Source organism: Diadema antillarum, unplaced genomic scaffold, assembly GCF_040938485.1.
Source record: "Diadema antillarum isolate AM-2024a unplaced genomic scaffold, OU_Dant_1.0 seq00000507_RagTag, whole genome shotgun sequence".
NCBI classification, from domain to species: Eukaryota; Metazoa; Echinodermata; class Echinoidea; order Diadematoida; family Diadematidae; genus Diadema; species Diadema antillarum.
This window is the reverse complement of record NW_027271462.1, coordinates 3,378,831-3,523,009: the sequence shown is the minus strand read 5'-3', so window position 1 is coordinate 3,523,009 and position 144,179 is coordinate 3,378,831. Positions and strand designations below refer to the sequence as shown.

The following is a 144,179-nucleotide window of genomic DNA, read 5'->3' as shown; positions in this document are numbered from 1 at the left end:
CCACCTTTATTCCTGCTCTATGTAATGCACAAGATTATAAGATTGTTTTGTGTAAGGACTATTGTTCCCGTGTTGTTTTGTATCATCTTATCATGTTGCATGTATATGGATTTCACTTATTATCACATTTTGCTCAACAAAAAATAGGTTAGAAAGTTGAAGCAAACTGCACCAGTGTATTCGTATTTCGCATGGAAGCACATTTATCTGCATTTTATCTTTGTCGTCATTTCTTTCCACACAGAACAGAGACAATCGTTGAGAAACTCTTGTCCAATTGGATGGCTATCTCCATGTTTAGTTTTCTAAAGGTAAATGTGTATTACATAATCATTGTTATATCCTTTTTGTTATTTTCCCCTCACCCTTCATGTAAGTTTGATTCTATCATTTTGTGATAAATGTTTACAGCGCTGTGATAAATGTTTACTCGTCGTATAAGAGCGTTATCTAAATATCTAGATTGTATTGTACCTGTATAGTTTTGTATTGTATTGGATGAGAGTTATTATAGCATTTTTCGTGAGTGACTCCGTGTTCTCTATGTTTGCTTTCTGTATACATGACTGATGGAATCAACATAGTAATGGTTTGTTAAATAAGAAACACTCTCAGATAAATTTGACATTCAGCTTCCGGCTGTGCTCCTTATGCATTCTTCTTGTTTACCTTTATAAAATGATGTGAGTTATTTTTTTTATTTCCTTTGAATTGTCCAATTAGAGTCATGTTGCCAAGTCGCTCTACTTGCTCTACCAGGCCATCAAGATTCAGTGTGAAAAAGGACCGATTGACGTCATTAACGGACAGTCTTACTTTTCGCTCAACATCGACTATTTGTTGGCCCAAAATATTGATTTCAGTGAACTGGTATACACTTGTTTTTCTTTTATTAATGATCTGCCAGTAATCGTAACGTGCTGTATGAACCACTTAATCAACTACACATTCGTTATGTCAATAGTGGACCGTGTTGGTAAATAAACATTTTATAACTTACGCTGTCCTAAACTTTCTGATCCTGACACACAGGCACATGTATGTCCTCAATACCTAGTTCTTAAGTTGCAAAAACTTTTCCCCATATGATCTTCATGAGATTGAAGTCTGTTGTTCTTTGTTCTTATGTGCCTTGACTGATCACGTGTTCATTTTCCAATCACACTTTTTTTTTCATGTATCATTTCATAATTTCAGCAGAGCAGTTTTACACATGACATATTCAAAATAAGAGTGTAGCACAGAAATCTTTTAAGAATGGTTCAAATTTCAAATGCTTTAGCATTTCGTGACAGTAGAATTAAACACATTCTGTTTTCTTGTTAACTAAAAGAAAAAAACCTATACTGCGAAGAGTCCAGCATGAGACTACCCTGAGATATGATATTCTATACAGTAGACCATGTAAATGAAAAAAATAACAAAATCACATGATTCTCCGATAAAATTTGATACTAAGATAAAGTCCTACAAGTTTTATCGAGACTTTTTACTAAGAAGCTCGATAAATCATGTTTAGTATGGATGTTTGGACGAGACAGTATATTCATAAAGTCAGAATAGTGTCACAGAAAATGTAACGTTCATCACGACCGTCGTGTTCATGGCGTTTGTTTCTCATTACAACTGGAAGTTACAGTGCAGTATCAATAGTATCCACTTCTCATATCGCTGGTCGCAGACATTATCTGTGGTGGGTAGCAATGGACGACATGACTACTACGTGAAGGTCCTGAACGTTGATAGCATCATTCAAGTGAAGCAAAAAATCCTTGATGCAGCTTACAGAAGGCGACATCTGGTCAGGCAGAGACGAGCCCACGAGATGGACTTACGTGAGTACACCCTCGGCTTGAAAGCTATCCGGCTTATCTAGACTTTGACTTCATTACTGATTCTTTGCCATTTCCATTTTAATGATTTAGCATGCTTATTTTCAATCGTCATCAAGTAAATGCTTGTAAACCGTCACAAATTCGGGCTATTGTAAAGTCCTGGCAAATACCTGTTTCATTACCAGATTTCACTTTTATGTTTTGTTTTGTCATGATATCCAAGAAACTGAATTTTTATATCTTGTATACATATGCATGTATTGTATACTTAAAATTCACGAGGTAAATTGAAATTCAAAGTTGTTATTCACTCTTTAAAGAAAAAAAAAGTGAGTTAAGTTAATCAAATTCCATTCAAATCCTTCAAATCAATTGACGCATCCCTATAGCCCATTTACGTGAGATTTATTTATCGTCTCCATGAGAACTCCTCTCCTGCCACTCAATGCATGTTATTTTTACGTAATACTTCAACATCCGGGAAAACCCGGAAAATTACAAAACCATCCGTTGATCATTTTGCGTCCATGTGTTCAAACTTTCTTTTTACCCTATTGAACTAAAATTCGGAGTGGCAAACGATAATGATTCTTGTGTAGCAGTTTGAATGCTTCGAGTCGGCATTAGCGTCTAATATCGGAAAACAGCTTTCCCCACTTAAAAAAAATGACAATGAAAAAAGAAGTGCTCCGATGATTCCAGATAAACGTTTTCTTGATTTGATTAGAGAATGGTTGAGCTTAATAATCTTACTCGATAATATACAGCTCATTTTATCATTGCGTCACAGTGTGGTACCATCCAGGAGGAGAACAGCGGATTCTGAGAGACCAAGATGAATTCAATACCCGAGTCTGTGACGATGAACCGGTTGTGATCAACACCATACAGGCAGTCGGGGTAAAGCTGATCAAATAAAATAACAGTGGCCGAAAGCACAATAATTCGAATGAAGTGAAGGAGCAAACATGAATTACGGCCTTGGATGCATTTCTAGTCATGAATCTTGATAATATGAATTAAGTAGCCCGATTTACGCTAGTTTGCACAGTGATGTGGTCCTGCTGTCATGAGATTTGGACTTTATGTCACGACCTTCATAATATGTATTATTTTATCAGTGATATGATATCTATAGACCAAATAGTGTTCCTGTGTGCCGTGGAGTGTGAACATGTGTGTGTGTGTGTGTGTGTGTGTGTGTGTGTGTTTAAAGGCATACGTTTCGGCAATCATCAAGCAGAGAGCAGCTGACAACAAACTCTGTCGGCACCCTTAGCACAATTCATAGTCACGTGGTGCAGCAGAAACTATGATAATGTATTAGGATGTCTCTCTCACACGCATATTATGGAATAACATGTGACTATAATTACGGTTCTTGTGTCATTTAGGTCCTATATGTATTAATTTGTGCATGTGCATACGATCAGATGAGAATCATCTTGTTCTCCTTGTTTAACACAAACAAGGTGTTTATGGTATTATTGTATGTTTGCAATTAATGCAATTTTCCGTATGCTTTACATTACCAGCTAAAAGACGGAGCCCGCGTCGCTCTGATAGAGAAGGTTAAAGGTTGGAACGATGAGAGCCGTGCCTTCCAGCCTGTTTCAGTGGGTGCACAACTGTTTCAAGTGTGTAAGTGACATTAAGAAATATCGTGCCTTGTTGCATATGAGCACAATGTGATGTACATTAATTACTTCATCGTTCATGACAGGAAAAAAGAAAAAGATTACGATAAATGGCTGATTTCCATTTTTAGATGTGAAACCCACGATTGAATGATATGGGAAGAAAAGGTATATTGAAAACATTCTAACAATTGGACGCTAACATTCCGATATCAGTACAACTTACTTCCTGTTGAACACATGAAAAAAAGTTGAACTACAATTTCGACTTCCCTTTAAAGGATGGTGTCATAATTATCATACAGCAACATTCAAAGAGTTATTAATTTGCCATGTATATGGTTACTTGATCGGAATTAATACAGACACATTGTGCCTTGATATTTTAAGATACCTACCAGCATCCATTTTTATCCTTTTCTCATCACATCAGATCATGACACTGGATTTGATGACGTCATGAGAAGAGACTACACCAGGATACAGACACAGGATCTAAACGGCAGACGAATCAAGCATTTGGTACTGTCCAGTGAATGTCTTGGATATATACTTTTGATATTTTCTATGGTGAAAGGGGACATAATTCCGTTAAAGATAAACGAATGAAACAGAAGAACATTGCAGTTTTAGTTTTGTAGTGATCGGCTAGACCTTGGAAGATAACGTCTTTAATGTTTGTCTTAATCCTCTCTTCATTTCATATCAAAGGGCTACTGTTTGAAAAGAATAACATTCCTTCTAAAGTTATAAATTGAAAACAAACAAATAAACAAACACACATACACACACAATAGTTGAATGTGCATTTAGCCTATGGTATGCAAGCGGAAACAAGTCTCTAACAGTTGATACACTTTGCACGAGTTTTGTGACACATGTAGTTTGATGAAGTACTGCTTGAATATCACTATTACTATAACTGGTGTCCCCTGATGCAGATGTCGGAGGAGCCACCATCGGCTGGAATGAAAGAATCACGAATCCAACTAGACAAAGAGATCTCTGCTCCACGACTTCTTGTCATGAAGGTACTGTCAGAGTTTTTCAAAACTTTTTTTTTTCTAAAACGAAAGAAAGGAAAGAAACAGTCTTTCTACAAAGCAGGCTCAACATGAAAACAAATAAATATGGCATGTAATCTATACTTATTTTTATCGTATCTTTGTTTATGTATCTCATATCAACAGTCTTGGCTACATCAAGAGTCTTAGTTTATCCTTTTGTGGCACTTTCGCCATCATTTCAATGTGCACGACACTGCATTAAGAGCTAAAGCCGAATTCTTTTATGCGAAAAGGTGTCCGAAATTAAATGCACTTTTCTGTGAATACGTATTGTATATAGTGGGGCTGGCGAAGCATTTGGCGTAGAGTTGATGTCTTATTGGAATGGATATGGCATATCCGTGATTTTTGTAGTATTATGGGAACTCTAATTTGGAATTCATTTAATGAACGAGCGTTGCGATGAATCGTCGTGAGAGGCGACTCAACTTTGAAATCTTAGGAAAAATGTAGGCCTATACACAATACCATACAACTGTATACTTGCTTGTACGTATGAATTGTAGAGACATGTGCAAAACAGGTTTACCTTTCCCGGAGATGCCATGTTTGTATTCTGGTGACACATGTTGGAAATCCAGTCCTTGTTCCCTCTGATATGCAGAGGACGGTGGAGCCTTTCTTGAATGACTTTCTGTCGTCAGTCTTCAACAAAGTGGACGAGACACCAGCTACACTGAAACACATCTTCGACTTCTTTGACGAAATGGCTGCAACATACTGCTCAGGTTCCGGCCAGGAGAACCCAGACGACTGTGCTGAGGCTTGGAAAAGTAACAGGTCAGAATTGCCAGGTTATATGACTGTAGTGACGCCCTGTTTCATATTTTGCCAAATTAATAAAGGGAGGGAGGTTCACAGGTTTGTGCTGCAAACAGTAGCGTGACTGTATACAATGAGACGAGAGCAACAAGAAAAGATGGTAGGCATCTTCAGGAACGAATAAGCTGGCATTACATGTATGATATCGCTTGAAAGAAATTTCTGGTGAAAGTTGAAGTCGGCATGCTTGTATTGGAATAGTATTTTATGTTTCGAAGAATGAACTGAAAACAGCGATGCTATTTCATGATATTTTTAGTAAAGTGAAATATGCGAACGAGGGAATGAAGAGGTAAAAATGACAAGAACTTAACAGTGAAGATTTTTAACAGTTTATGTTTCTTTTGTCATAAAGATTCGAGTCATGATGAGTTACAATATTACTCTACATAATTTTTTATAACTTTCTGTTAGGAATATCGTTATTGTACGTAAGAACGGAATCGACCTGTTATTCGTTCTATACGTCAACATTGTTGTCTTATCGATATGTCCTTTTCATCGCATCAACCCCAAACTTTCTCGGCTACTGTTGTATTTGACTATGAATGAAATTTCAACATACGCTGTTCTGACTAATGTTCTTTTACTTCGTTTTGTCCGACATGATATTGTTGACATTAATTTCAAGCATGGATGGTGTCATTATTCTTTTTAGTCTACCCACTTCCCCGTGAAACTTCTTGTAATCAACTCAACTTTCGCTTATTCTACTGTTACAAGCAGCGTATTGCAGTTGTGTTTACACGTTAGTGTTTTTCTTGAAAAATGAAACAAAATGATGTGATCTTTTGATTTATCTCCTATCAAAGTCTTCCTCAACACTACTGGGTGACTACCTTGACCCATCCCTCCTACGTGTTTGACATGCGCCAGTCTCGTTGTGCTGACCAGAGTGTCTCGGTCTTGGCCAACATGCTGGACAACGCCTGCAAGAAAGTCATACCTGAAATGACGGAGGTACTTATCTTTTGTTAAAAATCACACGTCATATCATCGGTTGAGCACTGCGAGTTCCATAATCAATATTAAAGCTAATGAATCACGTATAAGCGAAAAGAAGTTCAGGAAATCCCGTTAAGAGATCATTTGATTTAATAGGTGTATTTTGCACTTTAGGCTCCTAAGTGATACCTGCAAAGGAAAATACATGTTTTCCATAAACCTCTACTGAAAGTGTTCGTTTTAATAAAACAAATTGTTTCATCACTTCTTTGTCTGCTTATCGGTGTCGTCCTAATACCATATTGTTTTGGATTTCTTATCGTTCCATGTTTTTCCAGGATTCATCATTAAATCGTGTCCTGTTCGTGAAAGATCTTCCTGGATACATCAAGACCATCAGCGAGTACTACGGTGGCATTGCGAGGCGTCCAGCCCCAACTGCAGTCGAGCTCCAACGTGAATTTAACACAATCGGACAGGTATTTGTCTTTTATAATAACATTAAACCATCACTAAAGGCCTGCGCTTCACAATTGCAATCCTGGGAAATAGATATGAACAGGAGTACATTACCTTTCGAAAACAAATCCCAAGTGCACATTTCATTATCAGATCTTTATTTTAAATTAAGAGTCGATGTTCAGATTAATCATCTACCAAGGTTGGAAGAAAGTAATCTAGAGTTTGTTATGAATTCATCCTACAAGGCAAAGACTCGAATAAGATACAGAGTCCCATTTCGTTCTTGAACCATCGGTTATGGCTGGTAAACTTACTATACAATTAGCCGTCTAGTGCTAGTGGTATATACATTTGTACCCTGCACTGACAACGACATATTGGTCTAATATCAGACAGATATCATGACCGAAGACTTGATATTCAGTAATGACGTTGGACATCAATACACATGATCATCGAATCCACGGATGGCATTGTCAAATTCGATTTAATCTGCAGGAGTTCACTGGTCTCTTCAGCCGATTTGGGAGTCTAAAACTGCTGTATGATTTCACCTGCCGCGATGCAGCTGATCTGGTGAGTTACCATCATTTGCCTTTAAGCGATCATTGCTTTTCAATAATACCTTCTTTGTATTCCAAACTACTTGAGGTAACCACTTGGACTTTGTACTTAAGCTATGTTGTCAGGATGCAACACTTCATCTACTTATCCATAATTATTTGTGACACATTTTACACCCTTTTTAATTTCTCCTTCAGCTGGACGCCGTTGCCGAAATGATGTAACGCTGTCGCGGATCAACCTTTCGTCTCATATCCCCGTCTTATATTACTTAGCTTGTTATTATATCGTGATTCAGATCTTTTATTTTATTTTGCCATGTACACTTGAAATATCCTAGGTTATCTAGACGATCAAACTATACTGTATGTATTTTTCCTCAACAAGATTACGAAGTTCCAATTTCGTACGTAGAGATGGCCATTTTGAAATGTTGAATGTATATAGGCGAAATAAAAATAAACTTTACATACTTTACATATTACTCAGACAGAATTTGTTTGAGTCTACTGTTTTTCTCGCCGTTGTACGGGTTTGTAAAAAAGTAAGATAAAATGCAGCTTCTGAGTAGGCCCCTCCTGTGGATAAGCAGTTTTTCTTTTCTTCGGAATTGCATAGACATCATAATTTGGGGTTGTTGTTTTTTTTTTTTTCGTTTCTCACTTATGTTACTTCCACGTATTCTACCTTCCACACGAGTTACTTCGTGTTACTTAATGCTATTTTGCAGAAAATCATGTCCACTTTATTGGAGCCAAGCACTATTGTCTCAAAGAAAAAGAGCACAGAATCCGGCTTATGATTTTTAAGTTGAAGAAACTACTCCGCTGTGCATAAATGCTATACAAAAGGCAAGGAATTTATATCTTTAAATGTTTGCCATTCTTCTTGTCTTAGTGAGTCTCTTCTGTCATGTCTGTTTGCATCTTAATGAGGATTGTCATATTCAGTAAGGTGTGTGTGACTAGAGTGCTCTGTGACACATAAGTGTGTTATACATGTTATGTCGATATCTAAACTTTAGAAACTGTGAAATATGCAATACTTGACAGTTGTAGGAGCAGGATGGGGTTACATGAGAGTAAAATATACACCAAAAAATTGTCTTAGCGTAGATTTTGGTTGAGTTGTAACTGTGACTATGCATCAAATGTAATAAATTGTTTTTGTCTCAAACTAGATGGATTTCGGTGATTTGTGATATACCAGTAATAATGGCAAAAGTTTGCACTGCTAAATGTCCTTCATCCGTTTGAGCATTCTTCCTTGTTTTCTTTGGCTTTAAACATGATTAGTACTGAGATTGTTCGCATTAAAATACTTCGTGGTGATGTTTTGGAATGATCTTTTGCAATCGAGTGCATTTAAGTGTGTTCATGTAAGTAGCTTTTGCTCAAATATGTTTGATAAATCTCGTAAAAAGACAAACAACTGCGTGAAAATGACAACCGAGGCTGTGTCAGCTAGTGACGGAAATAAATGAAGATCACGAACACACTTGAATTGGTGTGAGGTTACTTGTATATATATATATATTTAAAGATATTAACCCTTTTGACGGGATATCTGCCGCCACTTCCTCAACCACTATTTGGAATATAGCCTTATAGTCAAATAAAATCAACTGCAGCAGTTTCATTGCACTGAGATTGAGAGAAAACTAAAATTGAAATGAATTTCTTTATTTTTCGACCTATTACATTTAAAATAACCTTTTAAAGAAAGCGAAGAGGTGTAAAATTTTAAAATACTCAGTACATCAATTGTGTTAAATTTGCTGTTGTTTGGTCAAACATACTCGTAAAACATACTCTCCATTTTAATTCAGTTAACTTCACCTCTTCTTCATCATGGTCAACTTCAAAATAGATAAACAGTTATATGTATATATAGATTAATACTTACGCTACATACAGACGTTTATGGTTTTCTGTTTATTTAGATTTACCCACGTCATTACACATGTAGAGTCAGTTTAAAGAAATACATGACTGTAAGATTATGTCGACTTTCTGTAGACGTTTTGAAAAGCAAAGAAAAGTAATAAAGGTATACGTGTTAATGTTTAGATTTGATATCATTTTTACTCATATCTATCACCTATTATTCGGAAATAAAATATTTATATATGATAGAGGTCTACAGAGATGAATAGAATTGTGTTAATATCCATAGGGATCGTAGAATTGGTAAAAATTCCTTTTTTTCTTTTTTTTTTGCATTTTTTTTTTCTCCACTCAGCGAGTAGTGGGAAAAGAAAAAAAGTTGTGTTCTTTTGCATGTATTTGTATAAGCTCTTTCCGCCCTGTATACAGGTTTGACCATCAAAGTTGACGACTTAAGGTAAAGCTTACCAGTAGTTTCCTCTTAAAAAGAAAAAATCATGTTCATATGAACTGCATTTTTTTTTGGTATAAGTTTTACACCATGTATCTTTCAAACTGTATCAAATAGCATGACATTTATTACTTTACCACAGGACTCCCATTGCACGCAAGCTATATTGTTAATGTCTCTCAACATGCTCAAGGAAAACTAATGAAATTTGAAGAATTTAAATTGAGGTCTGTACATCACTAGTTTAAAAAGATATATATCTTTAATGACAATGAGATTATTCGCATTAAAATACTTCGTAGTGATGTTTTGGAATGATCTTTTGCAATCGACTGCATTTAAGTGTGTTCATGTATGTAGCTTTTGCTCAAATATGTTTGATAAATCTCGTAAAAAGACAAACAAACAAACTTTAGAAAGTTTAAAAAGATACATTTCTTTAATGACAATGATTTCAAATTTGTTGTCAATATCATGCATTCAAAATGCGGAAGATTCGCTATCTCAAAGAAAAAATGCTAAGAAAAAAAATCAAGTATACATTGTGTTTCTATCACGCTCTATAATGGCTGTACATAACTGTCAAATGTATTCCACGCAGGATGTGAAGTAGAGTCTTGAATATAAAAGTCAATGAATAATACGTATTTGTTTTATCCCCTGTTTCTCTTCTCTAACATGTACTGTTTGAAAAAAAAAAGAAAGTCTGCCAATTCCGACAGTGGGTAAGATTGTTGGAACGATTGATACTCTTCTAGTGTCTTTGGATGTAGCGAATACCAATTTCGACAATGGGCAGATGGGTAAAGTATTAAGCTACGGTCACAAAGGTTCGTACGAACGATGCGTTCGTACAAATGTCACTGTTCGTACGAATTCTGGAGTTAGTAGAGATTCGTAAAAGGGGCACAGATACTTATACGGCCTTTTTACGAATACGAACGCTGTATAAGTCGCAAGAACAACTTAAGATTTATGGCCCTAGAATTCGTACTTTTTTCGTAAGAATGCCTTGAGGTATTCTTTCGTCAGACTTACAGCCATCTTACGATTTCTTTTTGTCGTAAGATTGTCGTACGTGCAACTCACGGCACTCTCAAGTCATTCGTAAAAAGATTTACGATTTTCTTTTTTTTGGCTACCGCCTTACTCTCGTTATATATATATATATATATATATATATATATATGTGTGTGTGTGTGTGTGTGTGTGTGTGTGTGTGTGTGTGTGTGTGTGTATGTGTGTGTGTGTTAGTGTGATAATAGTAATTGACATCAGTAACCTAATTTAAGGAAGTTTTGGTATTTTTCCTTCGGCTGAAATCATGGAGAAGGTTGATAAGTTTATGTGTACGGCCTTTCATTATGGGCCATTGAGCACGAAGAAAGAATTAACGGCAAATAAGTTTCTCTCGGTAATACAGATTTTCCCATTCATTTTCAATTTCTTTTTCTCATTGAATTTGTGTAGTTCATTTTCTTCCAGAGAAGTCTTGAATATGCCAATCCTTCGAAATAAAAGAGCTCAAGTCCAAATATTGTCATGACATGAATAAAGCTCATGCCGAGCTAAGTACGTCTGAGCATGATTGTACCACCAATAACATCAGACTAATTTGTTTGAAAAGGTCATGAAATTTTGCGAACAGAGACGAAATTGATCCTTACATTCTCCAGTCGATAGGCGGCGGAGACAAATTTCAATGACAATTGACAATTTTGAATGCGATGTCATTGCAAGACGAAAAAATAATTATAATGTCAATCGACTACTTCAAATTGGAGTTAGTGATTGCATGTTGTGTGCTTCTCGGGATGAATGTGAATCAAACGAAAACAACTCGAAATTTATTTTTGAAAATGCAAATATGGACGGGAAATCCTGTATCATAAGTGCGTGCCAGAATCTCTCTTTTTACATTAATGTTGACTCGTGTTTGCATTACACACTTTTGGACCTTTTTATTCTGATGGTGAGATATAGTAGAATATAGGAAAATTGTACATGATTTCACTATGGCAGCACTCAATGTAATGCTTTTTTCAACACTTGATAGGCTTTATTGTTTGATTGAAATGACTGAGATATCCAAAACAAAGCGATCCTATCAACAGGTGGGACCCAGCTGTTATTAGCATGGCTTTGTTTATTTTGCTTTCGGATATCTCATTTCAGAACCAATTTTAATCAAATAATTGATGACTCGTCATAGAATTGTCTGCTTTTTAAACATTTCATTAGTGGTTTCTAAGTGTTTTTTAAAAAGTAAGAGATGAACCACAATCCCAACCAATACCCTATCATCCCTAATAATAAAGATATTATTACAGGGTTATCATAACACCGAGTATTTGTTTAGTATGTTGCACAGTTCCGCTATCCCCAATCTTTAAAGCAAATCTTCCATACAATACAAAGCATGAGGTTGATGTTCTATATCTGTGAAATTTGATTCTATGCACGGAGCGAAATGACACAAACTGTGCAGATTCATGAAAGTGATATATGTCACCTTAACATTCTTACTTAGTTCTCATAGGAACCCCATCAAAATATTGCTGCTTTTAGTTTCAGGTTATATCCTTCCAATTGAACCTGAATGATAACTTCTGGTCAACCAGTATTCGCCCTGGCGGTTACTGAATCATGATGAATATACTAGCCACCAGCCGGCATATGTATATGTATATATATATATATATATATATATATATATATACAGTGATTGTGTCTTGAGCTGCTAAACCCCTGGGCCGTCGCATCTTAGTATATAATTATATATATATGTATATTAAATATATATATATATATATATATATATATATATATATATACTATATATGCTAAGGGAATCATATAGGTGCTACCGGGACACTGTTCTATAATCCCATTTTTAAATTTTCTCAAGCTTTCTGTCAGCCGATAGCCTGTGTCAAGATGTTTATTATTTGTATGATGGACTTACTGGCAAAGATTATATTTTGATTTGATTTGATTTGATTTGATTTGATTCGATTTGATTTATTGGTTTCTGTATCATCACGGTACATACACATTCATGTACAAACATAAATATAAGTTGTTCGCAGAGTATTTTCTTGTTCATTGCCTTTGTGCAATGTACAGCAAAAGTACAACAAAACATACAACAATGAACAATACAGAGGGGCTGCAGCTGAGCGTAGCTTGATTTCCGTGCAGCCCCGTAGCATAACATAATATCATAATATACATCGAATGGAGAATAGGAGGGAGGGATGGCTTGCATAGAGATAGGATAGTTGATAGGAGAAAGGGAAAGGGGCAGTTTGTCTGCTTTCACTAAAGCTTTATACAGAGTAAATTCACCTGTATCACTGATTAGCAAGGCATAACGTATGTTCTCACCGAGGTACAAGGGAACAGTTGATACAGGTCATGGTCGGTTACATAATTATCATTACATAATAAATTAAATGCGTCGATATTTCAGCAAAAGAATTTCGTGTATATTACATTAGCAATGATATCGGAATTACTGATATCCAGAAAACAACATTGTTTTTACAGCTTTCCTAAAAGAATACATGGACTTTAAACTTCGAATTTGAGAAGGAAGAGAATTCCAAACATCCGGTCCGGTGTTTCTGACAGATTTAAGAGCCATCACCGTTTTGGGATTATATATATATATTAAACTTATCAGATTGTCTTGTTGCATAAGAATGTATGTCCTTGTTTAATCGAAATAGTGAGCGAAAAGAAGATGGCAACTGACCATTATGGAAGCGAAACATAAAGAGTGATTTTTGCAAAAAAAAAAAAATTAATGTGATTTACCTTAAGTGTTTTTAATTCTGCGAATAAAGGATCTGAATGGTCTCTATAACCTGAGTTCGTGCATATACGTATAGCTTCTTTTGTAAAAGTAATATACTATCAATGTGGCCTTTTGAAGTTGCCCATACAATGTTGCAATAAGAAATGTGCGATAATATCAACGAATTATATAACATAAATAAAATATTCTGAGGGACATATTACTTTAAGTATACCAACATTACGAGACACTTTATCAGAAATACATTGTACATGAACATTCCATTTCATATTTTCATTTATATATATTATGAGGAATTTGATACTTTCTTTTTGTTCCAATAATATACCATCCACCATGATATTTAAATGTTGCATTTCTTTGTTATGCTTCTTATTTTAGAAATACATAAAATTTGTCTTTTTCAGTTTAAGTGAAAATCTATTACTCTTAAACCACATAGATAATTTCGGTAATTCAGTATTGAGTGTTCTTAGGAGCGAATGAAAATCAGAATTGGAACAGAATACATTGGTGTCATCAGCAAACATGATATATTGCAGTGACTTAGATGATTTTGAAATATCATTTACATTCACTGAAAATAATAGCGGTCCCAATATGTATCCTTGTGGGACTCCACATTGTATAGGTAATACTTCAGAGTTAACAGATTCATAGTACACATATTGCTTTCTATTCGACAAGTGATCTTTAAACCATTCAACATGTTCAAGGGGAATATCACGAACACCATAGGACTGCAATTTACGCATGAGGATAGTATGGTCAAGAGTGTCGAATGCCATGAAAACACCGATGACATGTTTTTGTTCAGCTAAGGCAGTCGACATTATCGTATAATTTTGGGCTAGTGCCATATCTATAGAATGAAATTTCCTGAAACCATACTGGTCTTGGTTAAATATATCATATTGTGTCAACAAATCATACAGTCTGTTATATACAAGCTTTTTTATTAGCTTAGAAATACTAGAAAGAATAGAAATAGGACGGTAGTTTGATACAAGAGAAGAGTCATCTTTTGTATATATTGGAGTAACTTAAGTAATTTTACATGCATTCGGAAAAATATACCAGTTAAGAGTGACAAATTACAAATATATGCACTAAGGGTGTCATTATACCACCAATAATCTGTTCTTAAAAATTTCATCTTGACTGGTTGCGTAACTTGATTTTAATGAGTGAACTATGTCAAGAATCTCACCATAATCTGTTGGTTTGAAAAATAATGAATCATCATTTGACGCACCTAAATACTGCGAGAAGTCAGTTTGTGTGGGATCTATTTTTGAAACTTGACATAAGGTCCCGTCACACTACAGCGAATGCCCAACGAATGCCAAGAGAAAGCCCAACGAATGCCAAGCGAAAGCCCAACGAATGCCAAGCGAAAGCCAAACGAATTTGCATGTCTGACGTTCTTTGTATTCATTAGCTATTCGTAGGGATTCGCAGAGATACGATGGAGATTTTGGACATGTTTAAAGAAAAAAAATCGGCTGCAGCGTATCTCTGGGAATCCCGACGAATAGCTAATGAGTACAAAGAACACCAAGCATGTTACGGACTATTCTAGTATTACCAACGGATGTGAACATGTCTTCAAATTTTCAAATTTATTGGACATTCGTTGAACATTCGTTGGGCATTCGCTGTAGTGTGACGGGGCCTTAAGACCTATATCAACAAAATACTCATTGAAACAACATGCTATGTCCCTATAGCGTTACAGAGTGTTTGACCGTCACGCATAATTTGAAATGTTGACATATTCTTTTGCTTACCAATAACATCATTAATAACTTTCCAAGTGGCTGACATATTTCCAGTAGCATTTTGAAAGGCTTCTGTATAAAATATCCTACGGGAAAGCCTTATAATTTGTGTCAATTTATTTCTATATGATTTATATCGATTAACGTTGTCATTATTAGGATACCGTATAAACTGTATTCATATAACATATTTCTTTTCTTTATGGATCGGAAAATTCCTTTCGTTATGAATGGATTTTAAATTTTTCTATTACTTTTCCTTTCAATTGCGGGGATATGTTTGTTAATATTAGTAGTCTCTCTTAGCTGCAATCATATCAACATGTAAAGGCAATAACGTGAAATTACCTACATATATTATATTATGTTTTATTTTAGATGATTGCTGCCTGTCCTTTTCCCTATCACCCCTCCCCCCCCCCCCTTTGTGTTGCCGTACAGTACTTCACGGAAATGACCTACGATCATCAGTGTCATAATTTTCAAACAGGGCTATACACTAATTCAGGAAGCCACAGCAACTGAAGTCTTTTACAAACGAGTTCAACACCATTCACGGGATAGGGGCGGGAAATTCCCGAGTCAAACCGTCAAACAAAGAAAGTCCAATATTTGAGCGGCAATTCAAAGTTATAGCAGTCCATAAAACCACCATAACAGGAACAAATACACACAACATGAAGTTGTCTTCGTAGTATTTAGGCTGCAAACTGTCAAACAAAGAAAGCCCATTATTAACTTGACCAACAATTCAAAGGTATAGCAGTCCATAAAATCACCACTAACGAAATGAGATACACACAACATGAAGTTTTCTTCGTAGTATTTGACACTGAGCAACATAATGCAATAGCTTCCCCGATGTAACTATTTGTGGAATTCATATTTGAACAATAATAATGAATTTGTGTACACCAGGTAACTAGAAAGACCATACGCACCACATTTCATTCCTTCATAGCATTGAGTGCATCAACACACTTTGTTATTATTATTGCCAAATACTAGGTATTTATTCTTAGTTACTGGCAATTAGGTGTGCTTGCAAGCTTTATCAACGAGGATTACATGAATAATAATTACATGACATATGTTTATCTCAGTGAACTTAAAGATAATCGTGCCTGATATGGTAAATGACCTTTTTCTGCTCATGCGCAAAGTGGAACTACGAAAAGGGTTATTCAGCACGGAAATAAACCTTCTCAAGATCTTAGGGCATTTTTATTTTTTGGTCCTTTTGTTTTTGTTCCAAAAATGTTACCGCTGTTCATCCAGTTGATGCTGGATTCAAAGAAACCCACCCTCGGTTATGAATTGCCATCACAACTGACCCGATGTTTATAAGATCAGAGCTAAATTCAACATTTTCTTTATCTTGTACCCATCTTTGCTCTATTCCGGGACAGTGTGACGCCTGCATTATTGTTAACAATATTAACATTGTCTTTTTTTTATCATAGTTGCGTAGTCACCATTTTAATTCCAATAGTACTGTCCTGATTACAATGTGTAATGTGTAAATATGTCCAGATTCTAACGAGGGTCACTAAACATTTTTACAGGTATTGCAACCTATGTGGAGAGAAATATAGAAGCTTTGCCCAAGTATTAAGCTTTCATGCCCTTGGCTTCACCATAGGACAAGTTTGTCATTCCTACCAATCTTTTACTATTATCTGCCAATGGAACAGTGCACGTCAATTCGTTTACAGTTTCATTACGTGCAAAGGTCATTAAAATGTTGTTGACAAAATGATTTCTTTATTGCGGAAGTAGACTTTAAAAAATGTTGCTCATTGATACTTCACTTATGGCAAACACTCGATTCGCTCTCCTGGCGAATGTCACACAGCTTGAAAAAGACTTTATCCCTGCCTCTTATCATTGTCGATGATCTGTGAGTCACACAGATCTCGTAACGAAAATTGGCTGGTCTGATGGCATTATAAATTTCTGTTGGAGTTTGCACTGACCATTACATGCGAAGGTTAGTATATCAATATCTCAGTTGATCACGTTGATTAGGTTTTTTTTAACACTCTCTTTAATTGAATTAAATTGTTAGTATCGTCAATGTTAACAAATTTGTGTGTGCATGTGTGTGCATGTAATTACATTTGGTGAAAAGTTCAATACCATTATGTACCACTGACTGGAATGACGATAAATGCTTGCTAGGAGACATACCCCCCAAAATAGCTGTTCACCTCCTGCCAGCAGGAAAGTTTACAGCAATACCGGGGGCAAATTATTTGCTGTACAGGACACCAATTTTTCTCTCTCTTCTCTTCTTTTTTTGAAACACAACAACAATACCGACTAAGAAGTTTGTGATGATCTGCTCAGGAAACTGTAAACAATATCATTCCTTTGTTCACATTTTCGCTTTCGAAGAGAATTTCAATAGGTCTATTGAATTAACGAACAAACAAGAAGGTCTGAGAGACTACCTACTTGCACTTGACATAGTATATGTTTTAATGTATATAATATTGGTAGCTTTGTCCGCACATCACCATTTTCCACGTCTTGACACTCATTTCTTCCGACGGCTAACCTTACCTATCATCGGAGTATAGCTTCCTATATGAGTTGCCTCAGAGATTACTTCACCAAGTACCAAGTTCTATATCCTTCGAATTTCTTGTGGAGCTTAGAACAAGCTTTGAAGAAAAAAAATAACAACCTTCTACTTATAACATGTGACATATAATAATCTGAGGAAAACACAACACCTGCGAAAAATACCATATCCAAAGTGCGTTTACGACTTCTGATCGTAAGGTCTCTAGCTGGAGAAAGGACAAGGTGACTGATAAAAAATTATTTGATAATTGTAATGGAGGGAATTTGTAATGTCACTTACCACACAGTCTAAGTGCTTAAAGGGCATGAGAATTAAGTTTCTCACAAAACACAAAGAGAAAAAAGATAAAGGAAAGAAAGAAAAAAGAAAAGAAAACGAAAGTATTGATTAATAATATGCTAACTGAAAACAGGTGTTTTCAATGCTGTCTTTTAAGAGTCAGCTGATGTGTAAAGGCAGCTTATTCTAGAGATTATACAACTCTTTTTGAAGCAACTAAATTATGGTGAGCTGATTAAAGCATGATACTTGAACAAATTATGAGATGGTTAATGTTTAGAACTGTCCCCGAAATAATCACAATAAGCTCTGAAAAGGAAGTAACAGCTCGGATATGCTTTTTTATGTATCTATCTTCATAACAGTCAACATGGCTTGGAGGGGTCCAAAGTGGCAGTCATTGCCAATTTCCCCGTTTCACGCACTCTGCCTCTTCATCCTGATTCACTCTTCACACTCGGCTCCTCTCTCCTCCTACCTGGTGTCATCCTTCTCCAGTCCCAATCCCAGGCTGCCTTTCAGACTCATGGCTGTAGATAACACTACTGGTGATGTCTACATTGGAGCCGAGGAGGAGATTTACCACGTTGGATCAGATTTCATCTTGAGGGAGACCGTTGAGGTTGGGTTATGCAAATTACAGGTGTCCCAGTATTTTGGTGAACAGGACAAGAACAGACTGCTTGTCATCGCACCTGCACCTACAGAGAGACTCATTACATGCGGAAGATGTGATGGTTATTGTGAGACGAGAAAGTTATCCAACATAACTTATGCAGAAACACACTATGATGGGAGTGAGAAAGTAGTAGTGAGGAGAAATGATGTGCCTATGGTTGGAGTGGTAGCTGAAAGTCCCACTCCAAGGTCTCAATATCTCTTTACAGGCATCAGTCATACGCGGGAGTATGATGTCTCTATTTCGAAATTTGATATAATTTCCTTCGCACGTCCGCAACGAGGAGTATACCAGACAGGACATGAGATTGTTAACTACATTCAGGCCATGCGGGAGACTTCATATATCTATTACACAATTCAGCTTAAAGAAGCAACAACATCGTCTGTAGTAGGACGCCTCTGCGTGGACACAACTGATCCCAACTTGGAGTCCTACACACATATTCAACTAGAATGCACAGACCAGTCAGGATCAAACTTCAATGTGATCCAAGCAGCTCACATTGAACCTGCAGGATCCCAGCTAGCCGACTCCCCGAGTATCAGTACTACCGACGACGTCATGTATGCTGTGTTTACCAAGGAGAACTCATCACCTGTACAGTCTGCTCTGTGTCTCTACAAGATGAGTGATATCCAGCAGAGATTTACCGATGCTGTAGTTGACTGCATCACATGTCAAAGTGACTGTGATGGAAGATCCATTGACTACTTGGATGGCAACTCATGTGGTTTGGTAAGTTCAACGTTTATTTCAGTGTGCAGGAATGACACAAACGATCTCTTACGAGTGAGCCCAGGAATTTCTTGAAACAAAAATCAACATGTTATGAGAACGCAGAATTATTCAAACCAAAGCAGAAGTCAGTGGAGATCAGAAAGATAAAGGTATATACATTGATAGTGATCTTACCCGAAAGTCATCCTATCATCATTAAATATTCGTCATTTCCATACATCATGTTGTTTTCTCTGTTACGTCGCATATAGCGAGAAAAACGTTGTTTTACAATTTCTCTCTTGTATAGAGTGTTATTATGATTACGATTTCGTTATACATGGATTTTAAATTCACACTGGCGAAGTGAATACGAGATGTTGTGAACTACTTGAGCATGACAGAGAAATTATATTTTTGTTTTCACGGTAACTGACGTTCAATATATTTCAAAGACAGTTGAGTAAGTTTCTCCTTATAATATTGAGTAAAATTACAGAAACATACAGTGAGTATCTTCAAAGAAACTTTTACCAAGTGATTTGATAAGCACATTTTCTCGGAGCAGAAAACTTTTAGAGAGAGTACCAGCATATGTATAATGAATGGAATTGAGATCTATTCACTTTTACATAGGAGATCCTATATTTTACAAACAATAATGGAGCCGTTGAGGTCCAGTAGATAAGACCGCAAACTCTTAATCATTGAGGAAATTAATTGAAGAATTGAAAAATCACTTGTAACAAAACAAATATCATTCTTTTAGATGTCTTGCAAGAAGTGATAAAAATCTTGAGTAGATTATGTTTTTAATAAGTTAACTTGATTGTCAAGTTACTTTTCTTGATTTGTTCTTTTTTTATTCGTGATCGCTGTGTTAAGGTATTTGTACATATTGAAAGCTGTACACTAATAAAAAAACAAAAAACAAAACAGGTCTTATTACAATGTGCAATAATTCTGGCACTGAGGAGTATCACAGTGTTCCAACGAGAAAAGCTGTGCAGCTATTTTACTTTTTGTACGCTTTCCATGCTAGGCCCCCGCCTACTCACCAAATCCAGAAAGCAGAGAGTGCCAAGCTACTGAATATGACGGTGCTTACTACGCCTATGCGAATGGAGTGAACCCTCTGACTGCTTCACCAGTACTCACCTTCTCTGATGTGGAGCCTACGTCTATCATCACAACTACAGAGAGAGACTTTACTGTGGCTTTCATTGGAAGTAGTGAGGGAAACTTAATGAAGGTATGGTCCACTTTGTAACCTGATCACATAAACAATGAAAATGAATAGCTGTGGCACATTTCTCAAATTCATGAAATATGGGACATTAGTTCATTAACTAAGGGAAGGGAAAGCCAAACTTGTGGATTGTTTTATAGAACTCATAAGCGAAGTTTGAGGGAAGTCGGAAATTCCGTGAATAAGTTTTGAAATTGTGGAGTTTTCGTGCAGCCATTATGGATGGAAAGACTACTATATTTCGTGACACTTCGTACCTTATCCAATGATATACAAATGATTCAATAAACTTTCATTTTTTAATGAGAGGTTCCACGACTTGTTACTAACATGTTAAATTGAATATTCCCCTTGCTTTCTGAAAGTGCTCTTTCATTATGATAAAATAGTGAAAATATGTTGATAATGAAATAATAATGATAACGATGATAATGATAATAATAATAATAACATAATAAAACTTCCTTTATATTTTCTCTGCATCGTTATCCATGGCGTGACGTTACAAATTGTTGTAGTCTTCTCATCCAGCAATGGCTGCTCAAGAATGTTAAAAATTCGCAACTTTTGAATGGATTTTCTTTATCTTTTCAAACTTTGCTGATACAATGTATGTTTTACTTATATTCCGGCATCCTGTCAATGGTCAATTCATATTTTTGTGAAGTTTCATTCTCTTTTAACATCACCTCTTACAGCAAACCCGAGTGAAATATTCTCTTCCCATAAAGAGAAATTCATGTTATGTTAATTAAAGAATTGATTTGTGTTAGTTCGCATTCATTTTGCTTGTCAAAGTCAAATCAAATCAAAATGAATTACATGGATGTGACAATCTTTTAAAAACAAAAACAGATCAACCAAATGACAAAGGAGCAGTGCAAACGTGCAGTTTATAATACATATACAGAAAGAAAATGTAAATTTAAAAATGTAACTATTGCGGACTAATATTGGCTTCACGATGAATGCAGTTGGAAGTAATCGTTGCATTTCGAGAGGTAAAAATTACAGCTGTATGACCTTAAATCGATGTCTTTGGTATCACAACTTCTTTGTAACCTGCTGCGCAGATTCACATTTTAAACAACTCTTTAGCCTACCAGTATGAAAATGTTCACCTTGGACAAGGATCCGTTCTGCGAGATGTGTTTCTGGATGAGGACAAGGAGCAAATTATTCTTGCAACAGGCTCTGACGAAGGTTCACAGGTGATAACACGTGTATTGTGTGTTAAACTGTAACATAGTGAATTGCTGTAACATAGTGAATCGTGATGTACTCAACATCACGATCAATGTTAGTAAAAAGGTAGGAGCCCATTATGTGGTGATGACTTTAGCAGGTGTCAAACAGTAAAAGAAAACTGTTGACATTACTGAAATAGTCCTATATATCACATGCATTTAAGAATGGATCGTCATAAGCTATTCAAAGCTTGACTGGGACGTCCATGCAGTAGATATAATTCATACACCTATGTACATAAATATTGCAGGGGAAATTGTATTTTGCATGTTCAGCAACCTCACAAACACCAGCATTTCTACTTTTCCTCCACCGCGCAGATATTAAAGCTCTCTCTGGTGAACTGCAGTAATTTTATGAGCTGTGAAGAATGCATCGGTCCTCTCGGCGAACACGATGGAGATCCATACTGTGGGTGGTGTACTCTTGAAGACAGGTCAGTATTCATTCGTCAAATGTACATGCCCTTTCGTGAGGTCCATGATACAAATTGTTTAATACTGTTTCAACTTGGGAAACATGGTACAGGCTGGGATGGCACCACCAAGTTATTGCAGCGCAAGTCTGAGTGGTTCAGAATTATTACTGTATTATGTAGCATGTTTAACAAAGATCACATGCAGTATTTCTTGATGTTTTGCCCTCGATGACATGTACATGACATCATGTACTAGGTGTTTCAAAAAACATTTCCCACTTTTGATCATTAATAATTCTGAAACTGTTCATCTGATAAAACTGTCATTGATATGAGTAATAGCTGAATAGTGTACAATTTTGTTGAAGGTAATTTAAATGTGAAATTATAAATCAGTTTCATGAAATCTAAGATTGATTTTGAGGTAAGGTTTCAGATTTTGGTCAAATTTTAACCCTCTGTACAAAAATGAACTTTACACAGAAACCGATGATGTGTATGTGAGTGTGTGCTGACAATGGCCCTGAACAATGGACATGCCTGGGGGGCATTTCATCAACGAGTTCGTCGGAGGTTTTCACCGACAAATTTGAAAAGCTACTGAAATCCTTGCGTCTGATTGGCTGATAGCAAATTTGTCGGTGAAAACCTCCGACGAACTCGTTGATGAAACGCCCCCCTGAACCACCTGTTCACTAGGCGTCAGTCTCGCGCTCCCTGGCACATGAATGCTTAGTCAATAATTCATATTGATTGCCCTGGGCACTGCTAGTCTGAATTCATGCACGGTAAAGGGTAAAATGCATGCACATGGAAAAAGTAAGCACAGAGTATGTTTCCATGTGCTTGCAAACACCACATTTAATTCCAGCTGGCAATCATTTTGCTTCACATATCACTAAATTTGGGATATAATTAAGCATAAATGATCTAAAGTTCCTCATTTTTATACAAATGTCTACTAATTAAATAGTCTGACAAATGTTCGCCTTTTCGATAAAAAGAGATCATTTTTGGTAAAGAGTTCAGCAGCATTTATCATTGGGACGATTTGTTTCACAGTAGATTTGTTTAAGGCTCCATATACACAAGTGTTTACTCTAATTGATTTTCTTTGCTTCTTGTCACCTTGTTTACGATAGAACAGAAGGTATGCATTGTAATTTCGTTTTTTTTTTCAGAAGTAGGGAGAACACTGTCGCGACTCAAAGACAGTATCGGCAGGTGTTTGACTTCACACAGATACTGCCAGAGGCTGAATAAAGACTAGTTGTGACAGTGGAATTTCTCATGAATAAATAATGAAGCATTCAAACCCTGGCCATTGTTCAGGACCATTGTCAGGGTGTTAACCACACACTCCCATACACACCCATTGACCCCTGTGCAAAGTGAAATTTTGTACAGAGGGTTGAAAATTGAGTAAAATCTGGAACCTAACTGTGAAATTAATCATGGATTTCATGAAACTGATTTATGCTTTCATATTTAAACCACCTTCAACCAAATTGTACAGTATTCAGCTATCATTCATATCAATGACAGTGTTATTTGATATATAGTTTATGAATTATTAAGAATCAAAAGTGGGAAATGTTTTTTGAAACACCTAGTATGATCCGTGTGTAACGATGTGATTTACCAATTGTGTCTTTCCTTTTCTGACAACTATTCATCTTTACATGATCTCGACACAGCATATGCTTCTAAATGAAAGGAGAGATTGCATGCATGTTTATTTTCGAAGGTGCACAAGATTTAACGACTGTCCGCTACGTGAGGAATCCTCTAGATGGTTGCCTTACGACACCGTGCCATGTGCTTCCATCTCTGAGATCCAGCCTTCAGATAAAATCATTTATGACCAACCTGAGCAAAGTGTAAGTTTTTCATGTGCAAATTAAACACTTGGTTAGAGTAGAAGCTAGTTCATCTGCATTGCATTTTACTTTATCTCCATTGGTAATAAACTTTTGATCTAAATACAAACTATTTACCTCCGGGATTTTCAGCTATCAAACATCTTGCTCATGTGACGGTTGATTAGCGGGTCAGAAACTTTCGAAAAGGTATGGCGAGAAGGTCGGTAGCCCCTGATAGATTGCTTCCTTGACCCCCTTTCGAAATACTGTATCGAGGTTTCTCTAGGTCCTACGTTGTGGACTGGGGCCCGTTGCATAAAAATTATAACTATTGTTCACATTTTGTGTATTAACAATACTTAGCATCGATTATACGGATTCAAATTTTTACAGTGGTTGTTTCTATCTCTAACTCACATTTTAGGCCTATTTCAAAGCACCAATGCTTGTTTTGTTGTTTTTTTTGTTTCATATGCCTTTAAATTATGCCTTTAAGCCCGCTGTTTTGATGGGACATTTAATACGCCAGTCCATGATTAGTAGAACCGGAGAACAAAGCCGAGAAGGACACCTTATGATCCCCTCTACACAATCCTATACTACAGGAAGACTAAAGGGGTTTGTCAGGAATCGTACATCTCTGGTGTGGCTAGTCTGGTTTCCTGACTTTGCCAACTTGACTCCGCGGAAAAAGCGCTCTGCAGGACAAAACCACCTAAACCTAATCCACTTTTCGACGTTGAGGACGTCAATATCCTGTATAGGAAAATATTACTAGCAGATGGTCTGGAAGCCAGACTATGGTGAGGCATAACGGTCACTTAGAACTGCAGATTCTGTGAACCCAGACGCCCCAGGTCCACCTCCTCTTACGTCTCGAAGCATGCTCACATCGAATCTGCAGGGCACAACATGAACCTTGAACCGGTTGAGGTTCTGGACCGGGATACTTCGAGTATAGGGAGTGAGGGAAGAAATCTATCAGAGCCTACCAACCTTCTCTCAACAGTAACGGGGGCGCTATACACTTTCGAACGTCTACACTGTATTGTAAGACACGCTTATGGGCCGTCACGTGATCACCTCGAATATGGGTCAGTCCGCTAATGGCGACTGTATTTTCATTCATTCATTCATTCATTCATTCATTCATTCATTCATTCATTCATTCATTCAGCATACACTGTTTTTCAATGGGTTAGTGCATAAAACTCGTAACAATTAACAATCTTAAAGTACAAACAAGTAAATCAAACCCCGTACAGTATAGCTATAAAAACAGAAAGTAAATGATACAACATAAGAAATGTCAAAATAGCAAGAGAGAGAGAGAGAGAGAGCAAAGAAAAAAAAACATGTGCTTAAAAACAACCAAGCACAAATTGTAATAATATGATACAAGTAGGTTGAGTTAAAATGAAATTAACTGGGAAAATCAGAGGACACTTAATAGATATGGCAGCTGGAAATTCGGGAGATAGGCCTGAACTTTTAGTATTTGAAACGAGATCAAAAGTTAAACAAAATTTCAAAATAATCACATTTCTCTTTATTTGACATGATTTTATGTCAATGTTGCATTGATCATGCACTTTGCCCGCCATAAAAACTATTTTTAAAACTGTTTACGTTATGTTTATCTTTTCTTTAACTTTTATTTCACAATTAACAGATTAACATCGTCGTGGAACAACTGCCAGAATTGTTTGATGGCAACGGATACATTTGTGCGTTTGACTTATTTGAGGTACCTGGTATTATCGTCAATGATAACACTATCCGTTGTGTAACGCCTCCTGCCAACGAGTTACCTCAGATACCTGATGGAGGTAAAAGTGTCTATAATAGTGACTCCTTCGCTCATTTATACTTATGGTATTATCATATCCGTTTTAGTAATACTTTGTGTGCTTTTATTGTCAAACAATATCTGATATTAACCCTATTAACCAAGCTATTTGGCCCTTCTTACCAAAATATCAGGAAATACATAGGAAATATGCTAAAACATGATGTTTCTGTATAATTTCTTTAACCCCAGGACAATGTACTATAGGTCAATCACTTTCATATTTGACACAACCAATAAGCAAGTACAGAACCTTAATATTTGTATGGTTGAAAATTTTCAGAGTCAGCACATGGGGGCGCTATTCATAACAAAATATAAAAATACATCATGAGATCTGTGACTAAAAGTTTGGGTTAGGAACATGTATAGTTATCACATTTAATGTTTGCATAATATTGGAATATTGAGTTTGCAGATTGATAATATAATCATCTAATAATATTACAGGAATAACTTGAATGAAGGAATCAAAATGACAACAAATAGAAGGACAAACTTTTGGAAAATATTGTTTTCAATTATTTCTATTATATTTATCTTTTAATGCCTATATCACAGAAAAACAAAGGAAAAAAATAAGAAAACATTTCAGGACAATGAGTACTTCACGTTGTGCTTCTTCAGCAAATTTCAGCCAAGAAACATAAATTTCATATACTGTTATATTGTTAATTGAAATTCAAACAGAAAAAAGCTGCGAAATCTGACTGACATTGTTGTCAGTTTATGGTTGCTATGACAACCAGCGAAATCAAATATAGCTAAATCAAATATAATATGAAAACGTTTGTAATAAGATTTAAGGAAAAGTCACCAAATTTGGTTGAAATTGGACAAAAGACGAAGGAGTGGCAAATGTAAATATGGTATTGGGCACAAAATGTGCCCCCCCCCCCTTGGGCTTTATAGGTTCACAGCAACAGACTGTGAACAAATTCTTTCCTGTATTCAGAAAAAAACCCTGATTTTCCATTTTTAACGATTTATTCCAACAATAAAGGCGATCACGTCACGATGTCATTGGCCATCAAATCAACTGAAACTGGAGTTCTGTTTGTAACGAGGGATCTTTTCTTCTTTGATTGCACCCTTATCGTCTCGTGAGTCTTACCTTTTTCAGAGTTGAACTTTTATGACTTTGACTCTCAACTTGTCATTTGCGCTAGATTTGGTCATGTAATGAATCACCAATCATTTATAGAAAGTCTATACATAGATATGCTCCTAAGTGCCAAACATCAGTAATTTTCTTTCTTTAAAATTAGGGTCTTTCCCGTAATAAGAAGGATGCTATGCAAACATGATACAAACTTGTGATACACGCGACACACCTTGAGTGAAAGTTATTGATTTAGATAGAATAAGAGGGAAATGAGACTAGGGAAAACTATGATGCCTTGATTTCAAATTCTCAAATTGTTTCAAAATTTCTTTATGAATTAGAACTGCATGCAGTACAGTGGCGGATCCAAGGGGAGCGCACCGGGCTCCCCCTTCCCCCCCCCCCTATTTTTTGTTTTTGTTTGTGTGGTTAAAACAAGAGAACTAAAAAGAAAAACAATATGGGGGAAGGGTGCGTGCGCCCCCTTTCATTTTGTAAAGGCGCCTAAGTGCTCTTTACGGAATTCCTAGATCCGCCCCTGCAGTATAGTATATGCACACATACACACTCCCACACGCACGCACGCATACACACACACACACACACACACACACACACAAAACGAAAACAAAATCCAACAAGGATTGAATGGGGGACGTATGTCCCTATTTGTCAGAGGCTAATCCTTGTGTGGACTTATTTTGATTCTAACTGGAATTCAGACTTGTTTCCTCGTTTTTATTTTGCTTTGTACAAAGATGTTCTTCTTGCGTCGCTCGTCCCTGGCCGTGTGATTGGTGCGTCTACGAGAACAGATGCACACCTGACAATTCAACCTGTTCTGGTGATACCATAATACTTGGAGTGAATGTGAGCAAAGGCTAACGTACTCCTTACATATGACATTAATATTAACTATGATATTTCACTATTCCTTACAATGTAAACTTACTATAAGATTTCACCATTGTACACTCTGTTGTCTTCCCTACTGGAAAGAACACAGTGTGCCACAGTGTGAGCAAGACAGTGTGAGCACAGTGTGAAATCTCTTCACATTGTTAAATTCGAGCGTTTTAACTGTGTGAACACAATGTGAGTCATCATTTTACAGTGTGAAACAAAGCATTACTATGTGAACACTCTGTGAGAACCACGCCACAGTGTGAAATCATATTCACACTGTTAAATGAAGTCGCAAAGACGTTTTTGCTTTACTATGGTGCAATATTCGAGCGTTTTCACACAGTCAACTATGTGAACACACTGTGGGACACTGTTTTCTTTCCAGAAGGGTTGTTTACCTTATTCTCTGTTACAAAAGAAAGTGAAATGTATGTTTTTGTCGATAACTGAAAATAAATTTGAATTCAGCTGGATCTAATGTCTATTTCTTTACTGTTACCTTGCAAAAAGCTGTGGTTTCAAACTGCTGAATGAGACCTCGCATTATCTCTGGCCACCAGATATCGCTTATTGTTATGGACTTCATTTGCTGGATTTATTTCTCCTTGCCATTTACTGTGAACCTGTAAGCCTATAAAGGTCGATTTTCCTGCTTTTCATGCATTATTTTTCTATGTTGATATCATGATCAAATAGAATCCCCTGGGAATGGGTAATAGAGGACAAGAATTCTGTCCCCAGCTGCTCGGTGTCCGAGAAGACATTCTTGTGCCCGTTGGTGTCAACACGGTTTACACTCTCCTAGCGAAACATCTACCCATTGGCACTGACCAGAGAAAGGTATGAAGTCGAGTGGAGCTTGTAAATTACTAGTTTGGCAGAACAAAGAATTAGACTCGTGTTAATCGTAGCATGGCTCAGAGTCATTTATGTTACTTGTTCTTTCATTCTTGTGCTAGTTTAATGATTTATACATTGCCAGAGTAATAAAAAAAGCCCAAAACAACACATTGACATACGTAAGGGCTTCCAGATACACAAATTATATTTTTGATGTTCCGTGCATGTGTGATTAAAAATTTGAGACTTTCAAGGGAAAACATAGCTTTGATTGGAATTTGGCTTATGGTTTCCAACTTTTTGTGAGATAATGAGCAACCTCTAGTGACACATTAAAAAGCATACAATTTTGAGAAGATTTCAAAGTTTATTTAATGAAAACCTATGTTGAAATGGGTGAGATATCTCAGGATCGCTTTTTTTACTTTGTTATGAATATTTTGGCCATTTCAAAACCGAATTTTTATCAAACTTTGAATTCCTCAAAGAATTGTATGCTCTTTAAAATTTCATAGGAGGTTTCTCAATATCTCGCAGAGAGTTTGAATCCCCACCTCAACACAAACTATTCACCCCTTTAAAGGGTATTATGAAATTATGGACCATAAAATTCAAAGTGTTCACCATACATCACATTAACCTCTTTTGCCCTAAAATCCCAAGAGAATACAAACAATCAAACCAAGCTAACTACACAATCCATGTAAAGATTTTAGCAGCTTCTTTTTATTTTTCCAGGTCGGATTTTATGAGTGCGTATTAGACGTTGAGGGTGCTGAACAGGCAGTGAGGGCAACGCATTACAACGAAAGCCAAGTCAGCTGTGATGGAGCCGTGAGTTTAGACTCTTTTCGTTTTTCTTTCCGTTAGTTTAGAATTTCAAGTCAAGAGCATCTGATGTTAAACATTATTTGTCGTGGACGGCTTCACAATTGTCACTTGAGTTTAAAATTTATTGATATTCAAGCTGCGATGAATTCTGATTTGAACATTGCACTTGAACTGCTATTTGACGTTCATAGAATCATTCCATGTGAAAGTTAATTTTTTTTCAATTGTATCTTTTTGTCTCCTTCATTTAGTACTCATACAACGAGAAACTTCTGCTGAAAAGCGTTCATGTGTCAGTGCGCTGGAACGGCAACAATAACATCGATGACGTCACAGGCTCCCAGGGCATGTTCCTTATCTACATGTTACTATACATTTTGAAGGAAAGGGAATTATTTATAAGGGCAATACAACTTCTTTAATCTAGTAAAATACGGTATTTAACAAAGTAACTTTAGGCCCTACTGCCAGTGTCCTGTATACACACCATAATGACAGTCTTGGTAACGTAAACATAACGTACCGATTATATGAGTCAAACTTTTAACAGGACATAGTGGTAAGTTCTTCCATACCGTAACAACACATCAATAGGCCTACGCACGATTTATGCAAATAAGAAATGGATGTTATTACCTTAATTTGAAGGTGTCATTTCTTACAGTTTTGATTATCAGCACATTATTCAATTTGTTCACATATGCATGCACTTATCGAGCTTACGATGTCGAAATGACATTGATAAGATGTATACGTTTAAATTTAGGTTTGGAGTGAAACCATCAGCACGAACAAAATATATTTAATGAAACTCATTTCTTTTTTTCTTGCCAGTGATTCTGTACAAGTGCTCGGTGAACAGTGAAAGCTGCAGCCGCTGTTTGTCGCCTGAAGTCACCCCCGCCCGACTTGGCTGTGGCTGGTGTGAGAACGACTGTAATGTCGCTGGGAGCGAAGTCTGTCTCGCCAATGGGTTTCTTAACCAGAATATGTACCTCCAGTGCAATGGGCCTGTCATCACTTCTGTAAGTTGTAGATACAAGACTGATGCGACCGAAGTTTTTTTATGTTCTTTCCGTACAACTATATACATGTATACTTGTGGCTTAACCTTGTCGCACTGGTTGATATTTGCCGAGTGTGCAATATGCCTGTTTGATACTGCGCGATGTCATCAGAACATGGCTTCTGCCATGAGTGCGAAAGGGAAAATTTAGGAACAGGCAATAATGCCAAATATCAATCATTTCTTTTGTCTCTCAAAACATTGATATCATAGTCTCATTCCAAAGACATATTCGTATTTCGCATTGTCGTCAATGACATTATTAGCTGTCATCTTTTTTAAAGTTCTTATTTTTGATCGAGCAGAAATATGGAACTTTTAGCGCTGCTTTGTGTAAAATGATGGTCTGTGAACTACCTTTGATGCCTCAGATATTTCCAGCATCAGGACCGCCTGAAGGCAACACAAGGTTGGAGATTCGAGGAAAAGATCTTGGGCTCACTTTCTCCCACATCACCAAAATAAGTATTGGCGACTCTGACTGCGATATAACAAATATGGAAATTCTCTACGAACCCGGACTAAGGTGAAGAACAAAGAAAAAAGAAATAAACTCAGTGTTTTCTTTCAAAGAAGAAGTATTATATTAGAGAAATGTTTTATAAAAAGATATGTTTTTTATCTTTCATACGTGTTCGTGCTGTAAGAGAATCCGTGGTAATCAATTCAACGGGCAAACAGCGAGAATGCAGATAATTCAAACTGACAGAGCGCCTGGTTAAAACTATGTTTGAACGTGATAATCTTGACAAGAAAATAGAAATTGATATCATAGGGACTGATCTTACTGTACTCACGTGTAAGCTGTCTCATTAAGTGAAGTATTGTAGTCTGAAAGATATGATTTTCCCACGTTGACGACAATGGAAATAATCATCATAATGGCAGCCAGATCAAGCCACTTTGAAGTTAATATCTGCACGCCATGATTCTTTCATTTCAATACATATTAATTCAATTTGGAGTACAATGTAAAGCGTGATCTTCTCTTTCTGCTTGACAGTGTCAGCTGCGTGACACCTCCACACGAACGAATTTCCGCGGAACAGATACAAATTGTTGTTACACTAAGTGATGGTGAACGAACGGCTTATTTTGAAGACCCCTTCTACTTCAGGGTAATTCTGAAAGTATAATTAGTTTAAAGAAGCCTCATGCGGATTCACTGATTGAACAAGGAAATTATGTCTTCTAACTTTCCTGAAAATCTTTCAAAGAATCTTCTAAAAACCTATTTACTCGATCACATTAATATTATAAATTATGTTCTGACTATCATTATCCGTTATGTCGTCATTGTTATTGTTTGATATCAAGTTCATTTAAGTATTGTAGTAAGATAGCTGTATTCATTTCTTAGTGTTTAAGCGTAGTTTCCATCATTGTTAAGCGCATTGAGACGAAACAGATATATAAGCTTATTGTTATCATTCATTTTCATTATCCTTTAAATGCAAATGAACCACATTTTAAATTTTAATCCCATGAAGAGGTCCAACTTCTCATTTTTTACAACATGCGTTGAAGAGAGTAAAAAAAAATTTGAAGGTATCAAAAAGTTAACATCTTTAACATAAATTTGAACAAATCTTGAAAATATGGAAATGATCTTGTCAAAACTTTGCAGATACTGCTTGAATCTTCAGCACTTTTTTTTCTTTTAAGCTGCACTCTAAATTTAATAAGTTCTCAGTGTTTATTTTTTCGTCGTTGCATATTGGACCCGCGCTGTACATGGTGGTTAACAATGATATGAAAGGAATTTTCTTTCCAGTTGAGATGTATTCTAGTTTAACAGGTAAGGCAGTTACAGTTGTTGATATTTCCTCAAAGTTTCAAAACATCAAAACAGGTCAATCCCCTTTCCTTTCGTTGTACAGGATCCTAGGGTGACCAGATTTAATCCCACGAAGGGACCCGCAGCAGGAGGGACAAGGATTACAATTTACGGAGAGTTTTTAAATACTGGGAGAAATATCGCAGCACGACTCGGCAACTCAGAATGCATCGATGTGTGAGCTAAAAATACACTCCTCTCTTATGTTAGCGTACAACATGACTGCTGTATATCCGTTATGATTAACAGTTTTGACGTATTTCATTCAGAAGCAGACGAAGTGCTTAGGCCTATTCAGTGTACTGGATTCCTCGTTTAGGTGACCAGGCGGATACTGTTTTTATATCATATTACTGTTTTTCATTTTGACAGCATTTCTGATTTAGTGAATATCTTTCTTGAAACTTTAACTAGGTAGGCGGACGTAGCAAAGGAGTTTTTAGAGCAATATACGTGTCACTTTCGTTCTGTTTCACTTCCTTTTTTTCCTATTTTGTTTATACACAACAGCTTTAGTAGCTAGTGCCTTTACTCTGAATCTGATGAAATTGATCTTCAATGTTTATTATTGATTAACGACAGTTTTGGACAAAACCAATACATTACTCTGCTTTAACGAAGTCTCTTCAACTGGGACAGTTGTGAAGGTGTTTGTTCCCTAATGTTAGACCGACAATATGAATAAAAACTTTCAGACTGAACAGTCAGTAGACCCACTTTCATTTCGCCTTACATAAACAGATATATATATATATATATATATATATATATATATATATGTGTATATATATATATATGTATATATATATATATATATGTATATATATATATATATATATACATTTAGATATATATATATATATATATATATATATATTGATATACATGTATGTAATTACATAACTATATAGACAGAAGTTTTATGTGAGAAAATGTATTTCAAAATTGCTGTAGAACGTACGAAGAAAGCGAGGCAAGATGCACCACCACTGCTGTCTCTGAGGGAGCGCAAAGTTTGATCATGACGTTTGACGGAGCGGATAGATTCTCACATGACGCTTTCACAGTCCTGCCTAATCCCGTAGTTACATCCGTGGACCGGGGAGAAACGATCATGTCGTATGTTATCATTCCACCTTTAGTTGGACAATAATTTTGAGTAATGTTGCTTGTTCCCAAAGAAGAACCCCTGCCACATGCCATGCGCAGCACGGTCTCTCGCGACTTCTGTACAGCGACAGGGCTGTGGTTAGCACAGAAGATTGATTTGCCACATATAGTGGAAATATATTTTGAATACTCGCGTCATTTTTATTTGTGTTGTAAATGTTATGTGTGTGTGTGTGTGTGTGTGTGTGTGTGTGAGTGTGAGTGTGTGGCCATTTTCATATTCTGTCAATAAAAGGTACAAGATAGAGTTTCAATGTTTTTTCCAAAGACTCCAGCACGCTAATGCTACTTCGATTGATATGACAAAAATATTTTTATTGTGCCAAAGAGCGTGATGCCATGACATGTCTTCATTTGTGTGTTGTTGTTTTTTTCAGAGGAGGATTACAAATGCACATTACAGGGGAACGATTTGATATCATCCAAGAGTCACGGATCATTTCACAGTCACTGTCATCTGGAGCTATCCGTACAGAGGTTTGATCTGTTGTTGACAGTGGAATGTCTTCCATCGATCATGTTTTGCAAATAATGACACAGTGCAGCATCTTCCTATATATCGAGCCTTCGAAGAGATATTCATCAGTTTGAAATATGTCCTTTCTATACATATTTACATGTTATTCGATTGAATAGAGTGAATGTAAACAAATTAATATTTGTGATACGCTTCACAAACCGCGCGATGCATTCGTCAAATCATTAGCATAGTTATGAAAAAGACCCAAAAGATCCATGATATCTACTCCGCTACAATGACCAGTATTCAATGAACCATGATACCTATTGAGAATATCTATAATAAAAAAGTAAACATTTACTTGCACAACCTTTAGGTGACCTTGAAATGTGTGTGTACATACGTACAAAGTAGATACATCTTGTTATTCATAGAAATATAAACAGTTTTTGAACAGTAGTTTTGCTTCTTCACCAAAGTTAATGCACGAACATACGAGAGGCTCTTGCCCAATAGTAATGGTTATTTCTGCATCACAGGTGTGTGGGAACGTGTCTCCAACTCTGTTGATATGTCCCACACCTCCTTACCCGGATGGTCAGTCACACGGGAGAATGTCAAGGCAATCTGACGCCAGGGCAGCAAATATAACCTTTGACCTCGATGGTTTCGTCATCAACGGTGGTATCATAACGTATCATCCAGACCCGGTTTATTTTGACATTGCTGAAAGTGACCAAATTGCAATCATCACTGATAATAAGAGGCTTGACTTGGAGGTGAGCTCGTCATAGCATACAGTATATACAAACCTGTATTTACCATTTTCGTTATTACTCACTGTGAAATTTTCCAACATCATAACCATCAGGCAGTCAGTAGCTTCAAATGGCGCTGTGACTAAACTTGTACGGTGAAAAACAATCAAGATTATCTATACTGTTAAGCCCACCATCTTGATACAATCTGAGATTTCTCTACCGTCTTCACGACTGTTCATCGGGTATATGAGCTTCTCCTACAATTGCTCAACTTAATAACACGACATCTTATCGGTAATTTCTTTATTGGTAGAAATATCATCATTATCAGTTGAGATAGGAGTGTTGCTGTTTTAAATTTTGGGTCACAAATGGCAATAAAGAGAAACTGGTCACATTTGCTAAAAACTTTAGAAGAAGAATCGTAAGGAAATTGTCCTGCAGACATCTAGCTGAGTGACACTTTTTTGTGTGGGGGGGGGGGGGAGTGTTCATTAACCGTTATATTTGTTGTTGGATTTTGGCGCATTACATATTTTATTATTTTTTTGTTTTATTCAAGGGACAATATTTAGACACAGTCAGCAACAAAGAGGACGTTCAAGTACTGATAGGTCCCGATGGAGTATGTGATGTTCTAATCCTGGGATTCGACAGCTTGATTTGCTTCGTACCTATCCCACTTCCTGGGGCTGGTGATTATAACGGAAGTCTTGGAGAAGGCCCAACAAAGTCTCTTCCTGCTGTTGTGGTAAGACAGATCGATTGGTTATGAATGTTCAAGTACCGTATTAGTCTGATTGAAAAGTTTGCTTTATTTAATTTTACTGGACGAAATTTTGAGACAATAAATGAAGCAAATTGATTTGGCGTTATCTTTCAGGTCCAGCATGGAAATCTGGAGTTCCGACCAGGTTTTGTCAAGACACACTCGGAATCAAATATCCTGCCAGTTGTCATCTCGATTGTTGTGATCGCCATTCTCGTTCTCCTGGCAGTAGGTGTAGGTATCGGATGGAGACTAACAAAGAAGAGGCAAGAAGCAAACCAAGTTAAAGAGGAATTGGAACTGGAACGACGGAGACTGAGGTCAAGAATAAAAGAAGGTATGGCACTTTAACAACAATAAAAACTACAACAATAAGAAGCTCCACTTCTCTTTATTGTAGCTGTTTGTGTAATTTCGTTGCTTAACATGATATTTAGTAGGATTAATTTGTTTTGTTCTTTTTCATTTTTTCCATCATCAATTGTCTGTATATTATAGGATCTATGACCTCGTTCTGTTCCCAAATAGCGTTTATTGTCACTTTCTTCCACATACTTGATAGGGATGAAGGAGGACATTGCATACCAATCTTTTAGTTTGATATGTTTTTCTTCTGTAATTTGTTTGCTTATGTTTGTTTGTTTATTGGTTTCGTTTCGTTTCGTTTTGTTTTTGTTTTTTGCTATGAACTATACATTGGCAGTGCCTGATACTAAACTCGAGCTAACAGATGTGGGCGAGAGAGTCAAGAAGTACGGCATCCCATTCAGAGATCACAACCAGTACGTGACAGTCATGCTCTTTGGTGGACTTGGAGTTCGTCCAGAGACATCCGATCCAGAGGTAGGAGAAAGTCGAGAGGAAATTTGCCACTTAACTGATTCTTACCTATATTATAAGACCAGCCTGACCCTAAAAGTACCATTTCCTTTTACTGGAAACTTGAATTTACTGCAAATTATATCCATGAAAGGCCTTATACAGCGTTCATAGTAGTGCGCATTAATATTGAAGGTCCATGGTAAATTGCGCTCTCCTGAATTCATGATGTCAAGTCCGATCATCCGCTTCCTACGACGCCACAGGCTTATTTACAAGTCTTTCCATAATGCAATCTTTTCTCACTCTCTTTTTTTTAATGCAGTTAACACATATACCAATATATATATATATATATATATATATATATATCATTGCCATACAAATGATTAAAAAACGCCTACTTGATGAATTTCTGATCTGGTAGACACAAAATGATGAACTTGAGCCATGTCAGATGTATTGATTCCTTAAAAAAAATAGTCGGCTTGCAGGTCAGGGACTGAGAAAAAAAGAACAGGATTTGGGTTCATCTATACGTCATCTCCTTCATTATCGTTGTTTTTATTGCAGTATATGGAAGACTTCATGGCACAAGCAATAGTGTCTTTTTATCGGTCGCTGAAGGATGAGGAATCTACCGTGGCTTTCATCCAAACTCTTGAAATGCAAAGGCAATACGAACAAAGAACAAGGTAATAGGACCTATCGCAAGTATGAATTAAAAAATCCGTAGTTTTGGAGAGAGCAATTTCAAATAAAAATGTATGTGATTTTTTTACGCCTTTATACTCTGATGAAAGATGAAAAGGAGTACTTTGGATGAAAGTCAACTAAACTTAATCCAGGAATAAGAACAATCCCTTGGACGTTGTCTGTCGGTATCGTTTTCATACAATCGTTTTCTTTAGTTTATTAGCCGACTTCGTTTGGACAGAAATATGAATACATTTTTGTGAAATAGAGGATAACGTTAAGTTTGTGCGGAAACAACGGAACGTTGCAGAGAATGTATAATCAAAACCTGAAATAAATTCATATTCATTTGGTTTTGTAGATTCATGATAAAGGTCCACATTTATATTGATTTCCTTGCCAGGCAACTAATTGCATCACTTCTGTCTCTTATCTACGTGAGTGAGGGCAAGAGCATCTATTTCTCAAAGTGAGTGAAATTACGTCACAGCAGAGTAGAAATCAAATACAGTCGCAAACAAATCCAAGAGATTTAAGTCGCTATGAGTACGTCATGGATGTCCAATAAAGTCCTTGAGTAGAGATTAACGAAAACTTGTTTTAAAGATTTTACAGTGTAACAACCTAATTGCATGTCATGCCTTCTAAAATGATACAATGTAAACTAAGGCTGTAGCAGTTCTGGATTTTAGCACTGTTTCAAGTGAATGTTACTGTTTGGTATCATGACGCAGCTCTGCCAATGTTATTGACTATACGGATTTTTTCTTTTGTTGTTTTGAAGCTTATGAGGTAAATCGGTGATGCTGGGTATAATTTCCTATTTTACATGTCCTACTAGTGGCGTTATACAGTATCTATGTCACCCTTTAAAAGTCAAATGTGCTAAAATAATTTTGAATGTAGGCCCGCATTCAGTCATCATGGCAGTCGCAGGTGCTCTTCATAACAATCTTGTTCAAGAGTGATGTCAATATATACAAATATATGCTCGTAAAAAAACCCCAGACGATTTATCGTCAGTCAATATGGCATTCGCCCCTGAGAAGATATGAGTTGAGGTTAAATCAGTTGATATTTGCTCATTTACTTTTCGGACAATGTAACATTTTTATGGAGTATCGTTTTCTTACGAAAAGGTTGATTTCTAGGTTGGTTCGCGATAGGGTTGCTGTCACAGCAAGTTCTTCAGGAAGAATGGATGAGTTGTTTAGCAGGTAAGAGTTATAAAAAAAAATGATACCAAAATATACTTATTATATGTACACTGACTGAATAGCTTAATATTCTTTTTTACGAAGGTTCGTTCTTCCGAAGGCTTGTTATTTCAAAACACAAATTTCTGGTACTTAGAGGATCGTATATCCGAAAATGACATGAGGTTATAGTTATTTCGAAGTTCGTTCATCCGAGAAACAGAATAAGAGTTGTTATTCCGCAGGTTTGTTATTCTGAAAGTTCGTTCATTAAAAAGTGATATAATATCTGTCATTCTAAAAATTGAATAATCTACATAAAACCTAAAAAGTATAAGTTGCTCATAGTGATGATGATGATGGTGTAGAAGATGGAGGGGGGGGGGGGAAGGGTGGCATAAAAGAGGAGGAGCAAAAACTACTCTTTATAATCATTGATTTTGTTACAATTAATATTGCATTTCAGTATTTGTATGTCTGTGTTTGTGGCCATGTAGATGTGCGTGCTTCAGCTAATTTTCATAGTTTGATAGAGCCTACCATTCAGAATAACGAAATGTTACTGAGTCAATACAGGAATATTGTAGAACACATCACCGAAAAATCGAGCAATCTGTTGAAAATTTATGAATTTTTTAAAGTTTCAGTGTTGCCATCTCTGGAAAAGAAGGCTACAATAGAATGTGACGTCATAGTTCGCAATTCCTTTGATATATTACTGGCGTTAAGGCCACTATTATTCCTCTGCTTTCTAGAAGATGTATACAGTCGATTGAGCTTTCAGTAAGCTTGGAAAATAAATTTATTCACACTTTCTTCTCAATCAATTTGATTCAATGCTCAACGTTAAAGAATGATGAACTTCGGTGTTATACTTTCCAAAGGGAATTCTGCTCGCCCTGTGGCACCTTTGTCATGGGAAGTTATAACATAATATGTCATTAAATATCCGTGGCATCTGAATTTTTCTTTGGATGTCTATGTGATTGTGTGTATTGGACAATCGTGTTTTTATAAACTTTACTCTCTTTCGTTGTTACTTTCGGATGTTTATTGTGTGTTCCCTTTTATCGTTTTTCTATACCATGTATGCGCTTTTCAGTTCTGATTCATGCTTATAATGATTCAAGTTCAAATGACGTTTTTGACATTTTTTTTTGGTTTCGTTTGTTCGTATTTATTTTGCTTCTCAAATCAAATCAAATCGAATCAAATCAAATCAAATCAAATCAAATCATATCAAAAATAAATTACATCAATGTGACAAATTTAAACAAAACATAACCAAGTGACAAAGAAGCAACTCAAAAGTGCAGTTCATACTACATGCATAACAAATCTTTGTAAAACATTTGATCCCGATGGAATCCCATTTTCCTTGCTCAATTTTGTACTAAAACATTTTATAGTTACATACAATACAGACAGTAAAGGCAGTACATTTGATTCAATAAGGAAGCAGGACACCGTCAGCATATTAAAGCATAGCTTGACTAGGCTGATGGCCTCATTTTTAAAACTTATTAGTCTAGTCATCCTTTGATGATGATATGCCTTTTAATGTTTGCTGTCGATTGCATTGCCGTATATATATCATGTACTATCTGTATGAAGGGCTTTCTTTGGACAGGTTGATTTCATAACGGAATTATCATACTCTGCGATTATCTTTTGTTGTTTTGAGGTTGATGATGATGATGATGTTTTATAGAGAACTCGATGTAATGGAAAGGTAATGTTCACATAATCAGGATAACTGATGATAATTTGATATCACTTAAAGATTGCAGTAACAATGAATTCTTGATATGATTGTCTTTATCGTTTTTTCCAATATTCTTTTATAGTAGAATGGTGTCATCAATATTTACTGGGACTAACCTTTACTTTTTTGTTGTTGTTGTTGTTGCTTGCAACAGGTCCGAATCCATAGTAGACAGATTGTTGGCTAATTGGTTTGCTTTGTGCATGTGTGGGTACATCAAGGTAAGGATAAAGGTAGTCTTCTCAACTGCTTCAATATCTCTAAGCGATATACATCAAGAATATGAATTCTTCCGTGATTTATTGAAGGTGAGAGGCTTTGCGAGTTTTGCTAATTGGGTCGTTGATCTTATTAAAGGGAATCACTAAAATACACGACAAGCTATTTTTTTTTTCATACGAGTTCAAAGAAAATTGGTATCCATTACCAAAGAATCCACCTAAAATCTTAAGTATATGAAGAGTGTGATCGTAAAACGGATATATATATGTATATATATATATATATTTATATGTGTATAGATATAGATATATGATTAACCTTGATGAATACAGTGAGTTCATTTTGAAACAAAGAGGAAACGCATGTTTTTATCGTTGCCGGTGCTAATACAAAATGTTCAAATTCATGAAAATTCTTCCGTCGAGATGCTTTTATTGCAACTGATTGACAAATTGCCCTGCATCGACGTAAATAAGCACTGAATTGATCAGTGTTTTAGTAGTAGCCATGATAAAAAATCATGGGCGTACATACTCGAGCGGGATTCGAACCCACGACCTCCTGATCACCGGACAGGCGTCATCTCCACTAGACCACCGAGCTTTCGCCCGACAGCAAGTGTTGGTTCTAATCCTTATAGCATGCAGCGGGTACTGCGTAATTATTCAAATTCATGAAAATTCTTCCGTCGAGATGTTTTCATTTCTGCATGCTATAAGGATTAGAACCAACACTTGCTGTCGGGCGAAAGCTCGGTGGTCTAATGGAGATGACGCCTGTCTGGTGATCAGGAGGTCGTGGGTTCGAATCCCGCTCGAGTATGTACGCCCATGATTTTTTATCATAGCTACTACTAAAACACTGATCAAATCAGTGCTTATTTACGTCGATGCAGGGCAATTTGTCAATCAGTTGCAATAATACAAAATGCTTCTTTTTTGTTCTGTACTTCACAGCAAATGCTGTACCCGATGTTCATGTTGTATCAAGCTTTGAAGTCTCAGTGTGAAAAAGGACCGATCGATGCTGTCACTGAAGAAGCATATTTCACTCTGGATTACAATCGCTTGTTCGACCAGGACATCACTTTTCAAGAAGTGGTAATTACCCATGAGACATCTACCACCTCAATATATGCGACATGGGTTTTGAGAGCACAATGTTACTCAATACCACTGTGTTTCATAATGTACACAGCTCCCTTAGACAGTTAGAGGATGTAATTGCCAAAAAGCACTAATTCTGATGTAGCAGTTGGTCAGATTGAATCACGCTTAGGTAAAATTCAAGATTGGTCTCTGCAAAATGGTTTGAAATTGAATCTTGAGAAAACTGAAGTTGTGTATGTAAGATCTCGTAACAAGACGTTAGTCCTCAACAACTTTGTTCGTCAATGTTTGCGATGCTCCTGTGCTGCCAATTTCTAAGGCACGTGACCTTGGTGTCATTATCCAAGATGATCTTCAGCTGATCTTAGTATGAAAACTCACATCAATAACATACATGTATGCAAATCTGCAGCCATAGGTCTACACAGGATTGGAAAATTGAGACCCGTTTTCGATAAAGCAACTACAGAAAAACTGCTTCATGCGTTTATTTCTAGTCATTTGGATAATAATAATGGTTTGCTCATTGGAGTTCGAGACTCTCAGATGAAAGGACTCCAACGGATACAGAATTCAGCCGCAGGGCTTGTGACACGCGAGAGGAAATTTGATCATATAGCTCTCATTCTTCGTAGTCTTCATTGGTTGCCAATAAGAGCTCGTATCAGGTTTAAGATTTTGACCATTGTATTCAAATGTTTTCATGGAAATGCCCCTGAATATCTCAGTGAACTCATCAAGCCATATCAGCCTGGTCGTAATCTGCGCTCAAAATCAAAAAATCTCCTCTTTGAAATAAGTGTCAAATCTAAGATATATGGTTATAGGGCTTTGGAAAAATGGCACCCTCATTGTGGAATAATCTCCCTCTCAGTATTAGATGCATTACAGATTTTAATAAATTCAAATCTGTGTTAAAATCTCACCTTTTTTACTATTGTTGACTACATGTTGCAATAGAGAATTATGTGATCGATTTTGTTTTCATAAATTTTGTACACGCATAGAGACTATCTTCATGATCTTATGGTATTATGCGTTTCTAAGAACTGTCTTTTATTGTTATTATTACCAATTCTGTCTTTGTAATATAGTGTAATATATACTTCATCTTTATAATAATTGCTTTAAGTCGATAAGTGCCACGAAAAGAAAATCTCTTACGAATCTGGAAAACGAAAATGTTTTCATAACCGTTGTGAGAGGTACTGTATGTGAGTTAGCTGTAGTGCCAGCTAGTTCCACGCGAAACAGTCTATTAACTTTGTGCGAGTACTTGTGTGTATGAGTCATGCAATAGATCGGTAATACCTTATTCTTCTACAATCAGAATAATGAACATTTTTAGGACCACAAAATAAATACTACTGGATATCTTATCTTTCTGGGTAATACAGCATTTCCTAGACCCACGTTGATTTTGACATAACACGCTACAGGCCCGGCTTCGCTCATAGTCACACCATATCTTTTCAAAGCAACGTTGATTCTGGATTTACACTGTAACCCAAGAAGAAGTTAGTAAATAGTGTGCATACTGCGACGATTTCATAATTTATTTCAAGAATATAGAGCAATAGTTTTCGTAAATGATGGCTATCGATCGGGGAGAATTGTTGGTCTTTTGATCATTCTGTGACAGTAAGGCCGATTCTATTTTTTCTGGGCCCCGTTTTATCAAAAAATATCATCGATTGTAAATTTCCCTACCACACAGGCTGCCATAGACTTATGATAGAAATCGACTATAGTTATAATCAATTGTAACTCTTCATATAAACAGGGCCCTGGTGTTGACACTATAAACGAAAAACATTGTATGCAGGCAAGAGGTGAAAATAAGTAGCACTTCCATTGTTGGAAGACATTGTTTATTTAATGCACTTTTTTGTTTTGTGTTTGGGATGTTTTAAAGCTTATTTTCGAAAATGTCATACAGTAATTAAGAAATCATATTAAAACTGCTTTCTGGCGTTGCGTTTCTTCCTCCAGGTGCTTTTTGTTGTTGATGAAGACGACAATGCCTTCCTTAAGGTAAAAGTGTTGGATGTCGATACTGTGGGACAGACAAAGCAGAAAATCCTAGATTCTATGTGGAAAGCTGGACATCGTCTTCTTCCGACCGATGGAGAGTCTTTGGATGTAGGTAGGTCTTCAAATATTCAAGAACCACACTGGTTCATGCAATACTTGCCCCATGGCCACATGACATTAGTTTTCTCTAGTATACATTCAATTTGATCACATGCTAGAATGAACTGTGTGGGGGCACAGAAAAGTTTTCGCTTTTTTTTGTATGCATAACTTGAGGCAGTGTGCCAAAGAGAGACATCCAGTGTAAAATCTCCAAACAAACTACCCAACCACATTATCTGGAAATAGGTGAAATCGTCATGGTGTAAGGAAAGTGAAAATTATGACAAGGAAAATTTGAGAATAGTTTTAAAAGCAAACGATCATCCTGTGTGGACTAATGTGAAAAGTAACAGGTTGCGTCTTATGATCTTTTTTTGATATTTTATGCCAATGTATTTATTGTCGCCCGTGGAGCGGACGCGTGGCGTAGGCGTCACTTTTTTCGTTGTAGTCGTAGTCAACAATTTGATGTACTCAATAACTTTCCACAGCGTTGAGCCATGACCACCAAACTAGTATCACAGATATATAACTTGAAAAATGCTGGTCAGGTTTGAGTGTGGGTGATCGAGGTCTGAGAAGGTCAAAGGTCAATGAACTTTCCTCACAAGCTCCGTACTTGCGTGTTTGTTTGTTTGTTTTTGTTCTTGTTTGATGTACTATCTGTAACTTTCCACAGCTTTGAGTCATGGCCGTCAAACTCAGTACACCACTGTTATACATAACCTGAAACATGCTGGTCAGGTTGGAATATAGGTGAAGTCCGACTAGGTCACAAAGTCTAAAAGCTCTATATATGAACATTTACTGATAAGCACTATATTCACAATATTAGGCTGTCCTCTAGAAAGCTTTTAGCTGTGGTGACCACTTTTTTGTTCAGCTTTTGTTCTTCAGATCTTTACAACGTTTCCCTTCTTGGAAGCTATGTCAAGTTTACAAACCATACACATGGTATACAAACTGCGATATGCAGGCAAGACATTTTGCTTGTTTGCTTGTTTTCCGACAATAATGAATATCGTCCTAATCATTAGGAAAATTTGAACTGTCCTCGTGAACAAAAAATCAGTACAAGAACACCATGAAGAACAAACAAAAACAACAACAACAACCCGCGAATATGTAACGAATAAAACTCTGTTCACGGCTGAATACCCCTCTTCCTCCTCCCCCTGTTATTCCACACTCAAAGTTTGGCTGAAAGACGCCGGGACATATCTGATCTTGCGAGATGAAGACGAAGGAACTGATGGTCATGTTTCGGGAAGAATGAATACTGTGAAGACGTACGGGGTAAGCGCCAAAACATTATAACATGAAACCTGTAATTCCTGCAAAGTATGTTATAGTTTTTGTTATAGTCTCTTAATCATTGGCACATTGGCACATTAGGGTAAGAGAGGTTTTTAGTTGACGTGAATGCCAACACAAAAGTGAGGTGGTCAATACGTCATGCAAATAATTAGGGTATCTCTGAATCCTTAGAGGCGACATTTATGAATGGGAAATACAGTATATGCAAAAGAGGTTTAAGATACATCTGAGTGTATCCACGCAATTTAATGCATGCCAATAACTCATCTTTTCATCGGCAAGATAAATATTTGGATAAAGCCCGTGTCACACTATAGATCATAATCGTAATATGTAATACTCCCGAGACTCATCTAAACATTGCATCTCTCTCTCTCTCATTCAAGTTGGATCATGGATGTCGAATCACTGTCAGACCAAAGGAAGCTATGGCGGATTCCAGTGGATACCAAGAACTTGTTCCCTCCCATATTTTGTCGAACAAATGTAAGATTTCCTTCCTCTACCTTGCTTACTTTTATGCTGTCAATTCTCTGACGATTAGATTTCATATACGTAGGCTATTATTTTATAAAGAATTCGTCATCTCGGTATGAGTTAAGTGTGAAGATTCATCTTGAGATATCAGTTGGAGATTTGGAAGTTAAACCATCGTGCTCTGTGAAAAACCTGGGTGTATGGCTCGATTCTCGTTTAAACATGGAGAAGCATATATCAACCACATGCAAGTCTGCTTTTTATATGTTGCATAACTTGCGTCACATTCGTAGATATTTGAGCCAGGAAGACGCTGAAACTCTTGTTCACGCATTCATTAGCAATAGGCTTGATTATTGTAATGGGCTATTGTTTGGTTTACCAGATTCACAGATAACCAAGCTTCAGCGTGTGCAGAATGCATGTGCGAGACTTGTGTCCAGTTCGTCAAAATGTTCACATATTACACCTGTTTTGAAGAAGTTACACTGGTTGCCAGAAAGACAGAGAATTGTATTTAAAATTTTGATACTTGTTTACAAAGTATTGCATGGTCAAGCACCTGGTTATTTATCAGAATTGATATCAATGAAATCACACTCATATTCTCATAATTTACGAAGTACACAGGATAAGTTGCTTCTAAAGCAATCTCACTTAAAAACGAAAGTAACTTTAGGGGATTGTGCCTTCAGCTGTGCTGCTCCAAAACTTTGGAATAAATTACCTGAGAAACTGAGGAAGGCATCATCACTTGTTGTCTTCAAATCTTTATTGAAGACATATCTTTTTTCAGAAGCCTTTGATTAATTTGTAATTTATTTTTCGTGTGTCTAATCAGTGACAGGAGCTCTGTTACATCACAGCGCAGTAGAGTATATTTACATAGTAGCTGCGCTATACAAATTTGTCTAATAATTATTATTAATTATTGATCATTTTATTCGTTCCTTTGAAATGTTTCGATTATTTTGAGTTTCTGTACTACTACTTTTCTTGAATGGTTTAAATTTTCAACGGCAACGTCCAACTTCATCAATACTGCACTTTTCGAGTATGTGTAACTTAGTTTGACTCTTGTTTCCGAGTCTATTGTCAATCCTCTCATACAAGGGTTGTTTTGTATACTCTTATTTCTCAGACGAAAGTTTGACAGCAAATCAAACGTCAACTCCCCCTGGCCCTTCGACCCAAAACCCGACCAACCTCGGGGCAACGCATCTAAAGGTAAGGGGTATACCTGTCTGATATGACTAATCAAACATTAACAGTTAATTTTCCGTGAAGATTCATAAACCTTGTGGCGCAAAATTCATGCCAAGATACTTATGAATTTTTTTGTACCTCGAAATCAGCTTTATGTTGCAACGTCACGTTGAATTTGACGATAGGGAGCTTTAGAATTGCGGCGCGGACGTTTGAGACGACGCTTGAGCTGGACGTTCTCCTCTTCCTTTCCTGCGTCGTGTTGAAAAGCAGCTTTAGATTACGCCGAGACGCAACCAAAGAGATTTTACCCTCTCCATCATTTATTGGAGAAAAGCTTTTTGGACGCAACCTACTAGTATAAATAAAATGGCGCCCCCTTTATGCCTCAGTCACATAATGCTCTGCGTCCGGCGTTACGTCCAAAGAAGTCATTTTTTCTGCGGACTCCCGCGGATCCTTTGCCGTCACTAGAAAATTTATTCAAAACATACCGGGAAAAATGCGGGCGATATGGACAAATACGACCAGATGCGAATACTTGCGTCCACTTGCGGATATTCTTACGAATTGGCACATAATAGTTCTGAACACTTGCGGAGAGTTGCAGATATTTTCGGATAGTTACGGATAGTTACAGATTGTTATAAATAATTATGGAGAGTATTGTTTTCTGTGACGATTCTTGCTAAGTCAGTGTATTATGACAGCAAGGTTATCACATATTAAACTGTCTTACATTGTACACTGGCTTGACTGGGGAAAACTGAAATTGTGAAAAAATTCGTAATCCTTTAATTTGCTCTACAGTGATAAAAGATATATGAAATTTTGAATTTGAAGTTTAAATTTTATTTGTGCAACTCAAAAATGAATAAACTTCATAAATGTAAAGAATACATAACATAATTATACCACAAATATAATACAATATAGATCGATAATTTAAACATTAGTGGAAGAAAATTATTACTCACAGTCATGGAATAGACAAACTGTGGTTAGCTGTCGTTGTGCAGCGATATTCATGACTTATTGGGTATGTATTGGGTTATTTTATAATAAAACAATGCTTATTAAATTTCCAGAGAAAAAAGACATCAAGACTTCAAACACCCCTCCCACACCCAAGTACAATATATATACAAAAAATGTAATACACATTCCATGGAGCGTAAAGTGGGTAAGACTATAGAGAAAAAAAAAATCGTTCTCAGTTTTCATGTTGATTTATTTCACTTCCAACTAACAAAATGATTAGAAATACAATGAAACACTCGAATACACAGATGTCAGGAAATCAGTACCACAATGCGATTAACAGAATAACATCGTAAAAGAGATATGATAGGTAAATTATCAACAGAGATACAAATAACTGTTACGTCACTGTTGTGAATGCATAAACAATATTGCTGGAAATGGAGGGGACTGCTAAAAAGCAGGGCTTGTAGAATGCAGTCCCCTCATACAGAAAAAATATAATTGCAAACAACAGCAACAACAACAACAATTTCCCTAAACGGTAGTAAAAAAAAAGACAGACAGAATAATACACACATACATGCACACATACCAACGCACATTAACAAACACAAAGCGGCTGTCTTATAAGGAAAGATTGATGAGAGGATAGAAAGATAGTAAGGAAGGTAGGAAGTCCGAGGTGGAAAGGGGGGGGGGGGGGGGAGGAGAGGGAAATGGTGGGTCATAACCAGGGCACTGGAGGCACAGAAGCACGGGCTCGCTGATAAACAAAGAGTAGTGAGGTTACCGACGCAACAACGATTTTGAAAATCAAAAGAAAAAAAAAAGAATGAATCATTTTTCTGCATACAAAGTTTATAAATAATTCTTTAACTTTAAAGAAAATTTATTAAAACTTAAAGCTTCTTTTATATTAAATGTCAAGAGAATTCTAGAATTTTGGTCCAAAAAAGGAGAATAAAGATTTTGCAAAAACCGTCCTAGTCAAAGGCAAATTATATTCATGGGATTGACGGGTTGAATATGCATGAACAGTTTCATTCTTTAAGAACATGGAATCAAACACAAGGGGGAGAGAATGGTTAGTGAGTTTGTACATGAATTGTCCTAATTGCAAACGATAAAGGTAAAAAATTTTCAAAATATTATCTTCGTGAAATAAATTATTAGTATGACTTCTCCACGATTCGTGACAAATGATACGAAGAGCTTTTTTTTCCGTAATAATGATATTTCTCGGTAAATTTTGCGGCGAATCACTGAACAGCATGCATTTTTTCCCATTTTTTTTTGTGCAAATTTATTGACAGTTTGTTCGCTCTTATCCAATGGAGTAACTTCGTTAATTCACCGTTGAAAGTATCAATAATCAATCAGAATCAGAATCAGATAAAACACAGTATCATCATCCGCAAACAATAACAAAGAGAGGATGTTTGAAGAATTTGACATATCATTCAGTCCAAGCAAATACCCTGTGAAGGATAACGCCGAAATACCCTATAGAGGATAAAAGGGGAGGACCGAGCGAGCTCGCCGAACTTGGCTCAGTGCCAAGCGAATCGCCTTCACGTGTAAAGTCTATGGGAACCGGCAAAACCGCTTCGACATGCGTGTGTTTAAACACACACGGTGTATTTTGCTCACCGCGGCTTGCGCTCGTTTTCCCTCAGAGTGAAGATTATTAGTCTTTCCTTTCATAGACCCTTTTGCAGGATAATCCGCGGTGAGCAAAATTCACACGCTCTCTTTCATAGCACAACATGTTCGAAAATTTTGTCCACTTAGCCTCATTCAATCCGGCCTGAATTTGTCAGGCTATCGCTACTGAAACAGAGAAAAACGCGCACACACCGCGTGCCTCCGTGCAGTTAGCCCACGTGGAATGGCGATCGTATTGCTCTCTGGCTCGCCTTGCTTGCTTGGTTGCCGCTTTCGTGGGCTATCGTTCGCTGAAGCACCTAGAACGTATTTTCCCACGCCTCGAAAAGGGATCTGCAGTCACTATGTACATAGCCTACATTCGACTTTGAGAAGTGGCACCTACATTACCAGGCCGTGATTCTAACAAAAGTCACATCGGCCTTGACAAAGGGCTGCAATACAATCGTGGAGTCATTCTCTGCTCTTCGAGAACAATGAACGCGCTGAACCAGAAAGTTAAAAAAAAAACAACGTTGGGAGCCTGTCTCACTGTTGTGTTATGGGGTAGAAATAAAAGAGTTGTATTTGTTTCAACTTGGTCAATTCATGTTTAATTATAACTGCATCCATTTACCCAAAATATTGTATTCTTTATTGCACCGTAACAGCCACGTACATAATTATCCCACGAGACAATCTAAAGAATTTCATCTTCCCTTAGTGAGAACTGTACACACTCAAAATACATTTGTTTACGCCGGACCCAGATTTTGGAATAGCTTGGATAATGATTTAAAAGAATCTGTGAAGTTAATTACATTTAAGTATAAACTTAAAAAAAGTATTTGCTTTCTAAACATACCAGTTAATTTTGTCTAATGAAAAAACCCGTCATGTTTCACTTGTCCTTGAGATTTTGTATAGTGTGTCCATAGACCTTTTCCATCCCTCTCCTTTTCCTTCTCTATTCTTCCCTGCTCCTCTTTCCTCGTTCTTCGTTGTCTAGTATCTGTCTGAGTGCATTTCCTCAAGTTCTGTTATTTCTGTGTTTTGTGTTGTTATTGTTGTCGTTATGTTTTTTGTGGCGCCGATTGCATATCTTCCTTTCCGTTCAATTTTCTTGGCATACCTGGCCCCATAGTGTCTGTGCCACAAATGTGATTATTGTTATATAGTTATATAATTATCTCAATCATAGACTGTAGTCACCAATCTTAAAGCATTTGAAATAGAATGACATTGGTAACGTATGTTACATGATGAAATTTACGCCTCATGAAAGAAATTATCACACCACAAAAATAAAGCAAAATTATGTGTTCATATTTTTAAACTACAAAATTGAATATTTGTCTCGTGGATTGGTATAAAAATGAAACCTGTTCTAACAACTTTAATTTTCCCGTTTTGTGATTGTCCAATTGTGCCGAAAAAGTGGTTTTGGGCCTGTACGAAGGAACCTCACTCATCTCACATTTGATATAATGTACATGTAATCACAACTGTAAATTTTGGAAATACATTATGTAGGATGAAATCGATGCTTACATCTTTATAGTATGATCTTCAGGAGACATTAAAAGATGGTATCAACGCAGTTTATCAGAAAAATCAAATGTGCATTGATCACGTCCCTGCGTTGATCTTGGGAAAGTGCTGTGACATTGAAAAGGCAGTCTCGCTCGGCAGAGTGTCTGCTGTGGAAAATCACTGTGAAACACATACACATACCATCCAGGGTTCTTCGGTGGGGGTGGGGGAGTGATGTTGTTTTTGTGTTTTTATCTTAATTCCTTAGTCGGGTTTCCTGGATTCCAGTCAGCTGCCACTGAGACCATTAGCACGGTACAGTTTATCCCTGTGCACTAACTAGGCATAATTATTCAATTCTCTTTCCACCTCCCTGATGGTATGGAATATACGTTGCCATGACTGCATCGATAACATTTTTTGGAGACTAAGATGGCGTTTTGTGTTATATCTACTTGGGACTGTGATAGAATCATAACTGAAAATACAGCTGTAGTTCCAGTTGAGGAGATGTGTGATACCATCGTCTTTACAGTTCGGCAAGTGTACCGGCCACGGGAAGGTAGGAGAACGAAATCCATTCAGTTGCCAAAACTGGGTTTTGAAATTGCGTTTGATCGTCTATAGAAGATGTTCTTACTCTTATATCATAGATACTGCAGATGGCTGTTTTCTCAGTCACAGAGTGATACGGTTTGATACTGGATGTGACTATTAAATACAGATTTAATAATTGATACATCATGAACATGATTTGAAAAGAAAAAATGGTTATACGTTCTTCTCAAGATATAAGTCACAACTGTATCTTGATACTCCGAATTCAACACGTTCTGAATGATGCCAGTTTTTGTTTTGTTTTTGCTTTTGATGTTGTTGACACCCTTGTTGCTTTTGCTGTGGGTGCTTGTGCTTGTGTGCGTACGTGAGTGTGGGGGACGATGTATTTTGTTTATTTTTATCTTTATTTTATTATTTGTTATCATCCTGCAGCGACTATGTGCACTTAGTGTAGTTTTCGATTTGTGCAAATTGTTAAACCCATCTTAGCGCGGGTTACTATACTTGGTGGATGTGAAGACTGTGTGTGGTATCTCCAAGGAGGTACTAGGCGAGCCTAGTACCTCCTTGGTATCTCCCCGGCTGGTACGTGACGCTGGTACGTGACGCTGCGACTTGTCCGGCCTGCATGTGGGTGTACAAGGCCACCCAGCTCACGGCGAGCGTGCAGCGCTCGCACGAGCCAGCAAAATCCGCAGAATTTCCAGTCATAAATCGGAACGACCGGCAATGAGAACAGAGATAACGATCGCAACGCTTCGTTGAGCCGCTGAATAGCCCTGAGAGGGTATTTCAGGTTTATCCCTCACAGGGTACTTGCTTGGACTGTCATTGACATAGAGAATTTTGACATATCATTGACAGAGAATTTTTTGTAGTTATCGCTGTCATATACCTTTCCCGGCCAGAAAAGTGAATGAAATGCTGTCACCCCATCCCTTACCCAAAATATTGCCTTTTCGAAAACACTATACACTCAAAGAGTGCAAGAAAAAAACTTTAGCACAAAGGGTCAACCGATGTCATGAGTATATGGGTGCCACCTAAAATAACCATTTTGTGGGAGAAATGTCATAATTTGACCATGCGGTTCTGCCTCTCCACTGCTCCGACTGTGTTGTAGCATTCCTTCAGGTAAATGAGCTGCAGCTTGGCAACATGAGTTGTGTGGCTTCCCACGAGTCTCTGTGTTCCCATGCCAGTGGAAAACAGAAAACGTCGAAGGACGTAATCGTCCGCAGCATCCGTAACTGTCCGCAAATATCCGTAAGCGGACGAAAGTGTTGAGATACGTTAACTTGCGGTTACTTTCGGATACTTCCGGTGGACGTAAACGAACGCAAAAGGACGGGAGGTAAAATTTCTTGCGGATGGTCTGCGTCCAGGCTACGGATAGTTACGGTCAGTTACGGATAATTACGTTTGGTTGCGGTTACTTGCGTAAGTCTGCATCCGTACAATCCCTCTGCGAAATTTTGAACATTTCAAAATTTCGCAGGCTTGGCGCCGTCATTGTGCGTTTCTTTACGGATGAGTTACGGACAGATATACGTCTACATACGTCCCTGCGGATGCCTGCGTCCACGCTGCGTCCCTCTACGTTCACTCATTCGTATCTATCCGCGGCGGACGTAACAAATCGAAAAGCACTGTGTGACTGGGGCATTAATCGGTACATGAAGTTAGTCTTTACGTCGTGAATTGAGCGGACGTAAAAACAAGCCAGAACGCGTTGTGAAAACTCAGACGACGTGAGCTATAAATAGACCGACTTTGATACACGATTCTGCGCATTCTCAGAACATTTTTCCTCTCTGAATGTCCCCGTCGCAAAAATCTGAAGCTCCCTAATGCATTAAGTTTAAAAGGTGTAATAGGAATTTCTTGTAATATCGCATTTAATCCTTGTATTTCATCTTGACTTCTAGTTACTGTGGGAAATCTGCGCCACATAAGTATGATACAGAAATAGGTCTACACTCTTGCGGCAGTATAAGTTTCGATAGCTGTAGTCGGGATGACACATTGCATGTATATCAACCATTTCGTCACTTGGTGATGTAATGTCTCATTCTAATTTAGGAGGAAAAAAATAACGGATGAATTCTCTACAAGCTTTTGATAAGTTAAAACAGAATTACCCAATAAAGGCTTTATCTTTCTTCACGAGAGTAAAATATCAATAATCATTAGACATCTGCTTTAAAGAAGAGCAGTCGACATGACATAATGTTGGCTACCTAATCGCACTTGGAATTACATCATTACCCCTTAAAGGAAACTCTGCCGCTGAGGACGGATGACACCAACACCCCAGTACACGTCACAAAGGGGCGCGCTGGGCTGGATAGAGATCTCGCTATAGCTCACATGCTGACTGCAAAGGTAGGCCTTTTATACACATGTATTATTTACGTGTTCATATTCGTATTTTACCCATACATTGTTCACGTAATGTACATTTTAACCTATTGAATACTCTAATATGATCATAATTTCTGGTAGCAGTAAGAATTTATAGAATTGTTATCTTTTCTCCATCGTCATTCTTGCCATTACCATTTCTGCTGTTGTATGAAAATGGATGAAGAAGATGAATGAGAAATTCTCGTCTTTCACAGGCTGCAGTCAGTCCATACGTGACGAACGTTTTGGAATCGATGTTCAAGTTCCCACAAAAATATCCGCTCCCGGTCAGATATCTCTTCGACACCTTTGACGAGGTGGCTAGAGAATATGCAGTTGGCAGTAATACCAACGTGGCGGAAAGATGGAAAAGGAATTGGTAATGAAACATTGATATAGCGTAATTTGATAAATGTGTGGATTATCTAACTGTAACCCTATGTTTCCAAAACTCGTGTTCTCAAGGCCCTGAAAATGCATCTGGGCCGATCAACTTTATTTTAACCGTGATAGTGTGTTAAAAGACCATATGGAAACAGTAGCAACAGTGACCATAACCTTGAATACCTTTACGATCAATTACCTATGCGTTCTTCATTATTGTGCAGGTTTTGATGTTTTTTTTTTCACAGTGGGGCCATTAAGATTCCAATCCTTTCCTTTCTTTCACGCGTAATTAAGGGTGAATCACTTCACATGAATGAGCGCTCAACTTCAAAACCTCTCTCCGGTAGACCTGTTGCAATTCCTGGAGGAACATTGAATATTTATGACTTCTTATCAACCTCCAGCTTTGTATCTTCGCTATTAGAATGTCACCTTAATTCAGAAATTCAATTTGATGACTTTTAATCGGTTTTGTCTTACCGACATTTCGGCTGATACCGATGTTATTAAGACATTCACCATTCAAGAACTTCAGTGGGTATTTGGGGGGATCGCCTTCGATAACTTCCGTGCCGACGCACTGTATCGGCGTTCTGAAAAATTAGTGTTACGTACACTTAAATTTCAGGCATTTTACATGAAAATGCTCTTTCTGATTCCTTCCAGCTTGACGCAATTCTGGGTGGGGCTTCTCACCAGCATTCCTTCTCTGTTCAACATGCCGAGGTCAGACCCAGCGGATCAATGCCTGGACGTGCTCGTTGACGCCATCAACCACGCGTTGAAAGACGAGCCACCTCCAGAGGTTCGTCCGCCTTGGTCTCTATGTTTGTAACAGCAACGGTTGCTAATCCCGAAAATGAAATGGTTTATCGAGCATGCCGAAGGCTGAAAATAATCCTCCTGTCATTCTTATTGTGTCATGAACTTAAAATGAATTAAAATGAAATTGTGTTGGAACCATAAATGCTGACGTGAAAAATATTTATCTAGTAATAGCGTACAAAATTCGAAGAGAAGTAACCCCGTATAATTCTTTGCATTGGCGAATGAATATAGAATATAAACGTCATTTAGCTAATAATGAACGGTGATGACAATAGTTTCTGTGCTTTTTGCCACGTTACACATAAATTCCGTATGGACTTTAAAGAAAGTTTCGGCGATGGTCTGAAACCGACTAATACCCCTTTCCCGCTGAAGAAAATCTTCCCCGGGGGCACCTGGGGGCACCCGGGGAACCCCGCAGTGTGAAAGGTCACTCGATTGAAACCTAGGGGAAGCCTAGGTGAAACACCGATGAAATTTTGGGCAATTTTTACCCGAGAAGCGTCCTGGGTAAACACCGATAGTTCAACGGGAAATCACCCGGTGGTTCACCGAGAGCGCCCAGCGTGAAAGGTTGTCTCGGTGAACCACCGGGGAAAATATGCAGATTATGTCAAAGGTCATGTTTTGTTTCTGGTCATGCACACGTTTTCAGCTAGCTAGCGCGCACTCGACCTCCCAAAGCCACACACTAGGAAGGGTACTAGTAATTCGTGTTTGTAAACATACACACGACACTACATAGTAGCCGGGGGTGGTATTCTGAAATCTTTCCTAGGAAGAAATTTCTTCCTAAGTCAGGATTTTTTCCTAAGTGGTATTCTGAAAATCTTCCTAAGTTTCTTCCTAAGTAGACTTAGGAAGAAACTTAGGAAGGGGGCGGGAATATGCAAATTTCTGACTTAGGAAGAAGTTGGTATTCTAGAATGCACTTAGGAAAGAATTTTAGGAAAATATTTAGGAAAGCTCCACCCCTGTCCTAAATACGTTGTTAAGAATAGCAAACTGCAAGCATCGTGATAGGCGCGCTTGTCAGTCATTGCGCGCACATGTACTTTGATGCGCGAAATGAGCGTGAGAAAGGGGACATGCCGCGCCATCGTGTATTTGACCCTACGTCATAGTAATATGCGATTGTCATTGGCAGACATCGGTTAGTTCCTTATGATACGGCATTTCGTATTGGCTTAGGAAAGGACGTGGGCGGGAATAAGGATGGCCTAATTTGCATTAAGAAGTGCCTAGGAAGAAATTTCAGAATACCAATTTTGTCTTTCCTAGGCACTTCCTAAGTTTCTGACTTAGGAAGAAACTTAGGAAGAAACTTAGGAAGATTTTCAGAATACCACCCCGGGTTCACACGTACACCAATTAGCGGGATACAAATCTCGAGATTTGCATCGCGATCGTCATCCCGAGTTTTTTTGCACGTGTGGACAGAAAAAACCCGAAAATTAGCGGGATAAGCATCGCGATGCTAATCCCAAGAAATCTTGCGCTGGTTCCTCAATTAGCGGGATAATTGGCCGCGCGCTGGTACGTGTGAACGGTCGGGATTAGAATCTCGAGTTTTTATATCCCATCATGCTATGCGCACATCACAACAGCGAGGCCTCTGCGAAGAGGTCCTTCACCTCTGTGGAGCACAACAACAACAGCGCGCGAACCACACCACTGACGCGTAAAAGACAATGGACAAAGGTAAGTGCGCGCAGGCAGTGATAGAGAAGGCGCTGTGTGACCCACTTTGCAGGCTTTGCTGTTATCTCTATCGGCAATTAGCGGGATAATTTGGTACGTGTGGACGCTCGCCAAATTAGCGGGATACCGATCGCGATCGTCATCCCGCTAATTTGTACGTGTGAACCCGGCTAGTATGTCGTTTCGTGTGCAATGTGGCGTTCACAGTGCGACGGCATTGTTTTGCATCGTGCTGTGCATTGTATTGTTTAATTAGCACGCCGTGTATACAAAGCTGATATAGGTTTACAGTGTATTTGATCGATTTGATGCTTCCTCCTTCTTCGTCTTCCTCTAGTGTCTAGTAAAAGTCTGATACAGTCCGCCTCTTGCTTGATTTCTTCGTATTTTGTGCTTTTCTCGTCAAGTGCTGGGTTTACAGTGTGCAGGAGAAATCCGTTGACGTTTTGTGCTAGCTGTTAAAATTTGAGGGAATTTTGCAAATGGCTGGAGCGTGGACCAAAGACGAAGAGAGACTGTTACTTCAATTACGTAGCGAGGCAGCAGTGAACGAAGAACTGAGCGGGACGTCGGCTGACGTTGCCGCGTACTCGTCCCTCCTCCGAAAACTTGCTGAACATGGGATCGAAAAAAACAAATCGCAGATGCACAACAAACTCAAGTACATACTGTACATAAGATCACCCACGTTGCGAGCAGAAAACCCGTCTAAAGGAAAGTTTCACCGAGAGCACTGTGAAACGACGGCACTGAAACTTTCACCGAGAGGTTCCCCGGTGAATTCACCGGCGAACCTCTCGGTGGTTCACCGAGACGGGCAGCGGGAAAGGGGTATAAGAAATAAATGAAAATGTTTTAGTTCATGATCTGCGTCACCGTCTTGATCCAAGAATTTTCAGAAACAGTGATTATCATCACGCACTAGGGGACGTTCAAGATTTTACTACACAACTCCTCAACCAATGTCCAGGATGTGTCGTCAGAAAACTCAGGTTAACCTCTCATAGATACTTGTTAACGACTCAAAATTCGATCTTTGTTTTAGCAATACTTGAATCTCGAGACTCAAAATGGTAATATCAATACTGTTCGTGAAAATTGGGATAATAATCATATGGATATGACACAATACGTTTGGGGAAAATGAGCTGTATACAGGGGAGGTCTATGTGTAGCTAGCTCGATCCGAGCTCCGTTATTATTTTCATTGAGAATAATTTCATGTACTAATTATAATCATACTTGATACATTGTACCATTTCAAATTTAGACTTCAAAGGTACAGCCTTACTTCGGAGATTACGCGCTCCAGTCGCGTATGGTGTCCTCCTTCTGCAACGGCGTGGCAGGTCTGCCCCAAGTACGCCAAACAAAGTTGTTCAGTGCCTGCGCCTCTGTCACAAAGGTACTCAAACATTGAAACCTCGATAGGAAATTTGTCTTTCTTTTCACCGCGTACTCATAACATATCCTGCGATAATCCATGGATGTTGATTTCTTCAGTTCCTTCTCCGACCCCAAACGCTTCCAGCTGATAAAGAGTAGATGCCATGTGGCTAATCTGCTCTGGAGTTTATCATGAAGGGCGATGATATTCTGGTATCAAAACGACCGCCCTCCCCATTTTGACAGGTGTCCGGGAGAGTTATCGCGCTGGAATATAGTTTGATGTGTACAAGCTGCGCTTTTGAAATGACGCAAGAAAAAAAAAATCATTATCATTATATTCTTAAGATACATTTATGGAAAGGTGATGTTGATTGTTGTAAGTAGGACGTAATTGTGATAATTAATTGGTAATAAGTGCAGCATTTCCTTTGCGATGGAAGTGCTGCCATAACGAAGTATAAATGAACACCTAGAAGATATATTCATGAAAAATTTAATGTAGAGTCAGTTTGTTCAAGAAAGGAGATACTTGTGAGACGATCATCTTACACTCATTTTCAATGACTTATATAAAAAAAAATACAGTGTATGTGATACTTCAGACATGCATACGATGCTTTTCGTAAGCAAAATCATATCAAACCTTTTACAAGTTTAAACTTAACCCCGCCAACTCTACCGGATCGAGCCATATGAAAAGATACTGAAAAAGAAAGGAAACACAAATTAATGATGAAATCAAATAATATGGACGTAAAAGAAATGTATGATTAAACAGAATCTAAATATGTGATAATGCAATGATTATACTTTACGAATCTATTTACTTACTGAACGTTGAATGTACCGTATTAATAGTAACAAATTGATTATGATGCTGAACTTTGTCATTAACTGAACAAATTTCACTGTTGAAACAGGAGTTCAGAGGGCACTTCAGCCATCATGCCGCACTCCTGCAGCTCTTTAACCTGACCAAACACGACCTGCAAGACATGCTTTAGTGAGCACACAAGACTTCTGGCCGTCGGCTTCATTAGCGTCAAAGCATCACTTCAATACAAGTTCACTATAAGACAAGACATAATTTGTGACCCTGCACCTCGAAACAAACAAAAAGTCGCCAGACAGGAATTTTTAGTTCAGACCATATTCTGAAAGAGCAGACTTTAAGCTTTAAAATGATGTATAACTCAAATCAAATGGACTCTCCTAACCTATCTAAATATTGGAAAGAAAGCACAAACTCAGGAAAAGTGTGAACTGAGAAAAGAGGCTCTGAAGTACAGTGTCTATTCAAGCGCTTAATCTTTACCAAACCGTGCTGGCTGTGCGATGAATGGGACAAAAAACAGGAAGTAAACCACCTGAGTAACAACAATGAAGAGATTATCAAATTAAGCTGAAATTTAAGCATGCCTCTGAAACACATTCTGTCCACAATTAATGTCAACTTTCAAAGCAGTAGCACTATCCCTCTAAAAGTTATTAGAGTTGAAAGTGAAGAGTGTGGACAAGATTTCTCAGAAATGAAAAAGGGATTCTAAAGACACACCTAATCACACTATTCTCCAAAAATGTTCGAGATAACCTGCTAAAAAAACACACTTTCCTGCCCGTTTTATGATACCAAATTTTAGCATAATGTAAAAGAAGACCTGCTCTTTCAGAAAATATGAAAAAGTCAAGTTTGGCTAGGTTGACCCATTTCACTTATTTTCAGTCTTCAAGCAAAATCAGTGTGTGCGACTTTATGTTCGTTTTGAGGTGCACGGTCACATTTTGTTCTCTCTATATCCCATTTGTGTACATCAATGTATGGATTCGTACCAGTGCAGTGTCAGAGTTTCATATAGCAAGGTCCGCGTCGTACTAATAATTAGGGAGCTTTAGATTTTAGACGCGCGGACGTTCAAAGGAAAAAAAATGATCTGAGCTTGCGCAGTAGCGCGCGTAAAGTCAATCTATTTTTAGCTTGCGTCGCCTGAGTTGTTTACTACGCGTACTGGGCTATTTTCACGTCCGCACAGTTTGCAACGTAGACAGCTACTTCATGCACTGATCATATGGGGGCGCGATTTTATTTTTTAATACGTTGCGTCCCAGCGGAATCTAAACATGGAGGTAGAAAAGGAGATTTTTTCTGCCTCCATGATCTAAAGCTACTTTTCAACGCGACGCAGGGGAGAGGAGAACGTCCAGCGCACTCGTCTTCTCAAACGTCCGCGCGTCAACATCTAAAGCTCCCTATTGAAGATTGTGTAAGGAAGACCAATTACCAAGAGGAACAGAATCAGAATGGAGAAGCAGTTTCATCGCTCCAGGGAATATCCATGCCACCATGGCCACTCAGTCTGAACTCATACGTGATGCTGGCCTCTTCATTCCCATGCAGCTTCTCCTTTATGATAAGTTAAATTGTAAATATTTCACGCTGTGCATATCCGCTCTACCATTCGACCAGAATTGATTGATCACTTCTTATTGAATAATACAAAGAAATTATCACAAAAGTACGTTAAACTGCGGCTAGATGGCCATACTCAGCTCGGCCCTCATCAGCTCATCGTGGAGCTGTTCTACCGAGGGGTCCAGAAGAATGATAACACGCAGTGAATTTTAGAACTGGAGGGAAAGAGAGGAAGTTTGGAATGCCTTTACCCTGATCATATACTCTACTTGCGGAGTGATTAACAAGGTTATAACAAGAACAGAATGCAAGTCGCATATGAAATTTGCTTGCATCAATAGGTTATTAAGGGGGATCTCACCCGAAATGTAGGATTATGTATAAGTAAATGTAGAAATCGGTAGAACACTTCAATGAAGTTTTAGGAAAATCAAACAAACTCTCCAGAACTTACGAATTTGTGAATTTCAGTTCCTCAGTGGCTGGATATGTAAACTACAACGGTTTTGTGATGTCACAGTAAAACACCGAGCATTCAATGTAATTATTATATTTATAACTCTTTATATTTTCTTACACTATGATATACTCAGTGTGACGAGGAAAGGTATGCATGTCCGAAATTATTATCAAATGTCTTTTACCTTTTTATTAGGGCTGAGTTAATACACTTTGGATATCTATCGCAGGAAACTGGTGTTTGCTGGGTAATTATTTGGATACCATTTTATTGATGTGCTCCATAAGAGAAATGAGATAACTATTGGTTTAGGTGATTATATAAGATGATTATGACGTTAGGGCCTTGATGTCTGTTTGATTTTAGGATGAAACAGTGTTAAGGTTTACAAAGTGATGGTCTCTTCAACGAGCAGTTTGATACGCGTGGGTATTCAACTTTATTGATACGATGAAATATGTTGTAGAAGAGTAAGGAAGAGGAAAGTATACGCAAATGGAATATCTTCATTTGCTTATACCGATATTCTTTTGTTATCTTTTTTTTCTGCTCCAGATTACCGATCTAAGTGGCCCGCTTAATTGCTTACTTTGTTTGATTCTGTTGTCATGGTTGTTGAAGGTACCGTAATATACAGACACAAATTGTACAAACAGTATAGAAGATGTATGTGTTTATGTTTAGTGTGTACTCAGCTCCTGTTTGGATCGGAAAACATTTTTCTTATATACTATACAGTTAAGTATTGATCAAACTTTGAAAATCTATCGCAGGATATTGGTGAAATATTTGGATATCCATTATTATAAGATGCACTCAAAACTACAACAGAGGTACTACTTGTAATGTGCTATGATTACTACAGGTGTTCAGAAAGCATGTTTCAGACGTAGGGGCCATTAGGTCTATTCGATTTCAGAGCCTAGCCAGTTTCGAGGTTTACGATGTGATGGTCTTTTAAATGAGCAGTTTGATACTTGTGGATATCAAACTAACAATAAGGTATGTTACTACCACAACTTCTATTTCACATATCTTCAAATTCTCCCAGTACATTATTATGTCTTTAAACAGTGAGATACATATACAGAACAATGGAATAAATGCTTTTGAACATATCCTTTGAAATACAGTGTCTTGCCTCTCACTTGATGCGTCTTGAAGTCTGCCCAAAGGAAAAAAAAAAACTCCCTTGTTACGTGTTCCTCTTTCCCATTTCCACCATTGCTTTGTAAACTGTGTTCCTTAAAACATCATACAGTCGTGCTTGTCTTGTGGAAAGAATGCCTGTTTTTGATGGACCTTGTTCAATGATAACCGCGAAAAAAATGTGTGAAAAATGTATCTGACCACAGCTGAATACATGTAGAAGTCGGTGTCGGTGTCTGTTAAACAACGTCGTTTTGAAAGATTAAATAGAATGTACTCACATGAATGTTCAACAATTAACTGATTAAAGCTATGTCTCACTCGTAGCTTAAAAAAGTCAAACTATTAATATCGCACATAAGTGAAAATGAGCTATGGAAAAATGGTTTCACTCGTTATTACTGACCAAAGATATCGATTACAATAACATGCACCAATCCGAATAAAAGATGGGTCTATAACTAGGTAATAATTTCTTGTGTCGCATGATAATGATATTGAGAATGTATGATGTTATGGCACAATTTGCAATACATCTGCCTCCAACATTATATTTCGGTTTTTGTTTGAGAGAGAGAGAGAGAGAGAGAGAGAGAAAGAGAGAGTAAAGAGTATAGCAAATCATACAAACATTGATTGGTTTACGCACAAAAGCTTGTTAGATTTTATTCTAGGTTTTCCCATCCATTTTCGCACTTTTGTCATTCAGTTTCCAAGATTTATTATTCAGTTTCGTCCCAAGAAGCACGTGGAACGCAAATCCTAACTTCAATTTCGTCAATTGTCATTGTAATTCATTTTTCGTCAAATTTTTTCGAAGACGCAGCATTCAAAATCGTCAATTGTCATTCAAATTCAACCCTCCCGCTGACGCCAGGATCGCAGAATGTGAGGATCAAATTCGTTTTTGTTCACACAATTTCATGGATTTTTCATTCAAATTAGTCGGATGTTGTCGTATGCGAGACGGTACGTCTCTTTGTATCGGTGTGTACTCGGATTGCTTGTGTGTGTGTCTGTATGTGTGGTTGTGTGTGTGTGTGTGGGGGGGGGGACACTTGTGTGTTTGTTAACTCCTGAATGTAAAGTGTGAACGGTTACAGAAGAAAAATACATGAATGACTGGGAAATCACATTGGATAGAGATATGAGACGAATATAAATGAAAATCTAACGAAAATGATTGACAAAAGACGAAATCGATCCTGCTGTTTTGAGTGCTGCGAGTGAGACTGACGAATTTGAACTGTAAATGACGAAAATCTATGCCAAATGACTAAATTGAATGGACTTACTTTGAAAATGAACGACGAAGGACGAATTTGAAAGTAAGATTGGCCTATTCCCAACATCCCGCGGAGAAATTGAAGTAAAAATTTGTGAAATTGAATGAAAAAAAGTTTGAAAATGAATGGGAAAACCTATATTCACGAAGCGTTGCCAAACGTGTTATATTTCAGGAATACTTTTGACCACTTACAAACAACTTGAAATCTCAATTCTTTTTCGCTGGAAATATATATCACGACACTTTATTCATATTTCTTTCTAAAAGAAGGGACATTCGCGAAAAGAACATACATTTGCACTAATCGGGAAAATTGTTTGGATTTAATCTTCCATATCGATGACAATATCTCTTTATCCCTGTAACTGTTCGTATTCAACATTTTTTTTTTTTTTTTTGGCGTGGAGGAACAAAAGGGTGCGTGACATTGTATCGGGTGGAACGCTTCATTTTGGCTTCATTTTAGTGGAACAGCCCATGGGCGAAACAATGGGTGAGCTGATAATGGGCGTGAGAAAATCACAACATGTAATCTGAACTCGTTCTGAAAATGACGCATTGGTGAAGAGGAAGCAGGATATACACATGCAATGTACACATAACGACAGTAGTATAGGTGTACGTATAGCGTCATAAAAATATGATTCATATTTCTATTGTTCTAGAACAAAAGAAATATGAAAAGACAAAAGAATTATGAATTATGAAATATGGATTATGATATGATTTATGATAAAAAGATGGATTATGATATGATTTATGATAAAAATATGGATTATGATATGATTTATGATAAAAAGATGGATTACGATATGAATTATGATAAATCGATGAATTATGATAATAGATATGAATTATGGATATTTGCATAACAATAGAAATAGGAAAGAACAAAAGAATGTATGAAATATGAAAAATGAAAGATGAATATTCATGAGATATGAATTATAGATATGAACGATGAATGATGATTATGAAATATGAATATTTATGGATCGATATGAAATATGAAGAATGAATTATGAAAAATATGCTATTGTTTTAAGAATCCGCGTCATTGTTTCATCATATTCTTTTGTTCTCACATCGAGAGATATTTTCGAAGGCAATGGTCGAAATGGTCATAATGACGATTGCAATCGTATTCATGACATTTGTTTGTTTGATGACGTCACTCCGACAAGTTCGGACCTGTCCTCTGACCGACGCTCGCCCGATCGAAAACAAAAGAACTTTAAAAAACGAAGAAATACATAAAAATGGGGGCGTGTCCTCTGACCGACGCTTGCGCAATGCTTGCGCAATCGAAGACAAAAGTCAGGGCGTGTCCACTGACCAACGCTCGGGGACTTAAAGACAAAAGACTGGAAAAACAAAGAAATACATAAGACTGGACCTCAAGTTCACGATAAGTTCGGACTTGTCCTCAGACCGACGCTCGCACACTCAAAGACAAAAGACTAGAAAAACAAAGAAATACATAAGACTGGACCTCAAGTTCACGATAAGTTCGGACTTGTCCTCTGACCCACGCTTGTACGCGAGCGAAGACAAAAGAATTTTTAAATAAAGAAATACATAAACTGGACCTGGAGCCAGTGACGGGTTCGGACTCGTCCTGCATAAAACAATAGATGCCTCATACATATTCAAAGAGATGGTGGCGTCCTTTGCAAAGCAAAAGAATAAAAACTCGAAGAACATGCGAGAGGGACACATTTCAATTTGAAACCTTCCGAGAGCATCACATGTTACAGAATGTCTCAGCCGAATATCGCCAACACCTGGTGTCCCGAAATGCAGAGGACGGTGGAGAAGGTGGACTTGCTGATGTTGACGGAGTATCTAACTCTCATCGAAGTCTTGAAACGGGTGCAAAACGTGCCAGATTCTCCAATAGACGGTACTCCCGAAGATCCACAGCGCAAAGTGTTCCAGGCGGTTCATCATTTGGACCCAATGACTGTGGAGAGAGTGTACCCTTACGTTGGCAGGGTGCTCTGGATGAGACCAGATCTCGTCGAGTGCGGTTTTTTCCTGGAGTACATCAAATTTATTCTGAGGGGAGAGACTCAACAGCAGCTGGAACAAAGAAGAGTCAACATAGGGAGACACGTGGAGGGGATAGAGGCCGCTGTGAGAGTGGTCTACAGGGCCTTGGGGCTCGAGACCGGCCTGCCCGACATTGTCTTGACGGACCCTCAGTGGAACGTGCTTTAGACGAACGACTGCTATTAACGGTGATAAAGGACACATTTCCTTCCGACTTTCACGCCGTAGACACCGAGACAATCTTACGCGCATGTCGGACAATTGCAAGCGAGGAACAATTTTCCCGTGTGCGACGAATCAAGCTTCGAGGCAATGAGAGGTTCGACGATTGTATAGAGGCCCTGCTCAAAAATTGTATAGAGAACCCCAATCATCCCAACAAGTACAAACGTTCGCTGATGGCTCTATGCTATTTTGTCAACATCTACCAATATGCCTGCATACCGGACGAGCGGAAAGAGGAATTTCGCGCGCAATTCGTGGAAGGACTCAAACGCTACAAAGTGCGCTGGTCGGAACACGCTCCGAAAATGACTGTTGGACTAATGTCGCGATACGTTTTACATTTTTGTCTGTATATGTTGTATAATGTATGGAATGTAGATGTTAATAGAATGTGAATTGATTCAAGCAACGAAATTCGCTGCACTGTGTGTATGCGTGTACAATAAATGATGCGTTTCATTTTCAAATGATTTTTTTTACTCGTTACCTTGTCTATCATTGATGCCTTTTATGTCATTGCAACGTGAAAGGAATGCCATTTCTGATGTTTGCTTCTGCAGTGTGTGGTTGCTGAGACGAATAATGTCTAATTCATTTGAGAGAGCGTTAGAGGAAATCTATTACGATCCTCAACATCCAGCTAGTTTCGGTGGTGTCAGTAAGTTGTGGAATGCGGTGAGAGAGGTGGAAACTGAAAAAGCGAGCTTGCAGGGTGTCAGAGACTGGTTAACGAAACAAGATGCGTATACAATGCACGCACCGGCGAGAAAGACATTTAAGAGAAATGTTGTGAAAGTGAGAGGAATCGACGAAATCTGGGAGGCTGATCTTGTAGATGTTCAAAATTTGAAAAGGTTTAATAATGGTTATCGCTACTTACTGACGTGTATAGATGTACTGTCGAAATATGCTTGGGTGGTTCCTTTAAAAAACAAAAAATCAAAAGACATTGTCGGGGCATTCGAAAGCATCTTGAAAGAGGGCCGAGTGCCTGTAATGCTACATACAGACAAAGGTTCGGAATTCACAAACAGACATTTTCAGAAATATCTCGAGAAAGAAGGCATTCACTTCTACACAACAGAAAATGAAACCAAAGCCAGCGTTGCTGAACGATTCAATAGAACGCTGCGAACAAAAATGTGGCGCTTCTTCACATTCAAAAACACTTACAGGTATCTCGGTGTAATAAAAGATTTGGTCAAAGGCTATAACAACACCATTCATTCTAGTATTGGCATGAAACCAAAAGACGTGAATATTGAGAATCAAAAGCGTGCCATAAAAAGTCTCTACGGTAGGGCAATGCGAGGGAAGAAGCGTACAGCTCCACGATTCAAGTATGAAATCGGAGATCAAGTTCGTATTAGTAAAAGCAAACTAAAGTTCGAAAAGGGTTACGAAGCAAATTTTTCGAGGGAGGTCTTTACAATCAGCTCCCGCGTCAATAGGAGGGTACCTGTCTACAGAATAAAGGATTACAACGGGGAACGAGTGAAGGGTACGTTCTATGAAAGGGAATTGATAAGAGTTTCGAAAGACAAGGAGACTACTTACAACGTGGACAAGGTTTTACGCACGCGCATGCGCAATGGGCAGAAAGAATACCTAGTTCGTTGGTCAGGGTATGGCAAAGAATTTGATAGTTGGGTTCGACACTTAACTCCGCGTTAAAAACACGATTCACGTTACTCTCGTTATCATTCTTCGCTTTGAACAAAGGAGAAGAGGCTGATCGAACATGGCTTCTCAATTTTACGTGACGCTGCCCAGTAATAGTTCCATGTCGTACTATCCAAATAACAAAACGTGTCAGTTTACGACGCGGCTTCACGCACCTCTCTCACTCAACGAAGATTACGAGGTGGGGTTGGCAGAAGTTCAATTTCAGTGCACGTGGTATAATGTACGACATGATAACAACACCCTCACTATTTACGATAATGAAGTAGAGGACGACGCTGTTCCATTGATGAAAAAAATTGAGATTCCTGCGGGATATTATAATTCTGGAGAGGAACTCATTGACTCGATCAACGAACAGTTCCGGAGAAAATTACGTAAAAGCATCACATTTTATTACAAGAGGACCCAACGAAAATGTTTCATCCGATTAGAAGGAAATACGGCGCTCCTCATTCCCTGTGGTTTGGCTATGATGCTCGGGTTTGAAGGGGAATGCCATCTCACGGAATCAACACTGAGTCCCATGCCAATGGATGTACACATGAAATTTCATACATTTTATGTCTATTCTGATATCGTTCAGTTTCAACACGTAGGTGACGCTGCTGTACCTTTACTGAGGACGATAGCAGTCATTCCGGACAAGGATCGCGATAATATCGTCAATACCTATATCACTCCGCATTACGTCCCTCTTAAGCTTTACAATTTTGAAACGATAGAGATTATATTAACAACCGAATCGGGTGAAGTGGTACCATTTGAACGCGGGAAAGTGATCGTGAAGTTACACTTTAGAGAGCGCTCTACGAACTAGCTGGACGCTAAATTTACACAGCGATACGTCTAACTATGGTGGTATTTCGCGCACCGGCAAGGATTTTTCACGACCAATATGGCTCGGGATTACCCGTCTTCCGCGGGGCATCCATGCAGAGAGGACACGGGCTGGGTAGTCTGGTGAAGGGGCTCTTCAAAGTCGCAACTCCTCTCTTAAAAAGAGGGGCTGTTGCTTTGGGAAAAGAAGCTATGCATACAGGCATGAACATTGTTCAGGACACCATCAACGGACAATCTTTTAAAAGCGCAACTAGAAAAAATGTGGCTCGGGCGGGAAAACACCTGGCCTCAAAGACTGTTCGAGCAGTAAAGAAAAAAATTGGGAATCAGACTGGAGGAGCGCGATTAGTAGTTGTAGGAAGAGTTAAAAGAAGGAGGCGAGGAAGGAAGCGTATCATTCGGTCTCGAAATTCTCCAGCGAAAAGAGCTCGCTTGCGCGACATCTTCGATTAATTCGGACTATTCGTTTACCAGTCTCATACACTCCTTGCTGTCTTTGCTGAACATGGCGCTTCTACACGACAAGAGCGATGTCTGCTGCAAGTCCGAATTGGATTTGTTCACGGTACCACACACTCAAATGAGCATCGTCAAAGGACCATGGGTAGAATATCACCCCGTTAGCAGCATCACCGATGAAGGGCCCATTGAATTCAACGTGTTCGGCACGTCGGAAGAATACTTGGACCTCTCTCAGACCATGCTTCAAGTGACAGTCAAAGTTACGAACAATGATAACACGGCTTTACCAGCTGATGCCCCAGTTGGTCCCGTAAACCTGTTTCTCCCATCTCTCTTTGCACAAGTTGATATCATGCTCAATGAAAAACTAGTGTCTCAGCCGTCGAATACATACCCTTACAGAGCGTACATCGAATCTCTGCTGCACTATGGAGGAGAGACCAAAGAGTCTCAACTCACTCAACAACTATATTACAAGGACAAAGCGGGGAAAATGGATGCCGTTAACCCGCTGGCAAGCTCTGCAGAAGCTAATCCCGGTCTGGCGAAAAGACATGGATTCATCGTCGAGAGTAAATTACTTTCTCTACTTGGTCCGATTTACGCCGACATTTTTTTTCAAGAAAGACTGTTACTCCCGGGGGTTGATTTGAAAATCAAGTTAAATCGTAGCAAAGACGCATTTTGCCTTCTGTCTTCGACGGAGAATGCCCGATATAAAATTAAAATAGAATCTGCTGCCCTCTACGTTCGCAGAGTAAAGACCAGTCCTACCATCATGTTAAACCACGCCAAGGCCTTGGAGAAGACAACCGCGAAATACCCCGTCAACAAAGTAGACGTGAAGTCCTTTTCCATTCCTGCAGGAAGCATGTCGATTAATAAAGACAATCTATTTCACGGACAGTTACCAAATCGGGTGGTCGTAGGATTCGTTGACACAGACGCCTTTAACGGTACTTTTGGCAAGAACCCCTTCAACTTTAAACATTTACGCCTCAACTTCATCTCCCTCACTATTGACGGAGAAACGGTGCCGATGAGACCATTACGTCCTAGCTTTGCAGCGGGAGCTGGACAAAGTTACATTCACGCTTACAATTCACTATTCATGGGAACCAACCGACTGTTTGTAGACAAGGGAATTAACATCAATCGAGAAGAATACTGCGAAGGTTATACCCTTTTTGCATTCGACCTTACGCCCGACCTATCTGACGGATGTCACTTGAATCTCATCAAGCAAGGAAATCTGCGCTTAGAGCTACAATTCGACGTGGCCATTCCAAACACCGTCAACTGTATCGTCTACTCGGAAGGACAAGGACTGATTCAGATTGATAAAAGCAGAAACATCATCTACGATTACCAATAAAACCTCTTCCGGACAACCGACTGCCGAAATATTCTAATCGACTATGGATACATCGCAGATTCAACGTTTCTTAGAGAACGATCCTATTGTCAAGCCCTATTTCAAAGGAGTATATGCGTCAAATTGTCTACCGCGATCAATTAGTGGGGCGAAGCAATGCTTCATCGCGAATACCGATCCTAGCGATAAACCAGGAACACACTGGGTGGCTTTCTACTTTTGCAACGGAAAAGGCGAATTCTTTGACTCTTACGGATATGAACCCTTAACTTACAGTCTTGACTTTGTAAAGTTTTTGGACAATAATGCCTCGGCATGGTCCTCTAATTCCAAACGGCTACAAGGAACTGTATCCACAGTTTGCGGACAATATTGTATCTATTACGTGACGAAACGAGTAGGGGGTCAAACAACTCGAAGTGTATTAAATGTGTTTGGCAAGGATTATACGAGAAATGATAAGAGAGTGAATGATTGGTTTAATCGACGTTCTGATGTTTCCCATCGTGTTCATGATACATCTTTTACTCTATTACAAATCGCACGTAGCTTCGATAGTTTGTAAGAAGATATTGTAATAGCGTGTATAACGTAGTGTAAACTTCTCTCTTGATGTGGATTGCTAGATATCTAACAGTATTTAACTTAGTAGTAATTTGTATATATCGTATGTGCAAGCCTGTACTATTACCTTTTTTCTCTCACTCTCTCTCTCTCTCTCACTCCCTCACTCTCTCTCTCTTTTATTATATATATATATATATATATATATATATATATATATATCATATAACTCCAAATCATGAATATATGTTCTTTCATGTCTGGGAAAGCTAGTTTGAAAATAAGAGAATTAAGTTTGTACCTTTATGTCGAAACGTTGAGTGATTGTGACAGTTTGTTACCAATGGAATATATTATCATTTACAATTCATAGACCATATATTACTTAGGTTAGCGTACCTAGCGTAACAACCGCTTGAATACTTTGTAAAATTAGGTAACCTATATATATATATATATATATATATATATATAGATTAAACTTGGGCTGGGTTTCGTTCTTCATAGTAATACACACTTTGTTATTTTCGTTACGAGTATATGTCTCATTTTCTCTTTCGCTCTTCGTTTTCTTTCTCGCTTCTCTTTTCCTCAGTCACGCTGTATAACACATATCACACAGGACAAAACAAAAATAAGATGTAACGAGTGCGTTTTGTATCGTAAGAATATTGTACGTGGTACCCGTTTTATTTTCTCCAATAAAACAACAGACTATGAATATGTAAATAAATTACTCCTTGTTGTACTTGTTTTTCTTTGCTTCCTTCTACGTTTTGTGATTGTGAGAAAAAAATCATTACACCGTGCAACGAACAAACTATATACATTTCCACTGGATACGTAAAGAACTATTCCTCATATAAAAAATACAATACATTATTCAATTATGTTTCGATGTTCAAGCATGGCTTAAATCATACATGGTGATGAAAGAATAATTAACAACTTATAAACCATTGAGGTGATGTAGTCATCAATCTGCAGAATCTGCGTGAGACATTTTACAGTGTATTTCCGTTTCGTCAAAGTTATTAATTCTAGGTAAACAGACATTAAAAAAAAAGAAATTTGCATGCGTTACATGCACAGATTTAAAACAGCGAAATGACGAAATGACGAAATGACGAAATGACGAAATGACGAAATGACGAAATGACGAAATGACGAAATGACGAAATGACAAAATGACGAATCGACGAAACGTCGAAGTGGTGGATATATGTACAATATGACGGTCTTTATGGAATTAACTACGAATAATAATAAAAACAACTACTTTCACCACTGAATGTACTAATGCATAAACCAGGCAGGATTTGACTATTTACATCGTTTCATGAAGTAAGACATATTATGTACAACTACGCCAGGAGATAAAATGTATGACACATTCGGTAAACACCACAGATAAAATCAAACGTCACACGAACTTATATTTACAATATTTACATAGCAACTAGTCGAAATGTTCAGACGATGAAATGTTGAAGTGGAGAAACGTTAAGATAGTATAGTCAATCGCTATATCATGCGGACAAATTCAAAAGAACAGCTAGCATCAAAATTTCAAATACATTCAAACAGAATATTATGTATGTATACACTCCTTCACATCTGAACATAGACCGTACAATCTTATATACACATTGCGGGTCACCTGATGAAATAATTGGTTGGGGATATGTAACGATGTTAACGTTAATACAATCAAAAAATCATCGTTCGTAAAATATAATGATACATATTAAGTATGTAAATGCTTGTGTACACACTTTCATATCACCCCATACGCAACATCGATGGCGTACTTCAACACCCACCTAGATCAACACGCAGATCATAATGGTAAGGGCTACTATTTAAAATTGTACATAACTGTTTGAAATAGAAGAGTAGTAAATTAACATACAATAAAATCATTACACGAATTAACGAGAACAGCTCGGGTTAACGAGGATTGTGGTCATACCGTTTAAGCCGTATTTTAAAAAGATTGCCACTTTGGGGTTTGAGAACCATTAGCATCACTAGCTCTTGTACGCCTTGTACGTGTATAACTTTTAGTTGTAGTAGGGGTTGTGTACATTTTGGGGTCTGGAGAATCTAAACGACGATGAATCGGGGTCTCCAAATCTTTCCCCCTCTTAACACGTTGAAGTTGGTCACGTCGGCTGAGATTGGTCAACGCAGTCTCTGGAATGTTCAAACGAGCCAGCGCACGAATAAAATGTTCACTACCAGTAGGAATATAACCACTTCGCTCTCTGAAAATGTCGTACATTAAGTCGCAAATGTTACTGCCAGGCACACTTTCCCCGCTCACAATCAGCTCCCCTTTGTCCGTCCATCCCACATCGTCGCACCTTTTCATCTTTTCCAGCAACTGCGAAGCTCTTTTCACAAAATTCTTAGGCACGTGCTGCAAGATGTCACGCTCCACTGCGTCCTCAGATTTTGGCGCGACCCTCTGTCCATGAGTTACTAGATGCGTGCTGTCATTGTCTCTTGAGCTGTCGCTAACGACTTCAATAGACAATGGCTTCTTAACGTTGTCCGTCGCTTTCAAAAACCGCTGTAAGTATTGCGAATACAACAACGCCTTGTCATACTCTGGTAGATCGGGCCTGTCCAACACCGAACGAATCTGATCGTCCAATTCGTTGATTCGCTGCTCTGTAGGTGATGAAGATTGACTTTTGAGAGAATGAAGCATAGTTTGTGGCACAAGCACCATCTTGCGCGCATTCTCCATTATCAACGCGGTACCTCTATACAGTGTCTACTTTGGCGATGCAAAGAGGTTAGAAGCGAGAGTTCCGAGTACAGGCGTGATCAACCTGGCAATGAGACCAATGAATCCTCCGCGTTGGTTTAAGATTCGTTTTCTCTCTGCCAGAGATGTACGACGATCCGCTAATTTACGGAGTTTTCGCTTGTGCTTAGTCAAAGTTTTCTTGTGGGATTGCGACAGCTTGACATTACCGCAGATCACGTTCAAAACACATTCACAGATGGCGTCAATGAAGTTCTTGTTAGCTGTCTTGATGAGAAGTTTCCGTTGATCAGGAGAGCAGTGTGCGAGGGTCTTGAGCAGGACTGCGTGGGTCTTCACTCGGCGCGACATTTTTAACTAATAAATGACTTAATACACGAACGCGACAATTTATATCTTAGGAACATATACATATTGAACTTCACCGGGAAATATTTTCGTTCTGAGACGAAATTCTTCCGGCGTGTCTGGTTTAAGGTCTACGAATAAATAACCCCATTTATCGGCTGTGGCGTCCATAAATGCCTCTTGAAAAAACTTTGTTTTCGAGGGATACATCTGTTTAGCTAAACAAGCAATTTGTTGTTTGTCTCTACAATTTTTGAATAAAGCGTAGTACTGCGTGTTTAATGAAATAGTCCTAGACTCCTTTCCACGATGAAAGAGATTTTGAGTGATATAAATAACGCTCGCGTTTCTATGATGACAACCTTTAGTAAACAAGGCGGCTACTCTCTTGTCATCACCAGCCACATCCATTAAATCATCGATGACAAATAACACTGGTCGGGAGGGGTCGGTCAAATCATTGAAATCTGCTGGTAAATTTTCATGAAATTCAATATTCGGAAAGGATCGTGTCATTGTCGCGTAACACGGTTGATACTCCCCGTAAAACCATATAATTTTGCGAGGAGGTTGATCGATCATTTCCGAGGCATTTTTCAGTAATCTTTTCACGAATTCGGTTTTCCCTGAAAAACTCGGTCCGACCACCATACATGAAAAACTATGTTTGAGTCGGGCATCCATTGTAATTAACGGCATCAAATAGTACAAATATAGCTATATGAATAACACAATAAGATATTAAGTTCTGTAAATGAAATTAGAGCAAATGTCAAACGAAGTAAGTGAACGGAATACTCTATCATACGTGAGATGTGGGTTCAGTTAAGTTTCTTAAAAGAATAAGACGACGATATGAAGCAAACTGTTAAAACTACGCGGTATATTCAAGAGCAACATAACGGTATAATGCGCTGCAATCAAGCGCCCGCGAAAGAACTGACATCGGGGATAACGTCAGTTTTATTTAAGGAAAAATCAAACCCATCCGTTCCATTTGACAAATGGGCATCTCTAGTGAGCAAAGACTCGAGATAAAACAATAGAAAGAAGAGAAATACAAAAAGCGCCAAACAAAATACATTTGTACCAGCATTGGTACTTTTCAGTACATTTCTGAGCACTGTGGACATATATGATGCGCGCGACTTATCCATGATTTCCTAGCAACGACAATGCCAGCGGTAGGTACAGAGCTGATGAGAAAGTACCACCTTCTGCGACAATGTATAAACAGCGAATGATTGGCAATTAGACACATTGAGGTCTTTATAAGCGAGGAATGTCCGCGTGTCCATAAGGCAGTGTCGTGCCACCTGGTAATCTAACTCGTTTCGTGAAGACTACCCTGTAGTCTTTTTTTCTCTCGGAAGTGTACACGGACTTGCTTTTTACGTCTCTGAGAATTCTATTTTCCACAATAGTCTTCAGACATCCCGGTTCACCTTGTATCAATTCGCGCATAGAGTCATGGTTTATAACGAGGGAGTTTGCCTCGTTCAAGGTAAATCCACGCACCTTACACACGGTGTTGCCTTTGTTGGTGCGATAACTATAGTTCTTAGGACCACCGCAAAGCCAGGTTTGAATGAACTCGCCTTCACCAAGTTCATCCGTCAAGTCACCAACGAAATCGCCGGTTTTGGGGTCGTGATGTTGTACTGTTGGGTCTGTTCTAAAGACTACACTATCAGTGTCGTAATACAAGACCCTATCGTTCAGCCTCTGCAAGACAGAATACAATTTCAGTCGCGCCAATGCCGTCGTGAAACTGGCTATTATGATATTTGTGTTGACGTTGTGGTCCACGAAGCCTTCGGCTTGATTGAAATGAATTTCTACCATGTCGTCGTTTAGAACGAGAATGTCTTGTAATTCGATAGTGCGATCCTTTAAGAAATCTAACAACTCAGCGCTGGTTTTGACAAAGCGCGTTTGTTTCAGATTTGGTCTCTCAGCAAATTTCCCCCACAGCACATTAACAATGCCCTTGGCAATGGCGCGTAAACCGGGGTTTTTCGCGATGTTTTTAGAGTCTAATTGAATTCCCTCATGGGCCAAATAATCTCGAATGTATTTTTCACGTTCTTCTTCAGTACTGGCATGGGCGGGGTAGCCTGAGGCTTCCTGCTTTATTTTCATAAAGCTGTCTATATACTGCGCAAACAGTCCTCCCGTTCTTGTTTTGGGATCGTACACTGTATACCTGTCAAAGTGCCATACTTCGATCATTCGGAGTTGCGTATACCCCATCTCTACAGCTTTTTTCAGTTCCTCCGATACCCACACGCATTCTAACTCACGCTCCCTATCTGCGTGCTTGCAGGGCCCCTGATTCAAGGTGTCTGCACAGGTCCTGCATAGAGGGAAAGTAAGTTTACCCCCTGAGCGATGGGGGAGCACTGGATGAAACAGACGTCTAGGAGGTAATATTTTACATTTGACGAGTCCAAAAATTCGAGACAGTGAAGGGAAGTTAGAATAGATAATTCTGGGATGGCCGACAGGATATTTGCCGAACTTATTGATAAAGGGATAAAGACTGGTGAAATCATAGTAAAGGATTTTGTCTTCGGGCTTCGCCTCGTAGAAGAGCGAACACCCTCCAGTTCTCCCGCCATAGAACGAGTCACGTGGATTTAATTGTTGATTAAAAGCCATTTGAAGGTGTGCAATGTGTGGATGTACATCAGCCATTTGGCGCAATTGTTTCCATTCGCATTCCCAAATATAGTGTACAATATATCCATTCTCTTTGAGCGCATCAAGACGTTTCATGGATTCATTAAACAGTACACCCATTGCTTTGCCTAGCTTTGGGTTTTCGACACTGGGACCGTAACATTCGCGACACCCGTGATAAAAGCACCCGAGAAACTCCCAAACATGTTTTTCATCATCTTTTTCGGCATAGCCATCTACGAAACGTCCGTGTGCTTTTCTTTCCCCACCATTGAAACTATGTCGGATGTGAAATCCTGAAAGCTGTGCCTCAAAATGAAGCCACTCTCCGGCTAAGGAGGACTGTCTTTTCCCCTTTCCATACCCTTCCTGGGGAATGAGCGCGATTGTCTTGGGCTTAAGGTAGTTCGTTCGAAACAAAAGATTGCACGCGCTGGGAAGCGTTTTTTAAAGTTCTTTTGTTTTCGATCGGGCGAGCGTCGGTCAGAGGACAGGTCCGAACTTGTCGGAGTGACGTCATCAAATCAAACAAATGTCATGCATACGATTGCAATCGTCATTATGACCATTTCGACCATAGCATTCGAAAATATCTCTCGATGTGAGAACAAAAGAATATGATGAAACAATGACGCGGATTCTTAAAACAATAGCATATTTTTCATAATTCATTCTTCATATTTCATATCGATCCATAAATATTCATATTTCATAATCATCATCCATCGTCAATATCTATAATTCATATCTCATGAATATTCATCTTTCATTTTTCATATTTCATACATTCTTTTGTTCTTTCCTATTTCTATTGTTATGCAAATATCCATAATTCATATCTATTATCATAATTCATCGATTTATCATAATTCATATCGTAATCCATCTTTTTATCATAAATCATATCATAATCCATATTTTTATCATAAATCATATCATAATCCATCTTTTTATCATAAATCATATCATAATCCATATTTCATAATTCATAATTCTTTTGTCTTTTCATATTTCTTTTGTTCTAGAACAATAGAAATATGAATCATATTTTTATGACGCTATACGTACACCTATACTACTAACGACAAAATCTTTTAATGATATTCTCGATTTCAGTTTCTTTCGACACCAATATCCTATTCACAATGAAGCCAATATAAAAACGCTAGTATCCACCCATTCGTTCTGCGTAATCACATTTTTTATCTTTTTTTGCATGCAGAGGAAGATTTCATGCAGATTCATATAATATATATCCACACATAGTATGAATGTAGGCTACAAAATAACCAACACAAAATCCCAATACCATAAATACTCTCTATCCTTGTGTTCGGATAGCAAATGCTCGGATAAATAGAAATTCTTGATCTACGCCAATTCTTGATGCAACATGTGCTTTGCCTTAAAATATACACATGCATCATCCTTCCCTTAGACAATAAAAGATAACTGATTTTCACTCCGTAACAAGATGTGATTTTTGAATTTCAACACCTTATATTGACGCTAAAAGAAGTTATTGCATTTTCAGATTACCTAACGTTATTTCAATTTCGGACCAACGAACGTTCGGAATTATAACGAACCTTCGAAATAAGACCTTCAGAATACCGTTTTGTAACTACATGTAACACAGGAAATACCAGACTTTTCCAACCTGTCCTCATGGTATAGTTCTAGCCAAGAATATTTTCCCACGAACTAAACAACACTGACCACCCAGGATGTCATTAGTCTTTTGTTCGATTATCAAGTTTACAATGGTAAGCATTAACCTAGAAAATGTTCGTTCCTTTCAATAAGTGGGGAAGGCTGAGAATTACTGTTCGCATGTTATAGAGAGCCAGGAATCACCGTGGTTTGATTGTAGCGTATATCTGATGTCTGTATTTCCTCTTGTATTATATTTGATTTTTGATTTTTGAACTTCCTTTTCTTTTTGAGCCCGGTAATTTTCCATTGCTTAACCCACGGATCACGGTGTAAGAGCTATTGTTGTGCCTTCCTGAATTAATGTGACCCCTCGTTTTGTAAAACTACACAATGATTACGGGCTGTTTCAGCGATGAAGTTTAGAGCATGAACACATTGGAAAGGGGGTGGAATGGCATCAGAACTGATGTACATTTACATGTATATTATACTGTATAATGTGTCTATGTGTGTATGGGTGTGAAAGCGTTTATTTCACTTTCTTTTTGATGTGCTGCTCATCAGGTACGCAAACTAATACAAGAGGCGACAATAACCATGAAAACTTGAAGTCGAATCAAATTAGATTAGAAAAGACGAAAGCTGGAAACTCGGAAGACATTCTTATGCCTGTAATCATGCATACGTCTTAGTTATTCACTGTAAAGATTTACCACGCGACCATGGAAACTCAATAAATGCCGTTGTAGTAATACAGCGTCCTTTTTACCAAGTGGTGCCATCAGCCAGTGTTCAGTGCACTGGCATTACGCTGCGCTGCATGCACTCTGTGATGCTCGCAGAGATTACAAATTTCTTTGGTAATGCGAGATTAATGCATGCCGGTGGTCGCTGCTACGCTGACTGGCTCTCCGCAATTGCGATTGCGATATCGATAGCTAGGTATCTCATCATTGGCAAAAAAGTGACACCAAAATATTGGTCGGGCGAAAAATATTCCGAGACTGACGTGACGCCACATCCACTTTCTTTTCATGGTGAAAATATTGTAAGTCACATGGAAACTTGTCGGCCCGTGAGTGCTAGTTCGAGAATTTCATGATGTACGATATTGTAGCGAAAACGGGGCCTTGGCACTTATGCCGACCGAGCCGACCGTCCGTTTGATCGAAATATACGATCACTCTGTGAAGAGGATAGAACCTTAGTCTTCCACCACTCTTCGCACGTTACCAGTCTACACGTTGCACTTCACATCATCCGACTCAAAGGCATATTCTCACTCTCATATCTATCTCATCCAATACACTGACAAGTGAATTCTCCCTATCACTCCCGACATCGTTTCTTGAGTGCGTCGTTCTTTGACGTCATTCAGAAAGTACGTCGTTTCCCAAAGTCCGCCCTTGTAAGTTGTACTTCGTCGTTCTGCACCTTAGTTCAGAAGTACGTCGTCTTCCGACGTGCGCCCTGGAAGTACATCGTTCGTACTTATCATTTCCAAAGTACTGTACTTCGCTCTCCGACGTCTGTTCTTGAAGCACGTTGGGCGTCCGTCCAGACAATCAGTTGTCAAACGTTGCAGCAAAGTCTGCTCGAGAATGCTCACAAAGGCTGCTGGACGAGTTGTTTTCTGGTGCAGAACCACCGGTTACCATCCCAGTCTCATCGGCATTCGGCACTCATTCCTACCAATACTTATCTGAACACGAATGCATCACAACTTCAGAGGTGATATTCCGGAACACAAGCTCGTTCATTTACAGGTAAAGTGTGTTTGTACATACTCACGTTCAGAACGTCGTACCGAGCACAAGACACAAAGGTCGGTCTCGTTTCTCAACATCTTTGCTCAGAAAGTATGGGCTGAGTATCGTGCATGAATTACATCAATGGCACTAGAATACCGAGGAAGAAAAACGAGGTAGCTGATAGTACCTGTGTGGAATTATTATAGACATGGTTTTCAGTCCCATAACTAAACACATTTACTTATTGATTGAAGTTAATTGTCTAAAATGGGTCATATGGCCAACCTGTGTACACACGTATACACACATAATGCTAAATGTATGTATCAAACCTCTGTAACACAACTTTGAACTAACTGTAGGAATTATCGCTACACTTATCATCCATACTTTTTATCACTTTCTGAATCTTCACAAAAACCACTAATTAACAAATAATCACCAATACAAAAAATGTCCATTCCTCGTGTGACCCCATGTCATACGGGGGCGAGGGGCTGCAGATTGTGTGCTGCAGATCAGAGCGGGTAATTTTTTTTTTCGGTGCCGTTGGGAGATTTATGTAAAATTTGTTGCAAGTTGTAACTTAGACGAAAGTTAATTGGAAATTTATTTGTTTCTTTCTTTTTGTTTTGTCTTGTTGAAGTGCCAAATCATGCACACACCAGTTCTGTTAGATTATTGTTTATTCTTGTTCATAATTACTGTACAATAATAAGTAGGATAAAGTATTATTATGTGGATATCATTGTTGATGTTCAGTATTACTGCTACCCAAGAGGTATATGCTTAACATTTGTGTTTTTGTTATGCTCCAATGAGTCATTGTAAATATTGTACATTTGTTGATATTTTGATGAATAAACTTATTAAAGAGAAAAAAAGAATAAAAAAACTTTGTTGAAGTGCCAAATCATGCACACGCCAGTTCGGTTAGAGTATTGTTTATTCTTGTTTATAATTACTGTACAATAAAAAGGATAAAGTATTATTATGTGGATATCATTGTTGATGTTCGATATCAATACTGTTACCCAAGAGGTATATGCTTAGCATTTGTACTTTTGCTGTGCTCCAATGAGTCATTGTAGATATTGTACATATGTCGACATTATGATGAATAAACATATAGAAAGATAAAAATGAATATCATTTTGTTACAATACATAACACATTATACAAATAACATACGTCATTGTTATAACATGTCAGTTGTCAATAACTCTCCTGACGCACCTGACATTACTTGATTGTTGACTATCATCAAACAAATGTTAACATGAAAAAACCACAAACCCATTCGTAACACTCCAGAAGTAAATTCAGCAGATGAGGACATCTATTGAAATACAAAATTGGAAGTGTGATTAATGCATTTCATATCTTTTTATGCAATCATCCACCCGATTTAGCATAAGGTCACCATTTTGCCAAACAGGAGCATCATGCACAAACAGAATACTCCGTGATACACGATGAATGGTCGATATTTCCGTATGCTTGCGTGAGCGACTACTCGAATTTCGACTATAAAATAACAACAGCAACTGCAGGTAAGAGTGCACCCCCTCCCCCGAAAAGATGGGCTGAGCATTGCTAATTTTGTTAAGATTGTGCCTTGATTTTCCTTGAGTAAATAAAGAAATGTAATTGTCGCCTCTGGAACTTATTCGTATTCCTACGTTGTTGTTTTTTTTTCAAATCTGTCTCAAACTTGTTAAAACCACATATGTCATGACCTTGACGCAGGAGGTACCCTTCGCACCTTCTCATGTCTGTAGAGTGGAATTTAACCCTTGCCCGAGAACAGCGTTAGGACCATGGAGGGTTCGATAAAGGACAAACTTCTGTCATTTCTGTTATAATGCCATTATCAAGCAAAGAAAAGGAGCAGGTCCACCCCGTCTCCAATCTGAGTGCAAAGGTCATCGTAGAAAGATATTAATAGGAATCGTTATTGCGGAAGTAGAACAGAAATATTAGGTTTCATTGATCCTGCTGCACACTCAAAAATATTCAAGGAGTAGTTCTCTCTTTTGGTGCTCCGGACCATAACGTCGCACAACTTGTTATAGAACAAGCCGTTTTTATGACATGACTGAGAAAGCTAACGTAATTGGACTTATATAGTGGCATTGCAACTTTTGTCAGTGTTAACTTAGACTGCGGCGTGTAAGGTTATCATTTTCAACCTGTCTGGTAAGTTTTTTCTAACTTTTATTTGAATTTCTGTATACTGTCGGTATCGAGAATTTGAACATATCTAAATTCATTGCTGCAAACTATGTTTGTACCATGTGTACAACCTTTGTTTGACTAAACTTACGATAGATACTGGGAAGGATCCCACATAACTGATCTTCGTCTTCTATCAGAGCAGTATACGACATTTCTGATATCGAAGTTCATGTGAGCTTTGGAAAATTACTGATTTCATGCATTTACTGTTTACACGGTCATCTCCAAAATGTATTACCAAGTGCATGAATTACATTGGAAACAAAAAGAGAGTCTTAGAAATTATTCAAATGCACGGAACTACTTGAGAAAAAGCAAGTTTAGGTAAAACAAATCCTGCAAATAATCTTGAACTATTATTCCGATTGGAAAGAATATATCCCACAAATGCCAACGTCTGAAAATGGGATCGACAGCTGCCCGGAGGACAGGTGGCCCGGGGCCGCTGAAAATTTCTATCGGCTACCAAACTTTAAAAAGGTTATCTTTTGGTTGTCCAATCAAGAAACTAAGATTCAATATGGATTATTATGTTTCCTTTGATTTCGGGCAGTTGAATCTTTACTCGGGCCACCAAATTCCAAATCTAAAAATTTCAGTGGGAGATTCAGTGGAACACCAGTGAGAAAGAAAACGTCGAGCCCTGCAATCTTCAATCTTCTCAGTTCTCATTATCAAAAGTCAACTGAGCAAAGGACAAACTGATAACGCTTCTTTCACGAAAGGATCAAGTCTATGTGAGTCGTTCAGCACGTTAGTATCATAATTTTTTAGGAATGACAATTTCTTCCTCATAAAAGCTAACTTGTGAAAAAAATGATAATAACCCCACGGCTCTACTTTCTTTTCATTTTACCTTCATAACAGTCAACATGGCTTGGAGGAGTCCAAAGTCGCAGTCATTTCCAATTTCCCTGTGTCACGCACTCTGCCTCTTCATCCTGATTCAATCTTCACACTCTGCACCTGTCTCCTCCTACCTGGTGTCATCCTTTTCCAGTCCCAATCCCAGTCTGCCTTTCAGACTCATGGCTGTAGATAACACTAATGGTGATGTCTACATTGGAGCCGAGGAGGAGATTTACCACCTTGGAACAGATTTTGTGTTGAGAGAAGCAGTTGAGGTCGGGTTATGCAATATACAGGAATCTCAGTATCTTGGTGAACAGGACAAGAACAGACTGCTTGTCATCGCACCTGCACCGACAGAGAGACTCATTACATGTGGAAGATGCGATGGTTACTGTGAGACGAGGAAGCTATCCAATATCACTGATGCAGAAACACACTATGGTGGGAATGATCAAGTAGTAGTGAGGAGAGATGATGTGCCTATGGTTGGAGTGGTAGCTCTAAGTGCCACCCAGAGGTCTCAGTATCTCTTTACAGGCATCAGTTTAACTCATGGGTATGGAATCCCTATTTCCAAATTTGATATTATTTCCTTCGCACCTCGGCAAAGAATAGCATACCAGATAGGGCACGAGACTGTTAACTACATTCAAGTCATGCTGGAGACTTCATATATCTATTACACAATTCAGCTTAAAGAACCAACAACATCGCCTGTAATAGGACGCCTCTGCGTGGATACAACTGATCCCAGCCTTGAGTCCTACACGCAAATTCAAATAGAATGCAAAGATGACACAGGATTAAACTTTACCGTGATCCAAGCAGCTAACATTGAACCTGCAGGAGCCCAGCTAGCCGACTCCTTGAGTATCAGTAGTACCAATGACGTCATGTATGCTGTGTTTACCAAGGAGAACTCATCACCTGTACAGTCTGCGCTGTGTCTCTACAAGATGAGTGATATCCAGGAGAAATTTACACAAGCTGTAGTTGGCTGCATCACATGTCAAAGTGACTGTGATGAAAGATCAATTGACTACTTGCAAGGCAGCTTATGTGGTGCGGTAAGTTCTGACTGCGCATGATTCAAGTTAAATGGAATGCGATACAATAAAAGGTATAAAGGTACAAAAGGTATAGACATTTACAGAAATATCAACATGCCATGCAGGAGCAGAAAAATAATTTTAGATAAAAAGAAGGTCATTTGGGCTGAGATGCTAGATGCACTCGTGTCACATATATATGGCCCCTAATAATACCCAGAATTCATTTTGATGATCACTTCGTTGTTTCTATAATGTATTATATCCCTGTTATTATGGCATGACAGTATCAAAATAATTTTGAAATCTTTATCCATGGTGCCTGTTATGTTTACGGGTTACTTGTAGGCCTACATGAGTCTTTATATCGCACTCACACACTTCTGGTATTTGTCGTAAACTTCGTGAACAGGGATGATGATTAGGAATTGTGTACAAGGCCTGACTGTAATATTCTGTTTGCGGGAGTTTACCGTGGAAACTTCGTGATTAGACCCTACAGCGTAAGTTTCTAGTGGTACTGTATAGTGACATGAGATATTGGGAGTCAGATTGATAGCCAGATTTTGAATCGGGATATCTCTGATCTTGGAAACAAACCCTGCGTGTTGATTAGGTGGATAAATCCACGGACTCTCAATCATTAGGTCGCTTCTCCGATCTTCCTGGCGAAAGTTCAAGTTCAAGTTCAAGTTCAACTTTATTTTCATTTCCATTAAATAAACAGGAGAAATTATATTCAATGCATAATTATATTCAATGCATAAACAAAGCGCTTGTTCTCCTAGGTAATGCACATCATCTTGCTACATGTACATAGTTTGCGTAGTTCAGTCGGTGCAAGTGTAGTTTGTTCATGTACGCACGTGAGTACTCCCTGATGGCTATATAATTATTATCTAAATAAACAATAATGAAAAAATGAGTTTGATACAATTAGAATTGGAATATGAAAGATCGCATCACGGCGAAAAACATTCGTCCATGAGCCTTACAGTACCTTATGGAAATGGTGAGTAGACATTAAGTCCCTATTGGTAAAGTGGATTTAATCATCCATCTTTATAACGAGGCACTTTAGGTGAAATAGAGAAATCTAATTGTGGTCAAGTCAGAACCAACTCAAATTCAACGAGTGTGAGACAGAAATCCTGCACGTCACATTTCAGTTTCGCCAATCACCTCCTTTCCCAACAACTGTATCACCAATGCTCCCTCCCCCGCAACATCTTTTCGAGATCTAGGGGTTGTCGCAGACCACAAACTCAATCTGCAAAGGCATATATAAACAACACGTGCCGCTCAGCCGAGTTCGGCATATGCAGAATTGAGAAATTTCGACGCTTCTTGGATCAAGCCACCACGGAACGTCTTATCCATACCTTTGCCACAACGCACCTCGACTGTTGTAATAATTCTCTGTATTTAATGCAACCTTCCCTACGCCCATATTGCCCCTCCCCCCCCCCCCCCTGCAAAGAATCCAAAATACAGCAGCTCGTCACGACTCTTGCACCAAGATCCGACCACATCACCACCATCCTTACTGGCTCCCTAGGGTTCAAAGAATACAATTCAAAGTACTCACTCTTACCTACAAAGCCAAGCACGGTCTACCCCCTATCTCTGAACTATCAGTTTCCAGGAATCCATCCAGTGTCCTGCGATCCTCCTGCTCAATCCATCTACAACTGAGCCCTGGGCTCATACCATCTGCACGTACCCGCTTTTTGGCAGTCGTGCTTTCGCCGTCGCCGCGCCTCAAGTATGGAACAAGCTCGCCCTTCACATGATCTTAGCCCTCACTTGATACGTTTAAGACCCTGCCGAAGGCACATCGAAATCAATATAAGTTGAAATTAGTACGATAGTATGTTCTATGCGTTACGTTTTCTTCTTCTTCTTCTTTTTTAATATAATTAAACATGCTAATTTCGTCATCTGATTACTGCTTGATTATATTGAGTAACGTAAATTATTGTAGAGTTTGTAGTTATGATTAATAATGTAAGATTATACCTGTTTCGGTGAGATTATGATACATCCTGTACATGTAAGGCGCTTAGAAACGTTGTATCAAGAGCGGTACAAATTATTGTTATTATTACTATTATTATTATTGTTATTATTATTATTATCATTAATGTATTATATCAATATATTGTCTTATAAGCTGAAACAAAACATAACAGTACTTACACAACTTGCAATAACTGCTGCATGCACTGAGGAGTATCACAGCATTAAAGAAAGAAAGAAAGAAAGAAAGAAAGAAAGAAAGAAAGAACAGAACAGAACAGAAGAAACAATTTTATTTTCCTTGTTCCATGTAAACCATACTAGGTCCCAAACGATCAGAATCCGCAAAGTAGAGAGTGCCAAGCTACTGAGGGTTGCAATGCTTACTACACGTATGCCAATGGCGTAAACCCTTTGGCTGCTTCACCAGTACTCACCTTCTCTTATGTAGAGCCCACGTCTATAATTACCAAATTGTACTACATAGAGAGAATACACTGTGGCTTTCCTTGGAACTAGTGAGGGTGACTTGCTGAAGGTATGAACCATTGCACTACTTGCCTTTGTTGTTAAATTCAGTGCGGATATTGTTTTGTTTACCATGCTAGCTCCCAACCTCACCAAATCCAGAAAGCAGACAGTGCCAAGCTACTGAGGGGGATGAGAAATACTACGCCTATGCCAATGGAGTGAACCCTGTGACTGCTTCACCAATACTCACCTTCTCTGATGTGGAGCCTACGTCTATCATTACTACTACAGAGAGAGACTATACTGTGGCTTTCATTGGAAGTAGTGAGGGTGACTTGCTGAAGGTATGAACCATTGTACTACTTATATATTGTTTTTGTTTTGTTTACCATGCTAGTTCCCAACCTCACCAAATCCGGAAAGTAGAGAGTGCCATGCTAGACCTGATGAAGATGGCGATGCTTACTACGTGTATGCGAATGGAGTGAATCATGTGACTGCTACACCAATACTCACTCTCTCTGCTGTGACGCCTACGTCTATCGTCACTACTACAGAGAGAGGCTATACTGTGGCTTTCATTGGAAGTAGTGATGGTACCTTACTTAAGGTATTGCAATTAATTGATTGATTAATTGACTGACTGATTGAAAGACTGTCACTTGGTGTAAAGTACATTTTCTATCGAAATGTGTACCCACACTTCCGTTCATCTTTGTGTGTGTTTTTACAAGGTTTGGTCTCTTTTGAACTATGACAGAAATGTTATCTGCTTTGAAATCATCGACCTGTCTTCTTATCAAGAATATAGTATATATACATTTGCCTTTGACAAAAAAAAAAGTATAATGGTATGCAATATAGTAATGTAAATTGATAAGCTGGTGCGCCATATAGGCCTACATCAAGCTCTGCTTGTAACGATATGCATTGTAAATGAATACACGCGATTGAAGAGTATAATACAAATATGTACTTGGTCACAATTATAAAGAACGCAGATTAGATGCGGAAAAGGTGCATCTTCACATAACTCTCTTTACAGGCTTATACATATTATCATAAAATATCCTGTTTTGGTTGATAATTTTGCATGTTGTCATTGGTGAGTAACGCTCCCATATTTTCATGCGAAGGATAATGATATCAATATATCTTATGACAGAACATTTCTCTCAAAGTTCAAAGTTCAAATTTATCTTTATTTAAATCACATAAACAGATAAACTTATATACAATGTTTTAGCAGAACATAATTATTTGTAATATAGGTTGACTAAAGAAACATTTTGGTTACTGAGTGTTGGCATGTATCTGACATTTTGGAGCCGACGTTCTATATCTACTTTACGATCTGTTTTCTTGTTATTTTAGGTTCACATACTAGATAGTTCATCCGCCTACCATTACGAAAATGTTCCTCTTGGACAAGGCCCTGTTCTACGAGATGTGTTTCTGGATGAAGACAAGGAGCAAATCATTCTGGCAACAGGCTCTGAGGAAGGTTCACAGGTAATGAAAAGAAAAGATGCAACACAGTGAAACACACAGTACCCTTATGATTTCTGTCAATCTCCTGGTACGTTTGTCTGAAGGAGTTCTGATTGAAGTTTGAGAGCATAGTTTTGGTAAAAATATTACATATTTTCAAGGTAAGAAGACCCATGACGTTTTAATACTATCTTGCAATGAGATACATAATAGGGCACACATACTTAGCATCGCTAGATATTGTTTTTAAGCCAGTCGATCACGAATAGAATGAATACTAGTATGTAAATCACATTAAACAAGTGTTGAATGCGATTGGCCCATATACATAGTCCTGTAATGTTATGTCCAATAGTCGTTACAAGTGATGTTTCATTGCTCTCCCCTTACTACACAAACACATAGTCAAACACATACATATAAATGTATATCTTATATACGAAGAGTTTCATCACAAAACGAGTTAACTCCACTCTTGTAAATCAGAGGTATTTAAGAGCAAATCTGCTACAAAAATTGTCAAATATATGAAAAAATTGAATATTTTTAATCATGACTGTAAAAATAATCCCTGTTATGCTAAAGGTGAGGTATATCTTTTGAAAGGTTTTATCTTACTGACGATGACTAGGGACTTTAAATTGGGACTTTAATTTGCTTAAAAATCGCGCTTAACCCGTTTTGCGATGGATTTATCGATCTTGGGTGTGAACATGCAGGTATTGAAGCTGTCTTTGGCAAACTGCAGTAATTACCAGACCTGTGATGAATGCATCGGAGGAAACGATGGTGATGATGGAGACCCTTACTGTGGATGGTGTGCTTTAGAAGCCAGGTAAGATGCCCACTCTCAGCTTGCAGTCCTCGAGGGGAAAAAACATTTCATATCCAAACTATTGGAAAAGAATTCGGAGACAAATTTAAATATGTTTGTGAATGTGGGGAGCTGACTCAACTAATTTTTTTTCCAGTTTAAAGGATTGATAATTAATATTTCTTGCTTATCAAGGTTGCAAAGTATGAGAGGCTGTTTTTTTTAACAGTGCTTATCTAAAAATTTATATTGATCTACTGATATACTCTTAGCTCTTGTCTGAAACTACAAATCACTCATTTGAAATAGACTTACCATGGACACAAGATTTTTTTTCTCAAACTTCTTCAAGATTTCGGGGGGGGGGGGGGGGGGGTTGAGCAGTAATATATATATATATATATATTTTACGAAATAGATTTTAAATATACACAATTTGAATATCACGTGATTGTGCACTCAATAGAGAGGGAGCTAGTGTAGGACATTTTGTACAACATCTATGACGTCCCATAATCAAAATAAATACATGTATCTAGGTCTGTTACTCACTATAGTGCTAATAAAGATTAAGAATTTTCGCTTCTTAAATCATTAATCGAAAATAAACAAATTTGTCCCTTGGACTAGAATCGTACTAATCACCTTAATATTTGGAACTTGAATGGGTATATTTAGGTTCTACTTTTTACAGGCAAATGTGGTCACAGATACAAAAATTACCCAAAAATGGTACTCAAATAGGAAAATAACAATATTAGGCTTTAAAATTCCGGGGAGGGGGAACGACACCCCCCCCCCCCCGAAAAATCAGAGGGGATGCTCCCCCAGTACCTCCGCCCCCCCCCCATCCCCTCATATAAATTTGTATTGATTGTGACCCTGCACCGCAAAACAAACAAAAAGTCGCCAGACATGAAATTTTAGTTAAGACGATATTCTGAAAGAGCAGACTATAAGCTTTAAAATGATGTATAACTGAAATCAAATAGACTCTCCTAACCTATCTAAATATTGGAAAGAAAGCACAAACTCAGGAAAAGTGTGAACTGAGAAAAGAGGCTCTCAAGTACAGTGTCTATTCAAGCACTTAATCTTTACCAAACCGTGCTGGCTGTGCGATGAATGGGACAAAAAACAGGAAGTAAACCACCGGAGTAACAACAATGAAGAGATTATCAGATTAATCTGAAATTAAGCATGCCTCATTAACACATTCTGTCCATAATTAATGCCAACTTTCAAAGCAGTAGTACTATCCTTTCAAAAGTTATTAGAGTTGAAAGTGAAGAGTGTGGACAAGGTTTTTCAGAAATGAAAAAGGGATTCTAAAGACACACCTAGTCACACTATTCTACCAAAACTGTTCGAGATAAACTGCTAAAAAACACACTTTCCTGCCCGTTTTATGATACCAAATTTTAGCATAATGTAAAAGAAGACCCGCTATTTCAGAAAATATGAAAAAGTCAAGTTCGGCTAGGTTTACCCATTTCACTTATTTTCAGTCCTCATGCAAAATCAGTGTGTGCGACTTTATGTTCGTTTTTTAGGTGCACGGTCACAATTATACAAAAGACGACATCACCACATCTGACTCTGTTGCACTCATACATATTCTTCAGTGTTAAGTTCTGCATTTTCAGTGATCATTGCTTTTGCTTGGGCCTAGAAATTAACTCTTTGACTTAATCAGTGAAATGAAAATCAATTCCAAGGCACAATAAGGCAATAATGTGATGTTTGCCAGATGTACAAGATACATGGACTGTGATCGGAGAGATGAGTCTACTCGATGGTTGTCCTATAATGCTGTACAGTGTGTTAGCATCTCTGACATTCAGCCTTCAGACAGCATTAGACATGACCTGAGTGAACAGCCTGTAAGTCCAATTCTGTTCGTCCACTGCATGTACAATGCTATAACCAGATTCCTGACAGAGAGCTATTAGATGTAGGACAGAAAATGACAAGGACAGAGTTTATGACAGTGATGCCCTGAATGAAAAGTCGTTATCACTAAAAAGGTATTGAGACAGTATTCGCTTTAAAGGTTCATTAAATGCCCAATGTTATTTGTACAAACTCTAACGAAGAGATTATGTGCTGCACTGTTTGTTTTATTGAAAATGAAAGGTGGAAGTGTGTCTCATAATGTGTTTCAAACATGGACATATGAAAAATTTATGTATACATACATTTCATAGATTTAATTGATTTCCCTATGATTTGCTCAACTGTTATGTATGCACCACTCAGTTTATTAAACGTACATCCGTATTTATTCATACGAGGCCATGTGACCGTGTTGTACCCTCCCCTCCTCCGTGCATTTTTCTATTCTTTTTTGTGACTCTCATAATAATGTCATCTCGCCCTCATTTGTATAAGAAAAAAAAATTGTGCAACTATCAATTTTGGATGCAAAAAACCTGTAATTCCACGCCAGATTCTACTTAGGCTAATCAGTGACGCCCTCGTTTAGTCACTTTAGGTGGTTTGCGAAACTGAAAGGGTGCGTTGTATAACAATTTGTGTTCATTATATTGTGGTGGGTTTTTTTTTTCAATCAAATCGATTTCAGTGGATTTAGTATTTGTGTGTGTTGTTATTCTTGTTTTAAATACGTGTATGAATTCATAGTACTGTTTTATTTCACACATAAGTCAATCTGTAGCTCTTTCAGTTTTAGATAAACATCGTCTTTCCCATTGAAGTGGAATTTCACGATCATTAGACGTAGGCATTACAATGTGCCTGAACATATTCCCTACGTATCCTCACACAGTTTCCATAACTTTATGACGGTATCATAATGTATATGTTTTGACGTTTGCTGCTGTGAAGTTTTGTGTTTCTTTTATATATAGTTGGCCATCACAGTACAGCAGCTGCCTGCTTTGACAAGTAGTTTTGAATACAGGTGTGTGTTTGATTCCTATGATGTGTCAGCTATTACTTCTGGAAATACAGTTGACTGTACTACGCCACCTTCAAGCTCTGTACCACCAATACCAGAAGGAGGTTTGTAGTAATCACATTACTTTGTAATGGAACTTTTGACAATCCCTTGTCTTTTAGGTATTATGGCAGAATGTGTCTTTCTGTCTTGAAATTTAGCATCATTGAGGCAGTTTCGGAATGCCTGTACCTCCATGTAGGGCCTACATGTTGATAATACCGAATGAAAGGGAATTTGAGAACAAGACGACTGATGATAAACTAATTCGATTAACAAACTTTACCTGAGCGGCGTCCTGTTTTATATTTGTAATGAGGTCATGATAATATATCGGCTGTTTCATATTGCGAGTATTGTAAAACTATGTGATTGTTATAAATAAGTGTATAAAAGTTGCCTAGACTTTATTTCTGCCATAGGTGTCCAGAAAAATAACCACCCTTTCACCCAGGATAACATTATCATGATTATGATAAACATGCAAATGGACGTTAATGAGTCTAGTGAAAATGGGAAGGGTAATATCTCTTATATTGTTTCAGGTACTCCGACTCCATAGTTTAACGATTCCTCTCTCTCTCTCTCTCTTTCTCTCTTTCATGATAATGTTCTTCCTCTGCACAGCTGACAATGTGGGTGTGGCACTCTCAATTAAGTCGACTGAAAGTGGAGTGAACTTTGTTGAGAGAGATTTCTTCTTTTTTGACTGCACCCGCCTCTCGTCGTAAGTCGTGTTTGTTGCAACCAACAGCTCCATAACATCTGTCTCTGTATATCATGGAAGAATTTGTTTTGAGATTAGAATTGAATTGCTAGATTTTTCCCCGGATTTTCACTATATGTTTCAGACCGTAGACCCAATATGTTCACATGTTATTGCTCAGCAAGAAAGACTCTGATATAGATTTTCTTGATCTCTACCTGAGGTGTGCCTCCTGTAATGTACAGGTGACCGAATATGAGCTTGGGGGGGGGGGGACATACTCAAAGTACTAGTAGAATATCAAAGGTCAGTAAACTTGAGTTACAACTGATATTTTTAGTCATAATCTCAGCTATAGAAATGTCCAGAGACTATATGATTTTGTGTAGGATAGATATACATAATCTAATGTAATAATATACATATCTAAATACAAGAACGGTGAGAAAATGGTGTGAAGTCGTTACGAACTTTTATAGGGAGTGTTTTCAGGCCAAATATCCTTAGACAAGATAGCTAAGCCAAAAAGGTATAGTGTGTAATTTAGGAGAGCAATAGATTAGGGGAAAATCAGTCATGCAAAGTAGGATAAATGTTTGCCGTCAAGATCAACTAACTACATAAAATCCCTATTGAAGGCTAAAAGAAGTGGGGAAATTCAGTTTGATCTTATTAGTTTAGTTTGATTCAGACTGCATTAGGAGCTGCATGGGTGTACCTCAGTGGGCCGTGCTGTAGCTTTGTGTAGCTTTACAAAAGTGTTAAAGCTTTGGCTCAATTTGTAAAAACAGGATAGAATACCGAGTCAGAGAAAATGAAATGGAAAGCTTAAGAGAAGAAGGCAAAGGGGGAGGGTGAAAGAGACGTGTCACTAAAATGCACTCTCTTGCAAATTGGCTAGGTAGACGAAAGAATAAAGTAAAGCAATGGAATAATATATACCACACAATATTCAGCTTACCGGCTCAGTTCACGAATTTTAACATATTTTCAAAACTTATTTATAATAATCTCGTTGATAACTTCATAGCTCTGTTTCAGTCCTTCACTTATATTTTCTTTTTTTTCTTGCTTTTCCTATTTTCTTCTTCTATCCCTTCATTCAAGTCATATGCGCTACGTAAGGAGTGTAGATTGTTAATATATATTACATAAAGATTAAACCCATTTTCCAACATATCTAGATCTGTCCAAGCCTTTCTTGTCCTCATGTTGTTGATCAAATCTCAAACACTGTTTTTACATTTCAAAACAAATTATTTGTGGTGATCAGTTACTCTCTCCTTCATCATTCTACTTCATTATTTTTTTGTGTGTGATTGACTCTATCACTCCGGATTTACTTCATTATACTAGCACTATGAATAAACTATCCATATCAAGCTGATTTCCAAGCAAGACACTGCAAAAAAAGAAAATGCGTTAGTCATGACACACAAATACATCTTGTACACTTCTCGCATCGTTTCACTCTATTTGTAGATGTTCATCATGTGTGACTAGCCGGTGGCCTTGTGACTGGTGTGTATATGAAAACAGGTGTACACACGACAGCTCATCATGTGTCGATGACATCATTGTAAATGGTATTAATGTGAGTCTATTTTCTTTTACGTTCCGTGTAACTCACATACATCATAACATGTACACATGCATTTACAAATTGCCTATGGTAACCTCTCGAGTCTAGCGTATGAGTCAGCTTTTCAGGTAAAAAGCGGAAATAAATTTTCGAAGACGTGCAATTTTGTCTATATTCATTTGGTGTTATGTAATGTAATTTGTTGTTTATCTGTTGTTAATATGTGTTTATGAATGCGTGACAAAACCAATTTTGCATGCCACGTTGTTATACATAATTTGGACTAATAAAGAAATGAAATGAAACGAAATGAAAAAAAAATAACACAGCAGTATTGTCTTGGGAACAGGCCCCAGAATAAGTGAGATCGGAATTTCGTTTGAATGTGCTTGTAACTCTCGCTCTAGATGCAACTCTCAATCTGAATTCTTGCATCATTGTTAAATACGCTGTTGAGCTGATTTAGCAGTGGCGGATTCATAACAAACGATCGCCCCCTCTGTATTTGTTGTTAAAACAAAAAATAAAAAATAAAAGGAAAGAAATGGGGGAGGGGCGCGTGGGCCTCCTGTAAATTTGTAAAGGCGCCTCCCCTTTACGGAATTCCTGGATTCACCCCTGTTTAGACGTGCTAAGGTTCGAAGACGTGTAAAAGAAGATGTTCATCTGTTACCCTGAAGTATGAAAGAGAACGAACAATCGACGAATGTGATGATTAATGTGTCATAATATGATAACGTTAGCTCACAGTAAAGTGTGTTGATTGGTTCCATAAACTGCATAACTTATACTGAATCCAATTGTTAGACTGACACTGGTATCATTTCAACAAACAGATGCCAAGTCAGACAGGCAGAAGAGGGCAGGAATATTGCCCTCAGATCCTCGGTGTGCCAGAAGAAACCCTGATACCAGTCAATATTGCAGCCGGTTACAGCATAATGGCATCCAATCTTCCAACTGATCCTACCAAGGTAGGAAAAACAATCTGCATGATTCAAGGTATAACATCTGAATCATGTGTGTTTGTTTGTTTGCTTGTGTGTGTATTCCGTACAATGAAGGTCACATTACATTTACCTTGATAATATTGCATCACATTACATTGTATTACACTATATAACTTCAAATCCAACTTGTGATACCAGGGAATCAAAACAACATTGAACTACAATTAAGGAGAGATAAACCTTGAGATTTTAAGATTCCGCTTTACTGCTCTGTTCGACAGGTCACCATGTATGAATGTGTCATGCATGTAGACGGGAGTGAACAGACTGTAGAGGTCACAGACTTCAATGAGACTTTTGTCAACTGTCCTGATCGACAAGTGAGTACTTTTTAAAGGAGATATCTAGACCATTAAAAAGTAAGTCTGAAAGGGGAGAGTATAGCATAACGGTGAACATTTTATCAAGATCGGACGAAAATTATAGAAGTTATGAAATTGTTAAATATCGTTGATTTTCACAAAACAGTCAATGTGAATATGTCAATGGCGACTTGATATCATTACCTACCATCTTACAGTATACTTTGTACATAAAAGTATGAAATTTTGTAATTTTTTCTAGCCTGTTTAAAATAAACAATAATATGTCCCAGTCTCAGTTTCTAATATTTTGTTTGATCATTATTTTGAATATGTTTCACAGAAAAATTGTTATGGCTGTTGGAAAGGTTGTGGCAGAAGAACTGAATTTTAGTCATATTTTCACAATCAATGGAAAACTGACTGAACATCATCAGTTCACCATTAACAAATTCATATGAATTGTTCGAGAACTGTCTTGCAAAATTAACGAATATCTAAATTCCATAACTTCCTTACTCTTCATCTGATACTAATCCAAACATTAACTGCTGTGCTAAAAAAAAAAAAAAAATCTGTTTTTTTAACAAACTGTTCACTGGTCCAGAATTTCCTTTAACAATGACTCTTTGCCTTAGTATTATATCATACAAATGATTTGATTTAATGATCTTACTTGATTATGGGAGTTATAGAACTAGTGTTAAAACGAACCTTATTTTGTTTTCGACACTAACGAACCTTAGGAATAACGAATAACCGCTTATGCTATTTGTACAAACCCCACCTTACGCCATTACCTCAAATCAATGCTGTCAGTATATGAAACAAAGCTGCATATGTTGTAAATGTTAGCAGCACACTATCGTATACATTCTCTACAATATAATGATCACGAATAAAAAGAGCGAGGTCTCCTGCATTAAATGATCTCTATTATTTATTGAAATATACTGTATATTTTGTTTTCTGTTTCTGTGTATGTACATTGCTCAATGCAATCACCTATGTGTATCTATTTGTGTACTGTTATCGATTTATTTCACTGCACTTGCTATTCTTTGTCTTTGTACTTTTTGAAATTTGTATTCAAATTGTATTTGATTGAATGCAGAAATAAAACTAATCAAATCAAAATATCAAATCAAAAAGAGCGAGGTGAAGAAGTCATGTAGGGTCCTTATAATCCCTTCTTTACTGCTGATGTAGATAAAAATCCATTTACTAATGCATAAAACATTATAGGTATGATTCTTTGCTGTGTGTTGGTAGTATCATAATTCATGTAGTTGTAACTGCTACACACAATGATTAATAAGATATTGATTGAATCTTATATGCACATCATGGATAAAAATTCTGCACTGTAATTGCTATGTCCGCATGGTAGTGGAACGCCCATTGAATTAGTATTTTTGAAAAATGTTTGTTTCATTTGTTTCCCATGATAATATTATGCTCAATTACTACTGTATGATCTGGCACCCACAGTACATGTTCAGCAGTGACGTCCTCCAAACCAATGTGAGTGTATCTGTCCGCTGGAATTCCCAAAACATTATTGACGACTTGACGGGGTCTGAAGGTTTGTATGTGTGCCATAAATGAATGAAGTTCAACCTTTGTAATACAATTCTGTGCATTTAAGGAGGAGGGTGCGATTGTGAGTCTCTCAATCGCCATAAAGGTAGTTGATATACGCACTATATCCATAAAACGTCAATGTCAATATTGGAATCATTTTCCTCATTCCATTCAAACTATTGTCAAGGGCACTGATAACACGCATTAACATTAATGCAGTGATAGCTGGTGTGATACTGATGCAGTGTAAGAAGAATGCAGTGGCTCTGGTGTTGATTGTCATTTACTGAATCAAACTTCTTTGAACTGTTAGCAACTGACCTTTGAAGATTTTCGAGTTTGTAATTTCTACTTTGATGATGTTGGTGTTGTATTTTATCTTTCAAACTGTTGTTTGCTCTGCACGGAACCGCCTTTCAAGTCTTTTAACATGGTAGCCTGGTCGTAGAGAGCGTTTCTCGATTGGATACATTATACGGATTAGATCTTGGTTATTATTGTTTGACACTTACTATCTATACTATTATACATCTAAAGGGTGAGAATTGTACAGAATGAATTTGATGCAAAATTACTGAAAGCAGGAGGACCCTTGGTACTAATATTGTAACGAACAATGATTCAGTCTTCATGTAGAGAATCATATCATGTTGATTTACTTATTGCCTTCATTATTTTTATCACAGTGACACTTTACAAGTGTTCACTGAATAGCGATAGCTGCAGTCGCTGTCTATCACCCGTGTCAACGCCTCCAAGACTAAAATGTCTCTGGTGTGGTGGTGACTGCAACGTTCAAGAGAGTGAAGTCTGCCATGGGAATACTCCCCTCAATCAGGACCAGTATCTGCAATGTAATCCCCCTGAAATCACTGGTGTAAGATAATTTCTCGTTCAGACTCCATTGACCTGTGCGTAAGATATTGTCGGAATATTCATGAGAGTGATATCATAATAGAAATGAGGTGTGATATAAGAATGCTGCTTTGGATGTAGGCGTATCAACAATAGCCCCCAAAGTAAAGATAGAGAATGGCTTTTCATATATATATTTCTGTGTACAGATATTAGCTCACGTTTAAATACATCACAATTTGTATTGTACTACCGAATTACATGATTGCCTATACATTATTCATAATACTTAGTTGTATTTTGAAAGCAAATTTTATGTTTTGAGGACTCAACATTAGTGTTGGTGTTTTTAATAATGCAAGAATTTTAACTGCAAATTATACTCATATTCAACAGACAATGTTCATCATAATATTCATTAAAGGTCATGATCTTTACATGCGTTATTGAAAGGAAATTGATTCAGAAATTCTTGTATATATCATAGGTAGACAGATAGATAGATAGATAGATAGATAGATAGATTCTAGGAATGGAAAAGTATTTAGAATAACATGATACATTACATGAGGTGTTAGGGAAACCTCTTGCAAATGTTGATAGAAAATTCATGTTTCCATTGTCACTGTTAGGGTCTCTATACAAATGTAAGCTATACAGCATGATAATAACTGCTGCTTGTCCTCTCTGAAATTCTTTGATAGTTCTACCCTGCAATTGCACCAGTAGATGGAGGAACGAGATTAGAAGTTTTTGGAACTGACCTTGGAGTAAATTTTGAGGATATCTCCAGTATCAGAGTGGCAGGGATTGAATGCGATCTAAACGACATGGAAGAGTTCTATGAGCCTGGACAAAGGTTTGTGTGGTGGTTCATCAAGCCAACCATAGTATAGTTAGGGCAGTAATTTTACAAAATCAATGTAGAACCAGCTTGTTTCCAGTCACCTGAAAATGCAACAACAACAACAACAACAACAACAAACAAACCAACTAAACCTTTCAAGTACCCTCACTGGTTAGTGACACTATGGCCTTGTCCATTATTTTGCATCATGGATAGTACAAGAGTTACACCAACCGTGTAATTTTCTGAGTATTAGTAGGATTGTATTATGATAGAATTTGATTATGTGTTTGTGACAGCAAATTGAAGAAAGCCTTGATAGTTCAATTCAAAATTATTTTATATTCAAATCATAATGAATGCAGCGAGAGAAAGAGAGAGAGAGAAAGAAAGAAAGAAAGAGATAGAGAGAGAAACACGTTTTGTAAAAGTTTCTAAAGTATTGGCAGTTTTCATAAGGTTTCTTCGAAAAGTGTCAAATAGTTGAGAAAAAATTGTCACAGTGTTGAGGCAAGAGTATTAAAACCAGACATGATGATGATGGGCTTTGAGTACATGGGTAGATTCGCTACAAATGGTGACATTAAAAACAACAGCGATGAGGTGTCTTGTTCTATACTCATAACAAAGCTGCATCTGCTCCCTTCATGAGAATAATTTAAGGCACAATTTTCTACCTGTCGTATTATTCTTGTGTAAAACAGGACAATCTTTTTTTTTTTCGTTTCAATAGTTAAAAATGGCCGCTTGGGGGCTTATGTTGAGAAAAAAAAGGACACTTTTCACAAATTTCTGTCCTATGTTTGTATCCACAACTGTAAAAGGGCAAAAACAAACAAACAAACATCTGGAGAGAAAGTGCGCTCTCATTTCGGAGTTTGCAGATCTTACAGTTTAGATCGTTATTTCAATGTCGTTAAGCATATGAGATAGGACATGTTTAAACTTGACGCAACACCTATTTCAAGTACAACTATCCCTGACACTATGGTCACGTCAAGAAAAGGAGAAAGACACGATAAAACTCACCCTTGGCATCATTTAGGGTAAGAAGACAAGAAAGCAATATCTTTAAACTCACTCGGGTGTTTCGTTCTTTTACTTTGAATGTGACGCTGAGAAGGTGACTTTTTAAACTCGTATAGAATGTCATGATTCCTGTGGAATTTTCAACTTTCCTGGGCACTGTATTTGGTACAAAAGTTATCTTCTTTCACAAACAAATGTGCCCTGTTCAGAGAGGTGGGAAGAATATGACCTGTTAAAACGCATCTTTGTGTGTGATGGTGTGTGGGTGTGTGTTTTTATTTATCTTATTATAAAAGCAAAGCACCTGGTTGAGTTCAACGAGTCATTTCTCCCAGCATATTTGAGCTTACTGCGTACAATTCATTCCACATATTGATCGCTTTTTAGTGTCAGTTGTTTGACAGGAAGAGCAGGTCAAATAGTGGAGGGACAAATTGACCTCATAGTCACTCTGGATAGTCAAGTGAGAGAGGCAAGCAGTGAAGACGAGTTTTTGTACAGAGTAAGTGTGTTTTGTAGTTTTCTCCTACTTGTAATCACAATATGATAAAACTGCAGTTAATTCTCCGGACAAATCCAAAGGAGAATTTGAAACGTTTGTCATGGACACCACACTTAAAAGGAATTTCAAGATAACATTCTTAATCACAAAGAATTAATGTCTAAACGACATCTTTTGATATGAAATATATAGAACTCTATTTAACTTCATGTTGTATTGTTTTAAAATAAAATTGTTAGGGAATTTCATGCTTACAGCTGTCCTCTACTTTTATTCTACAGTATGAACTGAGAATGTATAACTGTCACCATATCAAAAATATTATATTTCTGGGACATGATTCATCATAGATCGAGGGGAGCTTGTACAGCTCGTACTAGCAACTATATAAACATTTGACAGCACCTTTATATTGTGTTATGCATTGTATATTTTACAACGACTAACCCTGAGGGGTTACTATTCAGAGGAGCATTCCTACGCAACACATGACCAGCGCCTTTGTGCTGATGCGGACTTCCAGTGTCTTGATTAACAGATCGAGTCTGATAAAGCCACAGTAATACATTCATTGAGTACCTTTGATCACCCATACAAGACATTGTTCATGTGTGTTCTACCGAGGATCCAATGATAAGTGGATTCACTCCGACAGAGGGACCAGCAGCAGGTGGAACCAGAGTCACGATTTCTGGAGATTTCCTCACTTCCGGAAGGAATGTAATAGCCCGATTCGGAGATGCAGAATGTATCGATATGTGAGTTGACATTAGAAAGTTGCATGTGGGCATGTTCACACTGAATATCCATGAGGACAACTACTCGTGTTTTAACGATCATTTGGCAAGAAGACGGGGAATGTGTGTCATTTTAGCAGTACTATTCCCTTGACCTTTAATCTCCCTTTCAGATTCAACTATGAAGATCTTGGTGAACATTCTTACTCAAGAGTTGCATGAATGACCTGACTAGAACAGGAGGTTGAATTTTTCTTTCATTAATATTGAAATTGATTTCTATTATCAAGACTTGGCAGTGCTGGCTCCTCTGACATCAGGGCACCGTTTCATGGAAGTTGTCAGCCCTGACAAGTTGTCAGTCTCTGACAACTTCGGTAAAGTCCTTGGTTTTGATTGGCTGAGAAGCTCTGGTGCCTGACTGTAACCATGGTGATTATCAAGAATTGGCAACTTGTCAGGGCAGACAACTTCCATGGCACAGTGTCCTGAGCTTCCTGTCAGTTTTAACCAAGCTCTTGTGTACTTTAAGATATTGGTAAATTTTCTAATTTTCAAATATGTAACATTAATGGCCGAAGAAGGAGGCTTAGATATAGATTTCTTTTTTTCGTTATCATTAACGGAAACCGGTATTTATCAACTCGTTCATATTATGTCTAAGCACTTTAAAAGGAAAAGCTGGTGGCAAAGTTTCCGTTATTTTGTCTGTTAATATTGAGAAATATTGCAAAACTGTCTTTAAAATGAGAAATGCTTGAGTGGACACATATGCTCTTGGTGATATTTTTAGGATTAAGTGCATTTTTTTTACTTTAAGCGAAAAGATGGCATTTTTAAATAACCGTACAGACTCCCTTTTTACAGTGAAACCATGAAATGCATTTTGGGCCATAATACCCTGGGTGATGATCTTCGTATATCATTGAAGAAGATGACTTTTTTTTCAATAAGTGTAAGCAATTATAGATGTAAGACATGGGTAACTGCTCCAACTTCATCTTGATACTACCAAGAGTAAAAGCAAAACAATACAAAAAATCCCAAAGATTGCACACTCTATGAAAAAAAAAAACACTCCTCATACATGAAGCAACTGAAGACTAATACACATTATCACAGAGATCTGAGGGCATTTGGTATTCATTCCAAATCCATTGTGCCACTGTCTTGAAATGGCTTCAGCACAGCTGGCAGTCTTAGCCCTGTAAGCAGTAAAGTAAAGGGTTCAAATCCCAGACTGTTTCTTTGTTTTTTGTTACTTCATCTGTAGATACAATGATTACGATCCATTATGATGCAACGTAGTGGGCAGTAACAAAGAAAATCAACTGCTCTGTTTTCCCACAGTGCTCGTAGTCTGAATGAAACATCTTGTACAACCACAGAATCTTCAGAGGACAGTTACGTTTTGACTATGACCTTTGATGGAACACAGCTGACAACAGTTGATGTGTTTACCTTCATGCCCAACCCAGTTATCACTGGCTTGGACGGGACACAGTCAATTATGTCGTAAGTTAATGGATCAGCATGGTATAGATTTCATTTCCAATTAGAGAAGTACTTGGATGGGATTCCTTGAGTTTTATTAACTAGCGGAATACCATACACGTTCAACTACAGAAACTATTATATACTATAACATAATATAGGCCATAAACAGGGAGTATTAGAATCATAATACTACACCAGTTTAAAGTTCTGTGTAAGCATGACACAAAACGAGCAAGCACGTGGTCATACGATCGTTGCAACTCGCTATACACTAAATACAAAAGCCACTACGATATGATTAAGCTTGTAAAAGATTCTTATAGCTATGGTTCTAACACAAGTTATCCTGATGCTTTATTTTGGGAATGTTCTTCATGCTCCGGGATCGAGATGGATCTTAAATAATTGAATACTAAGAATTTTCGAAATTTTTACATTTATTACCGCAGCATAGTGTGATCATCTACCTGATTATATCAATTTAGGGGAGGACTATATATAACGGTCATTGGAGAAAGATTTGACTTGATTCAGATGCCAGTCATCAAGGCAGTATCACAAACTACTGGAGCAGAGACGTCAGCGGTTTGTACATATTTTTTTTTTTAGTTCTGTTTTGTTTGCACTAAATGTTTCGTGTAAATTAGTCAGTTGATTAAGTTGTAGCCCCTCATCGGCAATTCCAACGAGCATGTAGTTATCTATTTTGCACAACAAGAATTCTTACATCTGTCTTCTGGAAGCTCTCCCAATTGCCTTCAAATGATATCTTCCATGAATTCGAAGTATTAACTACCTAGTGACATTACCCGTATATTCGCTAGTATTTGTTTGTTCAGGAAATACGATTTGATTTCATTAAAAGAGCTTGATGGGACAGGCCATATTGGCGTGATTGAATACAAGGCGAGCAGTCCTTGCTCTGCATTGCATTAATTGAAGATACTGAAATGAAAACATGTCAAGCTTTTAGAAAGGATGCGTAGATTAGATAGTTAGCAACGTCGTTAGAATTGTAATTCGGTTTTGGTATTATTTCTATACTTGCATAATCCAATAGTGATGTAATATCTCCTTTATGTCAGTGCCACAACCACAAGAAAGATTTTTTTTTCCCGAAAAATTTCTACTGTTTGGTTTATACGTAATGACAACAACTTGCATTGGCAAATATTTATACTACTGTCTCCTAAGAAAAATTATAAACTACAATGTAATTCAAAATGTAAAACTCTGAATATGATTTATTGTACTTCTGTTTGCCTTTCTTTTCAGATTTGTAATGGTAATAGCAGTACAACTGTCCTTACCTGTCTCTCCCCGCCATATCCTGGGGACAAGGCATCACGGAGGAGAAGACAGTCTGAAGAAAGTCTTATGGCTTCCTTACAATTTGACTTTGATGGTTTTGTCATCGTCGCAGGAGATATCACATACTTCCCAGATCCAATCTACTACAAGTTTGATGGACCAGATTCAATTTTCTATCTGCCTGAAAATAACTTGCTAGAACTTAAGGTAAGACTTATCATTTGTGTGCAGACCACGTGAAGCTTGAGAAGGAAGTTGTATTTTGTCCTATCCCATTCAAATTTATCTCTGAAAATGCTTCCATGAGGTTGGCATCGGGGGATTAAATTGTGGTTCCAGGGTGCCGACAAATTTATACGAAATTTTGTGATACACTATAATCCTATTGAAAAAAAAATTATCAATCAATCATCTATATCTATCAAACTAGACAATGTAGTTCTTCAAAATAACATTTAAATGTTTAAGAGTAACAACAAAAGTATACACTAAGAAAGCACTTCAATGTCCTTGTGTACTTATTGAACGTTTGAGGCAAGGCTAGACAAAATTATTAGTGATAAAAGAAATAAAAAAGAGATAAAAGATAGAGAAAGCATGTCAAACATCGAGGCATAAAGAAATTTATCCTCATTTGATCAGAATTTCAAGATTGGAGATTGTAGTGAGCAGAGCACTGCACCTTTATTGTTATATTGCATTCGTAATGCCATTGTGTAGTAATCACACTTCGTCAACGTTTACTGGCATATCAAAATCAGAGTGTGTCACTTCGAATCACAGTTATCACTCTCTTGATATAAAATATATTTCATAACATTTTTCTTCAGTGCGCTAATAAACAGAGCCAGAATATCACAAATGAAAGAGAGAGAGAGAGAGAGAAAGAGAGAGAGTATAGAGTGAGAAAGCGGGGAAGATAGTTATTGTTGTAGAGAGTAAAGAAGAGGCGAATGCAATGGGATGGGGGATAAAAACGTAACAAGTGTGAAAGGAACAATCTTGTACATTCAATTCAATCAATTCAATTCAATTCAATCATAGTTTATTTCCAATCATCGAAAATCAAAAAACATAGTACAAAGTATACATGTGATGAAATATTGTTCAAACGTTCGCATAAGATTCATGTAATATATATACGAGACATATTATAGAACAACATATAACATGTACAATATTTAGGAAAACACTGTATAAATACTTCGTGGGCGAGCGGAAAATAAATTCGATTATGGAAAATAGTGATCCACTAAAAAGCATATTTTGTCGGACGTGGATCGCTAGACAAATAATGAGTAAATTATATACTATTCTATAACAATATACATGTAATTATTTTGAGATACACCGGTTGGGAAAAAATATAGAATACCAGTGCTAGTGCCCGGACACTGCTCACTGAACCACGTGTACCGGGAAAATATGACAAGGACAACACGTTCGTACACACATTCGATTACCCACACGTATACACTGTAAGACGCGAGACAGTACCGAGAGGAGAGAAGACGGTAACAATACAAGTCTACGAAGAACAAGAGACAGGAAAGGAAGAGGAGAGAAGAAAGAAGAGAAGTCTGCACACAGAACACGCCAAGTGCTGCGACATCAGGACAAGTGAAGGCTCAAGCATGAATCAAAACAATTTAAATTTTCTAAAATTATAAGTAGAAAGTAAATATTTTCTGAGTTTGTATTTAAATGTAACAAATTTGGGGGAATCTTTTAAACTATTATCTAAATTATTCCAAAGTCTGGGTCCGGTATAAAGAAATGTATTTTGGGCATGTGCGGTTCTCATTAATGGAAGATGAAATTCGTCGGATCGTCGCGTGGGATAGTTATGAACATGACTATTTCGATGAAATGAATCATGGAATATTTTAGGTAAAAAGTTACTGTTGTATAAACATAAACTGGCCAAGTTGAAACACATACAAATCATTTACTTTTAATATTTTATGGTCAGAAAACAAAGCATCTGTATGTTCTCGGGTATGTAAATTAAAAACAATTCTAAGCGCTTTCTTTTGCAGTAAAAGAAGTTTATCAAGTGACATCTGACATGTATTACCCCAAGCAAGAATCCCGTAGTTTAAATAAGGTAGTATCAAACTAGAATAAAGAGTTAATAATGCAGATGAAGGAAGATAATATTTTAATCTATTCATTACGCCAATGTTACGCGATATAATTTTACATATGTTATCAATATGATTCCTCCATGAAAGCTTGTTATCGACGCAAACACCAAGAAATTTAAAGGAAGAAACTTCTTCTAAGGGAGTAGTATCAAATGTTATATTGCCTGGGAGGCTATTTAAAGAATTACTAAAAAGCGTAACTTTTGTTTTTTGAATATCTAATGACAATTTATTTGCGTATATCCATTGTATAACCTTTTTCAGTTCTTCATTGACTGTTCTTATTAAAATGTTTGGGTCAGGGTGAGAAAAAAAAGGTTAGAGTCATCCGCGAATAATATGAATGATAGTTTCTCCGAGGATCTATGAAAATCATTAATATAAATAATGAATAACAATGGGCCTAATAAACTCCCTTGTGGAACACCAGATGCAATTGTTTTACTTTGAGAGTCAAAGCCGTTGACATGTACAAATTGGGATCTTTCTGATAGGTAACTCGTGAACCACTCCAAGGCCTTTCCACGTATTCCATAATGAGACAGTTTGGCGAGAAGTACTCCGTGGTTAATCGTGTCAAAGGCCTAGGAGAAGTCCAAAAAGATACCTATTGTGTGTGAAAGTGTGTCGAGTGCGTGTGTGACTTTGTCGATGAGGGCAAGTAGTGCGTGTGTTGTGCTGTGATTTTCCCTGAATCCAAATTGAAAGTTTGAGAATATGTCGCAGGATTTAAGAAAACGTACTCTCCTGATATAAACTATTCTTTCAAGAATCTTAGAAATAGAAGATAATAGAGATATGGGTCTATAGTTATTGACATCATCCTTCTCCCCTTTCTTGTAAATAGGAATTACTTTCGCAATTTTCATGCTATTTGGCACATGGCCAGTTGTAAGCGATGAATTGGTAATGTGTACTAAGGGATCCACTATTTGAGGAATTATGTTTTTTATCAAATAGTTGTCAATTCCGTCATGGCCAGGACTTTTTCCTTCTTTCAAATTAGCAACAATCTTTATTATTTCTTCTTTATATGTTGGGTCAAAAAATATAGTTTTGGAGTTAGGTGTATCTAAAAAATCATTAAAAGATTTACTAGAAAGAGGAATATTTTGAGAAAAATTTTTCCAAATTGAAGAGAAAAAGTCATTGAAAATTTCCGCCATGCCAGCGGGAGTGTTGCTGGAGGCATTGCCCCACCGAATTTCAGAAATATTAGATGAATTGTTAGATGTATTCATAGCATTCTTTAATGTTTTCCATGTGTTTTTAATATCATTTTTAATATCATTAAAGGAATGAAATAGTTGTTTGTTTGTTTGTTTGTTTTTTTACCTGGCTTCAGGTTTCTAACTTTTTTTTGGGTAAGATAATGAAAAACCTCTTATTGAATATAAAAGGGCAGTGATTCCAAGAGAAATCCAACGTTTATTTGATGGAAATTGGTTTTGAAATGGCTATGATATCCAAAACAAAACAAAGCTAATAAAAGTTGGATCCCACCATTAATTAGGATTGCTTTGCTTTACTTTGTTTTTCAATATCTCAGATATTTCAAAACCAATTTTCAGGAAATAAACTTTCAATTCCTCTTAGAATGGTATATGCTCAGTAACATTTCATAAGTGCTTTCGTAGTATCTTGCAAAAAGTTGAAAGCTCAATCTTCATCTCCACCAATACTATACCATCCCTTTAACATGAGCAGGATTATATTTTTGTGATTACGAAAAATATGTTGCATTACATGTGAGTTTGAATACTGAAGGTACAAAGAGTTTTCAAATTGTATGTCCCACACACAGTACAAGTACAAGGCAGTCGCCTGCCGTCGGTATTAGACGTAGGATGAGCAACATTCTCTAGCAGGGATTTAGCCTGTATCAGGATTTTCTCGAAACAAATGTATTGTCTAATGTGATATGTAAAATCAAATGTATGGCATTTTGCATACATTGCATTGTAATTCAATTCTACAAAGAAGTGATGGGTACGTTGGTGGTATCATAGAACATGACCATTGTGGTAATCACGCTTTGCACATAGAGTCATGAACAGTTCAGCACTCATTCCAAAGTTTATTGTAATAACCCAGGTTGGTGTTGTCTTTTCAGTTTAACTTTCTGTTGGCTTTGCTTCTGCTTATTTGTTTTCCTTCATCCACATGGTATAATTCAGGGCAGTAATCTTGACCTGGCCAGCAATAAAAACGATGTGCAGGTTTTCGTCGGCAGGGATGGTGAATGTGAAATCTTGATCTTTCAAAGCGAAAACCTGATTTGTGAGATGCCAGACGGTGCACGAACACCAGGATTTAGAAATGGTTCTCTAGGGGAAGGTCCGACAAGAAACCTTCCAGCAGTCCACGTGAGTCGGTCGTTTTTCATAAAGATTTGTATGAATGGTAATTTGGTAAATTGTTCCTGCCGCATGCAGAAGTCATAGATCTTGACCCTGGTTTTACTGTTTTTCCGTTCTTTGCACGGCACAGCACCGAGCTACCTTCAGGAACTATGCCATAAGTACAAATCAACTAGATTTCTTCGTTCATCCACTGCTCTTACCCTGCGCAGGGGCGGATCCAGGAATTTCGTAAGGGGGGGGGGGGGGGCGAAGAATATTTTTGGTGCTACTTCCGGGTTTCATCTCATTTTTTCTTTTTATTTCTTTTGTTTTTAACAAAAAATAAAGAGGGGCGCGCGCCCTGATGTGCACCCCCATCTGGATCCGCCACTGCTTCGAGTTACCCGCACCCATCATTCATGGGGTAACAGAGTCGGTCGTTTAATAAAGATTTGTAGGCCTAGGTTCCTGGCGCATGTAGATGTCATAGTTATTTGTCGTCTTGTTGAGCTTATGGGAAGAAAACATAAACGTGACCATGCCGCAATAAAGAGGACATTATCATTATTATCTGATTATTGATTTATCCTGATAACCTATATCAGCTTGATTTGCTTGGTGCCTTTCCAACTTCCCGTGGCTGGTGACTATACTGGAATCCTTGGACAAGGCTCCACATTAAGTCACGTCTATCATGTTGTTGTAGAGTTGATCAGGTAATCAATACTGCTCAGATACCTGGCACTTCCGTAGATATACTTCAGCCCCTCCTTTTAAAATAGCAAAGTAATTTACAGCATTTGAATAAACATATTAAGATGTTACATGTTGGTGGGGTTTTTTTTTCAGGTCGTTCATGGAAATTTGGAGTTCCTACCAGGTTTTGTCGAGACAAATTCAGATCTGAATATCCTGCCGATAGTCATATCAATAATGGTCGTCGCCATTCTTGTCATGCTATTTGTGTTTGTGGTTGTCGGACTGAAGCTTACTAAGAAGAGGCGAGAAGCAAATCAAGTAAGAGAAGAATTAGAGCTAGGACGACAACGACTGAAATCAAGACTAAGAGAAGGTATGTTGAACAAAATAGTACTCAATTACTATTTATAGTTTCTACATTTTCGTATTTATTGGAGTGAATAAATTGTCTCCATCCAAAGAAAAAGATTATGACTCCTCATTTCAACATGCGTTCATAAAATACACCATGTATCATGAATACTATTTCTTTCTGTGGTGTTTGTTTGTTTGTTTGTGTTTTAGTGCCTGATACTAAACTCGAGCTGACAGATGTGGACGAGAGAGTCAAGAAGTATGGCATCCCATTCAGAGATCACAACCAGTACGTGACAGTCATGCTCTTTGGTGGACTTGGAGTTCGTCCAGAGACATCCGATCCAGAGGTAGGGGAAACTCGAGAGGAATTTTGTCACTTAATTGATTCTAACATATATCATAAGACCAAACTGACCATAAAAGTACCTTTTTCTTCGACTGGAAACATTGATTTACTACAAATTATATCCATGGAAGGCCTTATACAGCGTTCATATCTGTGCGCATTAATATTGAAGCTCCATGGTAAATTACGCTGTCCCGAATTCATGATATCAATGCCCGATCAACATCTTCTTATTGACGTCACAGGCTAATTTACACGTCTTTCCGAAATGCAAATTATTATTGTGTGCCTTTATAGCAGCCAATACATGCACCGAAAAGCTATTAAACTGTTTAAAAAATGCATTCTTGATGTATTTCTGATCTGGTAGACGTAAAATGATAAACTTGATCCACGCTAGATCATTCAAGATTCAAGATTCAAATTTATTTTCACTTCCATCAAATAAACAAAGAAATTATATACAATGCATATGCACTTGATATTTGTAATAATTGCAGAATGTGATTTAGCAAAGTACATATAATGAAAATGAGTAGCAGATGAAAAAAAACCACAATTATATCTTTGTTAATATTTACATAAAGCGTATAATACAAGTTAACTACGGATCATGTACCCATTCCTTCAAAAACTCTAGTTGGTTTGCAGGTCAGCAGCACTGAGAAAAAAATGTGTAACATCCATATCATCTCCTTTACTATCATTGTTTTATAACAGTATATGGAAGATTTCATGGAACAAGCAATAGTGTCTTTTTATCGGTCGCTGAAGGATGAGGAATCTGCCGTGGCTTTCATCCAAACTCTTGAAATGCAAAGGCAATACGAACAAAGAACAAGGTAGGACAAACGCAAATATGAATTAGGGAACCAATAGTTTCGGAGAGAGCAATTTTCCAATTAAAAAAAAATGTGTTTATCGACGGGTCACGGGTGTGATTTCTCCTTAATGTCTTATTCCAATGAAAGATGAAAAAAATGATTCGAATGGAAATGAATTGATCTCAATCCACAAATAAGAACAATTCCGTGGACGATATCTGTTGGTGTTGTTTGTATGCAACCGTTTACCTCAGTTTGTTAACCGACTTCGTTCGACAGAAATATCCGATAACAAATTTTTGTGAAATAGTGAAGATGAATTTCAAATTTGCGCGGAAACAACGGAACGTTGCAGAAGACGTGTAATCAAAACCTAAAATAAATTCATATTCATTTGGTTTAGATACAAGACAAAGGTGCACTTTTATGTTTATTTCCTTGTCAGGCAACTGATTGCATCACTTCTGTCTCTTATCTACGTGAGTGAGGGCAAGAGCGTCTATTTCTCAAAGTGAGTGAAATTACGTGCCAGCAGAATAGAAATAAAAAAATACACTCTCAAACACATCTAGGAGATGTAAGTTACCATGAGTGTGTCATGGATGTCCAATAAAGTCTTTGAGTAAAGGTTAAAGGCATATTACCATTTGCAGATGAAACAAAAACTAAAATGTGAGTTAGGAATAGAAACAAGCACTGTAAAAATGTGAACCCGTATAATCGATGTTAAGTATTGTTATATACACAAAATGTAAACAATAGTTATACTACGAATGCTTCCAGATTAAACCGTCTGCAGTTATGGTTTATTGAGAAAAATACTGATTTCTCCTTATATTTTAGGCTTTATTGCGAAAATCTATATGATAGGATGTTGTGTGATACAGCAGACATACACATATGATTATGAAATGTGATACCTTGAACATTTTTAAAATCACTGCTCTCAAAGGTAAACTGGACCTTTAACAAACACTTGTTTTAAATATTTTACATTGTATAACAACCTAATTACGTGCCATGCCTTCTAAAACTATACAATGTAAATTGAAGCGGCAGCAGTTCTAGATTTTAACACTGTTTAAAGCGAATGTTAGTGTTTGGTATCATGGCGCAGTTACGCCAATATTATTGACTATGCATTTTTTTTTTTTTTTGTTTGAAGCTTTTGAAATAAACCGGTGATGCTGGGTATGATTTCCTCTTTTACATGTCCTAATAAAGGCGTTATACAGTATCTGTGTCACCCTTTAAAAGTCAAATAATGTGCTAAAATAATTTTGAATGTAGGCCAACATTCAGTCATCATGGCAGTCGCAGGCTTTTCATAACAATCTTGTTCAAGAGTGATGTCAATATATATGTGACTCTGCACCTCAGAACAAACAAAAAGTCGCCAGACATGAATTTTTAGTTAAGACCATATTCTGAAAGAGCAGACTTTAAGCTTTAAAATGATGCATAACTCAAATCAAATGGACTCTCCCAACCTATCTAAATATTGGAAAGAAAGCACAAACTCAGGAAAAGTGTGAACTGAGAAAAGAGGCTCTGAAGTGCAGTGTCTATTCAAGTGCAATAATCTTTACCAAACCGTGCTGGCTGTGCGATGAATGGGACAAAAAAACGGGAAGTAAACCACCAGAGTAACAACAATGAAGGGATTATCAGATTAAAGTGAGATTAAAAATGCCTCATTAACACATTCTGTCCATAATCAATGCCAACTTTCAAAGCAGTAGCAATATCCTATCAAAAGTTATTAGAGTTGAAAGTGAAGAGTGTGGACAAGGTTTTTCAGAAATGAAAAAATGATTCTAAAGACACACCTAATCACACTATTCTACCAAAAATGTTCAAGATAAACTGCTAAAAAACACACTTTCCTGCCCGTTTTATGATACCAAATTTTAGCATAATGTAAAAGAAGACCCGCTCTTTCAGAAAATATGAAAAAGTCAAGTTTGGCTAGGATGACCCATTTCACTTATTTTCGGTCCTCACGCAAAATCAGTGTGTGCGACTTTATGTTCGTTTTGAGGTGCACGGTCACATATATGCTCCTCTTAAAAAAAAACAAAAAACAACAACACAAAAAACGATTTATCGTCAGTCAATATGGCATTCGCCCCTGAGAAGATACGAGTTGAGGTTAAATCATTTTGATATTTGCTCATCTACTTTTCGGACAATGTAACAATTTTATGGAGTATCGTTTTCTTATGAAAAGGTTGATTTCTAGGCTGGTTCGAGATAGGGTTGCTGTCACAGCAAGTTCTTCAGGAAGAATGGATGAGTTGTTTGGCAGGTAAGAGTGGTATACATAATATTATATGTTCACTGACTGAATAGGTTGATGTTCGTTGTTTCGAAGGTTCGTTCTTCCGAAGGCTTGTTATTTCAAAACACAAATTTCTGGTACCTAGAGTGTCGTTAATCCGAAAATGAAATAAGGTTATAGTTATTTCGAAGTTCGTTCATCCGAGAATTGAATAAGAGTTGTTATTCCGCAGGTTTGTTATTCTGAAAGTTCGTTCATTAAAAAGTGATATAATATCTGTCATTCTAAAAATTGAATAATCTATATAAAACCTAAAAAGTATAAGTTGCTCATAGTGATGATGATGATGGTGTAGAAGATGGGGGGGGGGGGGAGGGTGGCATAAAAGAGGAGGAGAAAATACTACTTTTTTTAATCATTGATTTTATTACAATTAATATTGCATTTCAGTATTTGTATGTCTGTGTTTGTGGCCGTGTAGATGCGCGTGCTTCATCTAATTTTCATAGTTTGATAGAGCCTGAAATTCAGAATAACGAAATGTTACTGAGTCAATACAGGAATATTGTAGAACACATCACCGAAAAATCGAGCAATCTGTTGAAAATTTATGAATTTTTTAAAGTTTCAGTGCTGCCATCGCTGGATAAGAAGGGAACAATAGAATGTGACGTCATAGTACGCAATTCCTTTGATATATTACTGATGTTAAGACAACTATTCTTCCTCTGCTTTCAAAAAGATGTATACAGTCGATTGCGCTTTCAGTAAGCTAAATGAATTTATTCACACTTTCTTCTCAATCAATATGATTCAATGATACACTTTGAAGATTGATTAACTTGGGTGTTACACTTTCCAAAAGGCAATTCTGATCGCTCTGTGGCACCTTTGTCATGGGAAGTTAAAACATAATTATTATCAATAAACATATCCGTGGCATTTGATTTTCTCTTTGGATGTCTATGTGATTGTGTGTATTGGGCAATCGTGTTATCATAAACTTTACTCTCTTTCGTTGTTACTTTCGGGTGTGTATTGTGTGTTCCCTTTTATCATTTTTTTTCTATACCATGAATATGTGCTTTTCAGTTCTGATTCATGCTTATAATGATTCAAGTTCAAATGACGTTTTTGAATTTTTTTTTGGTTCGTTCGTATTTATTTTGCTTCTCAAATCAAATCAAATCGAATCAAATCAAATCAAATTATATCACAAATAAATCAAATCATACCACAAATAAATTACATCAATGTGACAAATTTAAACAAAACATAACCAAGTGACAAAGAAGCAACTCAAAAGTGCAAGTATACTACATGCATAAAAAATCTTTGTAAAACATTTGATCCCGATGGAATCCCATTTTCCTTGCTCCATTTTGTACTAAAACATTTTATAGTTACATACAATACAGACAGTAAAGGCAGTACATTTGATTCAATAAGGAAGCAGGAGACCTTCAGCATATTAAAGCATAGCTTGACTACGCTGATGGCCTCATTTTTAAAACTTAGTCTATTCATCATTTGATGATGATATGCCTTTTAATGTTTGCTGTCGATTGCATTGCCGTATATATATCATGTACTATCTGTATGAAGGGCTCTCTTTGGACAGGTTGATTTCATAACGGAATTATCATACTCTGCGATTATCTTATGTTGTTTTGAGGTTGATGATGTTGTTGTTGTTTTATAGAGAACTCGATGTAATGGAAAGGAAATGTTCACATAATTAGGATAACTGATTATAATTTGATATCACTTAAAGATTGCAGTAACAATGAATTCTTGATTTGATTGTCTTTATCGTTTTTTCCAATATTCTTTAATAGTAGAATGGTGTCATCAATATTTACTGGGACTAACCTTTACTTTTTTGTTGTTGTTGCTTGCAACAGGTCGGAATCCATAGTAGACAGATTGTTGGCTAATTGGTTTGCTTTGTGCATGTGTGGGTACATCAAGGTAAGGATAAAGGTAGTCTTCTCAACTGTTTCAATATCTCTAAACGATATACATCAAAAATACTTCTTCGGTGAATTATTGAAGGTGAGAGGTTTTTTTCGAGTTTTTGCAAGTTGGGTCGTTGATCCTAGAGGGAATCACTAAAATACATGACAAGCTTTTTTTTTTTCCATCCGAGTTCAAAGAAAATTGGTATCCATTACTACAGAATCCACCTAATATAAGTATATGAAGAGTGTGATTGCAAAACGGATATATATATATGCATATATAATCATATCTATCTGTGATTAAAGATAATAAAAAGTTTTGGTACCTCAAAAGTTTCCTTGAATTTCCTTGTCTTAGTTTGTGTTTCAGGTTAAAGTACCTTTCATATAACTAACACTGTGAGACTTACTCGCCCCAAAGTGCTCTCATGTCTTAGTAATCATGCAATTAACTGCGACCAGCAGCCCCATACGCATAGCGACCAGCAGTCCCATACGCATAGCGTAATCGGGCTTCGCATTGTAGCATTCAGGATCATGACAGATTTAGTATCGCAGGGTAAATGTCAACTTAAAATCCCCAAAATTCTTCAATTTGAAGACTTACCAATTAAGTTGAAGTATTGAAAACAGGCTTCGGGCAACGTTTGGTTCTGCCTATAGTCCCTTTCTGTTCGAATTGATGACTGAATGTGACTCGGTCGACAGGACCTTGGGAGAGCTACATACACTGAATATTACAGCCAGTGCATGCGAACACATCACATGCGCACAAATTTCAAATTCATCAACGGATAAGATGGGGCGAGTAATTCTCACAGACAACGTACTTTAACCTGAAACACAAACCAAGACAAGGAAATTCAGGGAAACTTTTGAGGTACCAAAACGTTTTATTATCTTTAACCTTTAGGTTAGATTATTAGAGTGAGATTATTTTTCAAACAAAAAAGAAACTCATGTTTGTTTGTTTTTATCGTTACCGGTGCTAATATGAAATGTTTCTTTTTTTGTTCTCATACTTTGCAGCAAATGCTCTCCCCGATGTTCATATTGTATCAAGCTTTGAAGTCTCAGTGTGAAAAAGGACCGATCGATGCTGTCACTGAAGAAGCATATTTCACTCTGGATTACAATCGCTTGTTCGACCAGGACATTACTTTTCAAGAAGTGGTAATTACCCATGAGACATCTACCACCTCAGTATATGCGACATAGGTTTGGAGAGCACAATGTTACCCAATACCACTGTGTCTCATAATGTACACAGCTTCCTTAGACAGTTAGAGGATGTAATTGCCAAAAAGCACTAATTCTGATGTAGCAGTTGGTCAGATTGAATCATGCTTAGGTAAAATTCAAGATTGGTCTCTGCAAAATGGTTTGAAATTGAATCTTGAGAAAACTGAAGTTGTGTATGTAAGATCTCGTAACAAGTCCTCAACAACTTTGTTCGTCAATGTTTGCGATACTCCTGTGCTGCCAATTTCTAAGGCACGTGACCTTGGTGTCATTATCCAAGATGATCTTAGTATGAAAACTCACATCAATAACACACATGTATGCAAATCTGCAGCCATAGGTCTACACAGGATTGGAAAATTGAGACACGTTCTCGATAAAAGCAACTACAGAAAAACTGCTTCATGCGTTTATTCTTAGTCATTTGGATAATAATAATGGTTTGCTCATTGGAGTTCCAGACTCCCAGATGAAAGGACTCCAACGGATACAAAATTCAGCCGCAGGGCTTGTGACACGTAAAAGGAAATTTGATCATATTATAACTCTCATTCTTCGTAGCCTTCAGGTTGCCAATAAGAGCTCGTATCAGGTTTAAGATTTTGACCATTGTATTCAAATGTTTTCATGGAAATGCCCCTGAATATCTCAGTGAACTCATCAAGCCATATCAGCCTGGTCGTGCTTGTGCGCTCAAAATCAAATAATCTCCTCTCTGAAATAAGTGTCAAATCTAAGATATATGGTTATTGGGCTTTTGGAAAAATGGCACCCTCATTGTGGAATAGTCTCCCTCTCAGTATTAGATACATTACAGATTTTGATAAATTCAAATCTGTGTTAAAAACTCACCTTTTTGACAATTGTTGACTACATGTTTCAATAGAGAAATATGTGATCGATTTTGTTTTCATAAATTTTGTACACGCATAGAGACTATCTTCATGATCTTAAGGTATTATGCGTTTCTAAGAACTGACTTTTATTATTATTATTACCAATTCTGTCTTTGTAATATAGTGTATTATATACTTCATCTTTATAATAATTGCTTGAAGTCGGTTAAGTGCCACGGAAAAAAAATCTCTTACGAATCTGGAAAACGAAAATGTTTTCATAACCGTTGTGAGAGGTACTGTATATAAGTTAGCTGTAGTGCAAGCTAGTTCCACGCGAAACAGTCTATTTGTGCGAGTTCTTGTGTGTATGAGTCATGCAATAGATCGGTAATACCTAATTCTTCTACAATCAGAATAAAGAACATTTTTAGGACCATAAAATAAATACTACTGGATATCTTATCTTTCTGGGTAATTGTACAGCATTTCCCAGACCCACGTTGATTTTGACATAACACGCTACAGGCCCGGCTTCGCTCATAGTCAAACATATCTTTTCAAAGCAACGTTGATTCTGGATTTTACACTGTAACCCATAAAGAAGTTAGTAAATAGTGTGCACACTGCGACGATTTCACAATTTATTTCAAGAATATAGAGCAATAGTTTTCGTAAATGGTGGCTATCGATCGGGGAGAATTGTTTGTCTTTTAATCATTTTGTGACAGTAAGGCCGATTCTATTTTTTTCTGGGCCCCGTTTTATCAAAAAATATCATCGATTGTAAATTTCCCTACCACACAGGCTGCCATAGACTTATGATAGAAATCGACTATAATTATAATCAATTGTAACTCTTCATAGAACAGGCCCTGGTGTTGACACTGTAAACGAAAAACATTGTATGCAGGCAAGAGGTGAAAATAAGTAGCACTTCCATTTTTGAAAGACATTGTTTATTTAATGCACTTTTTTGTTTTGTGTTTGGGATGTTTTAAAGCTTATTTTCGAAAATGTCATACAGTAATTAAGGAATCATATTAAAACTGCTTTCTGGCGTTGCGTTTCTTCTTCCAGGTGCTTTTTGTTGTTGATGAAGACGACAATGCCTTCCTTAAGGTAAAAGTGTTGGATGTCGATACTGTGGGACAGACAAAGCAGAAAATCCTAGATTCTATGTGGAAAGCTGGACATCGTCTTCTTCCGACCGATGGAGAGTCTTTGGATGTAGGTAGGTCTTCAAATATTCATGAACCACCCTGGTTCATGCAATACTTGCCCCATGGCCACATGACATTAGTTTTCTCTAGTATACATTCAATTTGATCACATGCTAGAATGAACTGTGTGGGGGCACAGAAAAGTTTTCGCTTTTTTTTTTGTATGCATAACTTGAGGCAGTGTGCCAAAGAGAGACATCCAGTGTAAAATCTCCAAACAAACTACCCAACCACATTATCTGGAAATAGGTGAAATCATCATGGTGTAAGGAAAGTGAAAATAATGACAAGGAAAATTTGAGAATAGTTTTAAAAGCAAACGATCATCCTGTGTGGACTAATGTGAAAAGTAACAGGTTGCGTCTTATGATCTTTTTTTGATATTTTATGCCAATGTATTTATGTCGCCCGTGGAGCGTACGCGTGGCGTAGGCGTCACTTTTTTCGTTGTAGTCGTAGTCAACAATTTGATGTACTCAATAACTTTCCACAGCGTTGAGCAATGACCACCAAACTAGTATCACAGATATATAACTTGAAAAATGCTGGTCAGGTTTGAGTGTGGGTGATCGAGGTCTGAGAAGGTCAAAGGTCAATGAACTTTCCTCACAAGCTCCGTACTTGCGTGTTTGTTTGTTTGTTTTTGTTTTTGTTTGATGTACTATCTGTAACTTTCCACAGCTTTGAGTCATGGCCGTCAAACTCAGTACACCACTGTTATACATAACCTGAAACATGCTGGTCAGGTTGGAATATAGGTGAAGTCCGACTAGGTCACAAAGTCTAAAAGCTCTATATATGAACATTTACTGATAAGCACTATATTCACAATATTAGGCTGTCCTCTAGAAAGCTTTTAGCTGTGGTGACCACTTTTTTGTTCAGCTTTTGTTCTTTAGATCTTTACAACGTTTCCCTTCTTGGAAGCTATGTCAAGTTTACAAACCATACACATGGTATACAAACTGCGATATGCAGGCAAGACATCTTGCTTGTTTGCTTGTTTTCCGACAATAATGAATATCGTCCTAATCATTAGGAAAATTTGAACTGTCCTCGTGAACAAAAAATCAGTACAAGAACACCATGAAGAACAAAAAAAAAACAACAACAACAACAACCCGCGAATATGTAACGAATAAAACTCTGTTCACGGCTGAATACCCCTCTTCCTCCTCCCCCTGTTATTCCACACTCAAAGTTTGGCTGAAAGACGCCGGGACATATCTGATCTTGCGAGATGAAGACGAAGGAACTGATGGTCATGTTTCGGGAAGAATGAATACTGTGAAGACGTACGGGGTAAGCGCCAAAACATTATAACATGAAACCTGTAATTCCTGCAAAGTATGTTATAGTTTTTGTTATAGTCTCTTTATAATCATTGGCACATTGGCACATTAGGGTAAGAGAGGTTTTTAGTTGACGTGAATGCCGACACAAAAGTGAGGTGGTCAATACGTCATGCAAATAATTAGGGTATCTCTGAATCCTTAGAGGCGACATTTATGAATGGGAAATACAGTATATGCAAAAGAGGTTTAAGATACATCTGAGTGTATCCACGCAATTTAATGCATGCCAATAACTCATCTTTTCATCGGCAAGATAAATATTTGGATAAAGCCCGTGTCACACTATAGATCATAATCGTAATATGTAATACTCCCGAGACTCATCTAAACATTGCATCTCTCTCTCTCTCATTCAAGTTGGATCATGGATGTCGAATCACTGTCAGACCAAAGGAAGCTATGGCGGATTCCAGTGGATACCAAGAACTTGTTCCCTCCCATATTTTGTCGAACAAATGTAAGATTTCCTTCCTCTACCTTGCTTACTTTTATGCTGTCAATTCTCTGACGATTAGATTTCATATACGTAGGCTATTATTTTATAAAGAATTCGTCATCTCGGTATGAGTTAAGTGTGAAGATTCATCTTGAGATATCAGTTGGAGATTTGGAAGTTAAACCATCGTGCTCTGTGAAAAACCTGGGTGTATGGCTCGATTCTCGTTTAAACATGGAGAAGCATATATCAACCACATGCAAGTCTGCTTTTTATATGTTGCATAACTTGCGTCACATTCGTAGATATTTGAGCCAGGAAGACGCTGAAACTCTTGTTCACGCATTCATTAGCAATAGGCTTGATTATTGTAATGGGCTATTGTTTGGTTTACCAGATTCACAGATAACCAAGCTTCAGCGTGTGCAGAATGCATGTGCGAGACTTGTGTCCAGTTCATCAAAATGTTCACATATTACACCTGTTTTGAAGAAGTTACACTGGTTGCCAGAAAGACAGAGAATTGTATTTAAAATTTTGATACTTGTTCACAAAGTATTGCATGGTCAAGCACCTGGTTATTTATCAGAATTGATATCAATGAAATCACACTCATATTCTCATAATTTACGAAGTACACAGGATAAGTTGCTTCTAAAGCAATCTCACTTAAAAACGAAAGTAACTTTAGGGGATTGTGCCTTCAGCTGTGCTGCTCCAAAACTTTGGAATAAATTACCTGAAAAACTGAGGAAGGCATCATCACTTGTTGTCTTCAAATCTTTATTGAAGACATATCTTTTTTCAGAAGCCTTTGATTAATTTGTTATTTATTTTTCGTGTGTCTAATCAGTGACAGGAGCTCTGTTACATCACAGCGCAGTAGAGTATATTTACATAGTAGCTGCGCTATACAAATTTGTCTAATTATTATTATTAATTATTGATCATTTTATTCGTTCCTTTGAAATGTTTCGATTATTTTGAGTTTCTGTACTACTACTTTTCTTGAATGGTTTAAATTTTCAACGGCAACGTCCAACTTCATCAATACTGCACTTTTCGAGTATGTGTAACTTAGTTTGACTCTTGTTTCCGAGTCTATTGTCAATCCTCTCATACAAGGGTTGTTTTGTATACTCTTATTTCTCAGACGAAAGTTTGACAGCAAATCAAACGTCAACTCCCCCTGGCCCTTCGACCCAAAACCCGACCAACCTCGGGGCAACGCATCTAAAGGTAAGGGGTATACCTGTCTGATATGACTAATCAAACATTAACAGTTAATTTTCCGTGAAGATTCATAAACCTTGTGGCGCAAAATTCATGCCAAGAAACTTATGAATTTTTTTGTACCTCGAAATCAGCTTTATGTTGCAACGTCACGTTGAATTCGACGATAGGGAGCTTTAGAATTGCGGCGCGGACGTTTGAGACGACGCTTGAGCTGGACGTTCTCCTCTTCCTTTCCTGTGTCGTGTTGAAAAGCAGCTTTAGATTACGCCGAGACGCAACCAAAGAGATTTTTCCCCTCTCCATCATTTATTGGGGAAAAGCTTTTTTGGACGCAACCTACTAGTATAAATAAAATGGCGCCCCCTGGTACATGAAGTTAGTCTTTACGTCGTGAATTGAGCGGACGTAAAAACAAGCCAGAACGCGTTGTGAAAACTCAGACGACGTGAGCTATAAATAGACCGACTTTGATACACGATTCTGCGCATTCTCAGAACATTTTTCCTCTCTGAATGTCCCCGTCGCAAAAATCTGAAGCTCCCTAATGCATTAAGTTTAAAAGGTGTAATAGGAATTTCTTGTAATATCGCATTTAATCCTTGTATTTCATCTTGACTTCTAGTTACTGTGGGAAATCTGCGCCACATAAGTATGATACAGAAATAGGTCTACACTCTTGCGGCAGTATAAGTTTCGATAGCTGTAGTCGGGATGACACATTGCATGTATATCAACCATTTCGTCACTTGGTGATGTAATGTCTCATTCTAATTTAGGAGGAAAAAAATAACGGATGAATTCTCTACAAGCTTTTGATAAGTTAAAACAGAATTACCCAATAAAGGCTTTATCTTTCTTCACGAGAGTAAAATATCAATAATCATTAGACATCTGCTTTAAAGAAGAGCAGTCGACATGACATAATGTTGACTACCTCATCGCACTTGGAATTACATCATTACCTCTTAAAGGAAACTCTGCCGCTGAGGACGGATGACACCAACACCCCAGTTCACGTCACAAAGGGGCGCGCTGGGCTGGATAGAGATCTCGCTATAGCTCACATGCTGACTGCAAAGGTAGGCCTTTTATACACATGTATTATTTACATGTTCATATTCGTATTTTACCCATACATTGTTCACGTAATGTACATTTTAACCTATTGAATACTCTAATATGATCATAATTTCTGGTAGCAGTAAGAATTTATAGAATTGTTATCATCTTTTCTCCATCGTCATTCTTGCCATTACCATTTCTGCTGTTGTATGAAAATGGATGAAGAAGATGAATGAGAAATTCTCGTCTTTCACAGGCTGCAGTCAGTCCATACGTGACGAACGTTTTGGAATCGATGTTCAAGTTCCCACAAAAATATCCGCTCCCGGTCAGATATCTCTTCGACACCTTTGACGAGGTGGCTAGAGAATATGCAGTTGGCAGTAATACCAACGTGGCGGAAAGATGGAAAAGGAATTGGTAATGAAACGTTGATATAGCGTAATTTGATAAATGTGTGGATTATCTAACTGTAACCCTATGTTTCCAAAACTCGTGTTCTCAAGGCCCTGAAAATGCATCTGGGCCGATCAACTTTATTTTAACCGTGATAGTGTGTTAAAAGACCATATGGAAACAGTAGCAACAGTGACCATAACCTTGAATACCTTTACGATCAATTACCTATGCGTTCTTCATTATTGTGCAGGTTTTGATGGTTTTTTTTTCACAGTGGGGCCATTAAGATTCCAATCCTTTCCTTTCTTTCACGCGTAATTAAGGGTGAATCACTTCACATGAATGAGCGCTCAACTTCAAAACCTCTCTCCGGTAGACCTGTTGCAATTCCTGGAGGAATATTGAATATTTATGACTTCTTATCAACCTCCAGCTTTGTATCTTCGCTATTAGAATGTCACCTTAATTCAGAAATTCAATTTGATGACTTTTAATCGGTTTTGTCTTACCGACATTTCGGCTGATACCGATGTTATTAAGACATTCACCATTCAAGAACTTCAGTGGGTATTTGGGGGGATCGCCTTCGATAACTTCCGTGCCGACGCACTGTATCGGCGTTCTGAAAAATTAGTGTTACGTACACTTAAATTTCAGGCATTTTACATGAAAATGCTCTTTCTGATTCCTTCCAGCTTGACGCAATTCTGGGTGGGGCTTCTCACCAGCATTCCTTCTCTGTTCAACATGCCGAGGTCAGACCCAGCGGATCAATGCCTGAACGTGCTCGTGGACGCCATCAACCACGCGTTGAAAGACGAGCCACCTCCAGAGGTTCGTCCGCCTTGGTCTCTATGTTTGTAACAGCAACGGTTGCTAATCCCGAAAATGAAATGGTTTATCGAGCATGCCGAAGGCTGAAAATAATCCTCCTGTCATTCTTATTGTGTCATGAACTTAAAATGAATTAAAATGAAATTGTGTTGGAACCATAAATGCTGACGTGAAAAATATTTATCTAGTAATAGCGTACAAACTCGAAGAGAAGTAACCCCGTATAATTCTTTGCATTGGCGAATGAATATAGAATATAAACGTCATTTAGCTAATAATGAACGGTGATGACAATAGTTTCTGTGCTTTTTGCCACGTTACACATAAATTCCGTATGGACTTTAAAGAAAGTTTCGGCGATGGTCTGAAACCGACTAATACCCCTTTCCCGCTGAAGAAAATCTTCCCCGGGGGCACCTGGGGGCACCCGGGGAACCCCGCAGTGTGAAAGGTCACTCGATTGAAACCTAGGGGAAGCCTAGGTGAAACACCGATGAAATTTTGGGCAATTTTTACCCGAGAAGCGTCCTGGGTAAACACCGATAGTTCAACGGGAAATCACCCGGTGGTTCACCGAGAGCGCCCAGCGTGAAAGGTTGCCTCGGTGAACCACCGGGGAAAATATGCAGATTATGTCAAAGGTCATGTTTTGTTTCTGGTCATGCACACGTTTTCAGCTAGCTAGCGCGCACTCGACCTCCCAAAGCCACACACTAGGAAGGGTACTAGTAATTCGTGTTTGTAAACATACACACGACACTACACCAATTAGCGGGATACAAATCTCGAGATTTGCATCGCGATCGTCATCCCGAGTTTTTTTGCACGTGTGGACAGAAAAAACCCGAAAATTAGCGGGATAAGCATCGCGATGCTAATCCCAAGAAATCTTGCGCTGGTTCCTCAATTAGCGGGATAATTGGCCGCGCGCTGGTACGTGTGAACGGTCGGGATTAGAATCTCGAGTTTTTATATCCCATCATGCTATGCGCACATCACAACAGCGAGGCCTCTGCGAAGAGGTCCTTCACCTCTGTGGAGCACAACAACAACAGCGCGCGAACCACACCACTGACGCGTAAAAGACAATGGACAAAGGTAAGTGCGCGCAGGCAGTGATAGAGAAGGCGCTGTGTGACCCAGTTTGCAGGCTTTGCTGTTATCTCTATCGGCAATTAGCGGGATAATTTGGTACGTGTGGACGCTCGCCAAATTAGCGGGATACCGATCGCGATCGCTATCCCGCTAATTTGGTACGTGTGGACGCTCGCAAAAAAACTCGGGATGAGCATCGCGATCGTCATCCCGCTAATTTGTACGTGTGAACCCGGCTAGTATGTCGTTTCGTGTGCAATGTGGCGTTCACAGTGCGACGGCATTGTTTTGCATCGTGCTGTGCATTGTATTGTTTAATTAGCACGCCGTGTATACAAAGCTGATATAGGTTTACAGTGTATTTGATCGATTTGATGCTTCCTCCTTCTTCGTCTTCCTCTAGTGTCTAGTAAAAGTCTGATACAGTCCGCCTCTTGCTTGATTTCTTCGTATTTTGTGCTTTTCTCGTCAAGTGCTGGGTTTACAGTGTGCAGGAGAAATCAGTTGACGTTTTGTGCTAGCTGTTAAAATTTGAGGGAATTTTGCAAATGGCTGGAGCGTGGACCAAAGACGAAGAGAGACTGTTACTTCAATGACGTAGCGAGGCAGCAGTGAACGAAGAACTGAGCGGGACGTCGGCTGACGCTGCCGCGTACTCGTCCCTCCTCCGAAAACTTGCTGAACATGGGATCGAAAAAACCAAATCGCAGATGCACAACAAACTCAAGTACATACTGTACATAAGATCACCCACGTTGCGAGCAGAAAACCCGTCTAAAGGAAAGTTTCACCGAGAGCACTGTGAAACGACGGCACTGAAACTTTCACCGAGAGGTTCCCCGGTGAATTCACCGGCGAACCTCTCGGTGGTTCACCGAGACGGGCAGCGGGAAAGGGGTATAAGAAATAAATGAAAATGTTTTAGTTCATGATCTGCGTCACCGTCTTGATCCAAGAATTTTCAGAAACAGTGATTATCATCACGCACTAGGGGACGTTCAAGATTTTACTACACAACTCCTCAACCAATGTCCAGGATGTGTCGTCAGAAAACTCAGGTTAACCTCTTATAGATACTTGTTAACGACTCAAAATCCGATCTTTGTTTTAGCAATACTTGAATCTCGAGACTCAAAATGGTAATATCAATACTGTTCGTGAAAATTGGGATAATAATCATATGGATATGACACAATACGTTTGGGGAAAATGAGCTGTATACAGGGGAGGTCTATGTGTAGCTAGCTCGATCCGAGCTCCGTTATTATTTTCATTGAGAATAATTTCATGTACTAATTATAATCATACTTGATACATTGTACCATTTCAAATTCAGACTTCAAAGGTACAGCCTTACTTCGGAGATTACGCGCTCCAGTCGCGTATGGTGTCCTCCTTCTGCAACGGCGTGGCAGGTCTGCCCCAAGTACGCCAAACAAAGTTGTTCAGTGCCTGCGCCTCTGTCACAAAGGTACTCAAACATTGAAACCTCGATAGGAAATTTGTCTTTCTTTTCACCGCGTACTCATAACATATCCTGCGATAATCCATGGATGTTGATTTCTTCAGTTCCTTCTCCGACCCCAAACGCTTCCAGCTGATAAAGAGTAGATGCCATGTGGCTAATCTGCTCTGGAGTTTATCATGAAGGGCGATGATATTCTGGTATCAAAACGACCGCCCTCCCCATTTTGACAGGTGTCCGGGAGAGTTATCGCGCTGGAATATAGCTTGATGTGTACAAGCTGCGCTTTTGAAATGACGCAAGAAAAAAAATCATTATCATTATATTCTTAAAGGGTGTGTACAGTTCTGGTCGAGGTGAAGATTTAGCTTTTAACGTTTTGTGAGATATTCAGAAACCACTCTATGAGATGTCAAAGAGCATGAAGTTCTAAGGGGTATCAAAAGTTTATTCGATGAAAATCGGTTTTGAAATGGCCGAGATATCAAAAAACAAGGTGAAACAAAGAGATACTAATAAAGTTGGGGCATGTCGCCTTTTATTATTAGCACTTCTTTGGGTATCTCAACCATTTGAAAACCAATTTTCATCAAATAAATGTTGAATCCTTCTTAAAATTACATGCTCTTTCATATTTCATAAGAGGCTTTTCATTATCTCACTTAGGAATGTTCAAAACATGAATCCCTACCTCAACCAGTACTGTACAGTCCCTTTAAGATACATGTATGGAAAGGTGATGTTGATTGTTGTAAGTAGGACGTAATTGTGATAATTAATTGGTAATAAGTGCAGCATTTCCTTTGCGATGGAAGTGCTGCCATAACGAAGTATAAATGAACACCTAGAAGATATATTCATGAAAAATTTAATGTAGAGTCAGTTTGTTCAAGAAAGGAGATACTTGTGAGACGATCATCTTACACTCATTTTCAATGACTTATATAAAAAAATACAGTGTATGTGATACTTCAGACATGCATACGATGCTTTTCGTAAGCAAAATCATATCAAACCTTTTACAAGTTTAAACTTAACCCCGCCAACTCTACCGGATCGAGCCATATGAAAAGATACTGAAAAAGAAAGGAAACACAAATTGATGATGAAATCAAATGATATGGACGTAAAAGAAATGTATGATTAAACAGAATCTAAATATGTGATAATGCAATGATTATACTTTACGAATCTATTTACTTACTGAACGTTGAATGTACCGTATTAATAGTAACAAATTGATTATGATGCTGAACTTTGTCATTAACTGAACAAATTTCACTGTTGAAACAGGAGTTCAGAGGGCACTTCAGCCATCATGCCGCACTCCTGCAGCTCTTTAACCTGACCAAACACGACCTGCAAGACATGCTTTAGTGAGCACACAAGACTTCTGGCCGTCGGCTTCATTAGCGTCAAAGCATCACTTCAATACAAGTTCACTATAAGACAAGACATAATTTTGTTCTCTCTATATCCCATTTGTGTACATCAATACAGTGTCTATTCAAGCGCTTAATCTTTACCAAACCGTGCTGGCTGTGCGATGAATGGGACAAAAAACAGGAAGTAAACCACCTGAGTAACAACAATGAAGAGATTATCAAATTAAGCTGAAATTTAAGCATGCCTCTGAAACACATTCTGTCCACAATTAATGTCAACTTTCAAAGCAGTAGCACTATCCCTCTAAAAGTTATTAGAGTTGAAAGTGAAGAGTGTGGACAAGATTTCTCAGAAATGAAAAAGGGATTCTAAAGACACACCTAATCACACTATTCTCCAAAAATGTTCGAGATAACCTGCTAAAAAAACACACTTTCCTGCCCGTTTTATGATACCAAATTTTAGCATAATGTAAAAGAAGACCTGCTCTTTCAGAAAATATGAAAAAGTCAAGTTTGGCTAGGTTGACCCATTTCACTTATTTTCAGTCTTCAAGCAAAATCAGTGTGTGCGACTTTATGTTCGTTTTGAGGTGCACGGTCACATTTTGTTCTCTCTATATCCCATTTGTGTACATCAATGTATGGATTCGTACCAGTGCAGTGTCAGAGTTTCATATAGCAAGGTCCGCGTCGTACTAATAATTAGGGAGCTTTAGATTTTAGACGCGCGGACGTTCAAAGGAAAAAAAATGATCTGAGCTTGCGCAGTAGCGCGCGTAAAGTCAATCTATTTTTAGCTTGCGTCGCCTGAGTTGTTTACTACGCGTACTGGGCTATTTTCACGTCCGCACAGTTTGCAACGTAGACAGCTACTTCATGCACTGATCATATGGGGGCGCGATTTTATTTTTTAATACGTTGCGTCCCAGCGGAATCTAAACATGGAGGTAGAAAAGGAGATTTTTTCTGCCTCCATGATCTAAAGCTACTTTTCAACGCGACGCAGGGGAGAGGAGAACGTCCAGCGCACTCGTCTTCTCAAACGTCCGCGCGTCAACATCTAAAGCTCCCTATTGAAGATTGTGTAAGGAAGACCAATTACCAAGAGGAACAGAATCAGAATGGAGAAGCAGTTTCATCGCTCCAGGGAATATCCATGCCACCATGGCCACTCAGTCTGAACTCATACGTGATGCTGGCCTCTTCATTCCCATGCAGCTTCTCCTTTATGATAAGTTAAATTGTAAATATTTCACGCTGTGCATATCCGCTCTACCATTCGACCAGAATTGATTGATTTATTTTATTTCTGCTATAAAGAATAAATGTGCATCACTTCTTATTGAATAATACAAAGAAATTATCACAAAAGTACGTTAAACTGCGGCTAGATGGCCATACTCAGCTCGGCCCTCATCAGCTCATCGTGGAGCTGTTCTACCGAGGGGTCCAGAAGAATGATAACACGCAGTGAATTTTAGAACTGGAGGGAAAGAGAGGAAGTTTGGAATGCTTTTACCCTGATCATATACTCTACTTGCGGAGTGATTAACAAGGTTATAACAAGAACAGAATGCAAGTCGCATATGAAATTTGCTTGCATCAATAGGTTATTAAGGGGGATCTCACCCGAAATGTAGGATTATGTATAAGTAAATGTAGAAATCGGTAGAACACTTCAATGAAGTTTTAGGAAAATCAAACAAACTCTCCAGAACTTACGAATTTGTGAATTTCAGTTCCTCAGTGGCTGGATATGTAAACTACAACGGTTTTGTGATGTCACAGTAAAACACCGAGCATTCAATGTAATTATTATATTTATAACTCTTTATATTTTCTTACACTATGATATACTCAGTGTGACGAGGAAAGGTATGCATGTCCGAAATTATTATCAAATGTCTTTTACCTTTTTATTAGGGCTGAGTTAATACACTTTGGATATCTATCGCAGGAAACTGGTGTTTGCTGGGTAAATATTTGGATACCATTTTATTGATGTGCTCCATAAGAGAAATGAGATAACTATTGGTTTAGGTGATTATATAAGATGATTATGACGTTAGGGCCTTGATGTCTGTTTGATTTTAGGATGAAACAGTTTTAAGGTTTACAAAGTGATGGTCTCTTCAACGAGCAGTTTGATACGCGTGGGTATTCAACTTTATTGATACGATGAAATATGTTGTAGAAGAGTAAGGAAGAGGAAAGTATACGCAAATGGAATATCTTCATTTGCTTATACCGATATTCTTTTGTTATCTTTTTTTTCTGCTCCAGATTACCGATCTAAGTGGCCCGCTTAATTGCTTACTTTGTTTGATTCTGTTGTCATGGTTGTTGAAGGTACCGTAATATACAGACACAAATTGTACAAACAGTATAGAAGATGTATGTGTTTATGTTTAGTGTGTACTCAGCTCCTGTTTGGATCGGAAAACATTTTTCTTATATACTATACAGTTAAGTATTGATCAAACTTTGAAAATCTATCGCAGGATATTGGTGAAATATTTGGATATCCATTATTATAAGATGCACTCAAAACTACAACAGAGGTACTACTTGTAATGTGCTATGATTACTACAGGTGTTCAGAAAGCATGTTTCAGACGTAGGGGCCATTATGTCTATTCGATTTCAGAGCCTAGACAGTTTCGAGGTTTACGATGTGATGGTCTTTTAAATGAGCAGTTTGATACTTGTGGATATCAAACTAACAATAAGGTATGTTACTACCACAAATTCTATTTCACATATCTTCAAATTCTCCCAGTACATTATTATGTCTTTAAACAGTGAGATACATATACAGAACAATGGAATAAATGCTTTTGAAAATATCCTTTGAAATACAGTGTCTTGCCTCTCACTTGATGCGTCTTGAAGTCTGCCCAAAGGAAAAAAAAAAAAACTCCCTTGTTACGTGTTCCTCTTTCCCATTTCCACCATTGCTTTGTAAACTGTGTTCCTTAAAACATCATACAGTCGTGCTTGTCTTGAGGAAAGAATGCCTGTTTTTGATGGACCTTGTTCAATGATAACCGCGAAAAAAATGTGTGAAAAATGTATCTGACCACAGCTGAATACATGTAGAAGTCGGTGTCGGTGTCTGTTAAACAACGTCGTTTTGAAAGATTAAATAGAATGTACTCACATGAATGTTCAACAATTAACTGATTAAAGCTATGTCTCACTCGTAGCTTAAAAAAGTCAAACTATTAATATCGCACATAAGTGAAAATGAGCTATGGAAAAATGGTTTCACTCGTTATTACTGACCAAAGATATCGATTACAATAACATGCACCAATCCGAATAAAAGATGGGTCTATAACTAGGTAATAATTTCTTGTGTCGCATGATAATGATATTGAGAATGTATGATGTTATGGCACAATTTGCAATACATCTGCCTCCAACATTATATTTCGGTTTTTGTTTGAGAGAGAGAGAGAGAGAGAGAGAGAGAGAAAGAGAGAGTAAAGAGTGTAGCAAATCATACAAACATTGATTGGTTTACGCACAAAAGCTTGTTAGATTTTATTCTAGGTTTTCCCATCCATTTTCGCACTTTTGTCATTCAGTTTCCAAGATTTATTATTCAGTTTCGTCCCAAGAAGCACGTGGAACGCAAATCCTAACTTCAATTTCGTCAATTGTCATTGTAATTCATTTTTCGTCAAATTTTTTCGAAGACGCAGCATTCAAAATCGTCAATTGTCATTCAAATTCAACCCTCCCGCTGACGCCAGGATCGCAGAATGTGAAGATCAAATTCGTTTTTGTTCACACAATTTCATGGATTTTTCATTCAAATTAGTCGGATGTTGTCGTATGCGAGACGGTACGTCTCTTTGTATCGGTGTGTACTCGGATTGCTTGTGTGTGTGTCTGTATGTGTGGTTGTGAGTGTGTGTGTGGGGGGGGGGGGGGGACACTTGTGTGTTTGTTAACTCCTGAATGTAAAGTGTGAACGGTTACAGAAGAAAAATACATGAATGACTGGGAAATCACATTGGATAGAGATATGAGACGAATATAAATGAAAATCTAACGAAAATGATTGACAAAAGACGAAATCGATCCTGCTGTTTTGAGTGCTGCGAGTGAGACTGACGAATTTGAACTGTAAATGACGAAAATGTATGCCAAATGACTAAATTGAATGGACTTACTTTGAAAATGAACGACGAAGGACGAATTTGAAAGTAAGATTGGCCTATTCCCAACATCCCGCGGAGAAATTGAAGTAAAAATTTGTGAAATTGAATGAAAAAAAGTTTGAAAATGAATGGGAAAACCTATATTCACGAAGCGTTGCCAAACGTGTTATATTTCAGGAATACTTTTGACCACTTACAAACAACTTGAAATCTCAATTCTTTTTCGCTGGAAATATATATCACGACACTTTATTCATATTTCTTTCTAAAAGAAGGGACATTCGCGAAAAGAACATACATTTGCACTAATCGGGAAAATTGTTTGGATTTAATCTTCCATATCGATGACAATATCTCTTTATCCCTGTAACTGTTCGTATTCAACATTTTTTTTTTTTTTTTTTTTTTGGCGTGGAGGAACAAAAGGGTGCGTGACATTGTATCGGGTGGAACGCTTCATTTTGGCTTCATTTTAGTGGAACAGCCCATGGGCGAAACAATGGGTGAGTTGATTTAATGGGCGTGAGAAAATCACAACATGTAATCTGAACTCGTTGTGTAAATGACACATTGGTGAAGAGGAAGCAGGATATACACATGCAATGTACACATAACGACAAAATCTTTTAATGATATTCTCCATTTCAGTTTCTTTTGACACCAATATCCTATTCACAATGAAGCCAATATAAAAACGCTAGTATCCACCCATTCGTTCTGCGTAATCACATTTTTTATTTTTTTTTTTTACATGCAGAGGAAGATTTTATACAGATTCATATGTACAATATATCCACACATAGTATTAATGTAGGCTACAAAATAACCTACACAAATCCCAATACCATAAATACTCTCTATCCTTGTGTTCGGGTAGCAATTGCTCGGATGAAAAAAAAAATCTTGATCTACGCCAATTCTTGAGGCAACATGTGCTTTGCCTTAGAATATACACATGTATCATCCTTCCCTTAGACAATAAAAGATAACTGATTTTCACTCCGTACCAAGAGGTAATTTTTGAATTTCAACACCTTATATTGACGCTAAAAGAAGTTATTGCATTTTCAGATTACCTAACGTTATTTCAATTTCGGACCAACGAACGTTCGGAATTATAACGAACCTTCGAAATAAGACCTTCAGAATACCTTTTTGTAACTACATGCAACACAGGAAATACCAGACTTTTCCAACCTGTCCTCATGGTATAGTTCTAGCTAAGAATATTTTCCCACGAACTAAACAACACTGACCACCCAGGATGTCATTAGTCTTTTGTTCGATTATCAAGTTTACAATGGTAAGCATTACCCGAGAAAATGTTCGTTCCTTTAAATAAGTGGGGAAGGCTGAGAATTACTATTCACGTGTTATAGAGAGCCAGGAATCACCGTGGTTTGATTGAAGCGTATATCTGATGTCTGTATTTGCTCTTGTATTATATTTGATTTTTGATTTTTGAACTTCCTTTTCTTTTTGAGCCCGGTAATTTTCCATTGCTTAACCCACGGATCACGGTGTAAGCTATTGTTGTGCCTTCCTGAATTTATGTGACCCCACGTTTTGTAAAACTACACAATGATTACGGGCCGTTTCAGCGATGAAGTTTAGAGCATGAACACACTGGAAAGGGGGTGGGGTGGCATCAGAACTGATGTACATTTACGTGTATTATACTGTATAATGTGTCTATGTGTGCATAGGCGTAGCCAGGATTTTTTAGAGGGGGGTGTTTAAGATTAGATCTATTCTTTATTTTAAGTGAAAATAATTGATTGACAGGAGAAGCGGGAACGCTTTGGAAGTGTGGTGGAGGGAGGGGGTGGGAAGCGGGAAGAAGCTCAAAGGAGTTTTGCCGATAAACATGAAAAATGGTAATAATAACGATAATAATAATGACAATAACAATTATGATAATAATGTGAATTCAATCAATTCATCGTTTATTGTCCATATGGGAATTTTTTCTCTTTACATGTAACTCAATGGAAATTACATATTCAGAAGATACAGAGACATGTAGACATAAAAATAAAACATGCAAATATATGAAAGTGACATTAACAGGAAACAAGGAAAAGGAAATGTCAGATTTAATTATTTCATATCTATCAACTATTTCTGTCATTCTGTTTAGTATCATTATCATAATTATTATCATTATCATTATTATTATCATCATAATCATTTTTATTGAATTATTATTATTATTATCAATCATTATCGTTATTATTATTGTATTGTATTGTGTTCGTAGTGATCTCATCTTAAATTTCATGAACTTTACTTCTATTGTTTTCACGGTATAGAAGTGTGATTTCGTCACCAAAATTCACCATAAGCCTATAAGATAATTCCATCACCTAAGCTATCAGCCGCAAGCTATCAGCCGAATATGACTGTTTGGGCACTTCGCTTGCCGTCCGTAACCATTCTGCGAGCGAGCGACCGACAAGAAACTTTGTTTTCTTTAAAACGTAGATTGGTCATCAAAATACAACAATTGATTTTTATTAAGTACATCTTCATGCCGCATTCGAATATAGTTCTACCCAAGTATTATGATATTCAGGCATGGCAGATCACGCTACTGGAAACCATCTTGTTCCTAGATTTTACGAGCGATAAAAAATTGGAATTTTGTATACTGAGAACAGGGGGGCATTTCATGAAGGAACTTGTCCGATAAAGTATCTGACAAGTCAATTATATCTGACAAGTTTTGAGAAATTCTCAAGTCTGATTGGCTGATTTCTCTGAACTTGTCGGATATAATTGGCTTGTCGGACATTCTATCCGACAAGTTCCTTCATGAAACGCCCCCAGGTTCTAGTGTATTGTTTCTCCATTCTCATGATGGTGTATATTTTATCGGCATCTTCCGTTCTCATAGTGGGTATGACAGGAATAGGCTATTGGTCACAGGCCATTATCCACTGAAATTCATCTATTTTAGGTCAACCTACGCCCGATTCCTTGCAGTTATATTATATACTAAAATTCTTTATAAGTAAAAGAATAATATGACATTAGATAGAGACACAAGATACAAACCAACTCCCTTTTATAAGAATAATAACTATCAATATAACCTGCATTGCTTAAGATACTTAAAATGCGAGTGAGCGAAGGTAGCAAACGCTTCCGGGTATTTCTCTTCCACTTTCTTTTTGTTTGCTCTTCTTTCCTTTCTCTTTCCTTTTCTTTTCCTTTCTTTTCCTTTCCTACTTTCGTAAATATTTTGTTGGGTTTTTTGACCAGCCAATTTGAGGGGACATGTGCCCCCCATGCCCCTTCCCGTATTAGTTTATGCCAATGCGACTCATGGGCAATAATATGAACTAGAAGGGCCGTCGAAGGCGGCAAACCCACGCCTCTACAGTGCCAGAGCCCTGTTGTTATGAAGGAAATTTATCTTGATTCTTTTTCTTACGAGTTACATTGAATTTTGCTTTAACTTATAGATGTAATGTAGTATCCCAGGAAGTCACTGGGTTAAACATGGTTGGAGTGGTTGAATGCAACTGATTGACAAATCGCCCTTCTCAACATGTATACACACCGATTACTCAGTGTGTTTTGAGTAAGCCACGATATACAAAAAAAAAAAAAAACCATCATGGGCTTTACACACTCGGATGGGAATCGAACAAACGACCTCCTGATTACTAGACAGGCGTCATAAGTAAGTAGTATAGGTGTACGTATAGCGTCATAAAAATATGATTCATATTTCTATTGTTCTAGAACAAAAGAAATATGAAAAGACAAAAGAATTATGAATTATGAAATATGGATTATGATATGATTTATGATAAAAAGATGGATTATGATATGATTTATGATAAAAATATGGATTATGATATGATTTATGATAAAAAGATGGATTACGATATGAATTATGATAAATCGATGAATTATGATAATAGATATGAATTATGGATATTTGCATAACAATAGAAATAGGAAAGAACAAAAGAATGTATGAAATATGAAAAATGAAAGATGAATATTCATGAGATATGAATTATAGATATGAACGATGAATGATGATTATGAAATATGAATATTTATGGATCGATATGAAATATGAAGAATGAATTATGAAAAATATGCTATTGTTTTAAGAATCCGCGTCATTGTTTCATCATATTCTTTTGTTCTCACATCGAGAGATATTTTCGAAGGCAATGGTCGAAATGGTCATAATGACGATTGCAATCGTATTCATGACATTTGTTTGTTTGATGACGTCACTCCGACAAGTTCGGACCTGTCCTCTGACCGACGCTCGCCCGATCGAAAACAAAAGAACTTTAAAAAACGAAGAAATACATAAAAATGGGGGCGTGTCCTCTGACCGACGCTTGCGCAATGCTTGCGCAATCGAAGACAAAAGTCAGGGCGTGTCCACTGACCAACGCTCGGGGACTTAAAGACAAAAGACTGGAAAAACAAAGAAATACATAAGACTGGACCTCAAGTTCACGATAAGTTCGGACTTGTCCTCAGACCGACGCTCGCACACTCAAAGACAAAAGACTAGAAAAACAAAGAAATACATAAGACTGGACCTCAAGTTCACGATAAGTTCGGACTTGTCCTCTGACCCACGCTTGTACGCGAGCGAAGACAAAAGAATTTTTAAATAAAGAAATACATAAACTGGACCTGGAGCCAGTGACGGGTTCGGACTCGTCCTGCATAAAACAATAGATGCCTCATACATATTCAAAGAGATGGTGGCGTCCTTTGCAAAGCAAAAGAATAAAAACTCGAAGAACATGCGAGAGGGACACATTTCAATTTGAAACCTTCCGAGAGCATCACATGTTACAGAATGTCTCAGCCGAATATCGCCAACACCTGGTGTCCCGAAATGCAGAGGACGGTGGAGAAGGTGGACTTGCTGATGTTGACGGAGTATCTAACTCTCATCGAAGTCTTGAAACGGGTGCAAAACGTGCCAGATTCTCCAATAGACGGTACTCCCGAAGATCCACAGCGCAAAGTGTTCCAGGCGGTTCATCATTTGGACCCAATGACTGTGGAGAGAGTGTACCCTTACGTTGGCAGGGTGCTCTGGATGAGACCAGATCTCGTCGAGTGCGGTTTTTTCCTGGAGTACATCAAATTTATTCTGAGGGGAGAGACTCAACAGCAGCTGGAACAAAGAAGAGTCAACATAGGGAGACACGTGGAGGGGATAGAGGCCGCTGTGAGAGTGGTCTACAGGGCCTTGGGGCTCGAGACCGGCCTGCCCGACATTGTCTTGACGGACCCTCAGTGGAACGTGCTTTAGACGAACGACTGCTATTAACGGTGATAAAGGACACATTTCCTTCCGACTTTCACGCCGTAGACACCGAGACAATCTTACGCGCATGTCGGACAATTGCAAGCGAGGAACAATTTTCCCGTGTGCGACGAATCAAGCTTCGAGGCAATGAGAGGTTCGACGATTGTATAGAGGCCCTGCTCAAAAATTGTATAGAGAACCCCAATCATCCCAACAAGTACAAACGTTCGCTGATGGCTCTATGCTATTTTGTCAACATCTACCAATATGCCTGCATACCGGACGAGCGGAAAGAGGAATTTCGCGCGCAATTCGTGGAAGGACTCAAACGCTACAAAGTGCGCTGGTCGGAACACGCTCCGAAAATGACTGTTGGACTAATGTCGCGATACGTTTTACATTTTTGTCTGTATATGTTGTATAATGTATGGAATGTAGATGTTAATAGAATGTGAATTGATTCAAGCAACGAAATTCGCTGCACTGTGTGTATGCGTGTACAATAAATGATGCGTTTCATTTTCAAATGATTTTTTTTACTCGTTACCTTGTCTATCATTGATGCCTTTTATGTCATTGCAACGTGAAAGGAATGCCATTTCTGATGTTTGCTTCTGCAGTGTGTGGTTGCTGAGACGAATAATGTCTAATTCATTTGAGAGAGCGTTAGAGGAAATCTATTACGATCCTCAACATCCAGCTAGTTTCGGTGGTGTCAGTAAGTTGTGGAATGCGGTGAGAGAGGTGGAAACTGAAAAAGCGAGCTTGCAGGGTGTCAGAGACTGGTTAACGAAACAAGATGCGTATACAATGCACGCACCGGCGAGAAAGACATTTAAGAGAAATGTTGTGAAAGTGAGAGGAATCGACGAAATCTGGGAGGCTGATCTTGTAGATGTTCAAAATTTGAAAAGGTTTAATAATGGTTATCGCTACTTACTGACGTGTATAGATGTACTGTCGAAATATGCTTGGGTGGTTCCTTTAAAAAACAAAAAATCAAAAGACATTGTCGGGGCATTCGAAAGCATCTTGAAAGAGGGCCGAGTGCCTGTAATGCTACATACAGACAAAGGTTCGGAATTCACAAACAGACATTTTCAGAAATATCTCGAGAAAGAAGGCATTCACTTCTACACAACAGAAAATGAAACCAAAGCCAGCGTTGCTGAACGATTCAATAGAACGCTGCGAACAAAAATGTGGCGCTTCTTCACATTCAAAAACACTTACAGGTATCTCGGTGTAATAAAAGATTTGGTCAAAGGCTATAACAACACCATTCATTCTAGTATTGGCATGAAACCAAAAGACGTGAATATTGAGAATCAAAAGCGTGCCATAAAAAGTCTCTACGGTAGGGCAATGCGAGGGAAGAAGCGTACAGCTCCACGATTCAAGTATGAAATCGGAGATCAAGTTCGTATTAGTAAAAGCAAACTAAAGTTCGAAAAGGGTTACGAAGCAAATTTTTCGAGGGAGGTCTTTACAATCAGCTCCCGCGTCAATAGGAGGGTACCTGTCTACAGAATAAAGGATTACAACGGGGAACGAGTGAAGGGTACGTTCTATGAAAGGGAATTGATAAGAGTTTCGAAAGACAAGGAGACTACTTACAACGTGGACAAGGTTTTACGCACGCGCATGCGCAATGGGCAAATTAACTCCGCGTTAAAAACACGATTCACGTTACTCTCGTTATCATTCTTCGCTTTGAACAAAGAGAAGAGGCTGATCGAACAGGGCTTCTCAATTTTACGTGACGCTGCCCAGTAATAGTTCCATGTCGTACTATCCAAATAACAAAACGTGTCAGTTTACGACGCGGCTTCACGCACCTCTCTCATCCGATTAGAAGGAAATACGGCGCTCCTCATTCCCTGTGGTTTGGCTATGATGCTCGGGTTTGAAGGGGAATGCCATCTCACGGAATCAACACTGAGTCCCATGCCAATGGATGTACACATGAAATTTCATACATTTTATGTCTATTCTGATATCGTTCAGTTTCAACACGTAGGTGACGCTGCTGTACCTTTACTGAGGACGATAGCAGTCATTCCGGACAAGGATCGCGATAATATCGTCAATACCTATATCACTCCGCATTACGTCCCTCTTAAGCTTTACAATTTTGAAACGATAGAGATTATATTAACAACCGAATCGGGTGAAGTGGTACCATTTGAACGCGGGAAAGTGATCGTGAAGTTACACTTTAGAGAGCGCTCTACGAACTAGCTGGACGCTAAATTTACACAGCGATACGTCTAACATCACGACCCCAAAACCGGCGATTTCGTTGGTGACTTGACGGATGAACTTGGTGAAGGCGAGTTCATTCAAACCTGGCTTTGCGGTGGTCCTAAGAACTATAGTTATCGCACCAACAAAGGCAACACCGTGTGTAAGGTGCGTGGATTTACCTTGAACGAGGCAAACTCCCTCGTTATAAACCATGACTCTATGCGCGAATTGATACAAGGTGAACCGGGATGTCTGAAGACTATTGTGGAAAATAGAATTCTCAGAGACGTAAAAAGCAAGTCCGTGTACACTTCCGAGAGAAAAAAAGACTACAGGGTAGTCTTCACGAAACGAGTTAGATTACCAGGTGGCACGACACTGCCTTATGGACACGCGGACATTCCTCGCTTATAAAGACCTCAATGTGTCTAATTGCCAATCATTCGCTGTTTATACATTGTCGCAGAAGGTGGTACTTTCTCATCAGCTCTGTACCTACCGCTGGCATTGTCGTTGCTAGGAAATCATGGATAAGTCGCGCGCATCATATATGTCCACAGTGCTCAGAAATGTACTGAAAAGTACCAATGCTGGTACAAATGTATTTTGTTTGGCGCTTTTTGTATTTCTCTTCTTTCTATTGTTTTATCTCGAGTCTTTGCTCACTAGAGATGCCCATTTGTCAAATGGAACGGATGGGTTTGATTTTTCCTTAAATAAAACTGACGTTATCCCCGATGTCAGTTCTTTCGCGGGCGCTTGATTGCAGCGCATTATACCGTTATGTTGCTCTTGAATATACCGCGTAGTTTTAACAGTTTGCTTCATATCGTCGTCTTATTCTTTTAAGAAACTTAACTGAACCCACATCTCACGTATGATAGAGTATTCCGTTCACTTACTTCGTTTGACATTTGCTCTAATTTCATTTACAGAACTTAATATCTTATTGTGTTATTCATATAGCTATATTTGTACTATTTGATGCCGTTAATTACAATGGATGCCCGACTCAAACATAGTTTTTCATGTATGGTGGTCGGACCGAGTTTTTCAGGGAAAACCGAATTCGTGAAAAGATTACTGAAAAATGCCTCGGAAATGATCGATCAACCTCCTCGCAAAATTATATGGTTTTACGGGGAGTATCAACCGTGTTACGCGGCAATGACACGATCCTTTCCGAATATTGAATTTCATGAAAATTTACCAGCAGATTTCAATGATTTGACCGACCCCTCCCGACCAGTGTTATTTGTCATCGATGATTTAATGGATGTGGCTGGTGATGACAAGAGAGTAGCCGCCTTGTTTACTAAAGGTTGTCATCATAGAAACGCGAGCGTTATTTATATCACTCAAAATCTCTTTCATCGTGGAAAGGAGTCTAGGACTATTTCATTAAACACGCAGTACTACGCTTTATTCAAAAATTGTAGAGACAAACAACAAATTGCTTGTTTAGCTAAACAGATGTATCCCTCGAAAACAAAGTTTTTTCAAGAGGCATTTATGGACGCCACAGCCGATAAATGGGGTTATTTATTCGTAGACCTTAAACCAGACACGCCGGAAGAATTTCGTCTCAGAACGAAAATATTTCCCGGTGAAGTTCAATATGTATATGTTCCTAAGATATAAATTGTCGCGTTCGTGTATTAAGTCATTTATTAGTTAAAAATGTCGCGCCGAGTGAAGACCCACGCAGTCCTGCTCAAGACCCTCGCACACTGCTCTCCTGATCAACGGAAACTTCTCATCAAGACAGCTAACAAGAACTTCATTGACGCCATCTGTGAATGTGTTTTGAACGTGATCTGCGGTAATGTCAAGCTGTCGCAATCCCACAAGAAAACTTTGACTAAGCACAAGCGAAAACTCCGTAAATTAGCGGATCGTCGTACATCTCTGGCAGAGAGAAAACGAATCTTAAACCAACGCGGAGGATTCATTGGTCTCATTGCCAGGTTGATCACGCCTGTACTCGGAACTCTCGCTTCTAACCTCTTTGCATCGCCAAAGTAGACACTGTATAGAGGTACCGCGTTGATAATGGAGAATGCGCGCAAGATGGTGCTTGTGCCACAAACTATGCTTCATTCTCTCAAAAGTCAATCTTCATCACCTACAGAGCAGCGAATCAACGAATTGGACGATCAGATTCGTTCGGTGTTGGACAGGCCCGATCTACCAGAGTATGACAAGGCGTTGTTGTATTCGCAATACTTACAGCGGTTTTTGAAAGCGACGGACAACGTTAAGAAGCCATTGTCTATTGAAGTCGTTAGCGACAGCTCAAGAGACAATGACAGCACGCATCTAGTAACTCATGGACAGAGGGTCGCGCCAAAATCTGAGGACGCAGTGGAGCGTGACATCTTGCAGCACGTGCCTAAGAATTTTGTGAAAAGAGCTTCGCAGTTGCTGGAAAAGATGAAAAGGTGCGACGATGTGGGATGGACGGACAAAGGGGAGCTGATTGTGAGCGGGGAAAGTGTGCCTGGCAGTAACATTTGCGACTTAATGTACGACATTTTCAGAGAGCGAAGTGGTTATATTCCTACTGGTAGTGAACATTTTATTCGTGCGCTGGCTCGTTTGAACATTCCAGAGACTGCGTTGACCAATCTCAGCCGACGTGACCAACTTCAACGTGTTAAGAGGGGGAAAGATTTGGAGACCCCGATTCATCGTCGTTTAGATTCTCCAGACCCCAAAATGTACACAACCCCTACTACAACTAAAAGTTATACACGTACAAGGCGTACAAGAGCTAGTGATGCTAATGGTTCTCAAACCCCAAAGTGGCAATCTTTTTAAAATACGGCTTAAACGGTATGACCACAATCCTCGTTAACCCGAGCTGTTCTCGTTAATTCGTGTAATGATTTTATTGTATGTTAATTTACTACTCTTCTATTTCAAACAGTTATGTACAATTTTAAATAGTAGCCCTTACCATTATGATCTGCGTGTTGATCTAGGTGGGTGTTGAAGTACGCCATCGATGTTGCGTATGGGGTGATATGAAAGTGTGTACACAAGCATTTACATACTTAATATGTATCATTATATTTTACGAACGATGATTTTTTGATTGTATTAACGTTAACATCGTTACATATCCCCAACCAATTATTTCATCAGGTGACCCGCAATGTGTATATAAGATTGTACGGTCTATGTTCAGATGTGAAGGAGTGTATACATACATAATATTCTGTTTGAATGTATTTGAAATTTTGATGCTAGCTGTTCTTTTGAATTTGTCCGCATGATATAGCGATTGACTATACTATCTTAACGTTTCTCCACTTCAACATTTCATCGTCTGAACATTTCGACTAGTTGCTATGTAAATATTGTAAATATAAGTTCGCGTGACGTTTGATTTTATCTGTGGTGTTTACCGAATGTGTCATACATTTTATCTCCTGGCGTAGTTGTACATAATATGTCTTACTTCATGAAACGATGTAAATAGTCAAATCCTGCCTGGTTTATGCATTAGTACATTCAGTGGTGAAAGTAGTTGTTTTTATTATTATTCGTAGTTAATTCCATAAAGACCGTCATATTGTACATATATCCACCACTTCGACGTTTCGTCGATTCGTCATTTTGTCATTTCGTCATTTCGTCATTTCGTCATTTCGTCATTTCGTCATTTCGTCATTTCGTCATTTCGTCATTTCGTCATTTCGCTGTTTTAAATCTGTGCATGTAACGCATGCAAATTTCTTTTTTTTTTAATGTCTGTTTACCTAGAATTAATAACTTTGACGAAACGGAAATACACTGTAAAATGTCTCACGCAGATTCTGCAGATTGATGACTACATCACCTCAATGGTTTATAAGTTGTTAATTATTCTTTCATCACCATGTATGATTTAAGCCATGCTTGAACATCGAAACATAATTGAATAATGTATTGTATTTTTTATATGAGGAATAGTTCTTTACGTATCCAGTGGAAATGTATATAGTTTGTTCGTTGCACGGTGTAATGATTTTTTTCTCACAATCACAAAACGTAGAAGGAAGCAAAGAAAAACAAGTACAACAAGGAGTAATTTATTTACATATTTATAGTCTGTTGTTTTATTGGAGAAAATAAAACGGGTACCACGTACAATATTCTTACGATACAAAACGCACTCGTTACATCTTATTTTTGTTTTGTCCTGTGTGATATGTGTTATACAGCGTGACTGAGGAAAAGAGAAGCGAGAAAGAAAACGAAGAGCGAAAGAGAAAATGAGACATATACTCGTAACGAAAATAACAAAGTGTGTATTACTATGAAGAACGAAACCCAGCCCAAGTTTAATCTAATATATATATATATATATATATATATATATATAGGTTACCTAATTTTACAAAGTATTCAAGCGGTTGTTACGCTAGGTACGCTAACCTAAGTAATATATGGTCTATGAATTGTAAATGATAATATATTCCATTGGTAACAAACTGTCACAATCACTCAACGTTTCGACATAAAGGTACAAACTTAATTCTCTTATTTTCAAACTAGCTTTCCCAGACATGAAAGAACATATATTCATGATTTGGAGTTATATGATATATATATATATATATATATATATATATATATATAAATAAAAGAGAGAGAGAGTGAGGGAGTGAGAGAGAGAGAGAGAGTGAGAGAAAAAAGGTAATAGTACAGGCTTGCACATACGATATATACAAATTACTACTAAGTTAAATACTGTTAGATATCTAGCAATCCACATCAAGAGAGAAGTTTACACTACGTTATACACGCTATTACAATATCTTCTTACAAACTATCGAAGCTACGTGCGATTTGTAATAGAGTAAAAGATGTATCATGAACACGATGGGAAACATCAGAACGTCGATTAAACCAATCATTCACTCTCTTATCATTTCTCGTATAATCCTTGCCAAACACATTTAATACACTTCGAGTTGTTTGACCCCCTACTCGTTTCGTCACGTAATAGATACAATATTGTCCGCAAACTGTGGATACAGTTCCTTGTAGCCGTTTGGAATTAGAGGACCATGCCGAGGCAT

The 144,179-nt window shown here is 37.8% G+C and overlaps 5 protein-coding genes, 3 long non-coding RNA genes and 1 other non-coding gene across 9 annotated transcripts in view; all 9 read left to right on the top strand.

The window, feature by feature from the left end:
- Positions 1-7,556, top strand: part of LOC139734026 (plexin-A4-like) — a 33,726-nt gene extending 26,170 nt beyond the window's left edge. The window contains exons 25-36 of the mRNA XM_071644832.1: positions 245-311; positions 724-870; positions 1,682-1,835; positions 2,626-2,735; positions 3,371-3,476; positions 3,906-3,994; positions 4,414-4,503; positions 5,144-5,319; positions 6,174-6,321; positions 6,645-6,785; positions 7,267-7,344; positions 7,530-7,556. Of these exons, the coding sequence (XP_071500933.1) occupies positions 245-311; positions 724-870; positions 1,682-1,835; positions 2,626-2,735; positions 3,371-3,476; positions 3,906-3,994; positions 4,414-4,503; positions 5,144-5,319; positions 6,174-6,321; positions 6,645-6,785; positions 7,267-7,344; positions 7,530-7,556 (1,333 nt within the window). The remainder of the gene's footprint in view (positions 1-244; positions 312-723; positions 871-1,681; positions 1,836-2,625; positions 2,736-3,370; positions 3,477-3,905; positions 3,995-4,413; positions 4,504-5,143; positions 5,320-6,173; positions 6,322-6,644; positions 6,786-7,266; positions 7,345-7,529) is intronic.
- A 33,800-nt stretch (positions 7,557-41,356) lies between these two features.
- Trnat-ggu (transfer RNA threonine (anticodon GGU)) lies at positions 41,357-41,429 on the top strand. Its single transcript has one exon. It is a non-coding gene; the product is annotated as a tRNA-Thr (tRNA).
- Positions 41,430-45,045: 3,616 nt separating this feature from the next.
- LOC139733986 (uncharacterized) lies at positions 45,046-46,858 on the top strand. Its single transcript, XR_011711129.1, has 3 exons — positions 45,046-45,148; positions 45,556-45,655; positions 46,788-46,858. It is a non-coding gene; the product is annotated as an uncharacterized lncRNA (long non-coding RNA).
- Positions 46,859-54,234: 7,376 nt separating this feature from the next.
- On the top strand, positions 54,235-59,289 carry LOC139734024 (plexin-B-like). The gene is made up of 4 exons (XM_071644831.1): positions 54,235-54,359; positions 55,034-55,172; positions 58,167-58,256; positions 59,206-59,289. Exons 1-4 carry the CDS (start codon positions 54,235-54,237, stop codon positions 59,287-59,289), a joined length of 438 nt encoding a protein of 145 aa, XP_071500932.1.
- A 9,611-nt stretch (positions 59,290-68,900) lies between these two features.
- Positions 68,901-70,232, top strand: LOC139734023 (uncharacterized protein F54H12.2-like). Its single transcript, XM_071644830.1, has one exon. The coding sequence runs from the start codon at positions 68,901-68,903 to the stop codon at positions 70,230-70,232; it is 1,332 nt and encodes a 443-aa protein (XP_071500931.1).
- Positions 70,233-83,119: 12,887 nt separating this feature from the next.
- On the top strand, positions 83,120-88,968 carry LOC139734022 (plexin-B2-like). Its single transcript, XM_071644829.1, has 5 exons — positions 83,120-84,166; positions 85,794-85,913; positions 86,776-86,982; positions 88,013-88,150; positions 88,849-88,968. Exons 1-5 carry the CDS (start codon positions 83,120-83,122, stop codon positions 88,966-88,968), a joined length of 1,632 nt encoding a protein of 543 aa, XP_071500930.1.
- A 3,574-nt stretch (positions 88,969-92,542) lies between these two features.
- LOC139733985 (uncharacterized) lies at positions 92,543-95,520 on the top strand. The gene is made up of 4 exons (XR_011711128.1): positions 92,543-92,629; positions 94,091-94,202; positions 95,027-95,164; positions 95,422-95,520. It is a non-coding gene; the product is annotated as an uncharacterized lncRNA (long non-coding RNA).
- A 1,476-nt stretch (positions 95,521-96,996) lies between these two features.
- On the top strand, positions 96,997-116,100 carry LOC139734021 (plexin-A4-like). Its single transcript, XM_071644828.1, has 16 exons — positions 96,997-97,087; positions 97,773-97,963; positions 98,646-98,800; positions 100,205-100,319; positions 100,944-101,077; positions 102,407-102,571; positions 103,039-103,138; positions 103,829-104,071; positions 108,189-108,377; positions 109,203-109,425; positions 109,617-109,756; positions 110,476-110,597; positions 111,025-111,090; positions 112,810-112,887; positions 114,765-114,831; positions 116,092-116,100. Exons 1-16 carry the CDS (start codon positions 96,997-96,999, stop codon positions 116,098-116,100), a joined length of 2,088 nt encoding a protein of 695 aa, XP_071500929.1.
- Positions 116,101-119,321: 3,221 nt separating this feature from the next.
- On the top strand, positions 119,322-121,137 carry LOC139733983 (uncharacterized). The gene is made up of 3 exons (XR_011711127.1): positions 119,322-119,424; positions 119,835-119,934; positions 121,067-121,137. It is a non-coding gene; the product is annotated as an uncharacterized lncRNA (long non-coding RNA).
- Positions 121,138-144,179: the final 23,042 nt, after the last annotated feature.

Bases quoted from the DNA above. Each gene is read 5' to 3' on its own strand.
- LOC139734024 (XM_071644831.1), top strand. From the start codon at position 54,235: ATGTTCAAGTTCCCACAAAAATATCCGCTCCCGGTCAGATATCTCTTC. The intron at 55,173-58,166 runs GTTCGTCCGCCT...TTTCAAATTTAG, and splicing joins AAGACGAGCCACCTCCAGAG to ACTTCAAAGGTACAGCCTTA. The intron at 58,257-59,205 runs GTACGCCAAACA...CTGTTGAAACAG, and splicing joins GCGTGGCAGGTCTGCCCCAA to GAGTTCAGAGGGCACTTCAG.
- LOC139734023 (XM_071644830.1), top strand. From the start codon at position 68,901: ATGGCGCTTCTACACGACAAGAGCGATGTCTGCTGCAAGTCCGAATTG.
- LOC139734022 (XM_071644829.1), top strand. From the start codon at position 83,120: ATGGCTTGGAGGAGTCCAAAGTCGCAGTCATTTCCAATTTCCCTGTGT. The intron at 86,983-88,012 runs GTATGAACCATT...TTGTTATTTTAG, and splicing joins GTGAGGGTGACTTGCTGAAG to GTTCACATACTAGATAGTTC. The intron at 88,151-88,848 runs GTAATGAAAAGA...GTGAACATGCAG, and splicing joins GCTCTGAGGAAGGTTCACAG to GTATTGAAGCTGTCTTTGGC.
- LOC139734021 (XM_071644828.1), top strand. From the start codon at position 96,997: ATGTTCAGCAGTGACGTCCTCCAAACCAATGTGAGTGTATCTGTCCGC. The intron at 103,139-103,828 runs GTTTGTACATAT...CTTTCTTTTCAG, and splicing joins CTGGAGCAGAGACGTCAGCG to ATTTGTAATGGTAATAGCAG. The intron at 109,757-110,475 runs GTAGGGGAAACT...GTTTTATAACAG, and splicing joins CAGAGACATCCGATCCAGAG to TATATGGAAGATTTCATGGA.